The 122,232-nt window shown below is 40.4% G+C and overlaps 2 protein-coding genes across 2 annotated transcripts; both read left to right on the forward strand.

The window, feature by feature from the left end:
* The first annotated feature begins 6,966 nt into the window (after window positions 1-6,966).
* On the forward strand, window positions 6,967-120,962 carry LOC118356651 (probable ubiquitin carboxyl-terminal hydrolase FAF-X). The gene is given in 31 exon segments (XM_035725944.1): window positions 6,967-7,062; window positions 15,149-15,301; window positions 15,414-15,440; window positions 16,490-16,530; window positions 19,183-19,297; window positions 20,340-20,558; window positions 27,134-27,249; window positions 32,924-33,121; window positions 33,123-33,158; window positions 33,233-33,374; window positions 36,159-36,311; window positions 37,252-37,356; window positions 75,388-75,594; window positions 84,841-84,977; window positions 86,773-86,906; window positions 92,696-92,783; window positions 95,227-95,569; window positions 96,558-96,653; window positions 97,130-97,341; window positions 98,988-99,228; window positions 99,551-99,700; window positions 100,514-100,634; window positions 113,501-113,631; window positions 113,811-114,089; window positions 116,665-116,790; window positions 117,781-117,906; window positions 118,358-118,433; window positions 118,436-118,480; window positions 118,483-118,525; window positions 120,445-120,556; window positions 120,753-120,962. Coding segments are annotated over 31 exon segments (4,278 nt in total).
* On the forward strand, window positions 101,671-102,365 carry LOC118356618 (60S ribosomal protein L9-like). The gene has a single exon (XM_035725893.1). It carries the CDS (start codon window positions 101,691-101,693, stop codon window positions 102,267-102,269), a length of 579 nt encoding a protein of 192 aa, XP_035581786.1. The 5' UTR covers window positions 101,671-101,690; the 3' UTR covers window positions 102,270-102,365.
* Window positions 120,963-122,232: the final 1,270 nt, after the last annotated feature.

Genomic DNA, 122,232 nt, shown 5'->3' on the forward strand with positions numbered 1-122,232 from the left:
CTTCTTTATCCTCTCGTCTGTCCATGGACATCTTGGCTCTTTCCTCAGTTTGGCTGTTGTGGACATTGCTGCTATAAACATCGGGATGCACGTACCCCTTCGGATCCCTACATTTCTATCTTTGGGGTAAATACCCAGTGGTGCAATTGCTGGATCGTATGGTAGCTCTATTTTCAACTGTTTGAGGAACCTCCATACTGTTTTCCAGAGGAGGGTTGCACCAGCTTGCATTCCCACCAACAGTGTAGGAGGGTTCCCCTTTCTCCACATCCCCGCCAACATCTGTCGTTTCCTGACTTGTTAATTATAGCCATTCTGACGGGTGTGAGGTGGTATCTCATTGAGGTTTTGACTTGGATTTCCCTGATGCCGAGAGATGTTGAGCACTTTTTCATGTGTCTGCTGGTCCTTTGGATGTCTTCTTTGGAAAAATGTCTGTTCATGTCTTCTGCCCATTTCTTGATTGGATTATTTGTTCTTCGGGTGTTGAGTTTGATAAGTTCTTTATAGATTTTGGATAGTAGCCCTTTATTTGATATGTCATTTGCAAATATTTTCTCCCATTCTGTCGGTTGTCTTTTGGTTTTGTGGACTGTTTCTTTTGCTATGCAAAAGCTTTTTATCTTGATGAAATCCAAATAGTTCATTTTTGCCCTGGCTTCCCGTGCCTTTGGCGATGTTTCTAGGAAGAAGTTGCTGCGGCTGAGGTCGAAGAGGTTGCTACCTGTGTCCTCCTTTAGGATTTTGATGGACTCCTGTCTCACGTTTAGGTCTTTCAACCATTTGGAGTCTATTTTTGTGTGTGGTGTAAGGAAATGGTCCAGTTTCATTCTTCTGCATGTGGCTGTCCAATTTTCCTAACACCATTTGTTGAAGAGACTGTCTTTTTTCCATTGGACATTCTTTCTTGCTTTGTCGAAGATAAGTTGACCATAGAGATGAGGGTCCATTTCTGGGCTCTCGATTCTGTTCCATTGATCTATGCGTCTTTTTTGTGCCAGTACCATACTGTCTTGATGATGACAGCTTTGTAATAGAGCTGGAAGTCCGGAATTGTGATGCCGCCAGCTTTGCCTTTCTTTTTCATTATTTCTCTGGCTATTCGGGGTCTCTTCTGGTTCCATACAAATTTTAGGATTATTTGTTCCATTTCTTTGAAAAAAGTGGATGGTATTTTGATGGGGATTGCATTGAATGTGCAGATTGCTCTACGTAGAATTGACATCTTCACAATGTTTGTTCTCCCAATCCATGAGCATGGATCGTTTTTCCATTTCTTTGTGTCTTCTTCAATTTCTTTCCTGAGTATTTTATAGTTTTCTGAGTACAGATCCTTTGCCTCTTTGGTTAAATTGATTCCTAGGTATCTTATGGTTTTGGGTGCAATTGTAAATGGGATCGACTCCTTCATTTGTCTCTCTTCTGTCTTGTTGTTGGTGTATAGGAATGCCACTGATTTCTGTGCATTGATTTTATATCCTGCTACTTGACCGAATTCCTGTATGAGTTCTAGCAGTTTTGGGGTGGAGTCTTTTGGGTTTTCCACATACAGTATCATATCATCTGCAAAGGGTGAGAGTTTGACTTCCTCTTTGCTGATTTGGATGCCTTTGATTTCTTTTTGTTGTCTGATTGCTGTGGCTAGGACTTCTAATACTATGTTGAATAGCAGTGGTGAGAGTGGACATCCCTGCCGCATTCCTGACCTTAGGGGAAAAGTTCTCAGCTTTTCCCCATTGAGAATGATATTCGCTGTAGGTTTTTCATAGATGGCTTTTATGATATTGAGGTATGTACCCTCTATCCCTATACTCTGAAGAGTTTTGATCAAGAAAGGATGCTGTACTTTGTCAAATGCTTTTTCTGCATCTATTGAGAGGATCATATGATTCTTGTTCTTTCTTTTGTTAGTGTATTGTATCACGTTGATTGATTTGCGGATGTTGAACCAGCCTTGCAGCCCAGGGATAAACCCACTTGGTCGTGGTGAACAATCCTTTTAATGTACTGTTGGATCCTATTGGCTAGTATTTTGGTGAGAATTTTTGCATCCATGTTCATCAAGGATATTGGTCTGTCATTCTCCTTTTTGATGGGGTCTTTGTCTGGTTTTGGGATCAATGTAATGCTGGCCTCATAAAATGAGTTTGGAAGTTTTCCTTCCATTTCTATTTTTTGGAAGAGTTTCAGGAGAATAGGTATTAATTCTTCTTTAAATGTCTGATAGAATTCCCCTGGGAAACCATCTGGCCCTGGGCTTTTGTTTCTTGGGAGATTTTTGATGAATGTTTCAATTTCCTTAGTGGTTATAGGTCTGTTCAGGTTTTCTATTTCTTCCCGGTTCAATTTTGGTAGTTGATACATCTCTAGGGATGCACCCATTTCTTCCAGGTTATCTAATTTGCTGGCATAGAGTTGCTCATAATATGTCTTATAATTGTTTGTATTTCTTTGGTGTTGGTTGGGATCTCTCCTCTTTCATTCATGATTTTGTTGATTTGGGTTATTTCTCTTTTCTTTTTGATAAGTCGGGCCAGGGGTTTATCAATCTTGTTAATTCTTTCAAAGAACCAGCTCCTAGTTTCGTTGATCTGTTCTACTGTAATTTTGGTTTCGAGTTCATTGATTTCTGCTCTGATCTTTATTATTTCTCTTCTCCTGCTGGGTTTAGGCTTTATTTGCTGTTCTTTCTCCAGCTCCTTTAGGTGTAGGGTTAGGTCGTGTATTTGAGACCTTTCTTGTTTCTTGAGAAAGGCTTGTATTGCTATATACTTTCCTCTCAGGACTGCCTTTGCTGTATCCCAAAGATTTTGAACAGTCGTGTTTTCATTTTCATTGGTTTCCATGATTTTTTTAAATTCTTCTTTAATTTCCTGGTTGACCCATTCATTCTTTATTAGGATGCTCTTTAGCCTCCATATATTTGAGTTCTTTCCGACATTCCTCTTGTGATTGAGTTCTAGTTTCAAAGCATTGTGGTCTGAAAATATGCAGGGAATGATCCCAGTCTTTTGGTACCGGTTGAGGCCTGATTTGTGACCTAGGATGTGATCAATTCTGGAGAATGTTCCATGGGCACTAGAGAAGAATGTGTATTCCGTTGCTTTGGGATGGAATGTTCTGAATATGTCTGTGAAGTCCATTTGGTCCAGTGTGTCATTTAAAGTCTTTATTTCCTTGTTGATCTTTTGCTGAGATGATCTGTCCATTTCAGTCAGGGGGTGTTAAAGTCCCCTACTATTATTGTATTGTTGTGAAAATGTTTCTTCGCTTTTGTTATTAATTGCCTTATATAATTGGCTGCTCCCATGTTAGGGGCATAGATATTTACAATCGTTAGATCTTCTTGTTGGATGGACCCTTTAAGTAGGATATAGTGTCCTTCCTCATCTCTTATTACAGTCTTTGTTTTAAAATCTAGTTTGTCTGATATAAGGATTGCCACCCCAGCTTTCTTTTGGTGTCCATTAGCATGGTAAATGGTTTTCCACCCCCTCACTTTCAATGTGGGGGTGTCTTTGAGTCTAAAATGAGTCTCTTGCAGACAGCATATTGATGGGTCTTGTTTTTTAATCCAATCTGATAGCCTGTGTTTTGATTGGGGCATTTAGCCCATTTACATTCAGGGTAACTATTGAAAGGTATGGATTTAGTGCCATTGTATTGCCTGTAAGGTGACAGTTACTGTATATTTTCTGTGTTCCTTTCTGTTCCTTAGGCTCTCTCTTTGCTTAGAGGACCCCTTCCAATATTTCTTGGAGGGCTGGTTTCGTGTTTGCAAATTCCTTTAGTTTTTGTCCTGGAAGCTTTTTATCTCTCCTTCAATTTTCAATGATAGCCTAACTGGAGATAGTATTCTTGGCTGCATATTTTTCTCGTTTAGTGCTCTGAAGATACCTTGCCAGTCCTTTCTGGCCTGCCAGGTCTCTGTGGATAGGTCTGTTGCCAATCTAATATTTCTACCATTGTAGGTTACATATCTCTTCTCCCGAGCTGCTTTCAGGATTTTCTGTCTCTGAGACTCGTAAGTTTTACTATTAGATGTCGGGTGTTGACTTATTTTTATTCATTTTGAGAGGGGTTCTCTGTGCCTCCTGGATTTTGATGCCTGTTTCCTTCCTCACATTAGGGAAGTTCTCTGCTATTATTTGCTCCAATATACCTTCTGCCCCCCTCTCTCTTTCTTCTTCTTCTGGGATCCCAATTATTCTAATGTTGTTTCGTCTTATCATATCGCTTATCTCTCCAATTCTGCCCTCATGTTCCTGTAGTTGTTTCTCCCTCTTTTTCTCAGCCTCTTTATTTTCCATCATTTGGTCTTCTATATAGCTGATTCTCTCTTCTGCCTCATTTATCCTAGCAGTTAGTGCCCCCATTTTTTATTGCACCTCATTAATAGCCTTTTTGATTTCGACTTGGTTAGATTTTAGTTCTTTTATATCTCCAGAAAGGGTTTCTCTAATAACTTCCACACTTTTTTCAAGCCCAGCGGTATCTTTAAAGTCATGATTCTGAACTCTAGGTCCGACATCGTACTAATGTCCGTATTGAGTAGGTCCCTGGCTGAGGGTACTACCTCTTGTTCTTTTTGCTGAGGTGATTTTTTCATCTTGTCATTTTGTCCAGGGGAGAATAGGTGAATGAGAGAACAAAATGCCAACAGGTTAAAAACGTCCCCAGCAAGTATACTCTATAGAAATCAGAAAAGACCTGAAACCAGGGGAAAAGAAAGGGAAGAAAGAAAAAAGATAGAGGAAAAAAACAAAAAGATAAAAACAAAAACAGAACAAAACAAAAAAAACCAGAATATGATCAAATATGATCAGGCTAGTGCATAGATCAGTGCCACACACAAGATTTTGGGCATATTTTGGTCTGTCAGAAAAAAGTACCTCCTAAAATTTTAAAGGGAGAGAGACTTATATATGTACAAAATAAGGGTTGATACAATGAAGGGATGGAAGAAGAATGTAAAGATGAAAATTATAAAAGATTTTATAAAAGGAATTGATAAGATAAGAAGTTGTTTGAAAAAAGAAAGAATAATATTTAAAAAAAGAAGAAAAAAAGGGAGAGAATGTGATCAGGCAGGAGACTAGAACAAAGCCATACACTAGTGATTTAGGGTATATTTTGATCTGTTAGAAGAAACTGTATCTCAAAATTTTAAACAGAGAACAACTTACATATATATGCCAAAAATAAGGGTAACTACTATGAAGGGATAAAATATGACTCTAAAAATGAAAAATAAAAAATGTTTTTTTTTAAAAGGGATTGATAAAATGTTGGTTGAAAAAGGGAAAAAATTAAAAAAAGCGTTAAAAAAATTAACTTTGAAAAACTAATGAATCATGGTAAAAAAAAAAGCCATGAATTCTATGTGCAGTATTCCCCTAGCGCTGGAGTTCTCCCGTTCTCCTTGATCGGTAAACGTGGTCTTGGCTTGCTGGCTGTTCATGCTGATCTTCTGGGGGAGGGGCCTGTTGCCGTGGTCCCCAGATGTCTTTGCCGGAGGCAGAATTGCCCCAACCTTGTTGGTCGGGGCTAAGCAAGCTGGTCCCGTTTGCTCTCAGGAGCTTTTGTTCCCTGCAAGCTCTGGTACAGGTTTGGAGGACCAGGGTGAAAATAGTGGCCTCCCAATCTCCACTTGGAGGAGCTGAGGACTCGGGGCCCCACTGCTCAGTGCCCCCCCCCCCCGAGAAAAGCAGTCACTCCTGTGTACCCGGTCTCTGGCTGCACTCCGTGCTCACCCGGCCTGTGACCGAGCGTTTCTATCTCTGGCACCCGACCGCCTGTGGAGTCTCCAAACCCAGCAGATCCCTGCATTGCGCTCCCGCGCCGCTCCTCCCGGGGGAGGGAGGGGAGTCTCCCCGAATCTGCCGCTTGTTGGGTCCCTGCTGGAGGAGCAGTAGCTGGACTGGGCCGCGGATCACAGTTTATGGCAACCCCGTGCTAAGGGCCGGTGCCTCCACCGTCTCTGCAGCCAGCTTCCCTACTCCAATACCTGGGAGCTCTGCTGCACTCAGGCACCGCTGGTCTTTCTGTGACCCCGAGGGTTCTGAGATCACACTGTCCCGCGAGGATTCCACCCCCCTCTTAGCCACTGGAGCGACGTCCCTCCGCAGAGCCGGCTTCTAAAAGTTCCGATTTTGTGCTCCGCGGCTCTATCACTTGCCAGAAGTGACCAACGGAGGCCCCCTCCCCCGCCGTCTATCCTCCCGAATATCACCTCGGATTCACTTCTCTCCGCATCCTATCTTCCAGGAAGTGGTCGCTTCTCTGTTCAGAGAGTTGTTGCTACTCTCTTCTTCGGTCTTTTGTTGAGTTCATAGGTGTTACAGAGTGGTTTGATCCCTATTCAGCTGAATTCCTGAGAGCAGACAAAATCCAGGTCTCCTACTCCTCCGCCATCTTGCTCCGCCCTTCCTGAATATTTATATTCTAACAGCATTTTTAAGGCAGCAATTGACAGGCATTTTTAGATTCTTCGGTAAGATAAGAATGACAACTAAGAAACTTGCATTTTTTCCGGGGTCCTACGTATAATGTTAAGACTGTACTTTTTATGTTTTCTTGTTATAATTACTTAACTACTGCTACAAAAATAGGAATTGAGTAGTTTGAGTAGCAATATTAATAAGAATTTACCTTTTCACTTGTTTCTGTTAAAACCAACTGTTAATGAGGAAAGCCATTAGTTAATGGCTATAGAGAGCGGTGATGTTACCACGATACACATTAAAATTGGAATGATTGTCTTTTTAATATTTAAAACAAATCTGCCTTTTTTCCCTTCTACTTTTAGGTTATGAGATGGTCTCTGCAAGACGGTCTGTCCTTGAATTGGAAATTTTTAAGGTTGACATATGCTGGTACTTTATCTCCTTTATGTGTACTATGATTTCTTCTGTTACAACCACTACATAAGCAGACAAAATAGCAAAGGTCCATTCTGTGTCAAGTATGACAGCCACAACGCATGGCTCTCCAATAGGAGGGAATGACATCCAAGGCCAGGCTCCTGATGGACAGTCTCAGCCCTCCTTCCAATAGAGTCAGGTAGGACATGTTAAGGCTGTGTTTTGGGTGCCATGAATTACTAAACAATGATATAGATGTCTTGAATAATTTATAATCATGGAAGCTTATTGTCATTTTAAATTACTTTTTTAAAAATATTTTATTTATTTGACAGAGACACAACGAGAGAGGGAACACAAGCTCGGAGAGTGAGAGAGGGAGAAGCAGACTTCCTGTTGAGCAAGGAGCCCGATATGGAGCTCGAACCCAGGACCCTGGGATCATGACTTGAGCCGAAGGCAGACGCTTAACGACTGAGCCACCCAGGTGCTTTTAAGAAGAGTCACACAGACTTGTAGGAAACCTACTGTACTTGGTTAAGAATGTTCCTTTTTTTTTTTTTTAATATGACTGAGGACAAAAGAATTTAGTTATTTTGTAACAATTTGTTATAAGCATAGATTTAGCTCTTTATTTTTGAATCCCATCTTTGTACCATACCAATAACCTCAGAGCTATGGCTAAATAAAATATCTATGCCTTAGTAGTCTGTACATTTATTTCATTAAGTTTGTAGGTAGTTTTTTTTTAATGTTGTAAGCTGCATTTATTATAGCATGTATAAGCCACCCACAGGCTGGGGCTCTCAGAGAAATGAGGACACTGTCCTGCCTGCGTTTGGGAGCCATGATGCTGGACGCATGCCCCACACTCTGCCCACTTCCAGCATTCGTGAATGGCAGACCAGCCAGGGCCTCCATTATGTAACAATCCCAGAGGGATGTATGGTGGCACAAGGGCCAAAGCTGGCCCCCAGGCCTGTTTGGTTGACAGGGTTTAAAATGTTTTTTCATTAGTTGCCAACTTAAAAATTAGAATATTTCACATAAAAATCTGTCTTTTTGGCTTCTCCAGATTTTTCATATTAGACTTGCATTCCCACTTTATAGCAGTTAATTACAACTAAATGACACCCACCAATTTCAGATGGGAAATCACACCCCCACCACACCATCTTGTCACTCAAGGTCAATAGCCACTAGCAATTCAATCGTGCAAATAGTTCTCATCACAGCAATGTCTCTGTTTCCTATCTCCAGTAATAGCAGGAAAAGTCAAAGTTTCACTGCAAAGGCCTCACAATTCAAAGGCCTACCTCATTTATTTTTATAACTTTTCAGGGCATCTGAGTTAGAGATCTGTGAATTAGAAGATTCTGTATCTTTAGGTTGATAGTAAGTAAAACAAAGTAAAGGGCTAAATCCAGATTTTAGTATCAAAGCTTAGTGCTGGCCTACATGGAAATAATTAATTTTTCTTTTTCTGAAAGAATTTGTATACGATTAATGGAAAATATTTGTAAAAGGCTTAATGTAACATCAATCCTTCTTTATTTCTGAAAGTGGTAATTTACATTTACTTTTTGTTGCTCAGTTTTTCTAGGGGGTTTAGTCTCTTTAAACTTTCGCACAGTAACTTTTGGAAAATTATTAGCTTTGGGTTTTTTTGTTTACACTTTTGTGAACAAATCCTCATTTAATCTTCCTTAGTTCTTTCTTTTTGCTTTCTTTGTGTTCCATAGATGTTCATTCTCTAGTTTCATGATACAGAAATTTAGATATGTTTAGCTTTTCTTTATTTTTATATTTTCCAAAACATGCATTTTAACATATTTTAAAATTTGTGTGGTGATATTTAATGTAAGAATATTTTAAGAAATGTAGTGCTTCCCTTTCAAGCATTTGGAGGTTTTCTGGCTAATCTTTTTGTCATTGACTTAGAGCTTAATTCCTTTGTGGATAGAGAATATATTCTGTGATACCACTGTTTGGGAATTTATTGAGGTCTGATGTGTTGCTCAGCATATAGTAATTTTGAACATATGAGAATTTGAAAAAGTATATTTTACTGTAGCATGTAATATCAGTTATTTCCAGTTTGCTTATTATGCTTTTCATATGTTCTCTACAGCCTTGTTTCATTTTGTTTTGTTTTAAAATTGCTTGTTTTATTAGTTGAGAGGTATGTTAAACTGCCTGGGATTGTGGACCTGCCCATTTCATTTTTTGTTCTATCAATTTAATTTAATTCAATTTTAAAGATGATTTGAGAAATAGAGCCCGTGCCCATGTGCACATGCACTAGCAGGGATAGGGGCATCTTCAAGCAGACTCCTGGCCCAGTGCAAAGCCCAACACAGGGCTTGATCCTAGGACCCTGAGCTGAAACCAGGAGTTGGATGCCCAACCAGCTGTGCCACCCAAGCGCCCTTGTTCTATCAATTTTAATGAGATATATTTCGAACCTATAAGATGCATGCAAACTGAAAATGTGACTTGGGGTTGGATGATTGGCCCATTAATCTTTATGTAGAGATCTCTTTAATCTCCACTAATAATTCTTGTGTTAAAGTCTACCTTACCTGTCACATACTTGTATAAATGCAGCATTATTTGGGGGAAGGAGGTTTATTGTTATGTGGAATGTCTTTTCTCATTCTTTTTTTAAAGCACTCATTATTTTTATCGCTCATTTTATTTTTATTGTGTTAATTCCCTGAACCCTGCCATTTAAAGTTGTCTACTTATACTTTTTTCTTTAAAGAGGCTTTTTAGGTTCACAACAGAATTGAGCAGAAAGTACAGGGTTCCTATATCTCTCTTTCACCACCATCCTACTACCACCCCATACACATTTAAATTGACAAAACTACAATGACATGTCGTTATCACTCAAACTTCATAGTTTACTTTATGGTTCACGTCTTCCTTTATTCATTCTTTGGGGTTTGACAAGTGTTTAATGACATAGATATACCATTATAGTATCATATAAGAGTTTCCCTCCTATAAAATTTGCTCTTCCTTTTCTTTCTTCCCTCCCCTGAACCCTTGGCAGCTAAAGACCTGCCTGTCCAGTTTTGCCTTTTCCAAAATGTCAAATAGTTGAAATCATATGGTGTATAAACTTTTCAAACTGGCTTATTTCACTTAATAATATGCACTTAAAGTTCTTTTGTCTTTTAAAGGCTTTGGTTGCTTTTATTTGTGTCTTTTTTCTTTGTTGTTTGTTTTTAATCACTGAATAACATTCCATTGTCTGGGTGTATAACACTTCATCTGTTCACTTTCTGAAGGACATCTCAATTGCTTCCAAGTTTTGGCAATTATGAATAAAGTAAATATTCATCCATAGGGAGGTTTTTATGTGGAAATGTTTTCAACTCATTTGAATGAATACCAAGGGATACAACCGCTGGATTGTATGATTAGTGTATATTTAGTTTTGTAAGACATTACCAAACTGTCTTCCAAAGCAGGGGGAGTGGCAGACTGAGGGAAAAGAAGGCTCCCTGCTGAGCAGAGAACCAGTGTTGGGACTTAGTCACAGGACCCTGGGATGGTGACCTGAGCCAAAGGCAGATGCTTAACTGACTGAGACACCCAGGCATCCCATGATCCATTCGATTTGTGTGTGTGTGTGTGTTTGTGTTTTATGAGTGTTATTTTTTTATTTTTTATTTAGTTTTGTTTGCTTTTAAGTTTTCAGTTTTTATTTAAATTCTAGTTAACAGTATAATCCTGGTTTCAGAGTAGAATTTAGTCATTCCACAGTTTCATATGACACAGGTGCTTATCACAGGTACCCATCACCCATTTAGCCCATCCCCCATGCACCTGCCCTCCATTGACCCTGTTTGTTCTCTGTAGTTAAGAATCTCTTATGGTGGGTGCCTGGGTGGCTCAGCTGGTTAGGCAACTGCCTTCAGCTCAGGTCATTGTCCTGAGGTCCCAGGATAGAGTCCCACATCAGGCTCGCTGCTCAGCAGGGAGTCTGCTTCTCCCTCTGACCCCCTTCCCTCTCGTGCTCTCTATCTCTCATTCTCTCTCTCTGTCTCAAATAAATAAATAAAATCTTTAAAAAATAAAAAAATAATAAAAAAAGACTCTCTTATGGTTTAAGGGTCTGTTTTTTGTTTTGTGTCTTTTTTTCCTTTGTTCATCTATTTTGTTTCTTAAATTCTGCATATGAGTGAAAATATATGGTATTTGTCTTTGACTGACTTATTTCACTTAGCATTGTACTTTCTAGCTCCATCCATGCAAATGGCAGTTTTCATTCTTTTTGATGGCTTAGTAATATTCCATTATATATATATATATTTATATACATACATATATATATATATATATATATATATGGAAATCACATCTTCTTATCCTTTCATCAGTTAGTGGACTCTGGGGCTCTTTGCATAATTTGGCTGTTATTGGTAATGCTGCTATAAACGTTGGGTTGTGTATGTCTTTTTGAATCAGTATTTTTGGGGGGTCCCCTTACTACTCATCATCTTAACTTCTCAAGTAACTACTTAGTAGTGTAATTGCTGATTCAAAGGGTAATTCTGTTTTTAACTTGTGGAGGAACCTCCATACTGTTTTCCAGAGTGCCTGCACCAATTTGCATTCCCACCAACAGTGTAAGAGGGTCTCCTTTCTCCACATCCTCACCAACACCTGTTGTTTCATGTGTTGTTGATTTTAGCCATTCTGACGTGTGAAGTGGTATCTCACTGTGGTTTTGATTTGTATTTCCCTGATGATGAATGATGTTGAACATCTTTTCATGTGTCTGTTAGCCATCTTGGATGTCTTCTTTGGAAAATGTCCATTAATGTCTTCTGCCCACTGTTTAATTGGATTATTTGTTTTTTGGGTGTTGAGTTTTAGAAGATGTTTATGTATTTCAGGTACTAACCATTTATCAGATATGTCATTTGCAAATATCTTCTCCCTTTCTGTAGGCTGCCTTTTAGGTTTGTTGATTGTTTCCTTTGCTGTGCAAAAGCTTTTTATCCTGAAATCCCAATAGTTCATGTTTGCTTTTGTTTTCCTTGCCTCCAGAGACGTGTCTAGTGAGAGTCAATGTCAAAGTGTTTCTGCCTGTGCTCTTTCAGATTTTAATGGTTTCCTGTTTCACATTTAGGTCTTTCATCTATTTTGAAATTTAATTTTGTGTATGGTATAAGAAAGTAGTCCAGATTTACTCTTCTGCACATTGCTATCTGGTTTTCCCAACACCGTTTGTTGAAGAGACTTTTTTTTCCATTGGGTATTCTTTCCTGCTTTATTAAAGACGAGTGGCCATATCATTGTGGGTTCATTTCTAGGTTCTCTATTCTGTTCCTTTGATCTATGTGTCCGTTTTTGTGCCAGTACCATATTGTCTTGATGACTGCTGCTTTGTCATATAGCTTGAAACCCAGAATTATGATGCATCCAGATTTGCTTCTCTTTTTCAAGATTGCTTTGGCTATTCAGAGTATTTTGTGGTTCCATTACAAATTTTACGATTATTTGTTCTAGCTCTGTGAAAAATGCTGTTGGTATTTTGATAGGGATTACATTTAATATGTAGCTTGCTTTGGGTAGTATAGACATTTTAATATTATTTGTTCATCCATTCCTAGAGCATACATTGCACTCTTTTTTTTCTTTTTTACTTTGTTTCTGAGGAAATGTCCAATTTTGCTCTTATCCTTGGTCCTTTGTTAGGTGTACATAAGGAGTCCCACCCCACACACACATGGTTTCTTCCAGGATTTTTCCTTAGCACTTTTTTCTGCAGTTTGAATACCATATGCTTAGGTGTCATTTTTTAATATATATATTTATTTATTCTGCTTGGAATTTTCGGAGTTTCCTTGTCCATTCTTTGGTGTCTGACATTAATGTAAGGGAAATTCTCAGTTTCAAATATTATATTCCTTCCTCTCTTTCTTGGCATCTGGTATTCCCACTATGTATATGCTACATGTGTCTAGTTGTCCTACAATTCTTGAGTACTTTTTCTTTTTAACTTTTTGCTTTCCAGTGTTGGGTGTTTCTCTTGACATATGTTTAATCTTAGGGATTCTTTCCTCATCTGTGTCTTATCTACCAACGAGCCCAGCAAAGCCTCCCATAAAACAGCTTTGTTGTTAGTATAGTGTTTTTATCCCTAGCATTTTTTTTCATTCTTCCTTAGAATTCCATCTCTCTGCTTACATGACTCATTTGAAATTCTTTTCATGTCCACTTCTTCTGTTAGAGTCCTTAGCATTATCAGCTGTAGTTATTTTAAATGTTTGTTTGAATAATTTCAATATCCTTGTCGTATCAGAGTTTCATGTTTGCTCTGTCTCTTCAAACTCTGTTGATTATTGTTTACTCTACATTGGATTTTCTGTTAAAACTTAGACATAATATACTGAATAAAGGGAACTACTGTGAATAAACCTTTCATATTGTGTAGGTATGGAGGGACAGGTTGGCTAGAGAGAACTGGAATCGAGTACTTCACTTTCCCCCACACGGAAGTCTGTACCAGGCTAGGGTTTCATATTTCCCTTCTTCTAATTTGGTTCTTATAAAAACCTATATTAGGACCTGGGAAAGTAGCTTCTCTTGAGGGTAGGCTTTATTAAGAGCAGAATGCTGTATCATATTTCAGAATGACTACTTTGCATCTCTTCTCCTGGAAATGAGGGGCTTTTTCTGTGATCCTGTCTGTGATGACTTGATGGGATTTCTGGAGGTAAAGTCACAAAAATATGAGTGTTCCCTTCAGTCTAGACCTTCTGCAGTTTTTAACTCTCAGACATTCCACATCCGCTTCCAAGCAATTCATCAAGTACAGTTTAGGGTTTTCTATCCCTCTTCTTATTTGCACGGAGGTTTTTGCCCATGGTTTTCTGCTGGTAATTTTTGATTCTCTCTGTCCCTCTGATCTCCCATCTGATTTTATGGGCAGCAGTTTGCCACATGACTTTAATTTCCATCAGATCTGTGAAGAGTTAGTTGTTGATTCAGTTTACTACTGGTTAGGGAGTGACAACTCCCCAGCTTCTTATATGCTGAACTAGAAATCAGAAGTCTCCTATCCCTTTACTTCTCTCTCTCTTTTTTAAAAGATTTTATTTATTTATTTATTTATTTATTTATTTATTTATTTATTTATTTATTTATTATTTATAGTTGGGAAGGGCAGGCAGTGGGAGAGAGAGATCTTGGGATCATGACCTGAGCGGAAGCCAGATGCTTAACTGACTGAGCCACCCAAGCGCCCCTGCTTTCTTCTCTTTTTTGTCCTTATATTTAAGCATCTATATCTAGCTTATGGCTATGTTCTGTGTTTCTGTCTTGGTCTTTCAGCTGTATTTTCAGTCCTTTTAATATAAATGCTGATATATTTGGGATGTGTCTCTTATGGTTTATGAACATTAAGAATTTGGGAATGGCTTACCTGAGTGATTTCTGACTTTTTTTTTTCTTTGTGGTCAGCTTCTCAGCTAGGGTTGCAGATATCTGAAGACTTGACTAGGGTTGGGGTATCCATTTTCACAGGGGTTCACTCCACATGGCTTTTGATGAGAACCCTCAGTTTTTCAGCACGTAGATCTCTGCAAAGGGCTCCTTAATTGTCTTCAGGTCATGGCACTTAACTTTTCCTAGAAGGCTTGTTCTAACAGAGAGGAAGAAAAAAGTCTTGATAACGTTTGTGGCTTGACCTCAGAAGTTACACTGACAATTCCGAAAAGATAAGTGATTAAGAAAGTTCATTACAGGATGCCTGAGTGGCTCAGACGTTAAGTGTCTGCCTTCAGCTCAGCTCATGATCCCAGAATCCTGGGGTCGAGCCCTCCATCTGGCTCCCTGTTCAGTGGGAAGCCTGCTTCTCCCTCTCCCACTCCCCCTTCTTGTGTTCCCTCTCTCACTGTCTCTCTGTCAAATAAATTAAAAAATCCTAAAGAAAGAGTTCATTACAACTGTGTTTTATTAGAGGTAAACATTGTAAAAACTAATGTTCTTTACTTATAACCTATTCAGTCCACACAGTTCTATGTACTTTAATTAATTTATCAAATATTCTTAATCTTTAAGTCTTAAATTTTTAAAATACAGTAAATGTAAATCCTTTACAAAAAGGATGAGGAGAGAATGAAACCCAGTTTCATTAAATATTTATAGATGTATATGGAACATTTTAAAGTATAATTTTTCACTAAACATATGTTGATACTAAATTGCTGAATGTTATACATATATGTCATTGAAATTTAAGTCTGGAGTATTTAATTTTTAAGACCTCATCAGCTGACTCATCCAATGAGAATTCCCCAGCAACGCCCCCGGATGAACAAGGTCAAGGTGATGCTTCACCACAGCACGAAGACGAAGAACCTGCATTTCCACATACTGACTTGGCAAAGTAGAATGACATGATCAATAGGAGAGTTGTTTTGACTTTTCTTTAATGGAGCTAATAAGCTAGAAAAGCAGATTTTCTTTTTTATCAGCATTGCCACTGCTAAAGAATGAGGAAAAGAGAAGGGTGCCTGGGTGGCTCAGATGGTTAAGCGTCTGCCTTCGGCTCAGGTCATGATCCCAGGGTCCTGGGATCGAGTCCCGCATTGGGCTCCCTGCTCCTTGGGAGCCTGCTTCTCCCTCTGCCTCTCTTTCTCTCTCTCTCTCCCCCTCTCTCTGTCTCTCATGAATAAATAAATAAAATTAAAAAAAAAGAATGAGAAAAAGAGTGGATTGCAGTGTCAGTTAGTAATTTTACTGTTTTCTTTATTGCTGTAATACTTAAGTCATTGTCAGCTACTTTGTAACTCATTCTTAATGCAGGCACTGGTATGAATTTTTAAAAATTGAAAGATGATATGAATAAAGATTTTAAATTAATGATGCTTTGTGATTCTAATGGGTGTGTTTCATTCCTAGAACTATAGGTAGAGAGTTCCTTTTGTGCGTCTATAAAGATCATTTCTCCTTGGTACACTGACTACTAGACTTGCTGGGTGACCTTTCTTATTTATAGGACATCCATTTTCTATAACAGATATTATTGTAAAAGATTGTAGTTTGGTAGTTTTTGATTTTTATTTAAGTGTACTTATAATTAGGACTGGAGGACTGAGTTATATTAAATTTTTAGTGACAGGGAAATAAAAAAAGACAGCTTTGCATAATCTATAACTAAAACAACAAAAAGTACCAATTTACATCTAACAGATTTTTTTGTAAAAGGTATCTTTTGTTGTCTTTCTGTAATGGATTTAGGGACAGCTGGAATAGAGTTCTTTCTGGGAAATAGTGGATTAGTCAGTGGAATTTATTCTTAAGTACTAAGCTTTTCATTATGCCAGGGAAAATCCTAGCCTGGGTATGGTGGCATCTGCATTGGTTTTGATGTAGGGTATGCTCAGGATGATACACGGGCTTAGAGGTTCTTCAAGTCATGTAATTTTCAGAAAATTTGGTATATGTCGTGTAGAGTTGAATGAAGGAGAAATGAGCCATTTGTCTCTGTGAAGAAGATTCAAAGAAATATTACTGATATCTGAAGCTCAAAAGAGTACTTTTTTACTACTGACATTAACCGTGGGTATATTTAATTGATAATTGATTATTTTTAGTTTTAGGGGCCTGTGATTTTAGAAGCTGCTATTGATCTCAGTAAAAAAAGGTGAGTGATGTTACTATGTTTTCCATAATACATGCTATTATGGATATTTATATATTATTCTTGAAGGCTTTTGTTTTTTTCTTTTATAAAGTTACAGTATATTCTTAGACTACAGTATCTCTCTAAACTTTGTTAGGCCTTTTATATCTATATCTAGAGCAAAGGTTCATAAAAACCTTTGGGTAAACTTTAAGTACCTCTGAATTTAACATTAAAATTTCATGCAGATTTTATATGTATGTTAGTGTATGTAAGAGCAGGATCTTTTGGTTTGTATATTTTTGAAGGGGCTATTAAAAGTTAAAAATATTTTCTAAAGGGTAATAATTTTTTAAAAATTCTGTAGTATACATTAAAACATATTTAACAATTTAAAAATGCTAGATTGCCATATGAATCCAAATTTACCAATTGACCTTTTTTTGCATGTAAGCATATGTTAATTTGCAAGTAATTTCAATAAAAATTATTTAAACTTGCCACCTGAATGACTTACTGAACAGCCAGTAAACCAAAAGATACACCCATCTTATTTTTATGAAAATTGCTATTACATTAATATTTTTGTAACAAAATGTGAAGATTGCATTTTGACTTTTTAAAAACTTACCAAAAATATATATTTTTAAAGATTTTATTTATTTATTTGACAGAGAGAGACATGGTGAGAGAGGGAACACAAGCAGGGGGAGTGGGAGAGGGAGAAGCAGGCTTCCCGCCGAGCAGGGAGCCTGATGCAGGGCTTGATGGGATCATGACCTGAGCCGAAGGCAGACGCTTAATGACTGAGTTACCCAGGCGCCCCACAAAAAAAATTTTTTGGAGGAAAAATGTCTTGATAATTAAGATCTTTTTTTTTTTTTTTTAAGGCAACTGTTAAATAATCTGGTATTTTTCAGTATTGCCCAACCAAACTTTTTGTGTTAGAGTCAGTCACTTTTTGATGACTTTGTTCTACCCAATATTAGATGCCCCTGAATTCTTATAGGAAATGGCTAATTTTTGTAATATGCTCTAATTGCTCAAGGCCCTGAAGGCTAAAAGAAAAGGGCAATTCCATTTTATTTTCCGGATTATTCAGTAGGCAGATTTTTAACATCTATGGTTGATGTAATGTCTATTACACAGTCTGTGCTGTATTTTTCTTGGCAATGTTAATAATTTAACAATTGTCCTACAGTCATTTAAAGAATTTTTTGTTTTTAATCTTACAAATTATAAAAATTTTATCAGGTAACAAATGTTTCTCAACTCTCAAATTTCTTTTTTAGTTTGCACGTTTGTAAGTTAATTGAAGGACTTATTAACTAGGTGTGTTTTAAATCCTAAAGGTACAAAATGAACAAAAATTGAAATGCTACTTTGTTTAATAGCACTGCCATTCAGTAGCTGTGTGTGGTTTGCTGAGGCTATTTCCCATTCATTCTTTTTTTTTAAATATTTTATTTATTTATTCATGAGAGACGAAAGAGAGAGAGGGGGAGAGAAGCAGAGAGAGAAGCAGGCTCCCAAGGAGCAGGGAGCCCGATGCGGGACTCGATCCCAGGACCCTGGGATCATGACCTGAGCCGAAGGCAGACGCTTAACCATCTGAGCCACCCGGGCGCCCTATTTCCCATTCATTCTTTCTGGGATTCTGATTACTGTGAGGCAAAGTTTAAGTTATTTTAAGGGCAGCCTTGGGGTTTTGTTTGTTTTTGTTCTTGTGGGTTTTTTTTTTTTTTAAGATTTTATTTATTTGACAGAGAGACAGACCGCGAGACAGGGAACACAAGCAGGGGGAGTGGGGGCGGGAGAAGCAGGCTTCCCGCCAAGCAGGGAGCCCAATATGGGGCTCTATCCCAGGACCCTGGGATCATGACCTGAGCCCAAGGCAGACGCTTAACTAACTGAGCCACCCAGGTGCCCCTGGTGTTTTTTTTTTTATTACCTTATTGTTACAGTTATTGTTACAGTTACTATAACGTTATTACGTTACAGTACATCATTCGTTTTTGATGTGGTGACCCACAATCCATTGTTTTCGTAAAACACCTAATGCTCCATGCAATACGTGCCGTCCTTAATCCCCATCACCAGGTTAACCCACCCCACCATCCCCTCCCCTCTAAAACCCTCATTTTGTTTCTTGGAGTCCATAGTCTCTCTCATGGTTTGTCTCCCCCAGTCTTGGGTTTAAATAATCTATCGACACGTATATGATCTAAACCAAACTACACTGTGCAAATTTAGTATTTCCGAGTTCTTATGAAGTATTAGAAGTTTCCTTTTTGGCACTGAGTGTACTGTTTTTCTTTAGCCATAGGAAATTAAAAAGAATTAAGCATGTACAGATAATGAAAAATGATGAATGGACTAATTAATTACAAAATCAAGACAGAGTTCATGTTTTAAGTTTGTAGTTAAACAGAATTTGCAGCCAAATGAAATTTTAAAAAGGTTACTATTTTTAATGTTTGTCCACTGTATTTTCAGTGAGTTTAAGGCTGTGAAATGATTTCATTCCCCTTTTACCCAGTGATTTTTTTGTTTTAAAGTTTAGTAACCTATCTGGGGGCACTTCCAGTTTTATTATCTTAAATGATATAATTGGTCAGGGAAATGTTTCCTTTATGCTAAATTTATTGTATTTTTTTTTCATCTATTCTTAGGTCTTGATGTTAAAAGTGAAGCATGTCAGCATTTTTTTTCGAGATAGGTAACAGTACCTTTCACTAAAATTCTTATGGATGAGGCAGTGAGTAGCTGGATATTTGAAATTCATGTGAGTCTTCTAATTTATTTGAGAGACTCATACTTACTTGGTGATTGCATATGGATTTATCTTTGGAAAATATTATTGTGAATAACATTAAACCTGATGATATGTTTGACAGAATTGAAGGTTTTTAAGAACAGTCTTGTCTTTTAGAATGAATTTGAGATTTTGATTCCTGAAACTTGGTTTAATCTGTGTGCTGGAATCCCAAGTGCCTGTCACCATATGCACATCCCACATTTCATCAAATGTATCCTGTTATTGATTGTAAGAGTCCACTATTTTTCATAACTTTAAGAAAGAAAAATACCCAGATGGCAAATAGAAGACTCCCAATATAATTAGGACACCAAAGGGTATAATTTTAGCATAGGTGTACCTGATAAATAAATTCATAATGTGGAAATGACAAGGAAAATTTAAATCTTACAGGCTTAGAATTTAAACCACAAACCAGTAATCCCACAAGTTTTTGGTATGACTTCAAACTACAGGTTTTAGTAATTACAAAAGCCAAAATCTGAACTGTTATCAAATTGGTAATATCTTCATGTAAATGGCTGCAGGAAATGTACTGTGAGAAAATACTTTAACTCTAGGACAGTACAAACAAAGGCAGAATAATGCAAGCTGCCATTGATTCTTAGATACCTTTGTAAACAGATTTTGAAAGTGAAAAAAAAATACATCTTACTTGAATCATTGAACTCTAAAACCTGGTTCTTATGTATAACATAGAATTAATCAAGAGTTCTAAAGCAAACAGTATTGTTCTGTGGACTTCAACCTAGAAAATATAACTTGAACATTCCCCACAAATGAATATGGCGTATAAATCCTAACATTTTCTGATTTGACATACTTTTTAGTGTTAGAGGTAGACATTTGGGGAATTATTTACTTGTGAAGTTAAGCAGAATTCAGATGACCAGTATAGAAAAATGGAAAGAGAGCATTATTAACAAGATTAGAGTGTTTCTGTGCTTGAAATTACAATGTTACCTTTTTTAAATGAACTTTTTTGTTCTTGTCCCCTTTCATATAACAGAGGTGTATTATTAACAATACTCATCGTCTAATGGAGCTTTGTGTGGCCAAGTTGTCCCAAGACTGGTTTCCACTTCTAGATCTTCTTGCTGTGGCCTTAAATCCACATTGCAAATTCCATATCTACAATGGTACATGTCCATGTGAATCAGTTTCGACAAATGCTCAATTGCCTGAAGATGAACTATTTGCTCATTCTTCAGATCCTCGATCACCAAAAGTGTGTTGGTTTTCAAAATTAAATACTGTTTTGTGTTTTTACAAAACTTCAGTGACATGAAACTTTCTTTAACCTAATGATCAGTATATAACTTTGTTTTATGTGGGTTTGTTTAAAAAACACATTATTTAATATATACAGTGATTCATTAATATTGTACAGTAGGTCAACAGCATAAAACTCATGCCTGACCAAAGCTTATTATGTATTGATCAGTTTATGAATATGGTTATATTGGAACTTTATGCTATATTTCCCCAAGTGGCAAGATATTATATTTGCTCCTTCAGTGTTCAAATTGACTTTAGAGAATATAACAATTTTAAGTGAAAAGCGTGAGTTGTACTTTACACTTATATGTATATTTAATTGCAAAAACATAGGTTTATGAGAGGCCATTTTTTTAAGATTTTATTTACTTGGGAGAGAGAGCATGAGCAGGGGGAGAGGGAGAGGGAGAAGCAGACTCCCCGCTGAGCAGGGAGCCCCACTTGGGGCTCCATCCCAGGACTCTGAGATCATGACCTGAGCTAAAGGCAGACACTTAACTGACTGAGCTACCCAGGCGTCCTGTAAACAAATTTTTAAATTTTTACTATTTTGTGACACATCCTAAGGCTTTTTAAAATAAATTTTATTTATTCATTAGAAAGCAAAGGCGTAGAGGGAGAAGCAGACTCCCCGCTGAGCAAGGAGCCCCAGTGGAACTTGATCTCAGGACCTGGAGATCATGATCTGAGCCTAAGGCAGATGCCTAACTGACTAAGTCATATAGGTGCCCCCAGTTAGGCATTTCTTAAAATGCTTTGATTTCCTTTTTCTTTTTCTTTTTCTTTTTAAAGATTTACTTGTCAGAGACAGAGAGTGGACCCAAGTGTGAGGACAAGCAGGGGGAGCACAGGTAGAGAGAGAAGCAGGCTCCCCGCTGAGCAAGGAGCCCAAGATGGGACTTGATCCCAGGACCTTGGGGTCATGACCTGAGCCGAAGGCAGACCTTAACTGACTGAGCCACCTAAGCACCCTGAAATGCCTTGATTCCTTACAAAGAACTCATAATGTTGATTAGCATCTGAGTTTTGGGTCAAGTAAATAATCTTTCAGTCTATATTCATTTTGCAGAGAAGATATGGTCTGCTCAAATTGTAACTAATTTCAAGGAAGCACAGCAGAAAATAAACAAAACTAATGCTGTATCAGTAAAACTAAGAAATTAGCCAAAAGCACTCAAATCAGCTGACCAGACTATATAAGAAGGCTCCCTGTTTTGTATGTGTTCATTCTAATGTCTCATGTCATTTTAATGAGTTTCTTATGTCTGAAAGACTGTTTGATTATATTTATTTTGATTAATTTTTCGAACACACTGAAAAAGTTATCAGCAGTAGAAACAGAAAGCAGAACATAGCTTTGTTATCAGTGCACACATACATAAGTAGAACCCAAAAAAATCACAAAAACACAAAATCCTTGTAAACTAATGTGAGATATGTGCATACAGAGATAATTGGAATTTTATTTCTAATTTGGATCCCTCTCATTTCTGTTTCATGCCTAAGTTCCATGGCTAGGACTTTAGTACCTTTAGTAACTTTAGCTGAATAGGTTTTGTCAAGTCAGGCTTCCTTATTTTGTTCCTAATCTTGGAGGGGAAGATTTCAGTGTTTCATCATTGAGTTTGATACCGGTTTTTCATATGTGGCCTTTGTTATTTTGAGGCAATTTTCTTTTATTTTTTTTAAGATTTTATTTATGTCTTTGAGAGAGAGAGAGAGAGTGAATTAGCATGAGCCAGGAGGAGGAGCAGAGGGAGAGGGAGAAGCAGGCTTCCCATGGAGCAGGGAGCCGGATGTAGGGCTCTATCCCAGGACCCTGGGATCATGACCTGAGTGAAGGCAGATGCTTAAGGACTGAGCCCCCAGGTGTCCCGAGGCAATTTTCCTTTGTTTGTAGTTTGTTCAGTGTTTTTATTGTTTCTGGTAATTGAATTTTGCCTAACCCTTTTTTGGCATGAATTGAGATGATGTGTTTTTTTTTTTTTTTCTTTGATTCTAGTAATGTGGTGTGTGTTACATTGATTGATTTTGTATATTAAGACATCTTTGCATCCCAGGGAGAAACATGCCATTTGTTCATGTTGCTAGTATATTGTTGAGGGTTTTTATATCAGTGTTCATTAGGATTAGTCTGTAAAGTCTTTGTCTGCCTTTGATATCAGAGTAAACCTGGTCTCTTAAAAATGAGTTTGGATATGTTCCTTCTTCTTCATGTTTTTGGAAAAATGTGAGATTGGTGTTAACCTTGCTGGAATTTTCCAGCGAAGCCATTTGGTCCCTCATTTTTCTTTGTTGGAAAGTTTTGGATTGGTGATTCAATCTCTTTACTTATTTTAAGCCTGTTCAGAATCTTTCTTCCTGACCAGTTGTAGTATAAGTTGTTGTGTTCTAGAAATTTGTCCATTTTATCTAGGCTATCCAGTTTGTTTACACTAATTCATAGTCCTTTCAATATAATTATTCACAGTGCTTTCTACTCTTTTATTTCTGTGAACTCTATAGTAAAGTCCTCTCATTTCTGATTTTGGGTTTTTTTCTTACTTACTTAAACTTGTTGATTTTTTCAGGAAAGGACTCTTGGTTTTATTTTTTTTTTTGTTTTTCCTCTTTATTTTCTATTCTCTATTTTGTTTATCTCAGGTCTAATGTTTCATTGTGCTAGTTGTGGATTTAGTTTGCTACTCTTTTTCTAGTTCCTTTCAAAGTGAAAAGTTACATTGTTGAATTGAAACCTGTTTTTTTTTCAAACATTTGAAACTAAATTTTCCTTGTGACACAGATTGCTTCTTTGATCAATTGGTTAAGAATATGTTTTTTTATTTCTGAATATTTGTGGATTTTCAGGATTTTCTTCTATTTCTGATTTCTAATTCCATTTCATTAAAATATGAAAAGATGCTTTCTGTGATTTTACTTTTTTAAATTTTATTTACTTGAGAGAGAAAGAGAGGTCACACGCATGAGTAAGGGAGGGGCGAAGAGGCAAAGGGAGAGGGACAAGCAGACTCTCTGCTAAGCAGGGAGGTAGATATGGGGCCGAATCCCAGGACCCCAAGATCATGACCTGAGCTGAAAGCAGCCACTTAACCAATTTAGCCACCCAGGCACCCCTGATTTTATTCTTTTTAAGACTTTTTCTGCAGAATATTTCATGTGCACTTACAAAGAATATGTATTCTGCCCTTGTTGGGTATAGTGTTCTGTATGTCTGAAAAGTTCAATTGTTCTGTTTTTTGCTTATTTTCTCCTGTTTACTTGTTCTATTATTGGAAACGCAATGTTGAAGTCGCCAAGTAGTAGTCTAGAACTGTTTCTCCCATTTGTCAATAGTGGCTTCATATATTTTAAAAACTCTGAAGTTGAGTGCATCAATACTTGTTATATTCTTCTTGGTAAATTGACCTTCAGTCATCACATAATGTCTTGTCTCTTATCATAGTTTCTGACTTAACAGTCCATTTTTTTTTGATAGCCATTCCTTTTCTGTTTTGGCTACTATCTGCATGAAATATATTTTTCCATCTTTTTACTTCTAAGCAATACATATCCTTAGAACTAAAGTGACTCTTTTAGGGATGGCTGCGTGGCTCAGTCACTTAAGCAGCTGCCTTTGGCTCAGGTCATGATCCCAGAGCCCAGCGAGAGTTGGGCTCCCTGCCCCGTGGGGAATGTGCTTTTCCATCTCCCTATGCCACTCCCCCTGTTTATGTTCTCTTGCGTGCTGTCTCCGTCTCAAAGCTTTTTTTAAGATTTTATTTATTTGCGGGAGAGAGAGCTCCAGAGAGCATGAGTGGACAGAGTGGCAGGCAGAGGGAAAGGAAACAGGCAGACTCCCCGCTGAGCAGGGAGCCTGATGCTGGGCTTGATCCTGGCGACCTGATACCATGACTTGAGGTGAAGTCAGTGATTTAACCAACTCAGCCACCCGGGTACTCCAATAAATACAATCTTTAAAAATAAAGTGTCTCTTTTAGACATTATGCATTGGATCCTGGTTTCTTTTTCTTTCTTTTTTTTTAAGATTTTATTTTCAAAGAGAGTATGCAAGTGGAGGGAGGGGCAGAGGGACATAGAGAATCTGAGGCAGACTCCCCACTGAGCAGGGAGCCCAATGCGGGGCTCCACCCTGGGATGCTGAAATCATGACCTGAGACAAAATCAAGAGTCAGTCGCTTAACTGACTTGAGTCACCCAGGTGCCTCTGGATCCTGGTTTCTTCTCCATTCTGCTGAACCGGGTTTTTTTTGTTGTTGTTGTTGTGTTGTTTTAAGATTTTTTAGTTATTGACAGAGAGAGACACAGCGAGAGAGGGAACACAAGCAGGGGGAGTGGGAGAGGGAGAAGCAGGCTTCCCGCGGAGCAGGGAGCCCGATGCGGGGCTCGATCCCAGGACTCTGGGATCATGACCTGAGCCAAAGGCAGATGCTTAATGGCTGAGCCACCCAGGCACCCCTGATCTATATAAGTTTGATTGCAAAGTTTAATCTGTTTATATTCAGTGTTGTTGTACTGCTAAGGAAGGAAGTACTTTTGTACAATTTTGTTCTTTGATTTCCATATACCTTACAGTTCTTTTGTATGTTATTTCCTTCCTTACTGACTTTCATTTATTCAGTTGATTTTTTCGTACTGACATGTTTTCATTCCCTTTGGGGTATATGTGTTCACTCTGTGTTTTAGGTGTTTGGAGCACAAGTAGGGGGAGAAGCAGACTCTCCACTGAGCAGGGAGCCCAACATGAGGCTCGAACCTGGGGCTGTGGGATCATGACCTGAGCCGAAAGCAAATGCTCAATGACTAAGCCACCCAGGTGCCCCTAGGAGTTCTTTTGTATTTCTCAAATCAGTAATTTGCCTTAGGAGGGTTGTAACCTGTAAACCCTTTAGCCATTTTCATGAACTGTGTCTGTTCCTTCTCATGGAATTCCCCTAGTCTGAGTTCCAAACAACTTTTGTTTTTCTGACTTCCAAAATAGTGACACAGACCATTCTATCAAGGAGCTCAGAATAATGTTGCAGATTTAGTCCTCTTTGCTCTTACATGAATTGAGGACCCTAAAATGTGCCTCTCTTGGGGGAGTAGGAATGGGTGAGTAAAAACACAATGAAATTGCCTAACTCTTTTGAATGCGATTGTTTTTGATTCAGTATTTGCTTGGTTGCTATAAACTGTGGGCTGATTTCCAGAAATCCTGGAAATAAAGTTATTTCATAACAATAGGACTTTGGAGCTATCTAATCTTACAACTCCTCAATTTAAACTTTTAAACCAAATGTAAAGGTAAGAATATAGTATAGTGAATTTATTTTTATTTTCTTTAAAGATTTTATTTATTTGAGAGAGAGCACAAGCAAGGGAAGCGGCAGAGGGAGAGGGAGAAGCAGATTCCCCGCTGAGCAGGGAGTCCGATGCGGGACTCTATCCCAGGATCCCAGTGGGGGACTCAGTCCCAGGACCCTGGGATTATGACCTGAGTCGAAGGCAGCTGCTTAACTGACTGAGCCAGCCAGGCACCCTATTATGCTGAATTTATTCAGAAATTAAATAATTGATTTACTGGAGGTTTTAAAATTTATTTTAGATTCCCATATCAAATTTAGCATTAGCATACACAGCTGGATTCTTGTAACAGTTTTCTATTATTCAGCATTTCCCATGTGTCTTGAATTTCTTTGTTTGTTTTCTTGTTCTGTTTTAAGTAGGCTCTACTCCCATCATGGAGCCCAACACGGGGCTTGAAATCACAACCCCAAGATCAAGACCTGAGCTGAGATCAAGAGTCAGGTACTGAACTACCCTGAATAACTATTTTTGTCTATTTTTAAATGTAGAACTCTGCCTCTGATTGGGAGTAGAAATGCCTCTTTCCTGTTTTGGGTTTGTTTTCTGCTAACACTCGGCTTTTTAGAAGATTTAATGAGCTTGTTTTTTAAGATTTTGTATCTTTGAGAGAGAGAGCATGAGCAGGAGGGAGGGGTAGAGGGAGAAGCAGACTCCCCGCTGAGCAGGTAGACTGGTATGGGACTCCATCCCAGGCCCCTGGGATCATGACCCGATCCGAAGGCAGCTGCTTAACCGACTGAGCCACCCAGGCGCCCCTTTATGATCTTTCTTGTGCATTTGTATTATTACAATTGATTTTTATATGTACATAACTTTTATGTTTATTTTACCTTTTTACATATAAAAATGTTTTTAGCTGGCTATACAACCTTTGCTTAATTCCTGTTCAGATATATAGGACATGAATAAATAACAGCTGTGCCCCTAGGCACTACTCTGTAATTGCAGACTGTGCTGCTTCTGACTGAAGGGATACAGAGAACAAAATATGACAGGAAAATTTTAAGTTTCCATAAATATATGAATGACTAAATAATACAAATACTATTTATTCTTTTTAAAGATAATGTAATTATTTTATTGAACCCCTTATTTCTGACTCATTCAAACATATATTCCAGATATAACTTAAAAATTATTATAGGAAAGAATTAACTCTTGGCCTTGACTGTGTTGCAGGGTTGGCTAGTGGATCTCATCAAAAAATTTGGCACATTGAATGGGTTCCAGATTTTGCATGATCGTTTTATTAGTGGCTCACCTTTGAGTGTTCAAGTAATTGCAGCCCTTATTAAGTCACATTTTTAAAGTTTAATATTTATTGTCCTTATTGTATTGCCTTGAAAATCATTAAAAGTTAGTTTTCTAGTCTACTTTCTTTTTTTTTTAATTTTTTATTGTTATGTTAATCACCATATATTACATCATTTGTTTTGGTGTAGTGTTCCATGATTCATTGTTTGTTCATAACACCCAGTGCTCCATGCAGAATGTGCCCTCTTTAATACCCATCACCAGACTAAACCATCCCCCTACCCTCCTCCTCTAGAACCCTCAGTTTGTTTTTCAGAGTCCATCATCTCTCCGATGGGGATTGCATTGAATGTGTAGATTGCTCTAGGGAGCATTGACATCTTCACAATGTTGGTTCTCCCAATCCATGAGCATGGAACGTTTTTCCATTTCTTTGTGTCTTCTTCAATTTCTTTCCTGAGTATTTTATAGTTTTCTGAGTACAGATCCTTTGCCTCTTTGGTTAAATTGATTCCTAGGTATCTTATGGTTTTGGGTGCAATTGTGAATGGGATCGACTCCTTGATTTGTCTCCTTCTGTCTTGTTGTTGGTGTTTAGGAATGCCACTGATTTCTGTGCATTGATTTTATAGCCTGCTACATGACTGATTTCCTGTATGAGTTCTAGCAGTTTTGGGGTGGAGTCTTTTGGGTTTTCCACATACAGTGTCATATCATCTGCAAAGAGTGAGAGTTTGACTTCCTCTTTGCCGATTTGGATGCCTTTGATTTATTTTTGTTGTCTGATTGCTGTGGCTAGGACTTCCAATACTATGTTGAATAGCAGTGGTGAGACTGGACATCCCTGCCGCGTTCCTGACCTTAGGGGAAAAGTTCTCAGCTTTTCCCCATTGAGAATGATATTCGCTGTAGGTTTTTCTTAGATGGCTTTTATGATATTGAGGTATGTACCCTCTATCCCTATACTCTGAAGAGTTTTGATCAAGAAAGAATGCTGTACTTTGTCAAATGCTTTTTCTGCATCTATTGAGAGGATCATATGATTCTTGTTCTTTCTTTTGTTAATGTATTGTATCACGTTGATTGATTTGCGGATGTTGAACCAGCCTTGCAGCCCAGGGATAAATCCCACTTGGTCGTGGTGAATAATTCTTTTAATGTACTGTTAGATCCTATTGGCTAGTATTTTGGTGAGAATTTTTGCATCCATGTTCATCAAGGATATTGGTCTAAAATTCTCCTTTTTGATGAGGTCTTTTCTGGTTTTAGGATCAAGGTAATGGTGCCCTCATAAAATGAATTTGGAAGTTTTCCTTCCATTTCTATTTTTTGGAAGAGTTTCAGGAGAATAGGTATTAATTTTTCTTTAAATCTCTGATAGAATTCCGCTGGGAAGCCATCTGGCCCTGGACTTTTGTTTCTTGGGAGATTTTTGATGACTGCTTCAATTTCCTTAGTGGTTATAGGTCTGTTCAGGTTTTCTATTTCTTCCTGGTTCAGTTTTGGTAGTTGATACATCTCTAGGAATGCACCCATTTCTTCCAGGTTATCTAATTTGCTGGCATAGAGTTGCTCATATTATGTTCTTATAATTGTTTGTATTTCTTTGGTGTTGGTTGGGATCTCTCCTCTTTCATTCATGATTTTGTTGATTTGGGTCATTTCTCTTTTCTTTTTGATCCGTCTGGCCAGGGGTTTATCAATCTTGTTAATTTTTTCAAAGAACCAGCTCCTAGTTTCGTTGATCTGTTCTACTGTTCTTTTGGTTTCTAGTTCATTGATTTCTGCTCTGATCTTTATTATTTCTCCTCTCCTTCTGGGTTTAGGCTTTATTTGCTGTTCTTTTTCCAGCTCCTTTAGGTGTAGGTTTAGGTTGTGTATTTGAGACCTTTCTTGTTTCTTGAGAAAGGCTTGTATTGCTATATACTTTCCTCTCATGACTGCCTTTGCTGTATCTCAAAGATTTTGGACAGTTGTGTTTTCATTTTCATTGGTTTCCATGATTTTTTTAAATTCTTCTTTAATTTCCTGGTTGACCCATTCATTCTTTAGTAAGATGTTCTTTAGCCTCCATGTATTTAAGTTCTTTCCGACTTTCCTCTTGTGATTGAGTTCTAGTTTCAAAGCACTGTGGTCTGAAAATATGCAGGGAATGATCCCAAAATTTTGGTACCGGTTGAGGCCTGATTTGTGACCTAGGATGTGATCAATTCTGGAGAATGTTCCATGGGCACTAGAGAAGAATGTGTATTCCGTTGCTTTGGGATGGAATGTTCTGAATATGTCTGTGAAGTCCATTTGGTCCAGTGTGTCATTTAAAGTCTTTATTTCCTTGTTGATCTTTTGCTGAGATGATCTGTCCATTTCAGTCAAGGGGGTGTTAAAGTCCCCCACTATTATTGTATCATTGTCAATGTGTTTCTTTGCTTTTGTTATTAATTGCCTTATATAATTGGCTGCTCCCATGTTCGGGGCAGAGATATTTACAATTGTTAGATCTTCTTGTTGGGTAGACCCTTTAAGTAGGATATAGTGTCCTTCCTCATCTCTTATTACAGTCTTTGTTTTAAAATCTTGTTTTTCTGATATAAGGATTGCCACCCCAGCTTTCTTTTGGTGTCCATTCGCATGATAAATGGTTTTCCACCCCCTAACTTTCAATGTGGGGGTGTCTTTGGGTCTAAAATGAGTCTCTTGCAGACAGCATATTGATGGGTCTTGTTTTTTAATCCAATCTGATAGCCTGTGTTTTGATTGGGGCATTTAGCCCATTTACGTTCAGGGTAACTATTGAAAGGTATGAATTTAGTGCCATTGTATTGCCTGTAATGTGACTGTTACTGTATGTGGTCTGTGTTCCTTTCTGATCTTTGCTGCTTTTAGGCTCTCTCCTTGCTTAGAGGACCCCTTTCAATATTTCTTGGAGGGCTGGTTTCGTGTTTGCAAATTCCTTTCGTTTTTGTTTGTTCTGGAAGCTTTTTATCTCTCCTTCAATTTTCAATAATAGCCTAGTTGGATATAGTATTCTTGGCTGCATATTTTTCTCGTTTAGTGCTCTGAAGATATCTTACCAGTCCTTTCTGGCCTGCCAGGTCTCTGTGGATAGGTCTGTTGCCAATCTAATATTTTTACCATTGTAGGTTACATATCTCTTCTCCCGAGCTGCTTTCAGGATTTTCTCTTTGTCTCTGAGACTCGTAAGTTTTACTATTAGATGTCGGGTGTTGACCTATTATTACTGATTTTGAGAGGGGTTCTCTGTGCCTCCTGGATTTTGATGCCTGTTTCCTTCCCCACATTAGGGAAGTTCTCTGCTATTATTTGCTCCAATATACCTTCTGCCCCTCTCTCTCTTTCTTCTTCTTCTGGGATCCCAATTATTCTAATGTTGTTTCGTCTTATCGTATCACTTATCTCTCGAATTCTGCCCTCGTGATCCTGTAGTTGTTTCTCCCTCTTTTTCTCAGCCTCTTTATTTTCCATCATTTGGTATTCTATATCACTGATTCTCTCTTCTGCCTCATTTATCCTAGCAGTCAGTGCCCCCATTTTTGATTGCACCTCATCAATAGCCTTTTTGATTTCAACTTGGTTAGATTTTACTTCTTTTATTTCTCCAGAAAGGGTTTCTCTAATAACTTCCACACTTTTTTCAAGCTCAGCTAGTATCTTTAAAGTCATGATTCTGAACTTTAGGTCCGACATCGTACTAATGTCTGTATTGAGTAGGTCCATGGCTGACGGTACTACCTCTTGTTCTTTTTGCTGAGGTGATTTTTTTCGTCTTGTCATTTTGTCCAGAGGAGAATAGATGAATGAAAGAACAAAATGCTAACAGGTTTACAACATCCCCAGCAAATATACTGTATACAAATCAGAAAAGACCTGAAACCAGGGGAAAAGAAAGGGAAAGAAAGAAAAAAGAAAGAGAAAAAAAAAAAAGAAAAGAAAAGGATAAAAACAAAAACAGAACAATACAAAAAAAGCAGAATGTGATCAAATATGATCAGGCTAGTGCATAGATCAGTGCCACACACTAGATTTTGGGCGTATTTTGGTCTGTTAGAAAAAAGTGCCTCCTAAAATTTTAAAGGAAGAAAGACATATATGTACAAAATAAGGCTTGATACAATGAAGGGATAGAAGATGACTGTAAAGATGAAAATTATAAAAGATTTTATAAAAGGATTTGATAAGATAAGAAGTTGTTTGAATAAAGAAAGAAGATTTTAAAAAAAAGAAAAAAGGGAGAGAATATGATCAGGCAGGAGACTAGAACAGAGCCATACACTAGTGATTTAGGGTATATTTTGATCTGTTAGAAGAAACTGTATCTCAAAATTTTAAAGAGAGTACAACTTATATATATATGCCAAAAATAAGGGTAACTACTATGAAGGGATAAAATATGACTCTAAGAATGAAAAATAAAAAATGTTTTTTTTTAAGAGATTGATAAGATGTTGGTTGAAAAAGGGAAAAAGAAAAAAAAAACAGTTAACAAAAATTAACTTTGATGAACTAATAAATCATGGTAAAAAAAAGCCATGAATTCTATGTGCAGTATTCCTAGCGCTGGAGTTCTCCTGTTGTCCTTGATCGGTAAACTTGGTCTTGGCTTGCTGGCTGTTCAGGCTGATCTTCTGGGGGAGGGGCCTGTTGCTGTGGTTTCCAAATGTCTTTGCCGGAGGCTGAATTGCCCCGCCCTTGTCGGTCAGGGCTAAGCAAGCTGCTCGGGTTTGATCTCAGGAGATTTTGTTCCCTGCAAGCTCTGGGTACAGCCTTGGAGGACCAGGGCAAAAATGGTGGCCTCCCAATCTCCACCCGGAGGAGCTGAGAACTCGGGGCCCCGCTCCTCAGTGCGCCCACAGAGAAAAGCAGTCACTCCCTTGTCCCCGGTCCCCGGCCGCTCTCCGTGTTCACCCGGCCTGTGACCGAGCGTTGCTATCTCTGGCACCCGACCCCGTGTGGAGTCTCCAGACCCAACAGATTCCTGCAGTGCGTTCCCGCGCCGCTCCTCCCCAGGAAGGAAGGGGAGTCTCCCCAGATCTGCCGCTTGTTGGGTCCCTGCTGGAGGAGCAGTGGCCTGACTGGGCCGCGGATTACAGTTTATGGCAACCCCAAGCTGAGAGCCCGCACCTCAGCTCCGTCTCTGCAGCCGGCTTCCCCGCTCCGATACCTGGGAGCTCTGGCGCACTCAGGCTCCCCCAGTCTTTCTGTGACCCCAAGGTTCCTGAGACCACACTGTCCCGGGAGGATTCCACCCCCTGCTTAGCCACTGCAGCGACGTCCCTCAGTGGAGCTGACTTCTAACAGTTCCGATTTTGTGCTCCGCGGCTCTATCACTTGCCAGAAGCGGCCAACAGAGGCCCCTCCCCCGCCGTCTATCCTCCCGAATATCGCCTCGGATTCACTTCTCCACACGTCCTACCATCCAGAAAATGGTTGCTTCTCTGTTCAGATGGTTGTTGCTACTCTCCTCTTTGATCTCCTGTTGAGTTCGTAGGTGTTCAGAATGGTTTGATCCCTATTCAGCTGAATTCCTGAGACCAGACAAAATCTAGGTCTCCTACTCCTCCGCCATCTTGCTCCGCCCCCCTAGTCTACTTTCTAATTTTAAATTGGAAATATGACATTTTTCTAAGTATTAAAACTAAAAGTACGTGTTAGGAGAATACAGATATTTGCAGAAATTCTGTGTTTTCCTTATTTCAGACCATTTGGACGATGCTATGAGTTTCTCAGTCAACATACATTGAGAAAATACTTTCTTCCAGTTAGAGAAATAGTTCCTCAGTTTTTAGAAAATTTAACTGATGAAGAAGCAAAGAATGAAACAAAAAATGATGCCTTTTCAATGATTATTAAATCTCTGCAGAATTTGGCTTCCAGGATTCCAGGACAAGAAGAAACTAAAAAATTTAGAAAATTTTAGGTTGAAAATGATACTCAGTAAGATACTTCCCCCTCTAAATAATTATTTGCTTGACTGTTTAAAATGATACTTAATCAAAATTTCTCTTGTAGATTGTTGCAGATTTCTTCTTTTAACGGAAAGATGAATGCACAGAATGAAATTAACAAAGTGATATCTAGTGTATCATGTTATACTCATCGGCATGGTAATCCTGAGGAGGAAGAGTGGCTGACAGCGGATCGAATGGCAGTAAGTCCCTTTGATTTTTCTTTGGTGAATAAAATTCTGTACCAGTTATGAATAAGATTAGCACCAATTAGTGCTAATGTGTAAATGTAAACAGTGACGGAAAGTAACTCTGAAATTGAGACATTGATTCATGATTAAATCCTAAAACTTTTTTATAATGGGTAATAAGAAATGATTTGTTAATAAGTAAACTATCGCTTTCTATTAACCTTAAACCTATTGTGTCTTTGGTAAGCTTACCATTGGTGAATACCGGTATTAATGATGCAATTATAGTTTGGTGGGTTGGCTGAAATGCAGTAGGTAGATGGGTAGATCTGGTATCTAGTGAATGAACTGGCATTATGCAAACTCAATTCGGTTTCGAGTTCTAAAAGTGAGGCTTATAATGAAAGGAATAAAATCTCTGATTTAATGTTCTGTCGTGATTTTTAAAACTTAATTGTTTTAAGATTTTATTTACTTTGCAGAGAGAGAGCACAAGCAGGGGGAGTGCCAGGCAGAGGGAGAAGCAGTTTCCCTGCTGAGCAAGGAACCTGATGCAGGACTTGATACCAGGACTATGGGATCACGACCTGAGCTGAAGGCAGATGCTTAACTCAAGGAGCCACCCAGGCATCCCTGAAACTTAATTTTTAAATCACTTATATCTATCATTTTGGCATCGAAAGGGAACAGTTTAAATAGATATTTATATGTTTAAGTGTTGAAATGAATACTGTCCAGTAGCCTTGTAAGGTATTTGCTTGGTAATATATTTTGTGTGTATATCGTATGCTAGTAGTGGGTATATATGTGTGAAGAATGATCTCTACCTTAAATGAGTTCTTAGTTTAATAGTGAAAATGATTGGGGCACCTAGCTGGCTCAGTCAGTAGAGTGTGTGACTCTCAATCTCAGGGTTGCGAGTTCAAGCCTCACAATGGGCATGGAGCCTGGTTTAAAATAATACGTTTTTTTAAAATAGTGAAAATGATCAAAATGTAAAAGGTATTTGAGGACTCTTGATTATTGAGAAATGGTATGTAACCTAGACCCTAGGTTCTGACTCTGTGTTAGGTGTCAGGTTTCAAGTATGCAGTTTACCTACTTTGTGAAACATCAAGCATTTAACTACTTAAAATGTCCACCTGTCTGTGAATTATTACCAGTCCTTGAAAGGTACAGAAAATGAATGTTGAGAAACTTTTGGAAGCAATGTCATTGCTGTGGCATTTCTCTTGATTTTTCCCCCCAAAGAATGAAGACAGATGGGGAAATATAACACTGATTATTCTCACAGATAGTATGAGGAATGTGCTGAGGTACATTTTTATGGGACCATTTCTGTTTGTGAAAAATTAAATTCGGTACAACTTTTTATTTTAATATTTTTTATTAAAATCATAATAAGCACATTATATGGGATATAATTTTTCAGTTTAGTAACCTCTGGGAGCATTTTGTGTGCAAAATTAGATTTTGTGAAATACTGAATATTTTGCACTAAAACAATATGTAAACATATTACAATAGTGTGTTATAATTTGTAAATGTAAACATGATTGAATCCAATGTTATTCCAAAATCTGAACTATATTTTAATTTTTTACTTTTATTTCTTTTCAGTTTTTGAGATGTAATTGATATATGTAACTATATAAATTTAAGCGCACAGTGTAATGACTTAATTAACATGTATAGTTGACCTTTTTTTTTAACATTTATTTGAGACAGAGAGAGAGCATGAGCAGGGGCGAAGAGGCAAAGGCAGAGGGAGAGAGAGAAGCAGAGTCCCTGCTGAGCCAGGAGTGTGAGTCAAGCTCCATCCCAGGACCTGGAGACCATGACCTGAGCCGAAGGCAGACACTTAACTGACTGAGCCACCCTGAGCACCGCTACAGTTGATCTTTAAACAGTGCAAGGATTATGGGCATTGACACCCTGCATAACTGAAAATCCTCATACAACTTGAGACACCAAAACTTTAACTACTAAAACCCTTATTTATGACAAAAGTCAATTAGCACATATTTTATATGTGTATTATGTAATATATATTGTTACAATAAAGTAATCAAGAAAAATGTTATTAAGTAAATCATGAGGAAGGGGAAATAACTGTGCATACATGGACTCAACACAGTTTGAACCTGTGTTGTCAAATAATTACCACAGTAAATTTAGTTAGCATCTATCATCTTCTATAGATTTTTTTAAAAAGAAAAAGTATTTTTATCCTGTTTTTGTGAACTCTTAGAATATAATGTCTGGGGGTGCCTGGGTGGCTCATTCAATGAAGCCCCTGCCTTCAGCTCAGGTTCTGATCCCAGATTCCTAGAATTGGGATCAGGCTCCCTGCTGGGCAAGGAGTCTCCTTCTTCCTCTACCTCTGCCCCTCCCTCGCACTCATGCTCTCTCCTTCTCGCTCTCAATAAATAAAATCTTAAAAAAAAAAAAAAAGAGGGATGCCTGGGTGGCTCAGTAGGTTAAGCGTTTGCCTTTGGCTCAGGTTCTGATCCCAGGGTCCTGGAATTAAGCCCTGCGTCAGGCTCCCTGCTCAGCGGGGAGCCTGCCTCTCCCTCTCACTCTGCCTGCTGCTCTGCCTACTTGTGCTCTCTATCTTTATCAAATAAATAAATAAAATCCTAAAAATATAGATGTTCTCTTTATGTCATAGAGCAGTGTTGAATATTGCTACCATGTTGTGCATTTACATTCCCAGTACTTAATTATCTTGTAATTGTAGTTTTTCCCACCCTGATTGTAGCTTCTGCTTGAAAGAAATTTTTGTATTACATTTAGGAATGGATACAACAGAACAATATCTTATCCATAGTGCTGTGAGGTAGTTTTCATCAACCTCAGTATGTGGAAAAGCTAGAGAAGATTCTTCGTTTTGTGATTAAAGAAAAACCTCTTACCTTACAGGATCTTGATAACATCTGGGCAGCACAGGTAAGGAATTTAAGATGACAGCTACTTTATAAGAAAGATACCAAAAATTATTATTTTGCTGTAGTTATTAGGTGTTGGCATATGAATCTGTATTACTTGATTTTAAGTTTAACTCTTTGATATACACAGAATTCTGTTAAGAATATTTTTAAACGAGGGGCGCCTGGGTGGCTCAGTCGTTAAGCGTCTGCCTTTGGCTCAGGTCATGATCCCAGGGTCCTGGCATCGAGCCCCACATCGGGCTCCCTGCTCCGCGGGAAGCCTGCTTCTCCCTCTCCCACTCCCCCCTGCTTCTTTCTCTCTCTTGCTGTGTCTCTCTCTCTGTCAAACAAATAAAATCTTTAAAAAAAAAAAAGGATATTTTTAAGTGAAAAAACAAGTTACCCTGATCTTGACGTCCTTTGCAGGTATAAATCACAATTTGTACAACAGTTGTATGTATTACATATAGACTTACAACAATAATAAATTTGGGTTTTTTTCTTGCAAACTGTATGAAGGAAAAAATGTTAGAAGAATAATACTAGTTTTTTCATGAATAAGTTGGAGGGATTACAGAGTCCTGCCCAGCCCACCCTTTTTAAGGAAAAACTAACAAAATATTCAGTCTTCCCATCATTGAGTACTTAAGGATTCGGTTTTGAGATGATCCACTATTTTGCCTTATTTTCTCTTCATTTTATTTAGAAATATCTGTAATAAATTTTCATTTGAATCCTGAAAGTATATTACCATTTATACCAAGAAATTGAGTATAAAATGGTATACGTGGCAGCTCTAAAGCATTTAAAACATTAACCGCAGATGAGGCAAGTGGAAATATTTTATTTATTAAGAAGTGGACACAGTAGTCTACTTACTTAGTTCATTTTTTATTTAAACTTAAGTACACGGTGATTCTTTTGTTTACTTTGATATATTTCATATTATTTTTCAACAGGCAGGGAAACATGAAGCCATTGTGAAGAATGTACACGATCTGCCAGCAAAGTTGGCTTGGGATTTTTCTCCTGAACAACTTGATCATCTTTTTGATTGCTTTAAGGTAGTAATTCAAATAGTAAAGTAGTACTATCTCATCTTAAGTAGAATTAATTAGATATATTTGTGTTTTGTCAATATATACTTACTAACAAATTTCACAAAGAATCTTTCATGAAGAATTGGTTGTTGCTTTTTTATTCTAGCCAGAATTTAACATTAGTTTTTATTATAGTTATAATTTCCATCACAGAATAATCGTATTTTTCACTCAGGTTATTTCAGTTTGTTTGACTTCCTGTGGCAAATTTTATTTTTGCATACTTCTGCATTTGGAAATGGAGGAGAATGTTATTTGCTATAATAAATAGACATTTATAATTATAGAGATATAATAATACACTCAACTGCAGTGGTTCTCTGAGATAACGTATATGAAAAATAGAAGTAAGATTCAGAAAGAACTCTTAAGAGTCTCTGGCAACTTATCTGCATTAATCTAATTGGGCACTTTTTTATATTCAGTCTCTTCAGTTGGCAATGTTGGCTGGAGAATTTATAGATTAGGAAGATAAAATCATATGCCATCGTTCATAAACGATTATTCTGGTAACCATAGGCATTAGAATCACAGTATTTCTTGTTGAAAGTAATTTGCATAGCTCTTGGTAACTTTATTTGGTACAAGAAATGAGAAACTGTTTGGCATCTGTCAAAATACATGTTTTGTGTTCTGTGATACACCTGTTGTATTTCTGAATACGTGTACCCTAAAAAAATTCATCATTGTGTATCAGGATGCGTGTTCAAAAGATCTGTAGCAGGGTGCCTAGCTAGATCAGTTGGAAAGAGCAGGCAACTGTTGATCTCAGTAAATTTGAGCCCCATGTTGGATATAGAGATTACTTAAAAATATCTTTATCAAGAAACACAATGGAGCAACTTATTTGTATTAAACTCGAACTGGAAAGAACCAAGTGTCTATAAGTAGTAACAGGAAAAATACATACAACAGTGAAAATTAATATATTAGAGGAATTTAACAAATGGGTGAATCTTAGTAATGTGATGAAATTTTTTGTATATTTTTTAATCCATTGAATATATCAAAGCAGGGAAGGAAATCAATATTGGGAAGATATTGTGGATACTGTAAAAGTTAGTTTAAGAGGTAACTTCTGAATTGGTGATGTATCTATAATAGCCACAGTGACAGAAAGATGGAGTGGTATCAATTTTTCCTTTTTTATTTCTAATATTGGCAAGATTCTTTAACTATAATCATAGTGAAAATCCCATCACCGATGCATAGCCCTTTTGAGTTATCAAGTGTTTACTGAATGTCTATTATTATTATGTCTAGTTAGAAGCATTATATTTTGAGATGTTGTATGGTATAATTTATTGTGATTTGAAAGGCCTTACCGAAAAGTCTCACTAAAAACACTTTAAAGCCTAAAGTGTAGGTCACTTAACAGGTCTTTGTAGGTTGTAACTAAGTGATCCTGACTTTGTCTAAATATTTGTCCTTAGTTATATTTGCTTATGGTATTGCTCAAATGGTGGTCTATAAATATTTGAGTCCTTTGTAAGTCTTTGTCTACCAGGCTACTAATTTCCAGTCCTTGACAACAATTTTTGTCAGAGTTGTTAATTATCACTGTCCTCATGGTTTGAAACTCTGTCTTACTGTGTTACTGTTTTTCATATTCTTAGTGATTAATGAAATTGAACTTTTTTTTAACCTGTTTTTGAACTATTTGTGTCATTTCCAGTGAGAGGTAATTCATATCTTTTACCTGTTTATTTTTCCTATTTGATTGTTGTTCCTCTTTTTTTTTCCTTTATTTTTTGAGAGAGAATGTGAGGGGGGCAGATATAGGAGGAAGGAGAGGGAATCTTAAGCAAGTTCCACACTCAGCATGGGGTTCAGTCCCACAGCCCTGGATCATGACCTAAGGTGATATGAAGGGTCAGATGCTAAACCAATTGAGCCACCCAGGTGCCCTGTGTTCCTTTTTTTATGCATTCCTAAGTATTTTGTATATCTGATTTTTCAGTCCTTGCACATTTGGCTAAAAAATAATTTCTCATGGTTTTATTAGGACTTTGAATGAGGAATGAAATATCCTAACTGTATGACTGGTTGGTGGGTTTTAATCCTCTTTGATTCTGTGGTGGTTGCCATTATCTGTTTTGTTCTTGCAATATACATGATTATAATCACATACATGATTATAAACACAGTTTTTGTGTTCCTTTCATCATTTCAGAGGGAATTTTGTAGGAGCTAGAACACTTTAGAAGCAAGCACTCAAGTTGTCTTCCTAGAAGTCCCATTTTTATCATTTCATTTTTCCATATTTATCATTTTAAATTGTATAATATTTCCAATAAGAGCTATTTATTCTTTTCTCCAATTTTTGGATATTTAGGCAACTAGCAGTTCCTTATGTTCTGGCAACCATTGAATGCAAGCAGAAAGAATACATAAAACTTCCCCTATGTTGTATTAACTGGCCTTAAAGAACACTATTTTATTTTTATTTTATAAATTTTTTATTTTGAGAAATTGAAGGTTCACGTGAACTTTAATAAATAATACAGAGAATTTCATACGTTCTTTAGAGTTTTCTTCTGTGAAAACATCTTGCAGAAAGTAGTACAGTATTAATTAAGATATTGACACTCGTACTTTAAGTTTTATTTCCATCACCACATGGACTCTTCATTAGTCCTTTTATGGCCACAGCAGTTCTGTCTTGCCCCTCCTCATAACTCTTGGCAACTGCAGGCCTGGTGTCTGTTTCTACCATTTGTCATTTTGAGATTGTTAAAGAAATGGAATCATATAATATATAGCCATTGGGGATTTTTTCACTCAGCATAATTCTCTGCAGGCTCATACAGTTTGTTTATGTATCTGTAGATTGTTTCTTTTGTTCCTGAGTGGTACTCATGATGCAACTTTTAACTGGTTATGGCTTATTTCACTACTCACCCATAAATGGATGTATGAAGATTTTCTCATGTAGAGCTTTTACAAATAAAGCTGCTATGAACATTGGTGTGCAGACATTTTACTGTGTGTGAACATAGTCCGTATCTCTGTGATTGCAGTTGCTGTGTTGCATAGTAGTTGCATATTTAGTTTAGTCTGTTTTAGTTTACTTCTTGACAAAGCCATTTTATAAAGATATTCACAGACTGAGAGGTACACACTAAAGAGTATGAGGCAGTGTGTTTCCGTATATTTACAAAATTACGGTATCACTACCACTGCCTAATTTCAGGATGTTGTCAGTATCCTGAAATTAAACATCAGTCCTTATTCTGTCCTCCGTCCAGCTTCTGCCCCTACTGCTCTGTTTTCTGGATTTTCTGCTCAGGACATTTATCTGTATACATGGCCTGTTTTGACTTCCTTCTTTCACTAAGCAAAATGGTATCAGGGTTCATTTATGCTATATCATGTATTAGATTTTTTTGTTGGCAAGTTAGATTCAGTAGTGTGGATATACCAGTTTTGTTCATTGATCAATTAGTTAATGAACTTTGGGTTGTTTCCACTTTTGGTTTAGTATGAATACTGCTGTTCTGAAAGTTCATGTGTAAGTTTGTTTGGACATGTATTCATTTATATTACCAAATGATGTTTTGTTGTATAGATACAACACATTTATTCATCATTTGGGTATTTCCCACTTCTGGCTATTATGAATAATAGCTGAGAACACTAGTGTACAGGTTCTTCTTTGGACATATATCATCAGTTCTCTTGGGTATATACTCATGGAATATGGAGAGGAATTGCTAGGTCACATGGTAATTTAAAGTATAACATTTTGAGGAACTGCCAAGCTGTTTTCCAAAGTACCTGTACCTTTTTATATTTCCATCAATGTATGAGAGTTGCAGTTTCTTCTCATCCTTGTCAACTGTTGTCTTTCTGATTTTAGCCATCTTAGTGGAGTTGAAGTAAAATTTTGTTGTGGTTTTGATTTGCATTTTCTTAATAGCTAATGATGATGAACATATTTGTGTTTAATGACCATTTATATATCATCTTTGAAGAAACTCCTGTTCAGATTCTTTATGTCTTAATTTTTTATTTATAGAAATTATACATTCTATATATAAGTCCCTTATCAAATTATGTTTTGCAAATATTTTCTCCTTGATAGGTTGTGTTTTCTCTTTCTTGATGGTGTTCCTTCTGTAACAGAGTTTAAAAAGTTTTTTGGTTAGGTGACTTTGACATCACATAAAATTAAACATTTAAAAATATATAGTGGATTGGAATTCAGTACATCCAGTGTTATACAGCTGCTGCTTCTATCACATTGCAGAACATCTTTGTCATTGCAGTCATTTCTCTGTCTACCCTTTGCTTCCTGCATCCTGGAAACCAGAAATCGATCTTTCTGTCTGTAAAGACTTACCTGTTCTGGGGCGCCTGGGTGGCTCAGTTGGTTAAGAGACTGCCTTCGGCTCAGGTCATGATTCTGGAGTCCTGGGATCGAGTCCCACATCGGGCTCCCTGCTCGGCAGGGAGTCTGCTTCTCCCTCTGACCCTCTTCCCTCTTGTGCTCTCTATCTCTCATTCTCTCTCTCTCAAATAAATAAATAAAATCTTTAAAAAAAAAAAAGACTTACCTGTTCTGGGTAAAGTTTTTAATTTTGTGAAGTCCAATTATGTATTCATTTTATTGATAACTTGGGCTTTGGTTTCATATTTTAGACATTACTGCCTCTAGTGTACAGTCTCAAAAGATTTTTTTAAAATGTTTTCTTCCAAGTATAAGGGTATACCTAAAGTGGAGTTTAGGTGTAAGTATATACACTCATATTTAGAGCTGCGTTCCATTTTCAAGTAAATTTTGCAGTGGTGTGAGGTGAAGTTCCAGTTCATTCTTTGCATGATACTATATTCACTTGTCCCAGAAACATTTGTTTAGAAGACTATTCTTTTTATTCAGCTGTCCTGGCTTTTTTTTTTGTCTAAAATCAGTTCTTTAATAATTGTCAGAATCACATAAGGGTTTTATTTCCCTTCACTGTGTTCTATTCTGTTAATCTGTATGTCATTATGCCAGTATTAACAAGTGTGCATGCCAGTATTAACATTGTCTAAATTTTTCTAGTTAGGAAGTGTGAGTCCTTCACTTTTGCCTCTTTAAGAAAAGGACGTTGGCTGCTGGAAGTCACTTGACTTCCCTTATGAATTTTAGAGTATGGTTGTCAATATCTGCAAAGAAGGTAGGTGAAATTTTGATAGACATTGTAGGGCATTGTATCATTTGTATAGTATTGCTGTCCTATCAATATTAGTCTTCCAGTCCATGAATCTGGAATATTTTTCAGTTTTTTGGAGCTGTCTTTCCATTTATTTAGATCCCCTTTAATTTCAGCAGTATTACCTCCCCCCCATATTCATTTCATTTTTGCTAAACTTATACTAAAGCAGTGTGCTGTTTTTGATGTTACTTTGAGTGAAAGTGTTTGCTTTGTTTTTGTTTTGGGATTGTTCTTATCTAACATATAGAAAAACATACCTAATAAATGAAAATACAGTTAAGCTTTTAAAATTTATTTATGTCCTAAAACCCTATAGTACCTGTTACTTGTTGTGTGTATATATATACATATATATATTTTTTTTTCTTAAGGAGTTCCTAGATTTTGTATGTACAAGATCATATGATTTGCAACTAGAGATAGTTTTACTTCTTCCCAATCTCGTTGTCACTTTTTCTTGACACCTTTGTTTATTAATAGCCCTAACTAAAACATAAAGCATAATGTTGAAGGATATGGTGAAAGTGGGTGTTCTCAATGTTGAGTGGAAAATTTAAAGTGTTCCGTCATTAAGTATGATATAAGTTGACAGGTTTTGTTATTGCACTTTATTGGATTTAAGAAATTCCTTCTGTTCCTCGTTTTTTGAGTATTTTAGTTATGAAAGGCTGTTGGATTTTGTCATTTGCCTTCTCTACATCTAGTGAGATTATGGGTTTTTTGTCCTATGTTACATTGACTGATATTTGTATGTTCAAATAGTCTTCCACTTCTGTAATAAACATGTGTGTGCAGGCAAAGAGAAATCTGCCTGGCTGTGTGAGCTAGTCCATGGGTGTATGGCGTGTGTGTGTGTTTTAAGGCACACCTGGGTGTGTGAATTAATGCAGAGCTACGTATGTATGGACGTGTGCCAGAGAACTTTCGTGTGAGTGTTGAGTGTATGTGTGCTTGCATGTGCAAGGGTGTCTGTTGTGTGTCTGTGTGTTTGCATGTGCAAGGGTGTCGGTGGTGTGTCTGTGTGTTTGCAGGCCATTCGGTTTTTGCATGTGGGGGGGTGTGGGTGTGCGCACATCTGTAGCCACAATTCTATGCCTCTGTCTTGGAGACTGTGCGTGCCTGGTGTGTGTGTGTTGCATTATCACGTGTGTGTGTATTTGGGTGGTCATGTGTGCACACCTGTGTGTCGAAAACAAGTGTGGTTCTGTGTGCATTGCATGTATGCTTATGGCATGAGCTCTTGTACGTGTGCATGTCTGTCGGTGCGGGACCAAGTGTGTATGCCTGTTTTGTGAGGATTGTGTGTGTTCCTTGAGGGTTTCCGTGCAGTATGTGTCGTGTGTGTGTGTGTGTGTGTGTGTGTGTGTTTGTGTATGTTTTCGGGGCGAATTTTGTATTCTACTTTCCCTCAGAATGATTGCGTATGTTGGGGGTGTGGGATTACATGTTTAAAAGTGTGTGTGTATGTTGGGAAGCTCACCGCACATGCCTTTGAGACAGAGAATATGTATGGGGTGGGTTTGTGCATGTTTGCGTGAGCACGTGTGTGTGCGTGTGTCATGGTGAGGCTCAGATTGCATTCCTGTGTGATGCAGACCGTGTGTTTCCGTTCCCTGTGGGTGTCCTGAGGGCAGGTGTCTGTGCCTGTGTCTGGGTGAGGGCCAGTTTTGTATGCATGTGTGTCTAAGAACATGTGTATTTGTTGCGCGTGTGTCTGCGTGTGTTCTGGGGTGGAGGGCCGTGTGTGTGTTAATGCCGGGGTAAGTGTGTGTGGCTCTGCCATAGAGCTTGTGTGAGTGTTGTGCGTGTGTTTGCAAGCGCAGCTGTGTGTGTTTGCACGGAAAGTGTGCATGCCTGTGTGCAGGACACGTGTGTTTGTGTGTTATGTGATCTGAGTGTGTGGGCATGCACAGGTGTGCGTGGGAGTGGACCTGTGCAGACACCATGCATGCCTGTGGCCCACAGATTGTGTGTGTGTGTGTTTGTGCGCAACACACCTGGGTGAGAGAGAGAGAGCAGTGCCGGTCTACATGGGTTTGTGTCTGTGTGCGTGCGTGCGGCCATCTTTCCCTTGTGTCGAGCCCGGCTGTGTGGGTGTGTGTCGTGTGTGTGTATGCATGAGCACGTGTGTGTGTTTCATGTCTCTGTGTGTTTCCAGTCACGTGTGTTTGTGAGAGTGTGTGGCCACTGGCGCATGCCTGTGTGTGGAGACCGTATGCGTGCGTGTGTTGTGTCCAAGCGTTTGCATGTGCACACGTGTGTAGGAGGGTGTGTGTAGGCCCCGGGCAGCAAAGGAGAGGGACTGCGGGATTTCCAGCTCTGCCGATGTTGGAGAAAGGGGCAAGAGGCTGAGTGCAGCCACGTCCCTCCAGACACACAGGTCTCGAGTGTATTACATGGTTCTTCAGAGGTCTGTCTCCCCTCTTGATGCACAGACGCACAGGTGCCAAGGCAAGGAGGGACGGGTGGCAGTTGGCAGGCGGGTGTGAGGCGCACGACCCTTCTGTGCTGCTTGCACAGATGGTCCCAGGTGTGGGAAATAACTAGGGTTTTCAGTCTCCTTCCCGGGCCTCACACCTCTTGTTGTGTGGACCCTCTCACCTTACTTACCCAGCAAGGACAATGCCAGAGGTCTGTCATTGCACGAATGTCACCCGGGAGTGGGAGTGGATGTGGACAGCATCCACATGAAGGGCGAACAAATGGAAACCACGGTCCAAGACTGTGGGGGCGCATATGAAATCCATTCTGGGGGAAACGCGTGGAAATCCGGTCGGGGACTATGCCTGCATATAGGTGCACGCTTCCCCTGACTGAGACGGAAACACTCAGTGACTGGAAACACACAGAGACACGCAACACACAAATGAGCTCATGCATACACACACACACGACACACACCCAGACCCCTGGGCTCCACACACATAAGGGAAGATGACCGCACGCACGCAGTCACAAACCCATGCAGACTTCACCTGCTTGTCGGTGATGCCTGGAGAGACTGGCTGGCATTGGCGCCAGACCAATGGCCCCAAGCCTACTTTGCTGACTTGAAAGCAACTTTGGCATTCTCTCACCACATATGTGGGCCAGCTCTGGGGATGTGATGGCCAGCTTGATGTTCCGCTCATGGTCTCACCCGGCTGGCCTGGAGCGAGGGAGTCGAGAGTGGATGCGTTCTCCTCTGCAGGTCAGACGAGCCGGGAACCCCTTTCCGGGGCTTTCGTGCCTTTAGCAGCATGCAACACAAGATGCTCCGTCTCTGCTGGTGCAGGCATTCGTGCTGCCTGTCGCCTGGGTGCCGTCCTCAGCTCCTTGCCGCCTGGTCTACCACGAGTGGGCACAGAGGTCACCTAGCCAGCGGACAGCCTCCACCTGCTGCCCTCTCCACAGGGTTCACCCAGAATTCCTCTTCAGGGAGGGGCATCTGGGTCCCCTTTGCTGTACGCTCTTGGCTCCGGGAAAGGCAGGCGTCTCTTTGTCCTCCATGCTGAACACACTGCGTGTCTGTGTGAGTGTGTGAGCATGGTTTTGTGTGGGCATCCAGTGTGGCACCGTTTCGAGGCTCACTGGCCTGGCTGCCGGTCACAAAGTGGGAGAAGCCTTTCACATCCTGGGAAAGGACCTGCTCAGAGACGCATCTGCTTCTTCCTTTCTGGAAGCCTTTAGGTTTCAGAGGCCGTGTGGCCAGAGGGGTTAGAAAAAGAGAGCGGGAGGAGAAATCAGAGAGGAGGACGGAGAGGAGAGTGTGAGGAAAGGACAGGCGGACCGATGGCCAGAACACTCTTCGTCGCTCTGCTCCTGACCAGCAAAGGGCATGCACTGGGACAAAGTGTAGCCGCACATTTCCCCACAGCAGGCAGACGGCTTCGTGGCCTCTGTCTCCTGGAATCACACTATTCTTCCTCCAGGGCCTGGGCTGACTATTTCCACGCACACTTGACCAGGGTTCCCGTTCCTACACACAGGTTCCTGAGTCTTACAGGAATCTATTCGGGAAGGGCAAGGGACAGCTTCCCATTGGCAGTACAAATACCAGGCAGACGGCGCTCCTGACAGGGCTGCGGGAATGGAACACACCGGGCTGTTGGCGGGGGTGGAGTTGCGGCGTGGGAGTTGGTGTGCGGGGGCGTTCGGTGCAGCTGGGAGGCTGAGGCCATCCCGGAGGGGCCACACTGTCAGGCTCCCTGGATGGCTGTCTGGCTCTCGCTGGGGCAACGGGTGGTGCTGGCTATGGCCACGACCACCGCCTTGCCACTGGGTGGTCCCGGGGTCCGGTCACATCCTGGGCTTGGCCATAGGGTTCCATCCAGCCAAGGCCACGTCCAGGGAGCTCACGCCCCCGCGACCCAGAAGCCACCTGGCACCAAACTAGTGTTTGCAAGCATCCCGCAGGTGTGCAGCCTCTGATAGGTACCTGTCTCTAGGCCTGAGCACCAAATCTCCACAGGCCGGCTGCTTGCGGACGACGCACGCTCACACCTGCAGCTCATTCCCTCTGCTGATGCCGCAGCTTGGGGCCGAGGCTCGGCTCTATGTCCAAATGGAGAGCGAGGCATTGTCCAGGGCAACCCAGGCTGTCCCGGAATCCTGGACCACCTTGGTACGCGGAGGGGGAAGTGAGGATGCCGGGACCTACGGGGAGGCAGGTGACTGAGGCGAGGCGGGGGTGTCGAAGGCCCTACGTTAGGGGGAATGGTGGCACAGGCTGTGCAGGTCAGGCCTGGGTGCGCAGAGGCGATTGCGGCCTTTGTGAGGAATTGGTCGTCGTGGTGGAGAATATCATGGCAGTGGTGGAGTTGTGGCGGGGGAACAGCAGTAGGGGGCATGAGCCAAGCAGGACGAGAAGCAGCAGGAGCTGCCACCGGAAGAGCCAGTGCTGGTTCCCTAGACAGCCGGGCTCCCTTGACCCATCCCAATCCTGTGCCAAGAATCTCCCACTTCCCTCGGTGTTCCCGACCAACGCGTGGCCTCCCACAGCCACATGGCCATACTTGGGAATGGCACTGGGCCAGGGGCTGGAGGCTCCTGAGTCTCTAGGTGAGGAGGAACAGTATCCCACGAGGACAGGGGATGCCCTTAACCCACCTTGACGATCCTTGGCATTATGTAATTTCACGAATCCCTAACGTGTTTGTGGGGTGTGTGTGTGTGTGTGTGTGTGTGTGTGTGTGTGTGTGTGTGTGTTCACGGGGCACAGCAGTTGTGTGGATGTGGACCACGCAGAGCATCAGAGTCTGACCAAGCACAAGAATTCGAGGAGGCGTTCACCGCTGTGAGAGATTTGTGGGCGAGTCTACGTGGTGCTTTCCCTACACAGGACAGAAATGGGGGAAAGCATCACCAGTGGAAGCTCTGGAGTGTATTCAGCAAGTATCTGAAGGGACGGGAAAGGAGACATAAACAATTGAAGAAGGGCTTTGCGTCTGTGTGTAGGTTTGACTTCGGAGCCAGGACATGGCGAGGAAGCAGACTATCTGGTGGGCCCCTCCAACCCCCGACGTGTGGGATTGCCTGTGTAGTGGTGATATTCAGCATGGGGACAGCGCAGTGCAGGGCATGGCATGAGGACACTCGTGGCAGGCTCTAGGAGGCGGGTGGAAAACGCAGACTTCTGTTCATGGGTGCCTTATTCTTCAGGGCAGGGCACACAGGTGGGGAAGTGTTCTGGCGAGCGGGGCCCTCGTGGCCTTGTGGCTCCCGATGTCGGTGCAGTGACACCGCTTAGGAAGCTTGGCCCAGTACTCTTTATCCTGGAAGCGGGCCCCGCACTACTGTGATGTGCTCACATGCATGCCTCCTGTTGCAGCACCGCAAACCCCCCGAGTCCCGGTAGTACGAAAGAGGAGGCCATCCCTCATGGACCCTGTGGACCTTCGCCGTCCCGCGCTGCCACACCCGCCCACAGGGCACAGTTTCAAAGACATGTGAGGGAATGCAGGTGTGAGTGTTGGAAGGCACTGTGGCTTTGTGAGTGGGCTGTGTGTGAGGGAGTTCTGCGTTCAGCTGTGTGTGTGCTTGTGCGGAAGGCCACCTGAGCATGCCTCTGTGCCAGGGATCATGTTTGTGCGGTGTGGGTGAGTTTGCTTGTGCACGTGTGGGTGTGGTAAGAGTGCATGCCTGTGGACCGGAGACCATGTGTCTTGGTGTGTATATCGGGAGGGTGTGTTTGCAGGTGCACGGGTATGTGTGTTTACAAGGCCACGTGTGTGTGCCACTGTGTCGCGACCCTAGGTGTATAAATGTTGTGTGTTTGCATGCCCACGTTGGTGTTGGTGTGTGTAGCCAACTGTGCATGCTAGTGTGCCACAGTGCTGGTGAGTTGGCGGTTGTTCCCTGAGTGTGTGTTTGCACACGGATGGGCGTGTGTGCGTGTGCGCGCGTTTGTGGCCAAGTGCACATAACTGTGTCCAGACACTGTGTGTGTTTCTATTTCATGTATGTGCGTGTTTGCCTGCATCTGTATGTGTGTATGTGTGTGGCCATGTGTGTGTGCCTGTGAACCGGTGACAGTGTGTGCTTCCCAGTGTGGTGTGAGTGTGTGTTTGTGTGTGTTTCTTGTGCATGTCAGTGTGTGTTCCTGTCAAGTGTGCATGCCTATGCACTGGAGATCATATGTGTTGTGTGTGTGTTTCTTGAGTGTGTCTTTGCCTGCACACAGTGGTCTGTGCTTGTTTAGACAAGTGTGCATGCCTGTGTGTGGGGACCGTGTGTGTGTTACATGGTGTGTGTGTTTCCCAGTGCACGTGAACCTATGTGTGCAGGCGAATAGAAATCTGCCTGACTGTGTGCGCTAGTCCATGGGTGTATGGTGTGTGTGTGTGTTTCCAGACGCACCTTGGTGTGTGACTTTCTGCGGGCCTACGTGTGTATGTTGAGTGTATGTGTGTTTGCATGCACAATGTGTCTGTTGTGTGTCTGTGTGTTTGCAGGCCTTTCTGTGATTGTGTGTGGGTGTGTGTGTGCACATCTGTAGCCACCTTTATATGCCTCTGTGTTGGAGACTGCGTGCTTGGTGTGTGTGTATTGCATTATCACGTGTGTGTGTATTTGGGTGGTCATGTGTGCACACCGGTGTGTCGAAAACATGTATGGCTCTGTGTGCATTGCATGTATGTGTGTTGGCATGAGCTCGTGTGCGTATGCGTGTCTGTCGGTGTGGGACCAGTGGTGTATGCCTGTGTAGTGAGGACTGTGTTCGTTGAGTGTTTCTGTGCAGTTTGTGCCGTGTGTGTATGTGTGTGTGTTTTGTGTGTGTGTGTGTGTGTATGTTTTCATGGCCAATTTTGTATTCTTCTGTATTGGAGAAGGGTTGTGTATGTTGTGGGTGTGGGATTACCCATGCAAAAGTGTGTGTGTGTGTTGGGAAGCTCACCTCACATGCCTGTGAGCCAGAGAGTTTTTGTGGGGCGCGTGTGTCCGTGTTTGCATGACACGTGCGTGTGTGGTTTGGTGTGGCTCAGTTTGCATTACTGTGTGATGCAGATCGTCTGTTTCTGTTCCCTCTGTATATCCTGAGGGTAGGTGTGTGTGTGTGTGTGCCTGGTGAGGGCCAGTTGTGTATGCATATGTGCCTAAGACCGTGTGTATTTCTTGCGCGTGTGTCTGCATGTGTTCTTGGGTGGAGGGGGGTGTGTGTGTTAGTGCCAGGGCAGGCGTGTGTGGCTGTGCCGTAGAACTTGTGTGAGCGTTGTGCCCGTGTTTGCGAGCGCAGGTGTATGTGTTTGCACGAGCAAGTGCGCATGCCTATGTGCAGGACATATGTGTTATGTGATCTGAGTGTGTGTGCATACACAGGTGTGTGTGGGAGTGGAAGTGTACAGCCAAGATGCATGCCTGTGATCCGCAGATTGTGTGTTTGTGTATGTGTGTGTGCGCGTGCACAGTTGGGTGAGAGAGAGAGAGAGTGGTGCCTGTCTGCATGGGTTTGTGTATGTGTGCATGTGTGCGGCCATCCTTCCCATGTGTCGAACCCAGGTGTGTGGGTGTGTATCATGTGTGTTATATACATGAGCCCATGTGTGTGTTTCATGTCTCTCTGGGTTTCAAGTCACATGTGATTTTGAGAGTGTGTGGTATACACCGCTTGTGGGAGCCGCATCCTCACACCTCCAGCTCATTTCCTCTGCGGCTTTGCGGCTCAGTGTGAAAATTGGCTCCACGTCCAAATGGAGAGCGAGGCGTCATCCGGGACCCCAGGGTTGCCCCAGAATCCTGGACGACCCCAATGCACAGAGGGGGCCACGAAGATGGGGTGCCCACGGGGTGTCAGGCACCTGGGGCGAGGTGGGGGTGCCGCAGGCGCTAAGTGAGGGGGTTGGCGGCAGAGGCTGTGCAGGAGGCTGAGGCCCGGCAGCGCAGAGGCGAAGCTGGCCTGTGGGAGGATTTGGTCGTCATGGTGGAGGATATCATGGCGGTGGTGGAGGTCGTGGCGGTAGAAGAAGGGGAGGGGGCACGAGCCAAGCAGGAAGAGAAGCTGCAGGAGCTGCCTCAGGAAACGTCAATGCCGGGTGCCGAGAGAGCCAGGGCCCCTCTTGCCGCACTGATTACTGTTCAGTTAGCACTCAGCTCTGTGGATGCCCAAGCTACCAGGGCGTACTTGCGGCTCACGCGCAGGATGAATCAGAAGCGGAGTTTTCACGTGGCTCGTCGGAGGGCCATCATCCAGTGCAACCCTGGCTTCTGGGCCCAGGCCATATCCTTCCTCCGGCTGGTGGGGCTTGGCTGCTGTGGAAGAGCACCGGGAGGAGGGCAGCAGCAGAGCCACAGCCACGGCCATGAGCGCTGGGGGGAAGGGCTCTTCACCCCCTTCGCTGGTGGGAGTGGGCCCACGAACCCTTAAATACACAGCAGAGGAAGGCGGGGAATGGCTTGGGTAAGAAAGCAGGGGCTGAGACCTATCGAGACCGTGTGTGAGCAGAAGTTGCAGGCGGAAGCTTTGGGGCTGCAGCACACTCCCAACAGGATTGCGGGGTTCAGGGAACACGGGTCAATACACTTTGACAAGTAGTGTAGCCCTAATCCCACTTGGCTCAGAGCAGATATTGGAAGGAAACGATTGCTGGGTACATGGGGAAGATGGGGAGGCTGCCCGCCCCCCTTCCCTGTCCTTCAGAGCCTGTGTGGTTTTCCAAATTTCCAAAGTTCAGGGCAGACCCACAATGTCGTCTGCTCTCGGGTTGCCAAGCCAGTCAGCGGGCCGCCTCACTTCGACAGACTGCGGGAACCCAGACACGGCGCTGCCGGGGTGCTGCACACTCTGTCTCCACAGGCCCCACACAGCCAGGCCGGGGCCCCAGGCCCAGGTGCCTACCCGCACCTTTCCTCCCTGCCTGTCTCTCCCCCTCTGTGTCCTCGCCCGCCCTCTCCCCCTGTCCTCTCTGCCCTCCCTCTGTGTCCCTTCCTCCCGGTGTGGGGTCTCTCTGTCCCTCTCTCTCTTTTGCTTTCCCTCCCGCCCCCACCTACCCCTTTCCCTCCCTCTCTCGCTGACTCTGCCAGGACCACCCTTTGCACCGTGGCTGCGCAGCCGTGCTCCAGGTGAGCCAAGCGGCCCCCTTCTGGGCACAGGAGGCCTCTCAAAGTCATGGGGCTTCAGGCAAACACAGAAGCAAACACAGCTGTCAGCATGGGACTGACCACATCCAGCCATACAAAGGTGTGACTTCCCTGCCGGCCACACACACGGGCCAGGGAAATGTGGGAAGGGAGAGCAATCAGACCCTCGGCCTTGCCCTGTCGGGGGCAGGCAGGCTCAGCGGTGTTGGAAGCCAAGGGACTCCCCAGGGTGGAGCAGGTGGGAAGAAAGTTCAGGAGCTGACGAGGTTGGGAGGGTTGCAGTGCCTGGTGTTTCTGCACTTTTGAAACTTCGGCTCACTTGCTCTCACCTGGGAAGTTCTGGGTGGTTCCTGGCTCTCCTTCCGTAGCACGTGCCGGCGAGGCTCCTTGACCCAAGTCAGATCCTGAAACACCCCAAGATATCAGCCGTGACGGGTGACCAGGACAGAGACGTGCTCAGCTACATGACCAATTTGGAGGTCAGTCCTGGGAGACGGAGGCTTCGGGAGGCCCGGTGGGCGTGGGGTTTGAGCAGGAGGGGGCATCGCAATGTGGTTCAGTGCCACAGCCAGGCAAGCAGAGCTGGGACACCTAGAAGACAGGTTCCCCCTCCCCCTCCTCTTTCTTCGGAGGGGCAGGTGGAGGAACTGGGCTGTCCCAAGTACCGCTGCAGGTTGATGTTTTCCTTTAGGAATAACCCCTACTTCAAGAACAAAGTGATCCTTAAGGTGTATTGGTTTAGCATTGCCAGTAGGAGTGGGCTTGAGCTTCGAGGATGATGGGGGCGGGCATGGGGGCAATTTGGAGCAGGAGGGGAAGTGCACAGGGTCCCCAGCGTGGGGGCGAGACCGGGCCCAGGAGCGAGAAAGGCTGGGACATTAAAAGGGAGGGAAGGTGAGAGGGCGTGGGTCCTAGGCCGTGGAGAGCCTCTCCTAAATTTTCCCGGCCCTGCAGGATAGAGGACGTCTCGTTCCACTCTGGTGCAGTGGTTCTGGGACTATGAAGGTGGAGCTGCCAGCTGCAGGCATGACACCACCAGCCGTAACTTCTTCAACTACTTGTGTGACCCAAGCTGCCCAGGGTCTAACAGGATCACCGAGGTGGGGTCCCTGCAGCCTTTGTCGGCCGGGGTGATGCCCGAGCCCCATCTGCTTGGGAACGGGACCCAGGCCCCGTGCTCAGCTGGCCTGTTTCTCCAGGTCGTCATCAAGGACCTGTGGCCCAATCCCCTCAGTACTACCCGAGGCTGGAAGGCAGCTGTAGGGAATGACCTGAGAGGAGGGCCTGTCGGGAAGGAGCCAGGGGTCTGGGTCCTGATGTGTGAGTGGTGGAAGGCACTGTGTCTTTGTGAGTGGGCTCTGTGCGGGAGGTCTGCATTCAGCTGTGTGTGTGTGTGTGTGTGTGCATGAGTGCGTGTGTGTGTGCTTGCGTGTGCGGCCACCTGAGCATCCCTCTGTGCCAGGGATCGTGTGTGTTTGTGCAGTGTGTGTGAGTTTGCATGTGACGTGTGTTTGTGGCAAGTGTTCATGCCTGTGTACCGAAGACCATGTGTCCTGGTGTGTGTATCCGGAAGGTGTGTTTGCAGGTGCACGGGTGTTCTGTTTGCAAGGCCAAGTGTGTGTGCCACTGTGTAGGGACCCTGGGTTTTTATGTGTTGCGTCTTCAGATGCCCACGTATGTGTTGGTGTGTGGGGGCAAGTGTGCATTCTTGTGTGCCACAGACCTTGTGAGTTGGTGGGTGTTGCCTGGCTATGGGTTTGCAATCTGATGGGCGTTTGTGTGTGTGTGTGTGCGTGCACGACCAAGTGCACATAGTTGTGTGCGGGCACCATGTGTGTTTTTATTCCATGTGTGTGCATCTTTATATGCGGGCATATGTGTGTGGCCATGTGTGCATGCCTGTGTGCCGGTGACAGTGTGTGCTTCCCAGTGTTGTGTGAGTGTGTTTGTGTGTGTTTCTTGTGCACATCAGTGTGTGTTTTTGTCAAGTGTGCATGCCTGTGCACTGGAGATCATATGTGTGTATTTCCTGAGTATGTCTTTGCCCGTGCACGGTGTCTCTCTGTGTGTGGCCAAGTGTGCATGCCCATGTGCGGGGACCGTGTGTGTGTTGCGTGGTGTGGGTGTTTCCCAGTTCATGTAAATGTGTGTGTGCATGTGAGCAGAAATCTGCATGGCTGTGTGTGCTAGTCCATGGATGTATGGCGTGTGTGTGTTTCGAGGTGCACCTGGGTGTGTGATGTTCTGTGGGGCTACATATGTATGGACGTGTTCCAGAGACCTTGTGTGTGATTGTTGAGTGTTTGTGGGCTCGCATGCGTAAGGGTGTCTGTTGTGTGTCTGTGTTTACAGGCCTTTGGGTGTTTGTGTGTGTGAGTAGCAGGGGGGATGTGTGTGGACATCTGTAGCCACCTTCTCATGCCTCAGTTTTGGAGACTGTGTGCATGGGTTTGATGGGCGTGTGTTTTCTTAGCAACTGCGTGTGTATTTGAGTGGTCATGTGTGCAACCTTGTGTGCCAAAAACACGTGTGGCTGTGTGTGCATTGCATGTATGTGTGTTGGCGTGAGCTCATGTGTGTGTGAATTTCTGTGGGTGCGGGACCTGTGGTGTATGCCTGTGTACTGATGACCGTGTGTGTTCCTTGAGTGTCTATGTGCGGTAGGGGCCGTGTGTTTGTGTGTGTTTGTGTGTGTGTGTGTGTGTGTGTGTGTGTGTGTGTGTGTGTTTCCAGGGCCAATTGTGTATTCTTCTGTACTGGAGAAGGTTTGTGTATGTTGTGGGTGTGGGACTATATGTGCAAAAGTGTGTGAGTGTGTGTGTTGGGAAGGTCGGCACATATGCCAGTGAGCCAGTGACATTGTGTGGAGTGCGTGAGTGCATGTATCCGTGAGCACGTGCATGTGTGTGTGTTGGTGCAGATCAATGTGCATTCTTGTGTGACGCAGACGGTGTGTTTCTGTTCCCTGTGGTTATCCTGAGGGCAGGAGTGTGGGCGTGTGTCTCGGTGAGAATCAGATGTGTATGCATATGTCCCTAAACCCGTGTGTATTTGATGAACTTGTGTGTTCATGAGTTCTAGGGCGGAGGGGGCGTGTGTAATAGTGCCGGGTCACGCGTGTCTCTGTTCCAGACACCTTCTATGAGTGTTGTGCGTGTGTGCGCAAGCGCAGCTGTGTGTGTTTGCACGGGCAAGTGCGCATGCCTGTGTGCAGGATGCGTGTGTTTTTTGAGTTATGTGATCTGAGTGTGTGCATGCACACGTGTGCATGTAAGTGGGTGTGTGCAGCCACACGCATGCCTGTGGGCCGCACATTTTGTGCGTGTGTGTGTGCGTGAGTACGTCTGTGGGAGAGAGAGAGGGCAGAGCCTATCTGAATGAGTTTGTGTTTGCATGTGTGCGTGCGGCCATCTTCTTTCCCATCTGTTGAGCCCAAGGCTGCGAGTGTGTGTTGTGTGCGTGTGTATGCATGAGCTCATGTGTGTGTTGCATGTCTCTGTGTGTTTCCAGTCACGTGTGATTGTGAGAGAGTGTGGTCAATGGCACATGCCTGTGTGTGTGGAGACCGTATGCGTATGTGTCATGTGTCCACACGTTTGCATGTGCACACGTGTGTATATGTGCGTGTGTAGGCCCTGGGCAGCGAAGGAGAGGGACTGTGGGATTTCCAGCTCTGTGGAGGATGGAGAAAGAGGCAAGAGGGCGAGTGCAGCTACGTCCCTCTGGACACAGAAGTCTCGTGTGCATTCCATGGTTCTTCAGAGTTCTGTCTCCCCTGTCGATGCACAGAGGCACAAGGGCCAAGGCAAGGAGGGAGGGGTTGGAGTTGTCAGGCGGGTGTGAGGCGCACCACCCATCTGTGCTGATTGCACGGATGGTCCCCGGTGTGGGAAATAGCTAGGGAATTCAATCTTCATCCTGGGCCGCACACCTCTTGTCATGTGGCCACTCTCATCTTCCCTCCCTGGCAAGGACAATGCCAGATGTCTGTCATTGCACGAATGTCACCCGGGAGTGGGAGTGGACGTGGCCAGCATCCATATGAAGGCCAAACAGATGGAAACCGAGGTCCAAGACCGTGGGGGCGCATATGAAATCCACACTGGGGGAAATGCATGGAGATCCAGTCGGGGACTATACCTGTATATATGTGCATGCTTCACCCGACTGAGACGGGGGGTAGGGGCCAAGCAAGAAGACCCTGCTTGTCGAAGATGCCTGGAGAGACTGGCTTGCATTGGTGCCAGTAAAATAGCCTCAAGCCTACTTTGCTGGCTCAAAACCACACTTGGGCATTCTATCACCACATTTGTGGGCCAGCTCTGAGGACCTGATGGCCCGGCTTGATGTGCCACTCACGGTCTCAACCGGCTGGCCTGAGCGGGGAAGTTGAAAGTGGATGCATTCTCCTCTGCAGGCCAGCCAAGCCAGGAACCCTTTCCTGGGGCATTCATGCTGTTGGCAGAATGCAACACGAGACGCTCCGTCTCTGGTGGTGAAGGCGTATGTGCTGCCTGTCCCCTGGTGCCGTCCTCAGTTCCTTGCCACCTGGCCTTCCAAAGAGTGGGCACTGAGGTCACCGAGTCGGCGATCAGCATCCTCCTGCCGCCCTCTCCAAGGGTTCACCCAGGCTTCCTCTTCAGTCAGGGCATCAGGATCCACTTGCGTGTATTCTCTTGGCTCTGGGAAAAGCATGCGTCCCCCCTTCCTCCATGCCAAACACACTGTGTGTCTGTGTGAGCGTGTGAATGTGGGTTTGTATGGGCACCCAGCTTGGCAACTTTTCAAGGCTCACCAGCCTGGCTGCTGGTCCCAAAGGGGGAGAGGGCTTTGATTTCCCGGGAGAGGAGCTGCTCAGAGACGCATTTGCATCTTCCTTCCAGAAGCCTTTATGTTCCAGAGGCCGTGTGGCCAGAGGGCTCAGAGAAAGAGTGCCGGAATAGAAAGTCAGAGAGGAGGACGGAGAGGAGAGCATGAGGAAAGGCCAGGCGGACCGGTGGACAGAGCACGCTTCATCGCTCGTATCCTGACCAGCAAAGGGCATGTACCGGGACAACCTGTAGCCGCACATTTCCCCAGAGCAGGCACATGGCTTCAGGGCCTCTGTCTCCTGGTATCACACGATGAATACTCCAGGGCCTGGGCTGACCTTTTCCACGCACACTGAACCAGGCTTCCTCGTGGTGCACACAGTGTCCTGAGTCTCGGTGACCTCAGTGCCCACTCTTTGGAATGCCAGCTTGCATGGAGCTGAGGATGGCAGCCAGGGTACAGGCAGCACGAACACCTTCACCAACAGAGACGGAGCGTCTTGTGTTGCAAGCTGCCACGGGCAGGCTCGTTGGCTGGTCGGCTGGCTTGCTCCTGCTGGGGTGCGGGGCAGGGCCGGCTAAGGCCCCAACCACCACCTTGCCACTGGGTGTTTCCGGGGTCCAGTCAGCATCCTAGGCTTGGCATGGGGTTCCATCCAGCCAAGGCCGCGTGCCAGGAGTGTACGCCCCCACGACCCAGAAGCCACCGGGCCCCAAACCATTCTGTGCATGCATTCTGTGGGGCGCGCAGCCTCTGATAGGTCCCCAACCTAGGCCTTGGTGCCAGAACTATAATTGCCACCTGCTTGCGGGAGTCGCGTGCTCACACCTCCAGACCATTCCATCTGCCCCGGAATCCTGGAACACCTTAGTACGTGGAGGGGGCTGTGAGGAGGCAGGGGCCCCCAGGGAGGCTGGAGCCTTGGGCATGGCAGGGGTGCGGCAGGCCCTACATGAGGGGGGATGGCAGCACAGCCTGTGCAGGAGGCTGAGGCCCAGCAGCGCACAAGTAAGGCCGGCCTGGGGAGGAGTTGGTCGTCGTGGTGGAGGATATCATGGCGGTGGTGGAGGTCGTGGCAGCGGAAATCAAGGTGTTGGCGTGACCCGAGCAGGAGAGAAGCTGCAGGAGCTGCTGAGGGAAGAGCCAGTGCCGGGTCCCAGGACAGCCGGGGCCCCTCTTGCAGCAAGGGATGTTGTTCATTTAGCGCTCACATCTGTCAATGCCCAAGCTACCAGGGCCTACTTGGGGCGTAATTGCAGGATGAATCAGAAGCGGAGTTCTCACTTGGTTTGTTGGAGGGCCATCATCCAGTGCATCTCTGGCTTCTGTGCCCAGGCCGTATCCTTCCTCTGACTGGTGGGGATTGGCTGCTGTGGAGGAGCACCGGGAGGAGGGCAGCAGCAGAGCCACGGCCACGGCCATGAGCACTGGTGGGAAGGGCTCTTTGCCCCCTTCCGGTGTGGGAGTGGGCCCACGATCCCTAAAATGACCTCAGAGGAAGATGGAGCATGGCGGGGGTGAGAACACAGGGGCTGAGACCTGTCCAGACTGTGTCTGTGCAGAAAATGTGGGCCGAAACTTTGGGGATGCAGCATCACAACAGCCTTGCGGGGTTCAGGGAACACGGGTCAACTCGCTTCAACAAGTAGTGTAGCACAAAGCCCGCTTGGCTCAGAGCAGATATTGGAAGGAAACGTTTGCTGGGTACATGGGGCAGACGGAGAGGCTGCCCGCCCCCCTTCCCTGTCCTTCAGAGCCTGCGTGGTTTTCCAAAGAGTTCAGGGCAGACCCACAATGTCATCTGCACGCGGGTTGCCAAGCCAGGCAGTGGGCCGCCTCGCTTCGGCAGACCGCGGGAACCCAGACAAGGTGCTGCCGGGGTGCTACAAACTCTGTCTCCACAGGCCCCACACAGCCAGGCCGGGGCCCCAGGCCCAGGTGCCTACCCGCACCTTTCCTCCCTGCCTGTCTCTCCCCCTCTGTGTCCTCGCCCACCCTCTCCCCCTGTCGTCTCTGCCCTCCCTCTGTGTCCCTTCCTCCCGTTGTGGGGTCTCTCTGTCCCTCTCTCTCTTTTGCTTTCCCCCTGCCCCCACCTACCGCTTTCCCTCCCTCACTCGCTGACTCTGCCAGCACCACCCTTTGGGCCGTGGGTGCGCAGCCGTGCTCCAGGTGACCCGAGCGGCCCCCTCCTGGGCACAGGAGGCCCCTCAAAGTCACGGGGCTTCAGGCACACACACAAGCAAACACAGCCTTCAGCGTGGGACAGAGCACATTCAGCCATCCAAAGCAGTGACTGCCTGCAGGCCACATGCACAGGACAGGGGGACGTGGGAACAGCGAGCCGCCAGGCCCTCGGCCTTGCCCTGTCGGGGGCAGGCAGCCTCAGAGGTGCTGGAAACCAAGGGACTCCCCAGGGTGGAGCAGGTGGGAACAAAGGGCAGGAGCTGACGAGGTTGGGAGGGCGGCAGTGCTTGGCATTTCTGCACTTTTGCAACTTCGGTAGCTTGCTCTCAGCCGGGAAGGACCGGGTGGCTCCTGGCTCTCTTTCCGTAGCATGTGCCGGTGAGGCTCCTTGACCCAAGTCAGATCCTGAAACACCCCAAGATATCAGCCGTGATGGGTGACCAGGACAGAGACATGCTCAGCTACATGACCAATTTGGAGGTCAGTCCTGGGAGACGGAGGCTGGGGGAGGCCCGGTGGGCGTGGGGTTTGAGCAGGAGGGGGCCCGGCAGAGTGGTTCAGTGCCGCAGCCAGGCAAACACCTTGGGGCACCTAGAAGACACGTTCCCCCTTCCCCTCCTCTTTCTTCGGTGGGGCAGGTGGAGGTACTGGGCCATCCCAAATACCACTTCAGGTTGATGTTTTCCTTTGGGAGCAACCCCTAGTTCCAGAACAAAGTGATCGTTAAGGTGTATCGGCTTAGCATTGCCGGTGGGAGTGGGCTTGAGCTTCGAGGATGCTGGGGGCGGGTGGGGGGGGGCACTTGGTAGCAGGAGGGGAAGTGCGCAGGGTCCCCAGCGTGGGGCGGACCAGGCCCAGGAGGGAGACGGGCTGGGAGGTTGAGAGGGAGAGAAGGCGAGAGGGCGTGAGTCCTAGGCCGTGGAGAGCCTCTCCTAAATTTTCCCTTCCTGAAGGATCAAGGGCAACTCGTTCTACTCCAGGCCAGTGTTTCTGGGTCTGTGAAGTTGGAACTGTCAGGTGCAGGCACGACACCAACAGCCATAAATTTTTCATCTACTTGTGTTACCCCAGCTGCCCAGGCTCTAACAGGATCGTTGAGGTTGCGCCCCTGAGGCCTTCGTCAGCCAGGGTGATGCCCGAGCCCCAGCTGCTTGGGAAAGGGCCCCGGGCCCCATTCTCTGCAGGCCAGTTTCTCCTACCAGGTCATCATGGAGGACCTGTGGCCCAATCCCCTGCAGTACTACTAGAGCCAGGAAGGCAGCTGATGGGAATGAACTGAGAGGAGGGCCTGTTGGTGAGGAGCCAGGGACGCTGGGTCCTGACGTGTGTGTGTGTGTGTGTGGAAGGTACCAGGGGACAGGCAGATTAGTGGTGGGTAACCTGAGGCCCAGAGGAGCCTGGGCCCCAGTTGGCCCATGGAGCAGGTGGCAGGGTGAGAAGTGAACCTGGGGGAACTCAGGCACACATCAAGTGGGGTGCGTCCACGTGCGCGAGTTCAGGCCCACCAGGCTGGCAGCTGGAACATCCCAAGTCAGGCGGGGGAGGCGAAGCTTCTCCACCCTGTTTCTCGGAAATGTCACCCGTGCACTTTGGCCCCTCTGTCAGGACTCCGGCCGCTTGTTCAGTTGGGTATGGCCTGCCAGTCTTTGGGAGTGGGGCTCCCTTGTCCCATCCTGCTGCTGTGCCAAGTATCCCCCACTTCCCTCCATGTTCCCGACCACCGCCTGGCCTCCCACAGCCACATGGCCATACTTGGGAATGGCACTGGGCCATGGGCTGGAGGCTCCTGAGTCTCTAGTTGAGGAGACACAGTATCCCATGAGGACAGGGGATACCCTTAACCCACCTTGGCTATCCTTGGCATTATGCAATTTCACGAATCCCTAACGTGTTTGGGTCTGTGTGTGTGTTTGTGTGTGTGTGTGTGTGTGTGTGTGTGTGTGTGTCTGTGCGCGCCCGGGGCACAGCAGCTGTAGGATGTAGACCCTGCAGAGCTTCAGAGTGTGACCAACCACAAGAAGTCAAGGAGGCGTGCACCGCTGTGAGAGATTTGTGGGCGAGTCTACGGGTCCTTTGCCTGCACTGGACAGAAATGGGGGAAAGGATCACCAGCGGCAGCTCTACAGAGTATCCTGCAGGTATCTGTAGGGACAGGAAAGAGGACAAAAACAAGTTGAGAAGGGCTTTGCATCTGTGTGTGGGTTTGTCCTTGGATCCAGGACATGGCAAGGAGGCAGTCTGCCTGGTGGGGCCCCCAAAACCCAGACGTGTGGGATTGCCTGTGTGGCAGTGATGTTCAGCATGGGGACAGGGCAGGGCAGGGCATGGTATGAGGACAGCTGAGGCAGGCACAAGAAGAGGGCGGAAAAGTCAGACCACTGTCCATGGGTGCCTTATTCTTCAGGGCAGGGCACACAGGTGGGGAAGGGTCCAGGCGAGCGGGACCCTTGTGGCTTCTGGCTCCAGGTCCCAGCGCGTTGACACTGCTTAGGGAGCTTGGCCCAGTACCCTTGCTCCCGGATGCGGGCTCCGCACTGCTGTGATGCGCTCCCATGCATGCGTCCAGTCAGGAGCACCACAAAACCCACGAGTCCCCAGAGGAAGAAGGAGGAGGCCATCCCTCACGGTCCCTGAGGACCCTCGTCATCATGCGTCAGAACACTCACCCACAGGGGACAGTTCCAAGAACGTGTGAGGGAAGGCAGTTGTGAGTGGTGGAAGGCACTGCGGCTTTGTAAGTGGGCTGTTTGTGAGGGACTTCTGCGTGTGTGTGAGTCGGCTCTCACATGCAGGCACCTGAGCATGCCTCTGTGCCAGGATTCATGTTGTTTGTGCAGTGTGTGTGAGTTTGCATGTGCACGTGTAGTGTGGGAAGAGTGCATGCCTGTGGACCGGAGAACATGAGTCTTGGTGTGTGTATTGGGAGGGTGTGTTTGCAGGTGCACGGGTGTGTGTGTTTGCGAGGCCACGTGTGTGTGCCACTGTGTCGGAATCCTGGGTGTTTATGTGTTCCGTGGTTGCATGCCCACGTATGTGTTGGTGAGTGTGGCCAAGTGTGCATGTTTGTGTGCCACAGACCTTGAGAGTTGGCGGGTGTTCCCTGAGTGTCTGCACACGGATGGGCATGTGTTTGTGTGTGCGTGTGCGGCCAAGTGCATATACCTGTGTGCGGGCACCATGTGTGTTTCTATTTCATGTGTGTGCGTGTTTGCCTGAGTGCATATGTGTGTATGTGTGTGGCCATGTGTGCATGCCTATGTGCTGGCGGTAGTGTGTACTTCCCAGTCTTGTGTGAGTGTGTGTGAGTGTGTGTTTCTTGTGTACGTCAGTGTGTGTTCCTGTCAAGTGTGCATTCCTGTGCACTGGAGATCCTATGTGTGGGGTGTGTGTTTCCTGAGTGTGTCTTTGTCCGCGCATGGTGGTCTGTGCTTGGGTGGAGAAGTGTGAGTGCCTGTGTGCGGGGACCGTGTGTGTGTTGCATAGTGTGTGTGTTTCCCAGTGCACCTGAACGTGTGTGTGCATGCGAAGAGAAATCTGCATGGCTGTGTGTGCTAGTCCATGGATGTATGGCGTTTATGTGTGTTTTCAGGCGCCTCAGGATGTGTGACTTTCTGCAGGGCCATGTATGTATGGACGTGTGTCAGAGAACTTCCATGTGAGTGTTGAGTTTATGTGTGCTTGTGTGCGCAAGGGGGTTGTTGTGTGTCTGCGGGTTTGTAGGCCTTTCGGTTTTTGTATGTGTGGGGGGGTGGGTATGCGCACGTCTGTAGCCACCTTTTTATGCCTCTGTGTTGGAGACTGTGTGTGCTTTGTGTGTGTGTGTTGCTTTATCACGTGTGTGTGTATTTGGGTGGTCATGTGTGCACACCTGTGTGTCGAAAACAAGTGTGGCTCTGTGTGCATTGCATGTATATGTGTTGGCATGGGCTCGTGTGTGTGTGCGTGTCTGTCGGTGCAGGAAGAGTGGTGTATGCCTGTGTAGTGAGGACTGTGTGTTCCTTGAGTTTTTCTCAGCACTATGCATCGTGTGTGTGTGTGTGTGCGTGTTTGTGTATGTTTTGGGGGCCAATTTTGTATTCTTCTGTACTGGAGAAGGGTTGTGTATGATGTGGGTGTGGGATTACATGTACAAAATTGTGTGTGTGTGTGTGTGTTGGGAAGTTCACAGCACATGCCTGTGAGACACAGAGAAGCTAAATCAAATGAAATCAAGGGAGGGAACTATGCAGTTCTCACTCTTTGCAGATGATATATTTCTTTATGTTGAAAACCCAAAAGATTCCACCCTAAAACTGCTACAACTCATATAGGAATTCAGTAAAGTGGCAGGATATATAATCAATGCACAGAAATCAGTGGCATTTCTATACACCAACAAGACAGAAGAGAGAGAAATTAAGGAGTCCATCCCATTTACAAGATACAAACCATAAGATACCTAGGAATAAATCTAACCCAAGAGGCAAAGGATCTGTGCTCAGAAAACTATAAAATACTCATGAAAGATATTGAGGAGGACACAAAGAAATGGAAAAACGTTCCATGATCATGGATGGGAAGAACAAACTTTGTGAAGATGTCAATGCTCCCTCGAGCAATCTACACATTTAATGCAATCCCCATCATCCACTTTTTTCACAGAAATGGAACAAATAATCCTAAAATTTGTATGGAACCAGAAAAGACTCCAAATAGCCAGAGGAATGCTGAAAAAGAAGAGCGAAGCTGGCGGCTTCACAATTCCAGACTTCCAGCTCTATTACAAAGCTGTCATCATCAAGAAAATATGGTACTAGCACAAAAACAGACGCATAGATCAATGGAACAGAATAGGGAGCCCAAAAATGGACCCTCAACTCTGTGATCAACTCATCTTTGACAAAGCAGGAGAGACTGTCCAATGGAAAAAAGACAGTCTCTTCAAAAAATGGTGTTCGGAAAATCGGACAGCCACATGCAGAAGAATGATACTGGATCATTTCCTTACACAACACACAAAACAGACTCAAAATTTTTGAAAGACCTAAATGTGATACAGGAGTCGATCAAAATCCTAAAGGAGAACACAGGCAGCAACCTCTTCGACCTCAGCCTCAGCAATTTCTTCCTAGAAACATCGCCAAGGGAAGCAAGGGCAAAAATGAACTATTGGGACTTCATCAAGATAAAAAGCTTTTGCACAGCAAAAGAAACAGTCCACAAAACCAAAAGACAACTGACAGACTTTGAGAAGATATTTGCAAATGACATATCAGATAAAGGGCTAGCATCCAAAATCTATAAAGAACTTATCAAACTCAACACCCAAAGAACAAATGATCCAATCAAGAAACAGGCAGAAGACATGAGCAGACATTTTTCCAAAGAAGACATCCAAATGGCCAACGGACACATGAAAAAGTGCTCAACATTGCTTGGCATCAGGGAAATCCAAATCAAAACCTCAATGAGATACCACCTCACACCAGTCAGAATGGCTAAAATTAACAAGTCAGGAAACGACAGATGTCGGCAGGGATGCGGAGAAAGGGGAAACCTCCTACACTGTTGGTGGGAATGCAAGCTGGTGCGACCAATCTGGAAAACAGTATGGAGCTTCCTCAAAAAGTTGAAAATAGAGCTACCATACGATCCAGCAATTGCACTACTGGGTATGTATCCCAAAGATACAAATGTAGTGATCCAAAGGGGTATGTGCACCCCGATGTTTATAGCAGCAATGTCCACAATAGCCAAACTGTGGAAAGAGTCAAGTCATGTCCATCGACAGATGAATGGATCAAGAAATGTGGTGTATATATATACAATGGAATATTATGCAGCCATCAAAAGCAATGAGATCTTGCCATTTGCAATGACGTGGATGGAAGTGGAGGGTGTTATGCTGCGGGAAATAAGTCAGTCAGAGAAAGACATGTATCATATGACCTCACCGATATGAGGAATTCTTAATCTCAAGAAACAAACTGAGGGTTGCTGGTGTGGTGGGGGGTGGGAGGAATGGGTTGGCTGGGTGGTAGACATTGGGGAGGGTATGTGCTATGGTGAGCCCTGTGAATTGTTCAACACTGTTCAATCACAGATCTGTACCTCTGAAACAAATAATGCAATATATGTTAAGAAAAAAAAAGAAGGGGATAGCAGGAGGGGAAGAATGAAGGGGGGGAAATTGGAGGGGGAGATGAACCATGAGAGTCGATGGACGCTAAAAAACAAACTGAGGGTTCTAGAGGGGAGGGGGGTGGGGGATGGGTTAGCCTGGTGATGGGTATTAAAGAGGGCACGTTCTGCGTGGAGCACTGGGTGTTATACACAAACAATGAATCATGGAATACTATATCAAAAAATAATGATGTAATGTATGGTGATTAACATAACAATAAAAAATTTTGAAGGAAATTTTACTGGTGTTATATATAACATTGTAAAAATATTTGACTATTTAGATGCATATTGTACCAAATATTTATAGAAAACCAAGAGCTTACAAGAATATTTTAAATTTTAACAGGAGTCTATAGTTCAATATTATAGTTTTATCCATCATTTTTGTCACATCAGGTCATGAGAAGTCTCTATACTCATCTAATAAAAATATACAGACATTGATGTAGCTTCTGCTCTCCTATTTTCGTTATTATTACAGTGTTTCTCCACTAACGTCTGTGCTTTGTCATACATAGGCATGAAGGATACTAGAGGAAAACATCAAGACTTTAAAATGATGCTGAATTCTCTAATGAACTATCTCTAAGGGATTTAGTTGACAGTCAACCCCTTCAGGGCTATGAGTCCCTCAAACTGATGCTTGAAAATGCTTTGTGGAAATTTTTATGAATAATTGAAATAAAAGCAGGGCATAAGAGGCTGAGTATGTTTGTGGAAGTACACATGTGTGAATAATTTTTGAAAATACTGGCCTGCCTTTCCATTAAAATATATAGGTTCTTGGGGAAAACACAAAAATGGAACTAGTGAATAAATTCCCCTCAAAAGCTTAAAAGTCCATATTTAATTTCTAGTACTGAAACACACCAATCAATGAATCAAAAAAATTAAAATAAAAAATTAAAAAGCTAGTCATACAGAATTGAGCACATTATTTGATCTGGAAAAAAACTGTCATCTTATTAAAACCTGAAGTTTACTCATGAATTACTTGATTTATCTCTGGGCTGGAAATACATACAATGGAGAGGAGACATTAGAATATTGCACCCAGGGGGTTGGAGGATCTTAAAATCAAAGTGCAAGAGATGGTTTTTGTTTTTGTTTTTGTTTTGTTTTTGGTGTTTGGCATAGGTTGAGTTCATTTAAATGATCATTGGAGATTTGGGGACCACTTGATACATTCAAATACCTTCCTTGGAATGTAAAGCTTCATTTATCACGTGCCAAAAAAGCAAGCAGGATATACAGTGGAATGGCATGGCAGTCATTATCCTTTGACTCTAGCACTTTCCAATGAGCTACTATATGTTTTATAACATTTAAGAAAGAGGTTGCTTAACCAAAGCCAACATGGCTGTCTTGAAATACAAGTAGCAGGGTACCACCTATGAGTCAAGCAGTTCAAGTCCAAATTTTCTAAACTTCTTGGAACATTTGCAAGATATGCAAGAATGACTTTTATACTTCTTCTCTCAAGCAGTTCTTGACTGGCTTTACAGAAATAGTTTTTAAATATGTTTTACAACTATACTTAAAAGTGACTGGATGGGTGTGTGTTCCAAATCTTGACCAAAAATAAATACATTTTTTACAATTTTGTTTCCGATTCCTTAATTGCCTCATTTTATCAGTAAGGAAAATTTTATGTATCCAAGGGAGTATGCATTGAGAACTTTATTTATGTTTTCAAAGTACATGATTATATAATCCAAAGGTAGAAAGGGGAATGAAAGGCGTCTGTACTTGCAGGTTGTCAGATATGTAAACTTGCCTCAAATTACATTTTCACCTCTATTTTTTCCTTTTTTTATTCAAAATTCACATAACAATAATTAACATTTTAAAGCATACAACTCAGAGGGATTTAATACATTCATAGTGTTGTACCATATACCACCAGTATCTAGTTCCAAAACATTTTCATCACCACAAACGTAAACTCTCTGCCCATAAGCCAGTCACTCCCTATTTCATCTCCTCACAGCCCCTGGCAAAAACCAATTTGCCCCTGGCAAACACCAATATACCCATGGATGTATCCATTCTTGGTATTTGTGTTTTAAAACATAGGTTTTAGGGGCACCTGGGTGGCTCAGTTGGTTAAGCGACTGCCTTCGGCTTAGGTCATGATCCCAGGGTCCTGGGATGTAGCCCCACATCGGGCTCGCTGCTCAGCGGGGAGCCTGCTTCTCCCTCTCCCGCTCCCTCTGCTGCTCCCTCTGCCTGTGCACTCCTGCTTTCTCTCTCTGTCAAATAAATAAATAAATATCTTTTAAAAAATAAAAAATAAAACAGGTTTTATTATTATCTAATTTATTTATTTATTGGTACGGTGAGGCCAACAGATTACGAAATAATTGACAATGAAACAGATTTCTTATACTTGCCTATTCCAAAGAAGGGGCCACACCATAGTGCAGGGGGATGGGAAGAAGACCATTGCTCTCCCAGGGAAGCGTCAGGGTCAAGAGGAGGGGAGAGGAGAAAATGTGGGCAGGAGTCTTTACAGTGTTTCTGTGTAAAAGCTCCTGTGAAACTGTAAGCAGGTTTACTTTGCCTGATTTGAGTAAGTTAAATAAACTCTGGGGCATGGAGGTTTCTCCAATTGGAGAAAGGCCAATGCCACCTGGCCTTGGCATATTTAGGGCAGGGGGAAGTGAGTAAGAGTGCAAGAAACACTTGGGAAAGTGGGCTCTGGATTTAGTTGGTTTGCATTTGAAAGATGTGCTCAAGCCTAAATTGTTTCACTGTCTCTCAAGAATTAACTAGCCCTTTGGAAAAATGTTTATTCATAATTCTGCCCCGTTTTAAATTGCATAACTCAGTTTTGGAGTGTTGAATTCCTTGTGCATTTTTCCCCCTTTTCTTCTTTTTTTAAAATTTAAATCTTAGTTGGTGAACATACACTGCAGTAATCGTTTCTGGAGTACAACTCAGTGATTCATTACTTACATACAACACCCAGTGCTCATCACAAGTGCCGTAACTTCGTCCCCATCACCCATCTAGCCCATCCCCCCACCACCTCCCTCCATCAACCTTCAGTTTGTTCTCCATCATTAAGAGTCTCTTGTGATTTGCTTTCCTCTCTCCTTCTTTCCTTTCCCCCTTCCCATGTGTTCATTTTTTCTGTTTCTTAAATTCCACAAATGAGGGAGACCATAGGGTACTTGTCTTTCTCTGACAGACTTCGTTCGCTCAGCATAATACATTCCAGCTCCACCCACGTCATTGCAAATGACAAGGCTTCATAAGTTTTTTTTTTAAAGATTTTATTTATTTGAGAGAGAGAGAATGAGAGATAGAGAGCACGAGAGGGAAGAGGGTCAGAGGGAGAAGCAGACTCCCTGCTGAGCAGGGAGCCCAATGCGGGGCTCGATCGCGGGACTCCAGGATCATGACCAGAGCTGAACGCAGTCGCTTAACCAACTGAGCCACCCAGGTGCCCAAGGCTTTATACTTTTTGATGGCTGAGTAATATTCCACTGTGTGTGTCCATTCATCAGTCGATGGGTATTTGACCTCTTTCCATAGTTTGGCTATCATTGATAATGCCGCCATAAACTATAGGGTGAATATTCCCCTTCAAATCTGAATTTTGTATCCTTTGAATAAATACCTAGTAGTTCAGTTGCTGGGTCGTAGGGTAATTCTATTTTTAACACTCGGAGGAACCTCCATGCTGTTCTCCAGAATGGATGCACCAATTTGCATTCCCACCAACATTGCAAGAGGGTTCCCCTTTGTCTACATCCTCGCCAACAGCTGCTGTTTCCTGTGTTGTTGATTTGAGCCATTCTGGCAGGTGTGAGGTGGTATCTAATTGTAGTTTTCATTTGTATTTCCCTGATGGTGAGTGCTGGTGAGCATGTTTTCAAGTGTCTATTAGCCATCTGGATGTCTTCTTTGAAAAAGTGTCTATTCATGTCTTTCGCCCATTTCTTAACTGGATTGTTTGTTTTGGGGGCATTGAGTTTGATAACTTCTTTATAGATTTTGGACACTAACCCTGTATCAGATATGTTTGCAAATATCTTCTCCCATTCTGTAGGCTACCTTTTAGTTTTGTTGACTGTTTCCGTTGCTATGCAGAAGTTTTTAGCTTGTTGAAGTCCCAGTAGCTCATTTTTGTTTTTGTTTCCCTTGCCTCCGGTGGTGTGTCTAGTAAGAACTTGCTACAGCCAAGGTCAAAGCAGTTGCTGCCTCGAGGATTTTGACAGTTTCCTGTCTCACATTCAGGTCTTTTGAACCCATTTTGAACATTTTTTTTTCATTATTGTGTTACGTTAATCACCATACATGACACCATTAGTTTTGATATAGTGTTCCACGATTCATTGTTTGCGTATAACACCCAGGGCTCCGTGCAGTACGTGCCCTCTTTAATACCCATCCCCCCACCCCCGCCCCTCTAGAACCCTGAGTTTGTTTCTCAGAGTCCATCATCTCTCATGGTTTGTCTCCCCCACTGCATTCTTCCCCTCCTGCTATCTTCTTCTTCTTTTTATTTTTTATAGCATATAATGTATTATTTGTTTCAGAGGTACAGATCTGTGATTCAACAGTCTTACACAATTCACAGCACTCACCATGGCACATACCCTCCCCAATGTCTATCATCCAGCCACCCCATCCCTCCCCCACCACCACTCCAGCAACCCTCAGTTTGTTTCCTGAGATTAAGAATTCCAAATAGTCTTCCTCTTCTGTAATAAATCCAACTTATTGTGATGGATAATTCTTTTATACATAATTCTTTAATTTGTATAAATCCTTTACATGTTGCTGGATTTCTTTGTATTTTGTTGAGGATATTTTTAGGCTTTTCAGAAGCTGCCAAACTGTTTTACAGGGTGACTGTAATATTTTATATTCCCATCCACAGTTACTATTAATCTATTTTTTTGACATCCTTCTCAGAGTTTAGTGTATTTATTATATTTTTATTCTGATAGGTGTACGTTAAAGTTTCTTTATGGTTTCCGTTTATATTTATTTGGTTAATGGCGGTTATGTTGAACATCTTTCATGTGCTCATTTTCCATGAAATGGTGAAATACCTGTTCATGCGTTTTGCTTATTTTCTAAGTGGGTTGTTTGCTTTTTAATTATTGAATTTACAGAGTTCTTTTTTTTTTTTTAATTTGTCAGAGTGAGAGAGCACAAGCAGAGGAGAGGTAGAGGGATAAGCAGGCTTCTGAGCCACCCAGGCGTCCCTACAGAGTTCTTTATGTATTCCACATGCCAGTTGTTTGTTAGATATGTGGTATGCATATGTTTTCTCCCAGTCTTTAGATTGTCTTTTCATCCTCTTTAATAGGATCTTTGACCAGCAAAGTTCTTAATTTTAATGAAGTCCAGTTTATTTCCTATACGTGTCACACTTCCGGTGTCAAGACTGGGAACTTGTCTATCTGTAAATCCCAAAGAATTTCTCCTGTGTTCTTTTTTTTGAGAAAGTTTTACAATTTTGCTGTTACATGAGATCCATATCGAGCTTCCTTTGTTTAAAGATTTTTTTTTCTAATTTATTTGACAGAGAGAGAGCAAGCACACAAGCAGGGGGAGCAGCAGAGGGAAAGAGAGAAGCAGCCTCTCCACTGATCAGGAAGCCTGACGCTGGGCCCAATCCTGACCTGAGCCAAAGGCAGATGCTCAACAGACTGAGCCACCCAGGCTCCCCAAGCTTCCTTTGTTTAGATGTAGGACTTAGATTGCAGAGTACGTTCTTAGTTTTTGTTTATTGTTGCTGTGTATGTCCAACATTCTAGTACCATTTAGTGAAAGGTGGTCTTCTATATTGCTTACATTAGTTCACTTTTCCGTCTTTGTCAAATATTGGACATACTTATTTTTTTAATTGCACCCAACAGGGGCTTGAACACACTACCTTGAGATCAAGAGTCTCACATGCTGTAGTAACTGAGCCAGTCAGGGACCCCAGTTAGACATTTATATGACAAACTCCATTTGACCAATACCACACAGTTCTACACAGTATTGAATAGCAGTAGTTAGAGCAGGGGCGCCTGGGTGTCTCAGTCGTTAAGTGTCTGCCTTCAGCTCAGGTCGTGATCCCAGGGTCCTGGGATCGAACCCCACATCGGGCTCCCTGCTCCTTGGAGGCCTGCTTCTCCTCCCCCACTCCCCCTGCTTGTGTTCCCTCTCTCACTGTGTCTCTCTATGTCAAACAAATAAATAAAATCTTAAAAAAAATAGCTAGAGCAGACATCATTGTGTTAGGGTTTCACTATTAAGTATTAATAGTATTTTTTTATAACTTCCTTTTATCAGGTTATGAAAGTTCCCCTCCATTCCTATTTTCTGATTTTTTTTAAATGAATGGAGTTGAATTTTTTGAGATGTTTTATTTGACACTGATGTGAGTATACAATTTTTATTCTTTACTTGTTAATGGTGATAGGTTACATTACTTATTTTCAACTGTTGCATCCTTGGATAAACTGCACTTGATCATGTATTTTTTTTTATGTTGCTGAATTTCATTTACTAATACTGTGTTCAAGAATTTTACATTGTATTCATGAGGGATATATGGTTTATAGTTTTCTTTCTTTTATATTTATCAGGGTATATTTTCCTTCATAAAATAAATTTTGTGTATTTTTCTCAGTTTTCTGGAAGAAATTAATTGTTACTTTAAGTGTTAGATATAATTTTTTAGTGAAACCACCTGGATCTGGTGATTTTTGTTTTGGGGGGTTTTTGAATCATGAATTTAACTTCCTAGTCATTATCTTCTATTCAGATTGTCTATGCTGGCTGAATTGTAGTAATTTGTGTTTTTTAGTGATGGGTGATCATTTCATACAATTTTTCAGTTATGTATGTAAAGTTGTTTTTCGTATTCTCTATTATCCTCCATAATGTCTATAGTGAGATCTCTTTATTTTTAATGTTGGTAATTTGTGCATTCTGGTTTTTCCCTTGTGTACTCTGCTAGAAATTTGTTGGGTTACTGGTCTTTCAAAAGAACCAGTTCTTTGATTAATTTTTTCTATTGTGTTTCTGTTTTCAATTCTGTTAGGTTTTATTGTTTGCTGTTGTTGTTTGTATTTCCTTCCTACTTTTTGCCTCACTCTTTCTTTGCTCTTTTTCTAGAGCAAAGAAAAGTACTCTTTTTAACTTTTTAAAATAATTTGAATTACTCATTTAAGCTTTCCCTGTTTTCGGTCTGTGCATTTAGTGCTATATATTTCCCTCTTACCAATGCATTCATTATTCCATATATTTTATGTAAACTTCAGAATATGTGATTTTATTTGCATTTAGTTGATTATCTTTTTAATCTCTTAAATATCTTTTCAACAACATAAAAGTATGTTTTTTAGTTTCCAAGTAATAGGAAATTTTTCTGTCATCTTTTTGTTACTGAGTTATAGTTAGGTCTGATTCCACTGTGGCTAGAAACATACTTAGTCTGATTTCCACCAACAGATTTGTTGATGTTTTATGGGCCAGAAAATGGCCTCTCCTGTTGTATATATATCTTTTATTAAGTTTTTATTTTAATTACAATATAGTTTACATTCGGTGTTACTATTAGTTTCCATTGTATAATATGGTGATTCAACACTTCCATATCACACCTGGTGCTCATCATAACAAGTATCCTCCTTATTACCCATCATCTGTTTAACACCTTCACCCAGCTCCCCTCTGATAACCATCATTGTGTTCTCTAGAGTTAAGAATCTATTTCTTGGTTTGCCTCTCTTTTTTTCTCCTACGATCATTCATTGTATTTCTTAACCTCAACATATGAGTGAAATCATATAATACTTATCTGAGAAAGACTTATTTTGCTTAGCATATATACTCTAGCTCCATCCATGTTGTTACAAATGGCACAATTTCACTCTTTTATGGCTGAATAATAGTCCATTGTGTATATGTTGTTTTGTGGTTATTTTGAAAAGAAGGTGTATTCTGATGCAAATAGGTAGAGTGGTTCTATAATTGTCAATTAAATTCTGTTCTTTAATGTTTTCTGTTAAGTTCAGTATTTTGCTGATTTTCTGTCTAGTACTGTCAGTTGTTTATTTTTTTATTTTTTAAAAGATTTTATTTATTCATTTGACAGAGAGAGAGTGTGCACAAGCAGGGGGAACTGCAGGCAGAAGGAGAAGAAGAAGCAGACTCCCTGCTGAGCAGGGAGGCCAATGCGGGACTCGATCCCAGGACCCTGAGATCATGACCTGAAATACCCAGGCGCCCCTGTCTGTTGTTTAAAGATGGGTGTTGATGTCTCTGCTTATAATTATGGATTTCCCTATTCCACCTTTGAATTCTGTCAGGTTTTGTTTAACATATTTTGTAGCATACACATTATTTGATGCGTATGCATTTGGGATTGCTGTGTTTTGTTGGTAGACTGACTCAATATATAATGTTACATATTCTCTCTGAAATCTGTTCTACATGGTATTACTCTGGCCACTTGTGCTTTCCTTTAATGTTTGTATATCTTTTTGCATTTCTTTACTTCCACCCTACCTACTTTATATCTTATAATATTAGTAGTTTCTCTTAAGCTCAGCCTTATAACTGGGATGTCCAAACCATTTATATTTAATGTGATTTTTGATACTTTAGGGTTTAAGCTTGTTATTTTATTCATTATATTGTTTGTTCTCTTCCATTTTTCATTTCTTTCTTAATTTTCCTGCTGCCCTGAAGAATGTTCTATATTTTTTAGGTTTCTATTTTTCTGTAGTGTATAGAAATACCTCTTTGTATGGCTGTTTGAATATCTTTTGTTATTCTAACATCTGTCATCTCATCATTAACACTCACAAAATCGTTTAAAAAATAAAAACAAAATTTTTCCCTTTCTTTATTGTGCTAAAATGCACAACATAAACTTTACCATCTTAACTATTTTTAGGTGTATGGTTCATTGGTATTAAATACAGCAGTAATGTTGTGCAACTATAACCAGGATTCAGTATGTCTCTGGAGCTCTTTTTTTCTTAGAAACGTCTACTCTATACCCATTAGACAGTAACAACTCATTCCTAGTCTCTGAAGGCCCTGGCATCCATCATTCTACTTTCTGTCTATATGATTTTGACTGCTGTGATACTTCATACGAGTAAAATCATACAGTATTTGTTGTCTTTTAGTGACTGACATATTTCACTAACCATACTGTACTCGAGTTTCATTCATATTGTAACATGTTTCAGAATTTTCTTTCTTTTTAATAAAGTAAATAAATACTCCATTGTATAGATATGCCACATTTTGTTTATCCATTTCTTCATTGATCGACAATTTGGACTGCTTCCACATTTTAGCTGTTGTGAATAAAAATGCTGCTATGAATACAAGTGTACAGATATCTTTTTGAGACTGCTTTCAGTTCTTTTGGGTATGTATATACCTACCCCTGGAATTGCTGGGTGATGTGGTAATTCCATTTTTAATTTTTTGAGGAATTGCTGTACTGTTTTCCATAGTGACTATACCATTTTACTTTTCTACCAACAATGCACAACATTTGTAATTTCTCCACATCTTCACCAACACTTGATATTTTTTTTTGTCTTTGATAGCCATGCTGATGGGTGTGAGGTGCTGTTTCATTGTAATTTACATTTCCCTAGTAATCCGTGATGTTGAGCATCTTTTCATGTGCTAATGGACAAATGTATCTTCTTTAGAAAAATGTCTATTTAAGTCCTTTGCCCACTTTGTAATTGAGTTGTGGGTTGTTTTTTTTTTAATTTTAGGACTTAAATGTTTTGTATTTGGTGTTTTTATTTCTAATATGGAATTTTAAAGTCATTAGTGATAGAGTTATTTGTAAATAGAGGGTTTTTTCTTGAATTTAGATTATTCTGTCCCAAGAATACTGTTAGTTTTCTCAAATGAGACATGGTTAATTAAGTGCTCAGTTAAGCTAAGCTGTTGGTTTGTGCGTATGGCTGTGTTGAATTCAGTGTAGTTTATTGAAAGACTTGTAAAACAGTAATGACTTAATATAAGTGGTTATATAAAATGTGATGTTTGTGATGTTTGTGATGTTTACATAACTTATACTTTTTTTTAGGCAAGTTGGACAAATGCAAGTAAAAAGCAACGTGAAAAGCTACTGGAGCTGATTCGTCGTCTTGCAGAAGATGATAAAGATGGTGTGATGGCACACAAAGTTTTGAACCTGCTTTGGAATCTGGCCCATAGTGATGATGTGCCTGTAGACATCATGGACTTAGCTCTCAGTGCCCACATAAAAATACTAGATTACAGTTGTTCCCAGGTATGGGAGTGCTTCTTTACTCATTTTTTCCCTTTGCCATTAGGATGAGTTAGTTATAGGATAATTCCCTTATTTTTTGTGTTTAAAGTAATCTTGAAAGATTGACTTACCTTTGGCTTTTCAGCTTTTTTTTAATATTATTTACTAAGCACTTTTACCTCTTTACCAAAAAAAAGATTTGTGTAGGTAAAACAAGTTTTTATAGTAAGTATAGTTCAGTATATGAAGGTAAAGTAGAATCATAAAGTATTAAAGCTGATAATGACTTTGGATGGAAGGGTACTTAGACTCCTTTGCTCAGGAGAGGTTAATGAAGCTAATAGAATTTCCTGAATAAGCTTTCTTTACAAGTAAATCACTGTATTTTCCCTGTATTTAACTGCTGTTTATCTTTACTGCTTTCAAGGATGTATTTTTATACAGTTACTTATATTCTCAATATTCTTATATTCTCTGGATTGTTCTAAGTGCTTTGCCATATTTCTAATAGGTTGGTTAAAGAATTAAAAAAAAGGGCGCCTGCGTGGCTCAGTCTGTTAAGTGTCTGCTTTCGGCTCAGGTCATGATCCCAGAGTCCTGGGATCAAGCCCCGCATTAGGCTCCCTGCTCAGTGGGGAGGCTGCTTCTCCCTCTCCCACTCCCCCTGCTTGTGTTCCCTCTCTCGCTGTGTCTCTCTCTGTCAAATAAATAAATAAAATCTTAAAAGAAAAAAAGAAAAGACTGGGCAGGGTTGTTCTTTGTTATCTCAGGGCTTCACTTTTCGTTGGACTTGAATTTAATCAGGTCTAGCAAGGTCAGGATGATATTATCACGTATTTGAAGCCAAGTGTTTGCAAAGTCTCAAGTATTTACTGCACTGATTGCCTTAATCAAAAAAAGTACTGTCAGGGATGCCTGGGTGGCTCAGTCAGTTAAGCGTCTGCCTTCGGCTCAGGTCAGGATCCTAGGGTCCTGGGATCAAGCCCCATGGCGGGCTCCCTGTGCAGCAGGGATCCTGCTTCTCCCTCAGTCTCTGCCTCTGCTCCTCCCTCCACTTATGCACTCTCTCTCTCAAATAAATAAAATCTTTTTTTTTTAAGATTTTATTTATTTATTTGACAGAGATACACAGCGAGAGAGGGAACACAAGCAGGGGGAGTGGAGAGGGAGAAGCAGGCTTCCCACAGAGCAGGGAGCCCGATGTGGGGCTCGATCCCAGGACCCTGGGATCATGACCTGAGCCAAAGGCAGACGCTTAACGACTGAGCCACCCAGGTGCCCAATACCTAAAATCTTAAAAAAAAAAAAAAAGAAAGAAAGAAAGTACTGTCATATATATACATACAGAGAGCTGGATGAATAAATGCAGAGAACATTCTTTACCTGGGATATATAAGAATGAAGATGTCATTCTAGTTTCTGGAATAGTTAATTGCATCTGTCCATATAAAACTGATTTCTTTTTCTGAAGAAGAGATAAATTAAAATTTATCCTAATTACTTTCTTTTACAAGTAGATTACAAACATGGAAATTTTGAAAATCATAGTGCCAGGGGTGCCTGGGTGGCTCAGTCAGTTCAGTGTCCAACTCTTGGTTTCAGCTAAGGTCATGATCTCAGGGTCTTGAGATGAAGGACTGTGTCAGGCTCTGTGTTCAGCCGCAGTCGGCTTCAGATTCTCTCTCTGTCTCTCCTTTTGCCCCTCCCCCACTCACCCTCTCCCGAAATAAATGAATAAAATCTTAAAAATTATAGTGCAACAATACGTTAGATTTGTAGTGATGCTTTAGAAGTTTCAGATTTATCAAAGGAAAAAAAAGACAGTCCAGTCATTTGATTGGATGACAGTATTTGATTTTTCATTGATTGATTCATTGTAGTTGACTTTCCATTAAAGCTTCTCAAATGGTTATGAAGACCTTGAGTTTAAACTGTATTTTATTAAGGGTGCCTGGGTGGCTCAGTTGGTTAAGCGACTGCCTTCGGCTCAGGTCATGATCCTGGGGTCCCGGGATCGAGTCCCGCATCAGGCTCCCTGCTCAGCAGGGAGTCTGCTTCTCCCTCTGACCTTCCTCCATCTCATGCTCTCTCTCTACCATTCTCTCTCTCTCTCAATAAATAAATAAAAATCTTTAAAAAAAAGATGTTTAAACTGTATTTTATTAAATAGAGAAGTGTTATAGAAGCTCAAAGTCGCACACTTATTATAAAAGCTCAAGTGTTACTTCCTCCTTTATTTAGTTGTTCACATCATTGCTTGGCACAATGTCTTATCACATTAATAGAAAACTGGATTTCATGGGATTTAGTAAAAAGAGTTTTCCCTTTTTCAACTTCAGCCTTCATTTGGTGTAGTTATTTAAAACAAATGAATATCTTATTCTCTTGCCCTGTCAACCCAAAGCACTTTTTTAACAAGTCATGACATGCTTAATATTCATGGATAAATATTTTTAAATCCTTAAAAATGTTCATAGAGTTCAGCCCTGTAATTGCACATCTAGAAATTTTTTCCTAGGGAATGATATGAAAAAGCATGATATTTACAGGCTAGACTTTCTTTTTTTTTTAGGATTTTATTTATTTTAGGGGCACGTGGGTGGCTCAGTCATTAAGCATCTGCCTTCAGCTCAGATCATGATCCCAGCGTCCTGGGATCAAGCCCTGCATCAGGCTCCCTGCTCAGCAGGAAGCCTGCTTCTCCTCCCACTCCCCCTGCTTGTGTTCCCTCTTTTGCTGTCTCTCTCTCTGTGTCAAATAAATAAATAAAAATCTTTTAAAATATATATATATATACATATATATACATACATTATTTATTTATTTATTTATTATTTTTATTTATTTATTTATTTATTTATTTTTTATTTATTTATTTATTTATTTATTTATTTATTTTAGAGGGAGAGCGAGCACAGGTGTGTGCACAAGCTGGGAGGGGGAAGAGGGAGAGAGTCCTAAGCCGACTCAGCACTGAGTACTGAACTTAAATGCGGCTCAGTTTCTTCACCCTGAGATCATGACCTGAGCCAAAAGCAAGCATTGGATGCTTAACCCCCAGCTAAGTAACCCAGGGGCCCCCTGTACTAGACCATTCTTCTTAGCTTACAGAATGAAAAGTGAAAATCACTTAACTTCGTGAATACACTCTGCAGCATATTTTGTAGTCTTTAAACTGTTGTTGGATGCATGTCCATGGTATTTAATGGAAATACTTAAAATAAGAACTGTGTTTTATTTCTCTTTTTAAATTTTTTATTGTTATGTTAATCACCATATATTACATCATTAGTTTTTTGGTGCAGTGTTCCATGATTCATTGTTTGTGCATAACACCCAGTGCTCCATGCAGAACGTGCCCTCCTCAATACCCATCACCAGGCTAACCCATCCCCTACCCCCTCCCCTCTAGAACCCTCAGTTTGTTTTTCAGAGTCCATCATCTCTCATGGTTCGTCTCCCCCTCTGACATACTCCCCTTTTCTTCCTCTCCTGTTATCTTCTTCTTTTTTTTTTCTTAAAATATGTTGCATTATTTGTTTCAGAAGTACAGATCTGTGATTCAACAGTCTTGCACAATTCACAGCGCTCACCGTAGCACATACCCTCCCCAATGTCTATCACCCAGCCACCCCCTCCCTCCCACCCCCAACCACTCCAGTAACACTCAGTTTGTTTCCTGAGATTAAGAATTCCTCATATCAGTGAGGTCATGTGATACATGTCTTTCTCTGATTGACTTATTTCACTCAGCATAACACCCTCCAGTTCCATCCACGTCGTTGCAAATGGCAAGATCTCATTCCTTTTGATGGCTGCATAATATTCCATTGTGTATATATACCACTTCTTCTTTATCCATTCATCTGTCGATGGGCATCTTGGCTCTTTCCACAGTTTGGCTATGGTGGACATTGCTGCTATAAACATTGGGGTACACGTACCCCTTCGGGTCCCTACATTTGTATCTTTGTGGTAAATACCCAGTAGTGCAATTGCTGGATCGAACGGTAGCTCTAATTTCAACTGTTTGAGGAACCTCCATACTGTTTTCCAGAGGGGTTGCACCAGCTTGCATTCCCACCAACAGTGTAGGAGGGTTCCCCTTTCTCCACATCCCCGCCAACATCTGTCGTTCCCTGACTTGTTAATTTTAGCCATTCTGACGGGTGTGAGGTGGTATCTCATTGAGGTTTTGATTTGGATTTCCCTGATGCCGAGCGATGTTGAGCACTTTTTCATGTGCCTGTTGGCCATTTGGATGTCTTCTTTGGAGAAATGTCTGTTCATGTCTTCTGCCCATTTCTTGATTGGATTATTTGTTCTTTGGGTGTTGAGTTTGATAAGTTCTTTATAGATTTTGGATACTAGCCCTTTATCTGATATGTCATTTGCAAATATTTTCTCCCATTCTGTCGGTTGTCTATTGGTTTTGTGGACTGTTTCTTTTGCTGTGCAAAAGCTTTTTATCTTGATGAAATCCCAATAGTTCATTTTTGCCCTGGCTTCCCGTGCCTTTGGCGATGTTTCTAGGAAGAAGTTGCTGCGGCTGAGGTAGAAAAGGTTGCTACCTGTGTTCTCCTTTAGGATTTGGATGGACTCCTGTCTCACGTTTAGGTCTTTCAACCATTTGGAGTCTATTTTTGTGTGTGGTGTAAGGAAATGGTCCAGTTTCATTCTTCTGCATGTGGCTGTCCAATTTTCCCAACACCATTTGTTGAAGAGACTGTCTTTTTTCCATTGGACATTCTTTCCTGCTTTGTCAAAAATAAGTTGACCATAGAGTTGAGGGTCCATTTCTGGGCTCTCAATTCTGTTCCATTGATCTATGTGTCTGTTTTTGTGCCAGTACCATACTGTCTTTATGATGACAGATTTGTAATAGAGCTGGAAGTCCGGAATTGTGATGCCGCCAGCTTTGCTTTTCTTTTTCAGTATTCCTCTGGCTATTCTGGGTCTCTTCTGGTTCCATACAAATTTTAGGATTATTTGTTCCATTTCTTTGGAAAAAGTGGATGGTATTTTGATGGGGATTGCATTGAATGTGTAGATTGCTCTAGGTAGCATTGACATCTTCACAATGTTTATTCTCCCAATCCATGAGCATGGAACGTTTTTCCATTTCTTTGTGTCTTCCTCAGTTTCTTTCATGAGTATTTTATAGTTTTCTGAGTACAGATCCTTTGCCTCTTTGGTTAGATTTATTCCTAGGTATCTAATGGTTTCAGTGCAATTGTAAATGGGATCGACTCCTTGATTTGTCTCTCTTCTGTCTTGTTGTTGGTGTATAGGAATGCCACTGATTTCTGTGCATTGATTTTATATCCTGCTACTTTACTGAATTCCTGTATGAGTTCTAGCAGTTTTGGGGTGGAGTCTTTTGGGTTTTCCACATACAGTATCATATCATCTGCAAAGAGTGAGAGTTTGACTTCCTCTTTGCCGATTTGGATGCCTTTGATTTCTTTTTGTTGTCTGATTGCTGTGGCTAGGACTTCTAATACTATGTTGAAGAGCAGTGGTGAGAGTGGACATCCCTGCCGCGTTCCTGACCTTAGGGGAAAAGCTCTCAGCCTTTCCCCATTGAGAATGATATTCGCTGTAGGTTTTTCATAGATGGCTTTTATGATATTGAGGTATGTACCCTCTATCCCTATACTCTGAAGAGTTTTGATCAAGAAAGGATGCTTTACTTTGTCAAATGCTTTTTCTGCATCTATTGAGAGGATCATATGATTCTTGCTCTTTCTTTTGTTAATGTATTGTATCACGTTGATTGATTTGCGGATGTTGAAGCAGCCTTGCAGCCCAGGAATAAATCCCACTTGGTCATGGTGAATAATCCTTTTAATGTACTGTTGGATCCTATTGGCTAGTATTTTGGTGAGAATTTTTGCATCCATGTTCATCAGGGATATTGGTCTGTAATTCTCCTTTTGATGGGGTCTTTGTCTGGTTTTGGGATCGAGGTAATGGTGGCCTCATAAAATGAGTTTGGAAGTTTCCCTTCCATTTCTATTTTTTGGAACAGTTTCAGGAGAATAGGTATTAATTCTGCTTGAAATGTCTGATAGAATTCCCCTGGGAAGCCATCTGGCCCTGGGCTTTTGTTTCTTGGGAGATTTTTGATGACTGTTTCAATTTCCTTAGTGGTTATAGGTCTGTTCAGGTTTTCTATTTCTTCCTGGTTCAATTTTGGTAGTTGATACATCTCTAGGAATGCACCCATTTCTTCCAGGTTATCTAATTTGCTGGCATAGAGTTGCTCATAATATGTTCTTATAATTGTTTGGATTTCTTTGGTGTTGGTTGTGATCTCTCCTCTTTCATTCATGATTTTGTTGATTTGGGTCATTTCTCTTTTCTTTTTGATCAGTCTGGCCAGGGGTTTATCAATCTTGTTAATTCTTTCAAAGAACCAGCTCCTAGTTTCGTTGATCTGTTCTACTGTTCTTTTGGTTTCTAGTTCATTGATTTCTGCTCTGATCTTAATGATTTCTCTTCTCCTGCTAGGTTTAGGCTTTATTTGCTGTTCTTTCTCCAGCTCCTTTAGGTGTAGGGTTAGGTTGTGTATTTGAGACCTTTCTTGTTTCTTGAGAAAGGCTTGTATTGCTATATACTTTCCTCTCAGGACTGCCTTTGCTGTATCCCAAAGATTTGGAACAGTTGTGTTTTCATTTTCATTGGTTTCCATGAATTTTTTTAATTCTTCTTTAATTTCTTGGTTGACCCATTCATTCTTTAGTAGGATGCTCTTTAGCCTCCATGGATTTTAGTTCTTTCCGACTTTCCTCTTGTGGTTGAGTTTTAGTTTCAAAGCATTGTGGTCTGAAAATATGCAGGGAATGATCCCAATCTTTTGGTACCGATTGAGACCTGATTTGTGACCTAGGATGTGATCAATTCTGGAGAATGTTCCATGGGCACTAGAGAAGAATGTGTATTCCGTTGCTTTGGGATGGAATGTTCTGAATATGTCTGTGAAGTCCATTTGGTCCAGTGTGTCATTTAAAGTCTTTATTTCCTTGTTGATCTTTTGCTTAGATGATCTGTCCATTTCAGTCAGGGGGTGTTAAAGTCCCCCACTATTATTGTATTGTTGTCAATGTGTTTCTTTGCTTTTGTTATTAATTGCCTTATATAATTGGCTGCTCCCATGTTCGGGGCATAGATATTTACAATTGTTAGATCTTCTTGTTGGATAGACCCTTTAAGTAGGATATAGTGTCCTTCCTCATCTCTTATTACAGTCTTTGTTTTAAAATCTGGTTTGTCTGATATAAGGATTGCCACCCCAGCTTTCTTTTGGTGTCCATTAGCATGGTAAATGGTTTTCCACCCCCTCACTTTCAATCTGGGGGTGTCTTTGGGTCTAAAATGAGTCTCTTGCAGACAGCATATGGATGGGTCTTGTTTTTTAATCCAATCTGATAGCCCGTGTCTTTTGATTGGGGCATTGAGCCCATTTACATTCAGGGTAACTATTGAAAGGTATGAATTTAGTGCCATTGTATTTCCTGTAAGGTGACTGTTAACTGTCTGTTGTCTGTGTTCGTTTCTGCTCTTTGCTGCTTTTAGGTTCTCTCTTTGCTTAGAGGACCCCTCTCAATATTTCTTGGAGGGCTGGTTTCGTGTTTGCAAATTCCTTTAGTTTTTGTTTGTTCTGGAAGCTTTTTATCTCTCCTTCTATTTTCAGTGATAGCCTAACTGGATATAGTATTCTTGGCTGCATATTTTTCTCGTTTAGTGCTCTGAAGATATCTTGCCAGTCCTTTCTGGCCTGCCAGGTCTCTGTGGATAGGTCTGTTGCCAATCTAATGTTTCTACCATTGTAGGTTACATATCTCTTCTCCCGAGCTGCTTTCAGGATTTTCTCTTTGTCTCTGAGACTCGTAAGTTTTACTATTAGATGTCGGGGTGTTGACCTATTATTATTGATTTTGAGAGGGGTTCTCTGTGCCTCCTGGATTTTGATGCCTGTTTCCTTCCTCACATTAGGGAAGAAGAACTGTGTTTTATTTCTAAAAGAGATGTGCATGTGCTTGCCAAAATGTACTTTAAGTGAAACAATAAAGAGATAAAAAGAGAAAAATAGACCAAAAAAGACAGTAAAGAGATAGAACACAGAATTGATTTTTCTTCCATAGAATCATTCCAATTGAAAATTTGTTAGTACTCATGTGAATTTCTGATTCCTAGTGATCCTAGAAAAAAAGAAAAGCAAAGGGGCACTTGAGTGGCTCAGTCGTTAAGCATCCGCCTTCTTTCGGCTCAGGTCATGTTCCTGAGGTGCTGGGATCAAGCCCTGCATCAGGCTCCCTGCTCTGCGGGAAGCCTGCTTCTCCCTCTCCCACTCCCCCTGCCTGTGTTCCTTCTCTCACTGTGTCTCCCTCTGTCAAATAAATAAAATCTTTAAAAAGAAAGAAAAGCAAATACACATTTCCGAATATTAGAAAGAAATATATTCCTACAACATTCTTGAACATTCTTAGTTTGCCTTTAGGGTGAGTACTTACATCTGTTTTGTATAACATTTCTGTAGGGTTTTTTAAAGTCTTATTATAATAAAAGATGTATATATTTTTAAATATCTAATATAAAATTTATATAAGTATAATTGATGTATAATTTTTCACATATAGTGTTCTCATACTGTTGTTTTCTGGATGAAATAAAAATTTTTAGGTTCCCTGCTCCTATTAGAAAAATATGCTAACATCATTCTCATATGGTAACAGTTTGGATTGTATGTTTTTGCTAAATTTTATAATATGGAAACCTTATAAAACACTGAATAAAAATGAAGTCTGCATATATGAGCATATATTTTAAAATCAGATTTCCTGGGCGCCTGGGTGGCTCAGTTGGTTAAGCGACTGCCTTCGGCTCAGGTCATGATCCTGGAGTCCTGGGATCAAGTCCCGCATCGGGCTCCCTGCTCAGCGGGGAGTCTGCTTCTCCCTCTGACCCTTTCCCCTCTCATGCTCTCTCTCTCTCTCTCTCTCAAATAAATAAATAAAATCTTAAAAAAAATCAGATTTCTTGTTAATATGCCTAACTTGGGATTTATATCTTGGTGCATATATATCTAAATCTGGAATACTGAACTTTTATAGTAGTACTTTACATTTTGGAGCTTTGGTGATCATTTCAAAATAAGAAGATACTTATTCCTAATTTTTGTGATCCTTATCATAAAAGCTTTGAAGATAGAAGTATGTTGAATACTGGTCCGTATGACATTAACTTTTTGTGTGTGTATTTAAGGATCGAGACACACAGAAGATCCAGTGGATAGATCGCTTTATAGAAGAACTTCGTACAAATGACAAGTGGGTGATTCCTGCACTGAAACAAATAAGAGAAATTTGTAGTTCGTTTGGTGAAGCACCTCAAAATTTGAGGTAAGGCTTTTAATATAGAAAGTTTTCTAATTTTTATGTATATATTATGTTGAAAACAGCATACCAATAAAATCAAATGTTAAAATAGCAATTTAATATCAAATTCAAGATACTGCCTTGAGTTCTTTGTTCAGAATTGTCTTGGACTTCTAGCAGATACACCAAACATGGCATGGGTTGTTTTACCCATATGGGTTTCAAGATGATAATAAGTGATTTAATTTATGAAAATAAGATTTTATTTAAAGATAATTTTTACTATATTATTTTATTTAGATTTTTTAAAAGATTTTATTTATTCATAGCATGAGCAAGGGGAGAGGCATAGGGAGAGGGAGAAGCAGGCTCCCCACTGAGCCAGGAGCCAGATGTGGGGCTCGATCCCAGGACCCTGGGATCATGACCACAGCCTAAGGCAGATGCTTAACAATCCTCTGAGCCACCCAGGCACCCCTATTTAGATTTTTCTTAAAGATCTAATTTTGTATTTGGTCTTGATGCTAGATTGTGGTTATGGTTATGGGAATAATTTACCTTTTACTTTCTTGTAATCAGTCTGGAACTAATGACACGTAAAGAAAAAATAACATGGAAAAATCTTAGGAATAGTGCAACAGGGTTTAAGTGCAGTTAGGCTTCCTGATAGTGAACCCTAGTTTCTCTAACGAGCAGTAATTGTAGAAAGAGTCTCTAACCATTTAGAATCTGTTTTCTTTAAGACAATTATGTGATTGCCAAGATTTTTTTTTTTACAGCTCTGGGTGGATATAATTGTGTCAACAGGATTCCTGTTCAAACTGAATTGCCTAATGCCTTTTTTTTTTCTTTTTTTTTGAGAGAGTGAACGAGCAGGCAGGATGGGGGATGGGTCTAGTGTGGGTAGAGGGAGAGAGACAATCTTGAGCAGGCTCCCCACCCCAAGCAGAGCTTGACACAGGACTCAGTCTCACGACCCTGAGATCATGACCTGAGCTGAAATCAGGAATTAGATGCTTAACCACCTGAGCTGCCCAGAAGCCCCTACAGAATCTCACTTTTATGCTTTAGTTTTTCAGGTTGGATTTTGATTATTTTCCAATGCTGGAAAAATTACGTGAAATTAGGAAACTTCGTGGACATAAATACTGGAGGAAATCATGAAATAATCTATGATAATATTTTTTTAAAAGGACATATTTTGATTGTGGTTGATTAACCATACATGTCTTTTATCAAACATACAAAATATCAAACATACAAAATATCAAACATTTTTTTGTTTGCTCATTTATTCATGAGGTATTACATAGTCTTCAGAGGCAGGCAATTTAATCACCAGTGGATTAATAATGAAGTGAGCATTGATTGGTTTCATTGAAAATGGCAAAATAGAAAGGGAACTGGGTCTCTTTCTGGTTATATTCAGGGCAAAATTGGTTGCACATTCAGTGTTAACAGAATGAACTTTTAAGGGCTAATAAGCTTGCTCATGCAAATTTGTGCCTGTACTTTGTTACTTACATAAGATTAATGTCATATCTGAATCAGGTGTAATGATGAATGAATATGAATCAGGAGCATACTGATTGGTGATTTCATATAAGATGAGAATGTTAGAATAAATATTTATGTTTTGAGACCTTGATTATTCTCTTTAAACTGCTTGATATTTTGCTATTAAAAGGAGGATATTGACCCAATTTTTATTATGAATGTAAAACATTTTAAACATCTGAATTAGCAGTTGGGATAGTCTTTGTAAATTCTTAGTTACAACAGTGTTCATTGCCTAATTGTTAAGTTCTTCTTGTTTTAGTCAAACTCAGCAAAGTCCCCATGTATTTTATCGTCATGATTTAATCAACCAACTTCAGCACAATCATGCCTTAGTTACTTTGGTAGCAGAAAACCTTGCAACTTACATGAATATTGTTCAACTGTATGCTAGAGGTATGTATAATAACTAAAATTAACTATTGGGGATCAAGCATAGGCTTCCCTTCCCTGGTTTTTGTTTGTCCTCGGTGTTAATTACCTCAGAAATGAAAATACATACATTTTTCCTAGATCAGAAAATCAAGTCCAATACTCCTATACATCTACTCGGTCTTTCAAAACTTATACCAGTTAAACTTTAGGTCAGCTTTTCAAGGCCTGTTACTCAGTGCTTATCTTTGCACATCTGGGAGCTCTGTCTGCTCTTACCACATTCGTTGATACTCTCTTGGGTATTTACCTAACTTACTTTAAATTTTTGCATTCTTCTTGCCACGCTGCTTTTCAAGAAAACTTGATTAACAATTCCTTTGTTAATTTTGACCAACTTTCTTTTGGAATAATACATTACAGTTCTTAATAACCCCGAATTAACATTTTCCATTGTTCAAAAAAATTACTAGAAATTTACAGGATGAATGACATGTTCTTATTGGTTCTCAGAATGTGAAACTGTTTAAATATGTTAAGATAAACTTTCCTCTGGTTTACAACAGAAACCTTTTTAATATTTGCCATATGAGGACTCTCGATGCTTTAAAGATCATTTCCAATATTATTTGTCCTTATCAAAAGTTTTATTAGAATCTGTGTGTGCTTGAACACACAAAGTATTCTTCATACATCTATACCTCCTCCGTATTACACCAGATTCATAGACAAACAGACAAAAACCCCGCTGACTTATAGGCCCAATTTTGTGTATTTGAGTACAGAGAAGAAAATTTTTCCATTTTCCAATCGAAAACCAGATTGAGCATAATGTGGAACTGAAAGTACTACTCTGTGGACATGCTTATGTCAGGATGTGTAGAATTGAGTTATATATTTAAAATGGGGATATTTTTAATACTCATTGTTTGACTAGAATAATAGGCTCTGTACTTGTGCTTGTGCCTTAGATGGTTGAGGTGTGTGTGGTTTGATGGTTTGATCCCCACATTGTTACTGATTTATACTTAGCTTTATAAAAGTTATAGAAACAAAATGGAAAACTTAAGCAACTTTTTAGATACACCTAATGATTGCATTGGCTTCCTGTTCCTTTTATATTTTACCCAGTGTATCCATTCTGGTCCTGGGGCTAGAAAAGCAGTCTAAGCATCAGATGTTATAATTGGCCTCATTTTATGTTCTAGTGTTCCTTCTTAGCAAAATGATAGGATAGGGAAGGTACTATAGGCATGAAACTTTGTGATTTTTCTCTAGCAAGAGCAGCCAAAATCAGTGAGAATAAGCTAGAATTTTAAATGTAGTTCTCGTGAGATTTTCAGGATGTTAAATTTTATTCCTGGTAGAGAGCCCTCCTAATGCCAATTAAGACTTTTCCTAAAAGGAATCACCTACATAGTAAGCTTCAGTGATAAGTTTAATTTACTTACATCTTTATGTGATTTTATGTTATTTTAATGTCATTATCAGTAAAAACCAAATTGCCAAGGCTATCAGTCAGATGGGGCACATGTGGATTTCTCCCTCACTAGGATCCTATTCCATTTAGTCAAATTGTATCTATGTTCTTGGCATCTCTCACTTTCATGACCTCAAGAATGTCAGCATTTTTTTTTAAGATTGTATTTATTTGAGAGAGAGGAAGAGAGCATGAGAGGGGGAAGGGGCAAAGGGAGAAGGAGAAACAGATACCCCTCTAAGCCCAACTCGGGGCTTGATCCCAGGATCCTGGGATCATGACCTGAGCCTAAGGCAGATGCTTAACTGACTGAGTGACCCAGGCTCCCCAAGAATGTCAGCATTCTTCATAGTCTTCTCTATATTGCTTTTTTGGAAGGTTAGAAATAAGAGTGCAGGCTTTAAATTTAGACAGTTTAAACTTAATCTGTATAAATTCTAAGTTAATTAAGCCTCTGTAGTTAAAATTTACCAAATTGGTAAAATGAAGATAACAAGACTATGTATTTCCTAAAGGAGTCAATATTTGCTAAAATGTAGTTTAGATTATTTTTTTCTTAGAGACAGAGAGAGCATGTGCAGAGGGAAGGGGCAGAGGGGGAGACATAAGCGGACTCCCTGATGAGCAAGGAGCCCAGTGTAGGGCTCCATCCCAGGATCAGGAGATCATGACCTGAGCCAAAGGCAGACGCTTAACTGACTGAGCCACCCAGGTGCCCTAAAATGGGGTTTGCTCCTAAAACTTTTAACATTAAATTACTTCTGACCTAGAGCTAAAAAACAACACAAACTGTGGTGATTACATTTATATAAGAAGCATGTTTCTTGTTCTCCTGAAATGACAACATACACTATCAGATAATACAAGATTCCCACAGTTCACTGATACTTGTTCAGTGTCATTTCATTGGTGTTATACATTTGCCCACACTGCATTGTGTTTCTAGAATGCATCTTTGGTTTTGGAAGAGGTTAGTGCCCCAGTGGTATGGCCAGCTAATTGCACTTCTACTTTTAGTAACTTACGAAAATCCTTTCCAACTTTTATACATGGAAATAAAAATGAGCTCTGATGACCCCTTCTTAGTGAGCTACATATACCTCAGTATTTCCTCAGTCACATTTTTTTAAATGCACCAACAAAGTATGATACAATTCAATTTAGTTCATTAGAATGGATCCTTTGCACTGATTTGCACTTAGAGTTTTAGGTGTCATTTTCTTTCTGGATAAGGATTATGAGGACTTACACTAATTATAGAACACATTGAAATTCATTTAGACCTTTTCTAAGGACTGACACTGCAGTACCCCGTTCCCATTCTCTGATTTCATTTTCAGGACTATTTTCAGGACTACTTGCCAACTTAAAGTTCTCTTTGCAAGGGTCATTCAACAAGAGTGCTTTGGTAGAATGACATGTTCTGACTCGGTTCACTTAGTAGTTCTACCTCATTTCTATTTGTGAGCCATGAAGAACTTTTAGATATTTGTGGGTTATTGTAATTTACAAAGTACTTTTACCTAGTATTTTGATTTTATTGAGCTAGTAACTCTCTGGAGGCCTACAGTAGGAAAGTACAGGATGAGACTTGAACATTTTAATGCCATAAGTTGTATATAAAGAACTATATTGGCATGTCAAAAAGATAAAGAAGTTATTGCTCACTAGGTCAATCTGTAATACTTGGAGCATCATAATAATGATACTATGGATCATAGCCTTTTCAGTATATAAGTGCTTGAGTCCATAGTGATATAAATGAATAAATGAAGGAGAATGTCAACTAAAAATATAGGAAAAAATAACAGATGAAAAAAAAACTAGTGAGTTAAATTTTGATGAGGACCAAAATAATGACATAGTATCAGAATATCATTCCACAAATTATTATATCTTTTGTGGTATTTCTTGTCAAAGTTACATAACCTGAATGAAACTAGAGGTAACATGAACCCAAATTAAGTGGCATTGGACAAGAGTTTGTTTGTTTTTAAGATTTTATGTGTCAGAGAGAGAGGGAGAGCATAAGCAGGGGGAGCACAGGCAGAGGGAGAAGCAGACTCCCCACTGAGCAGGGAGCCCGATGTGGGACTCAATCCCAGGACCCTGAGATCATGACCTGAGCTGAAGGCAGACGTTTAACCAACTGAGCCACCCAGGCACCCTAAGCAGTTTTTTATTCTTTAAAATGGTCTATCAAGATAAGAAACATGAAAAAGAACTAAGGAATCTCTAGGCTTAAGGAAATGACCTCATGCAACATAAGAGCCTAAATTTGATTCTGGACTGGGGAAAAAAGGAAAGCATAAAGTACATTATTGGGATTGGATGTTATTGGGATGAAATTTAAATATAGGCTGTGGATCAGATAATACTCTTATTAATCTTAAAATCAGATGAGTATACTGGGGTTTATGTCTTTTTTATTTGTAAATATAGTTTTAAGGGGTAAAGTAACTGGTATCCAGTTTACCTTCAAATGGTTAACAAAACTGATAAATATCTACATAAAATAGAAACCTTATAAAACAAATGGACAGAATGTAAATAATTATATGTATCTGGGTAAAGTATAGTTCCTTCTATTATTTTTATGCTTTGAAAACATTATATCAAAAAAGAAAGTTACACAAAGCTCTCCTCTCCTCCCACCAATTGATCTGCCAAGTAAACCCACACACATTTTTAGACAAAAGTATTTAAGGTATAAAAAGCAGCTAAAGTGGTAGTCCAGAGTTTAGTCTCATAGTATTTTAAGTTCAGTGCTCTGAAAAACCAGAAAACTTATATATAGTGGGAAAAATTTTCTCTAATTTTGGAAGCTTAAGGTTTGGTGCAATTGATGATTCTCAAGAAGTTGTAAAATTGCTGGCAGGTGCTTACTCATAAGGAAAATACAAAACAGTCATAATATGTGGGTCTGCTTTCTTTACTGAAATTGAAATAACATTTCTAAACATTCTGTATTATCCATCTTTATAGTAAGTCATGGTTTTACATCCAGTTGCTGTTTTTCTGATGTGGAAAAATTTGGAAAACCTGGGTTGCCTTTAACAATTTTAAAAGGATTAGAATTCTTTGGTATCATTACTGACACAATCAAGTTTTTTTGTTTTTAAGATTGTATTTATTTGACAGAGAGGCAGCGCGAGAGAGAACACAAGCAGGGGGAGTAGGAGAGGGAGAAGCAGGCTTCCTGCAGAGCAGGGAGCCCCATGTGGGCTCAATCCCAAGACCCTGGGATCACGACCTGAGCTGAAGGCAGACGCTTAACGACTGAGCCACCCAGGCGTCCCTGACACAATCAAGTTTTAAGAGATATTTAACACATGTATCAGTACTTATTACTAAAAAGGAATTGTATAATTTCCAAATCCTTTGTAACTTGCTTCAAAAGTTTGAAATAAATGTCTTTGATTCCTAAATTGTTGACCGTGCTTGCTGGAGGCATTTAATTGCCCCATCTTCTGTTCTGCATACAGACCAGCTTGGTTCCAGACAAAGGGCTTTATCCAAGCCTTCTAATTCTTTTGGGATGTTCTTTTGCCTGATACTGAATTGAATAAACAGACTTACGAGAATTTTTTTTTAAGAAAAGGTTTTTATAAGTCTGAATTGACTTATATATAAAACATCTCACATACACACAAAATAGTGTACATGATATTTTTAGGACAATATATACTTTTTAATTTTTTCCTTTTCTTTTTCACCGACTAAGGATTTTTCACCTACCAAGAATTTTTCACCTACCATATGTGATATTAATAAAGGAAGTCCAAAGTACTTACTAATTTTTTATTTTAAAAATTGGATTTCCCACTGAGTCTAGGCCCAGTTATATTGGTTTTTGTAATCATATTGGGAGGGTAGGGTTTTTTTAATATTTGAGGCAAATATTTAATATTTGAGACATTGGTACTCTGGTGCTGGGGTACTTTGATAACTATCAAATATATTAGCACCTTAGTCACCCTAATTTTTCTATGAGTGCCCTTAGTGGTATTTGTTACTCTAAAATTCTTTTCCTGTAAGAAAAGTTTTAGTATTAGTGAGGGAAAACATCATAAACTGTACTCACAGATTGCTTCAGTATATATGAAGAATGAAAGGGAGTTGTGCTGAAAAGTTTTTGATTGTACATCAGTGGATTTTATTTTCCTTTTGGCTATGTAAAATGTTAATTTTGTGGGGAAAATTGGATATGTCAATACCACTATTATAGGTTGCCTGATAATAAGTGATTATTGACCTTATAATTTCCTTAAGTAAAAGTTAGCATTGATGTGGATATACATGTGTATTATGCATAATTTTTGTTAATTTGCAGACCATGAAGACTATGACCCACAAACTGTGAGGCTTGGAAGTAGATACAGTCATGTTCAAGAAGTCCAAGAACGGCTTAACTTCCTTAGGTTGGTTTTAAGCAATTAGTGCTGTTCTCTTTAAGGCACAGATAACAAATGCAGTGTTAATATTCATTATAGCTGTACTTAATGTGGCCATTCCACCCTGCAGCTGCATATTTTCCCACATAAAAAGCATTGCCAAAAGTTTAATGTAACACTTCCTATGTGTTCATTTTTAAATACTTTAAAATTAGTTGCTAAGCTTTAACTTTAGTCTTTTTTTTTTGAGGACTGCATTTTATGTTTCATAATATAGTTTATGTTAGAAATAAAAGTTCATTCATTACACATTTTCATACTTCAAAGTATAAGACAAAAACAGTCAGCTCTAGAGAACTACATTTTAATTAAGGCTATCATGGCAGTAAGGAACAGGGTTTTGGTAGCTTTAACAAAAGTTAATCTAAAGCTGTATGTAATATTCAGATGTGGTTAAGGAAAAATTGCCTGACTTAAAAAAAAAACTAAATATTGTGTTAGGCTGAATTAGTATGTTTAGCATTTAATGACGTGTGTATGTGGATATGTAAAGATAGCTTAAATAATAGATTGCTTAGGAATGCAATAACCAGATCCTAGCAAAAAAGCATATTTGAATCATAAATATTGTTAAAAAAAATACTGAGGCTCTTTTTCATAAAATCTGTTGTGTTTATTATTTTCATTAATTTGGGGGGATTTTCTCCTTGGACTATGTTGTATAACTGGATTTCTGTTACTGAACCATGTAATAATTTGTGGAGAAATAGTTAGATTGACATAGTCTGTTCTCTAATTAATCTATGACTGCATTTAACAATTTTATAATATGTTGAATTGATCTCATCTTCTCCAGTACAAGTGTTTATATCATTTGAACTGGAGAAAAATTCTAGTTATCAAATTTTATGACATTTACTTAAAGTAAATGTTTTTTTAACCACCTGGATGAAAGGACATCCCTCCTATAGTGGGCTACTGTTGTTGATGGGTGTGTATTGTATCCTTTAGGTCTATTGGAAGAGAAAAATGGTTTGGAATTTATCTATTAATAAAGATTAGTATCTGAAGTCCTTTTATATGTCTTGCTCTGTAAATACTTAGTAGTGCAGTGCTTTAAAGGCAAAAGAACTGAGAGTTAATGCTAGCTGTATATTTGACTTTGCAGTATTCACTTTAATCTGTATAGAAACTGTGAGGCATTGTTATTCCTATTGAAATAAATCTGCGATTCAGGTGGGTGAGGTAACTTGTTTGAAATCACATAACTGCATGTGATAGAACTGGACTCCTCATCTAATGTGTCTCACTTTAAAATCTATGGTTCTGTGATACCAGTAATTTCCCAAACTTACCTAGGAGTCTTAAGTTTGAAAAGTTTTGAATTTTACTGCAAAGAATAATGCATTTTTTGCATTTTATTATTCTGGACCTTATGTTCCTCAATTATATATGAAGGTGCAAAGGATTAGATAGGATTAAAATCCTCTTCATACACAGACTTAAAAGTAAGGACATCTTGGAGAACGTATATAATTAATACCCAAAAGAAGAAAACCACAGATGTTAAATAAATACTTCATACTTTATTGGACATGAAGCCACTATGATATTGTTAATAAAGAATTAAATGCAGAATTATTACTGTTAAAATTGGCTTCTTTTTTTTTAACTGTCATTCATAGAAATAGTAAACAGTAGGTGGAGGCAACTTAAGCTAGAGGAAATTAGAATCTGAAAAAGAGATACTTAAAGCAGACCATCATAATTTTACTTTATAATAATTTAATGGCTTTTTTTTTTAGATTTTATTTATTTATTTGAGAGAGAAAGATACAGCAAGAGAGGGAACACAAGAAGGGGGAGTGGGAGAGGGAGAAGCAGGCTTCCCGCGGAGCAGGGAGCCTGATGCGGGGTTTGATCCCAGGACTCTGGGAGCATGACCTGAGCCGAAAGCAGACACTTAACGACTGAGCCACCCAGGTCCCCCGACTTAATGACTTTAGTAGTCACAGAATTAAAAAGCCCAGAAGAACGTCACTGAATATTATACTAATGATTACTGACATAGAAATGAGCTTAAATAACAATTCACTTACCTCTGAAAGTTATTTAGTGTAATAAGCCATTTTCTAGTCAAACCATATAAGTTTAGGAAACTAAACCGATATCTGGTTTCAAAAGCTGATCTTGTAGAGAACAAGGAAGAAATTTCTAGCTAGTATTTAGGTGAAGTCACATAGCTGAATTGTTGGCACTTTGCAGTTGCATCATAAATACATGCTTGTTAAGTAAATGAGGTTTTGGGTTTTTTTGCTGCTATATGTAAGAAATAAATTCTTTTGAAAGAATACCTCTTTAAGCTGTAATAAAAATTTATGTGTGATAAATTTAACTTTAAGCATATTGAAATAAATTGTGTTTCAGGATTATGTAGATCTTAATTACTGATTTTTTAAATTTTTCCAAGATTTTTATTGAAGGATGGCCAACTGTGGCTCTGTGCTCCTCAGGCAAAACAAATCTGGAAATGCTTAGCAGAGAATGCAGTTTACCTTTGTGATCGTGAAGCCTGTTTTAAGTGGTATTCCAAGTTAATGGGTGATGAACCAGACTTAGATCCTGATATTAATAAGGACTTCTTTGAAAGTAATGTGCTTCAGCTTGATCCCTCCCTGTTAACTGAAAATGGAATGAAATGTTTTGAACGATTCTTCAAAGCAGTTAATTGTCGTGAAGGGAAACTAGTAGCAAAAAGAAGAGCCTATATGATGGATGATTTGGAACTAATAGGATTAGACTACCTTTGGAGGGTAAGTGAGAAGTAGGAACTCTTGTTTGCAGACATTGTACCTGAGGTCGTTTTTTAAATATACTTAAACCATAATTTTGCCTATAAGTTACTTGTATTTATCCCCTGCTTTGATGTTTGTCATAGGAATCTGGGGGGAGAAATTGTTCATCTTTAGCTGCTGCTTATATCACATCTGTTTGCCAGTGGCTTGGGTTTTTTTCCCCCCTCAATTTTTTCTTTTACCATCTGCCACTGGTATTCTTGTTTGACTTCACCCAGAATCTTTTCAGATGTATATGAGTATACCATCCATTGTCTACCCACACGTTTTTCATCCACCCCTCAGGAAAGTTGTTGTCTCTTTTACTTAGGTTTTGGGAGTTAATTGTATGTTTAATGCCAAAATGAATAATGGACAGAAGAGAAGACTCTTACTTGGGAGGAACTTTGAGTTAATACCTTTATTGACACTTTAATTTTTTATTTGTTTAAGTATCAGAGAAAAGTTTAGCTGTATTCTATTTAAGGTTAACATTGCCATTTTGGTAGTGTAAATAAATCATGTTGCCATCTTAAATCTAACCTGTTATAAGTTACATATTTCAACTTTTACTTTATTTTTGTTGTATTGAGTTTTTCTTGTTCTTTGTATTTTTTTTTTTGCAAACTGTAGGTAGACTAAGATTTTCTGTCATTTTTCATTAAAGTTGGTGATTTTCAAATATTTTTAAAAAGCTGTAACCTCTATAATAAAAAAAATTATGTAATACCAGTTGAATTACTCCTTGAAAATCTCCCAGCTTGTCTACCAATTGCAGAGTTAAATAATATTGATTAAAATTTATTTTATCCTTTTCATTTTTAAGCAAATTTCTCTATTCAGAGCACCTACATTTTATATATATTAATCCTTTATTTTCAGGCTTATTTAATTTTATCTTGCCTCATTTAAGTGCCATGTTAAAATAGTTCTTGAATGTTACTAATACTCTAATTTTTGGATCTAGGTTGTGATTCAGAGTAATGACGACATTGCCAACAGAGCTATAGATCTCCTTAAAGAGATATATACAAACCTTGGCCCCAGGTTACAGGTCAATCAGGTGAGGTTTCAAGTGCATAAAAACTTCTGCTTCAGCTAGGTCAGAAGTACTCTTGTGTTTAGAGGAAGCTTTTTAAACTTACGACTAGAAATTAATTTTTTAACTCATCAAAATATTTAAGTATTTAATCCACATTTGTCCCTTATAAAATACTAACTGAAAGAATGTTGGCTTGGTAATTATCCTTAGGTGGTTAGTATTATGTCAAACAAAATTATTCATTATTTATGTTGAGATAGCCAAAAGTTTAACTGATTTGACCCTTGGTCCCAAACGTTTTTTTCTTGTTGTTTTTAATAATTGGTTTAATCACTTATTTTCTTGTTAGCAGCTTCCTTCTGTGTATTATATTACTGGATAAATATGTAATTGATAGTTACCTACAAGTTGAAATTCTATTTTATTTTTTAAATTACTGACTGCCATATTTGTTTTTGAAGCAACTAAACTATCTTGCTTTGGCCTATTACTTATAGGTGGTTATCCATGAAGACTTCATCCAATCTTGCTTTGATCGTTTGAAAGCCTCATATGATACATTATGTGTTTTGGATGGTGATGAAGACAGTATTAATTGTGCAAGACAGGAAGCCATTCGAATGGTTCGAGTATTAACTGTTTTAAGGGAATACATAAATGAATGTGACAGCGATTATCATGAGGAAAGAACAATTCTACCTATGTCAAGGTTTGTTAAGAAATTGATCCACTAGTTAATGTGGATCACTAGATCACTATCCACTAGATAATGTGATTTTTCCTAGCCAATTAATTAGGGAAGTAATGACTTTATAGGTTAAGGGGCAGTAAAGAAAATTTTCATTCTGGATTTCTGTGTCCTACATTTTAAAAACAGTATTCGCATTCTTGTAGATGTTATTTTGGTTTTTTTTGTTTGTTTGCTTTTTTAAGATTTTATTTATTTATTTAACAGAGACACAGTGAGAGAGGGAACACAAACAGGGGGATTGGGAGAGGGAGAAGCAGGCTTCCTGCGGAGCAGGGAGCCCGATGCAGGGCTTGATCCCAGCACCCTGGGATCATGACCTGAGCCGAAGGCAGACGCTTAACCACTAAGCCACCCAGGCATCCTGTAATTTTCGTTTAAGTAGCAAATTTTGATTTATATTGTCGTTAAATACAATTTTTCTTTTTTCTGTTTTCTTTGTTTTCTTTCTTTTCTTCCTGCCTCCCTTCCTGTCTTTTTGTTTGGTTTGGTTCCAAGTTATTATTACCTATTAAGTGGGAATGGTATTTTACAGCTGCTGTATATTTTTATTTTAATGATACTCATTCACACTAGTAAAAATAAAATTCTTTTTTTTTAAGATTTTATTTATTCATTTGAGACACAGAGATAGAGAGAGCGAAAGAGAGAGAGAGAGAGCATGAGCAGGGAGAGAGGCAGAGGGAGAGGGAGAAGCAGGCTCCCCGCTGAGCCAGGAGCCCGATGTGAGGCTCGATCCCAGGATCCTGGGATCATGACCTGAGCCGAAGGCAGACGCTTAACAGTCTGAGCCACCCAGGTGCCCCAAAAATAAAATTCTCAAAAGCTACTTATTTAACAGATACGAAGAAGAAAGTCTTAAAGTGATGTTTGCTAAATTTTCTTTAGATTTGGGAACTATAAAATAAATAATTTACTAAATTAAATGTTAGTATAATAAATTATAAATCAATTCAGTATTATACAATATAAATCATAATCGTAAATTAAGTAGACAGCAAGCTAACTTATTTAAAAAATAGTTCAAATGGCATTTCAGATTTGGGAGAAGTTTATAGAGTAAGTACTGTCAGATTTTTTTAAATAGTGATCACTTTTATAAATAAATGTAGAATGTTTCTTGAATATTTTTGTTTTGTATCTTATCTGTGAGAAGAGAGTATTGCAAGGTAAGTATTTTTGAGTGACTTTTGTTTTTAAGAATTTTTGTAAATGTTTAATGGAATGTTAATGCATTTTAATATTTCTGTTGATACTTTTCAAGTTGAAATGTATCTCTTCTACATTTGAAAATATTCTTAGGTATTGAACTTTTGTAGCTTAAAATTAACTGATATCTGTTACAACTTATCATAAAGTGGAAATCTTTGGTTCTGCAGCCATAGAAACAAAGATTAACCAGTGGAATATAATCATATTGTATTTCCAAAATTAACTATGATTTCATAATTTACAGAAACAAAGTTATTTTTAATATTCTAAAAAAAGTATATTTAACTATCTTCCTCATAATAATAAAATAGTTGTCCCAGCTTCATGTTTAATCTGCTGAATATGATTGTACATTTTTTTAATTTTTAATTCTTTTAATTTATATATTTTTTTAGAGCATTCCGTGGTAAACACCTCTCTCTTATAGTTCAATTTCCAAACCATGGCAGACAGGTTGAGGACTTGGACATATGGTCTCATACAAATGATACAGTTGGTTCAGTACGACGATGTATTCTCAACCGTATTAAAGCAAATGTAGCCCATACAAAAATTGAACTCTTCGTGGGTGGTGAGCTAATAGATTCTGAAGATGACAGAAAACTAATAGGACAATTAAACTTAAAAGATAAATCAGTAAGTACATACATAATTTTCAAATACTCCCAAAGAATTAAACATTGAAGCTGTTTTTCATTCATTCAGTAAATGTTTAATGAGACTTATACACAGTTTTCTCCATTAAGTTTTTGGGTTATAACCCTGAAAAAGATAGGTATCATCACACTAGTATAGTGGAGAAAGTAAGACTACTAAATGTTTTTTTTTAATAGAACTTTTTAAATATTTCTAAAATTAAAGCATGAAATATTTTTTAGTCTTTTGATATAACAAATTTCTGTATTTTGTGGAAGTATTTTTTCCTGTCTTTGCTACTAATATATTCTGTCATTTTTAGGTGATTACAGCTAAACTTACCCAAGTAAGTTCCAATATGCTGTCAAGCCCCGACAGTTCTTCTGATTCTTCAACTGGATCACCTGGCAACCATTGTAATCACTACAGTGATGGTCCCAATCCAGAAGTGGAAAGTTGTTTGCCTGGAGTGGTAAGTTAACACTATATGAGAAGCATTATACTTTCCTCTGCAAATATAAAGAAATGTGTGGAATGGGTTTTTTGGTAAGCATTTTACAAGTTCATAGATGTGGCAAATGTCAAATAAATATATACAGTTAAGTAGTAACTTCTGGATGGATTTTTTAAATGTTGGAGTTTAAAATAAAATTTCTCCATAGATACAGTACAATATTTGGGTAGAATCTGTTACAGTTGAACTATAACATACTATTAAATATATACTTGTAGGAAATTCTGCTATATTATAAGTCTTTGGAACTGTTTTTAAAGAAATATACAGTCTGCTGTCTTTCTCTAATTCTTAGTAATATTTTTCATACGTAAAGAATCAATAACTGCTTAATTTCTTCACATTTTCTCATCCCTCGACCTCTTAAGAATTGTCACAGCTGAAGTAACACCAGCTGCTTCCATGTTAGAGGGTTGTGAGTCCCTTTAGCAATGAGATTAGAGATTTATCAGCAGTCTTTACCCCTCAAGGGGTGAAATCGCTCTGTGAGATTTATAGTTTACAAAACAGTAGAACAACTGGTGCAAAGAAATTACTCAAAGTAGCTTGAATAATTGGAAAACGTAATAAATTATTAAGTTTGCATCATAAGGGATCAGTGGATTTGGGAAAGTGAAAAGATGGGGAAGGCAGATAATTTCAGGTAGTAAGAATGCAAAAGATGTGATAGGTGGAAAGCTTATGTGGGGTTAGTGAATAGATTAATTTTAAATAACAAAAACCATTTAAACTTAAGTTATAGGTAAATCTTTTTTGTTTTCTGTATTCCAGATAATGTCACTGCATCCCAGATACATAGCTTTCCTTTGGCAAATTGCAGACTTAGGTAGCAATCTGAATATGCCACCTCCTAGGGATGGAGCAAGAATACTTATGAAACTTATGCCCCCAGGTAAGAAAATTGTCTGACTTTCTCCCATCCGCCCCCATCTTCTTCCACTCAATGTTGACAAGTACATGAGATAGAATATTTAGCATAAAACTGGCTGGCTCAGTTAGTGAGAGTATGTGACTCTTGATCTCAGGATTGTGAGTTCACACCCCACTTTGGATGCAGAGATTCCTTTAAAAAAATTTTTTTTAAGTATTTAGCATTTAATTTTTAAATTAGGTTTAGTAGACTAATGCACAATTCAGAAAGTCAAGATTCTTGGTAGGCTACACTGAAGAACAGTGAACTGCTACCTCACCCTCCCTGTGCTCCATTTCCCTATCAAAGAAACAACCTTTTTCAGCATTTAGCTTTTATTATTGCATATGCCTAGTTATTGGTAAATAATATGTTCAGATCATTTTTATGTCATTTGGGTATTGCATACTTTAGGCAAAAATATATTTCTTATTCCACATCCTTTTTTGGTCATCTCATTTTTTGCTTAAATCTTTATAAATGATTTACATTTTTAAAACTGTAAATATACATATATCAGGCTTAATAAAATATGTTACTGACATTTTTAAAAGGCTGCTAAAATATTTTCTTCTTTATTTTATTAATTTTTTTAAGTTTCTATTTCAATTCCAATATAATTAAATATGTTATTTTAGTTTCAGGTATACAACACGGTGACTCAAGAGTTACGTGAAAATATTTTCATTTCCTAGGTTGTTTACACTTGTTTATTCTAGATTTTAAAATTCTGCCCTTATATTCACTTAGTTTTCTATGGCATTTATTACTAAATTTCTCACATTCCCTCTGGTAATTTCATAAAACAGTTTTCCACATGGTCCCATGTATCCTATTTTCTTGTTTTGTACAGATACCATTCTGCAACTTCTTTGTAATAGACCTTCTTTTGGTGAATCTTACTGTGTTTCTTTGTGATGTTTCTTTCTTGGGTCAGTCCTCACTTTACTAAAGTACATCCTCCTAATAAAGGATACATAAAGGGAAGCACATTTTTAAAAATATTTTTCACCTCTCTCTGCCGCATCTCCTGCGAGAATGAAGATCATTCTCAGCAATCAGACTGTCGACATTCCAGAAAATGTCGGCATCACTCTGAAGGGACGCACAGTTATTGTGAAGGGACCCAGAGGAACCCTGCGAAGGGACTTCAATCATATCAATGTAGAACTCAGTCTTCTTGGAAAGAAAAAGAAGAGGCTCCGAGTTGACAAATGGTGGGGAAATAGAAAAGAGCTGGCTACTGTTCGCACTATCTGTAGTCATGTACAGAACATGATCAAGGGTGTTACACTGGGCTTCCGTTACAAGATGAGGTCTGTGTATGCTCACTTCCCCATCAACGTTGTTATTCAGGAGAATGGTTCTCTTGTTGAAATCCGAAATTTCTTGGGTGAGAAATACATCCGCAGGGTTCGGATGAGGCCAGGTGTTGCTTGTTCTGTATCTCAAGCCCAAAAAGATGAGTTAATTCTTGAAGGAAATGACATTGAACTTGTATCGAACTCAGCTGCTTTGATTCAGCAAGCCACAACCGTTAAAAACAAGGATATCAGAAAATTTTTGGATGGTATCTATGTTTCTGAAAAAGGAACAGTTCAGCAGGCTGATGAATAAGATCTGAGTTGTCATCTACAGAAACAGCAAAAGATGCCGGATGATTTTTCAGACTTGTGATATTTTAAATATGCAATAAAAGCTATACCGATTTGGGCCTTAAAAAAAAATATTTTTCACTTGAATACAACTAAAATCTCACTCAGAGGAATGTATATATTTTTTGTTTCATTCTTTTTTTTACATGCAGTAGTTTCAGCACAGAGTTGAAGGTTGAATATTTGTTCCATTATAGTTCAGTAGCATTGTTGGCTGTTGGAAGAATGAGCTGTTTATATGTTAACTTTCTGTTTGGAAAGATTGGGATTGTTTTGTTTTGTTTGTTTTGTTTCCCTGTGAGTTCTGAAATCTTATGATGAAGTCCCTTGGCGGGGGGATATGGGTGTGTGTCTTTTGTTGATGAGGGTTCAGTGGACCTCACTGGTGAAAACATTTATTTTTCCCTTTTTTCTTTCTTCATGGCCTTATTTGTGCTTTGGAAGGTTTTTGGTTTTTTGTGTTTTTTTGTTTTAGAATGTGCTGTTGTTTGTGTAGAATGTTGGTAAGTCTAATGTAAAATTTTGCCTTTCACACTATTATCGTTTTCCTTTTAAAAATTATTTTTGGGGGCTCCTGGGTGACTCAGCCCAATTAAACACCTTCCTTCAGCTCAGGTCATGATCCTGGGGTCCTAGGATCAAGCCCTGTATTGGTCTTCCTGGGGGCAGGGAGTTTGCTTCTCCCTCTCCAGCTCTCCTTGCTGTGTTCTCTATATAAAATAAATAAAATATTAAAAAAAAAAAGATGAGAGGAAAATCCTTTTAAAGATTTTATTTATTTATTCATAAGAGAGAAAGAGGCAGAGGGAGAAGCAGGCTCCCCACTGAGCAGGGAGCCTGATGAGGGATTCAATCCCAGGACCCTGGGATCATGACCTGAGCCAAAGGCAGACGCTTAACCATCTGAGCCACGCAGGCACCCAAGCAGAAAATCCTTTTAAAAAAAATATTTGTGAATAACTCTTCAGTTGACTTTTAGTTTGTAACATTTTCATGATCTCTTTTTTCTGTTACTTCTTCATAGAGTTGTGTTTTTATTTTTATGAACATTTTACAGTGTTTCTGCTATATGTTCTGCAAAACCTCATGTCCTGCAAAACCCTGTATTTGTTATTACTACTGAGATAATTACAAAATTCAGAAAAGTGGGTAGTACAAAACAAACTGTATGCAGTATATATGATATACATCTTCTTTTTCCATTCATCTGTCCATGGACATCCTGGGCTCTTTCCATAATTTGGCTATTGTGGATATTGTTGCCATAAACATTGGGGTGCACGTGCCCCTCAGGATCACTACATTTGTATCTTTGGGGTAAATCCCTAGCAGTGCAATTGCTAGGTCATAGGGTAGCTCTATTTTCAACATTTTGAGGAACCTCCATATTATTTTCCGGAGTGGCTGCACCAACATACATTCCCACCAGCACTGTAGGAGGTTTCCCCTTTCTCTACATCCTTGCCAACATCTGTTGTTTCCTGACTTGGTAATTTTAGCCATTCTGACTGGTGTGAGTAGGTATCTCATTGTGGTTTTGATTTGTATTTCCCTGATGCCAAGTGATGTTGAGCACTTTTTCATGTATCTTCTTCTTTGGATGTCTTCTTTGCAGAAATGTCATCTTTGTAGAAATGTCTGTTTGTGTCTACTGCCAATTTCTTGGTTTGATTATTTATTTTTTCAGTGTGTTGAGTTTGGTAAGTTCTTTATAGATTTTGGATATTAGCCCTTTATCTGATACGTCATTTGCAAATATCTTCTCCCATTCTGTCGGTTGTCTTTTGGTTTTGTGGACTGTTTCCTTTGCTGTACAAAAGCTTTTTATCTTGATGAAGTCCCAGTAGTTCATTTTTGCCCTTGCTTCCCTTGCCTTCAGCAATGTTTCTAGGAAGAAGTTGCTGCGGCTGAGGTCGAAGAGGTTGCTGCCTGTGTTCTCCTCTAGGATTTTGATGGCTTCCTGATTCACATTTCAACCATTTTGAGTCTGTTTTTATGTGTGGTGTAAGGATAAGGTCCAGTTTCATTCTTCTGCATGTGCCTTCAATATTCCCAGCACCATCTGTTGAAGAGACTCTTTTTTCCATTGGATATTCTTTCCTGCTTTGATATTCAACTCCCAGCCCCGGGAGGTTCCCCACAGCATCCCATGAAGATTAGTTGATCATAGAGTTGAGGGTCCATTTCTGTGCTCTCTATTCTGTTCCATTGGTTTATGTGTCTGTTTTTGTGCCAGTGCCATACTGTCTTGATGATGACAGCTTTGTAATAGAGCTGGAAGTCCGGAATTGTGATGCCGCCAGCTTTGCTTTTCTTTTTCAACATTCTTCTGGCTATTCGGGGTCTTTTCTGGTTCCATACAAATTTTAGGATTATTTGTTCCATTTCTTTGAAAAAAGTGGATGGTATTTTAATGGGGATTGCATTCAGTGTGTAGATTGCTCTAGGTAGCATTGACATCTTCACAATATTTGTTCTTCCAGTCCATGAGCATGGAACGTTTTTTCATTTCTTTGTGTCTTCCTCAATTTCTTTCATGAGTATTCTATAGTTTTCTGAGTACAGATTCTTTGCCTCTTTGGTTAGATTTATTCCTAGGTATCTCATGGTTTTGGGTGCAATTGTAAATTGGATCAACTCCTTAATTTCTTCTTTCTTGTTGGTGTATAGAAATGCAACTGATTTCTGTGCATTGATTTTATAACCTGCCACTTTTACTGAATTCCTTTATGAGTTCTAGCAGTTTTGGGGTAGAGTCTTTTGGGTTTTCCACATAGAGTATCATATCATCTGCAAAAGGTGAAAGTTTGATTTCTTCATTGCCAATTCAGATGTCTTTGATTTTGCTTTGTTGTCTGATTGCTGAGGCTAGAACTTCTAGTACTGTGTTGAAGAGCAGTGGTGATAGTGGACATCCCTGCCAAGTTCCTTACCTTTGGGAAAAAGTTCTGTTTTTCCCCATTGACCTATGGGTTTTTCAAAGATGGCTTTTAATGATATTGAGGTGTGTACCCTCTATCCCTACACTGTGAAGAGTTTTAATCAAGAAACTTTGCTGTACTTTGTCAAATGCTTTTTCTGCATCTCTTGAGAGGATCATATGATTCTTGTTCTTTCTTTTGTTAATGTATTGTATCACATTGATTGATTTGCGGGTATTGAACCAACGTTGCAGCCTAGGAATAAATCCCACTTGGTGGGTGGCGAATAATCCTTTTAATGTACTGTTGGGTCCTATTGGCTAGTATTTTGGTGAGAATTTTTGTATCCATGTTCATCAGAGATACTGGTTTATAATTCTCCTGTTGGTGTGGTCTTTGGTTTTGGCATCAAGGTAATGCTGGCCTCATAAAATTGAGTTTGGAAGTTTTCCTTCCATTTCTATCTTTTGAAACAGCTTCAGAAGAAAAGATATTAATTCTTCTTTAAATGTTTGGCAGAAGCCATCCAGCCCTGGGCTCTTGTTTGTTGGGAGATTTTTGATTACGGCTTCAATTTCCTTGCTGTTAGGGTCTGTTCAGAACAGTTTTCCGTTTCTTCCTGTTTCAGTTTTGGTAGTTCATACGTCTCTAGGAATGCATCCATTTCTTCCAGATTGCCTAATTTGTTGGCATATAGTTGCTCATAATATGTTCTTATAATTGTATTTCTTTCTTGTTGGTTATGATCTCTCCTCTTTCATTCATGATTTTATTTACTTGGGTCCTTTCTCTTTTCTTTTGGATTAAGTCTGGCCAGGGGTTCATCAGTCTTACGAATTCTTTCAAAGAACCAGCTCCTAGTTTTGTTGACCTGTTCTGCTGTTCTTTTGGTTTCTATTTCATTGATTTCTGCTCTGATCTTTATTATTTCTCTTCTGCTGAGGTTAGGCTTTATTTGCTGTCCTTTCTCCACCTCCTAGTTTTAGGATTAGGTTGTGTATTTGAGACCTTTCTTGTTTCTTGAGAAAGGCTTATAGTGCTATATACTTTCCTCTTAGGACCTCCTTTGCTACATCCCAAATATTTTGAACAGTTGTGTTTTTTTCATTTGTTTCCATGAATTTTTTTAATTCTTCTTTAATTTCCTGGTTGACTCAGGAAATTCATTCAAAATTCATTCTTTAGTAGGATGCTCTTTAGCCTCCATATATTTGAGTTCTTTCCAACTTTCCTCTTGTGATTGAGTTCTAGTTTCAAAGCATTGTGGTCTGAAAATATGCAGAGAATGCATCTTTTGGTGCCAGTTGAGACCTGATTTGTGACCCAGATGTGATCTGATCTGGATAATGTTCCATCGGCACTAGAGAAGAATGTGTATTCTGTTGCTTTGGGGTGGAATATTCTGAATATATCTATGAAGTCCATCTGGTGCAGCGTGTCATTTAAAGCCCTTCTTTCCTTGTTGATCTTTTGCTTAGATGATCTGTCCATTTCAGTGAGGGGGGTGTTAAAGTCCCCTTCTATTACTATATTATTGTTGATGTTTCTTTTTGTTATTAATCGGCTTATATAATTGGCTCCTCCCATGTTAGAGGTATAGATATTTACAATTGTTAGATCTTCTTGTTGGACAGACTCTTTTAAGTATGATACAGTGTCCTTCCTCATCTCTTACTATAGTCTTTTGTTTAAAATCTAATTTGTCTGATGCAAGGATTGCCTACCCCAGCTTTCTTTTAGTGTGCATTAGCATGGTAAATGGCTTTCCACCCCCTCACTTTCAAATCTGGAGGTGTCTTTCAGTCTAAAATGTCTGCAAGAGAGAGCATATCAATGGGTCTTGTTTTTTTATCCCAATCTGATACACTGTGTCTTTTGATTGGGGCATTTAGCACATTTACATTCAGAGTAACTATTGAAAGATATGAATTTATTGCCATTGTATCACCTGTAAGGTGACTGTTACTGTATATTGTCTCTGATCCTTTCTGGTCTGTTACTTTTAGGCTCTCTCTTTGCTTAGAGGGCCCCTTTCAGTATTTCTTGTAGGGCTGGTTGAGGTTCGCAAATTGTTTTAGTTTTTATGTGCTGGAAGCTTTTTATCTCTCCTGTTTTCAGTGTAATGCCTAGCTGGATATAGTATTCTTGGCTGTATATTTTTCTCATTTAGTGCTCTGAATATATCATGCCAGTCCTTTCTGGCTTGCCAAGTCTCTGTGGATAGGTCTGTTGCCAATTTAATGTTTCTACCCTTATAGGTTACAGAACCCTTGTGGTAAGCTGCTTTCAGGATTTTCTCTTTGTCTCTGAGATTTGTAAGTTTTACTATTGGATGTCTAGGTGTTGACCCTATTTTTATTGATTTTGAGAGGGGTTCCCTCTGCCTCCTGGATTTTGATGCCTGTTTCCTTCCCCAAGTTAGGAAAGTTCTCCACTGTCATTTGCTCCAATATACCTCTGCCTCTCTCTTCTTCTGGGATCCCAATTATTCTAATATTGTTTTATCTATGGTATTTATCTCTTTAATTCTCCCCTTGTGATCCAGTAGTTATCTTTTTCTCAGCTTCTCTATTCTCCATCATATGGTCTCCTCTATCACTAATTCTCTCTTCTACCTCATTTATCCTAGCAATTAGAGCCTCCATTTTTTATGGCACCTCATTAATAGCCTTTTTGATTTTGACTTGGTCAGATTGCTCTAGAAAGGGATTCTCTGGTATCTTCTATGCTTTTTTCAAGCCCAGATAGTATCTTTATAATCATCATGCTGAACTCTAGTCCCAACATCTTACTAATGTGCATGTTGATGAGGTCCCTGGCAGTGAGTACTGCCTCTTGTTCTTTTTTTTGAGGTGAGTTTTTCCGTTTTGTCATTTTGTCCAAAGAAGAATAGGTGAAGGAGAGAACAAAATGCTAAAAAGGTAACAGTGACCCCAAAGAAGTATACACTGAACAAATCAGATGAGACCTGAAATGGGGTGGGGGTGATGATCAGGCTGGTGAATAGAACAGAGCGACACACTAGATTTTGGGTGTATTTTGGTCTGTTAGAAGAAACTGCTTCCCAAAATTTTAAGAAAGAAAAACATATATGTATATATACACACAAAAATAACATTAAATACAGTGAAGCGTTGGAATATGACTGTAAAATGAAAATTTAAAAATTTCAGAAAAGGAATTGATAAGTTGGTTGAAAAAGGAAAAAAGTATTCAAAAAAAGAAAAAAGGAAAAAATAAAAATTAAGAAAATTAAAGTTGAAAGACTAAAGAATTATGGTCAAAAAGGCTTGAATTCTATGTGCTGTATTTCCCTAGTACTGCAGTTTTGCAGTTCTTGGTCTTGGCTGGATATTCTTACTGATCTTCTGGGGGAGGGGCCTGTTGCAGTGATTCTCAAATGTTCTTGCCCGAGGCGGAATTGCACCACGCTTGCCAGGGGCCAGCCTCAGTAATCTTCTCAGGTTTGCTGTGGTAGCTTTTGTTCTCCGAAGGCTTTCCGTTCAGCGTTAAGAGGAGAATGAAAATGGAGGCCTCTCAGTCTCTGGCCCCTGAGAAGCCTAGGGCTCGGGCCCCACTCCTCAGTGAGCCCTCAGAGAAAAACAGTCACTCCTGTCTCCCTGGTCTCCAGCCACACTCTGTGCTCACCTGGCCTGTGACCGAGCATTTCTGTCTCTGGCACATGACCCTGTTTGGCATCTCCAAACCCAGCATATTCCTGCGGTGCGGTCCCACACCGCTCCTCCCAGGGGAGGACAGGGAGTCTACCCATATCTGCTGCTTGTTGGGTCCCAGCTGGAAGAGCAGTGGCCTGAATGTGCCGCGGATCATGGTTTATGGCAACCGTGAGCTGAGAGCTAGCTCCTCAACTCCGTCTCTGCAGCTGGCTTCCCTACTCTGATCCTTGGGAGCTCTGCCGCCCTCAGGCATCCCCAGTCTTTCTGTGACCCCGAGGGTCCTGAGACCACACTGTCACAGTGAGGGTTCCACCCTCCTGCTTAGCCACTGGAGTGACGTCACTCAGTGGAGCCGACTTCTAAAAGTTCGATTTTGTGCTCCACGGCTCTACCACTTGCCAGTAGCCGGCTGGTGGAGGCCCCCTACCCACCGTGGTCTGTCTTCCCAAATACCACCTCGGATTTGCTTCTCTGCACATCCTACCTTCCAGAAAGTGGTCGCTTTTATGTTCAGAGAGTTGCTGCTATTCTTTTCTTCCATCTTGTGTTGAGTTCGTAGGTATTCAGAATGGTTTGATCCCTATCTAGCTGAATTTCTGGAACCAGACGAAATTTAGGTCTCCTGCTCCTTCACCATCTTGTTTAGCTCAGGTGTTTAGAAAAAATTTTTTAAATGGCCAGATAAAATTTTTGGCATTCTGCCAAGAGGCATAATGAAGAATATTACATTGGAGCTTATGTAAGGAGAGAGAACAAATTTCTACAAACTTTTTTTTTTTCAAGATTTTTATTTATTTGACAGAAAGCAGAACTGGGAAGTGTCAGGCAGAGGGAGAAAACAAGCTCCCCGGGCACCTGGGTGGCTCAGATGGTTAAGCGTCTGCCTTCGGCTCAGGTCATGATCCCAGGATCCTGGGATCGAGTCCCACATCGGGCTCCCAGCTCCCTGGGAGCCTGCTTCTCCCTCTGCTTCTCTCTCTCTCTCTCTTTTTCTGTCATGAATAAATAAATAAAATCTTAAAAAAAAAGAGTTTAAAAAAAAGAAAACAAGCTCCCCACTGAGCAGGGAGCCAGATGTGGGGCTCCATCCCAGGACCCTGAGTTCATAACCTGAGCTAAAAGCAGATGCTTAACCAACTGAGCCACCCAGGTGCCCCCCAACACAAAAGCTTTTTATTAGCAAAATTCTAACTTTAAAAATAATAGAGTGCAGTTTTTTAAAATACTGGTCTGAGTGTGAGAATAACGGAATTTTGGGGAGGGGTATGATTTTATCTAAGTGGGCTCAAAGTTTGTGTTTCCTATCAAAATGTTGCAAGTAATTATTTGTTATTGCTGATCAGTAAAGCCTAAATTTTATGTATTTTATCTCTGATGTGGTAGGTACTACTGGTTATCATTCCATGAATAGTGCATGAAAGGAATTTATAGAATTCTCTTCATCCTTTTGTTAGCATCCTTTAGTATTTGACTTTTAGTATGTCAGTACATTGGAGATTAATCACTTTGAAATTTAGGCTAAATGGAAGCTCCTCAGTTGCACAAATGTATTTTAAAATATTGAGATTTTCTTTACACTTATATCAACGTTTGAAAAATGCTACAAATTTGTAGCAGGTATATTTTCCAGCTCTGACTCTAAAATTTTTTATACAGTTTGTATAGAAATGCATATCTCACCCTTTGTTTTAACATGATAGCAACAGGAAATGTATAGTCCTTGACATTACTTGTGAATTAAACAATGTTGGCATCTAAATGACTTCACTGTTTTTCATTTAAAGCATTGTTTTTGCCTTATGATTTATCGGTTAAATTTATTAAGAAACGAGGGCAGAGACTGCGGATTAATTATATTTCCAATTTGGAGGGCAGAACTCATTTGGTCTTATAATGTCAGGCCAATTGGTGATTACAGCGGCTCTCAAAAAGAATCAGAATTGCGGTCCTGGGTGGGCTGGGTGGCTCAGTCATTAAACGTCTGCCTTCAGCTCAGGTCATGATCTCAGGGTCCTGGGATAAGCCCCACATCAGGCTTCCTGCTCAAGTGGAGAGCCTGCTTCTCCCTCTCTCTCTGCCACTCCCTCTGCTTGTGCTCTCTCACTCCCTCTCTGACAAATAAATAAAATCTTTAAAAAAACACACAACAGAATTTAGTACCCTTATTCTTTCTGGTCCTCTTAAGATGCTTTTGAACAGCAATATCTTTCTTAGTCAAAGTGTAGAGATCCTCAGGAAGATCAAGAGCAAGTCCTCTGGATTTAAGTTTTTATTATCTGTTTACAAAATGTGGTTGTGCAACACTATGGGAGTTTCTCAGGATCACACTGATTTGTGATGCCCTTCTGGGCCAGTTTATACACCTGCTCCTTCACATCATCAGACCTCAATTTCAACTTGAGCCACCAGGAGCGTGCATGCTACCCATGATCAAAGGAAAAAGCTATTGTCTTCTTTACCATTAAAAATAATCTTTTTTTTTTAATCTTTTTTGTCCTGTTATAAAACCTACTCTTTGTGTTGCAGTAATTTTAAAGCTACACAGAGTGATATAAAGAACTTGCAGGGGTGGGGCACATGGGTATCTCAGTCAGTTAAGCGTCTGCCTTCAGCTCAGGTCACAATCCCAGAGTCCTGGGATCAAGCCCCGCATCCGGCTCCCTGCTGGGCGGGGAGCCTGCCTCTTCCTCTCCTTCTGCTGCTCCCCCTGCTTGTGCTCTCTCACTCTCTCTGTCAAATAAATAAATAAAATCTTAAAAAAACAAAACAAAAAAAAAACTCTCAGGAGCACCTGGGTGGCTGAGTCAGTTAAGCATCTGGCTTTGGCTCAGGTCATGATCTCAGGGTCCTGGGATCCAGCCCACGTCAGGATCTCTGCTCCACAGAGAACCTGCTTCTCTTTTCCCACTGTTCTTGCTCACTGTCGTGCCATCTCTCTCAAAGAAATAAAATCTTTAAAAAAAATCAACTTCCAAATACTCTTCCATATTCAGTAATGGTTAACATTCTGGCACATTTGCTGTATCATTATGTAATTTTTCTAACTTCCTGTGAAAAAGTTACAGACACCTATACCTTTTTACCTAAACATCTCAGTGTGTATTTCCTAAGCACAAGAACATTGTCTTACATAACCTCCTCTTTCCAGACACTGGCAACCACATTCTACTTTGTTTCTTTTGAGTTTGACTTCTCTAGATAATCCCATATAAGTGGATTCATACAGTATTTGTCTTTATATGACTGGCTTATTTCACTTAGCATAAGGATAAGTTCCTCCATGTAGTATTGTCAGAATTGAATTTCTTTTTAAGGCTGAATGTGTATTTCACTGTATGTGTATTACAGTTTTGTTCCATTCATCTGCTAGTAGACACTTAGGTTGTGTCCACTGTTATGAATAATGCTGTTGTGAACATTTGTGTACTAGTTTTTTAGGGTTTTTTGGATATATACTGGGGAGAGAAATTGCTGGATGATTTAGTAACTCCATGTTTAACATATTGGGGAACTGCCAAACTGTTTTCCAAAGTGGTGGCACCATTCCTAGTCCACAAGTAAAGTATAAGGGACCCAGTTTTTCCACGTTTCACTGATAACTATTATTGTTTTTCAGTTTGTCATACTAGTTGTGGTAAAGGATCATCTTACTGAGGTTTTCATTTGCATTTCCTTGATGACTAATGGTGTTAAGTGTTTCTTCATGGGCTTACCAGCCATTGTGTATCTTTAGAGAAATGTCTGTTAATAGCATTTTGCTTACTTTTGAAGTGTTTTTTTAAAATTGAATTTTAAATGTTATAGTACATTCAGATAGAAGTCCTTTATCAGATACACAACTTACAAATATTCCTTCCCATTTTGTGCATTTTCTTTTTAGTTTATAAGTTTACTTTTATGCACACAAGATTAATTTTGATATAGTCCCGTTAATCGGTTTTTCTTCTTGTAACTTGTGCTTTTAGCATCATATGTAAGAAATTTTTGTGTAATCTGAAATCATGACGATTTACTGATGTATTTTCTTTTGAGAAGGGATTATCTTTTTAGTTTTATCTCTTCAATTTTTTGTAAATCTCACATATTTATACAAAAGGAAAATGCAAAGCTTTTTTACTGTTAGATATACATTAGGAAAGTTGTTTCTTTTAAGCGGTACCTCAGTTTTCTTTTAAAAACCAAAAACAAATGGTTCGTCTTATGGGGCAAGTAATTGAGAACTTGGTGGCAGGAGCTTGTGTTGTTTATGTTTCAGGAAGAACTTACTCCTCGGTGTTGTGCGGTTTTTTTGTTTGGGGGTGTGGGTTTTTTGTTTGTTTTTTGTAGGTTTTTTCCTGTCTCCAGTGGGTGAAGGAGGAATAGTTGATTTGAGATCTCTGGATAGGAAAACTTCCCTTCGTGTTTTGGGTTGACTGTTAAAGAACCCTGGTTGAACTAGTCCAGGTCTGGTTATATTTTAACAGTTAATCTTAGAACTCAGCTTAACTGATATTTATTGATGATGTTTTATAATGAAGATAATACTCTTTAGTATATTAAATGTGAAATATTAACATATGAATTACATTTTACTTTAATCTGTGTTTTCTTTGCAGATAGCACAACAGTAGAAAAATTAAGAGCCATTTGTTTGGATCATGCAAAACTTGGAGAAAATAACCTTGGACCATCTCTTGAATCACTTTTCTTTGGTCCTTCTGCCTCCCGAGTGCTATACCTAACAGGGGTTCATTTTAGTATTTTTCAAAGTTAATTTTTACATCATATGGTAATACAAAGAATATGCATAAGAATGTAATCTTGTGAAATATTTAAGAATTTTTTAGTACTGATGATAAGGAAAATAGAAGTTATAAATTGTTTTTTTAACATCTTTAATACAGCCCCCTTCTCTTTTTTTTCCAGGTCGTTTATGCCTTGTTAATGCCTGCTAGTGCACCTTTGGCAGATGATTCCTCTGACTTTCAACTTCACTTCTTGAAAAGTGGTGGCTTACCTCTTGTACTGAGTATGTTAACAAGAAATAACTTCCTGCCAAATACAGATACAGAAACTCGAAGGGGTGCTTACTTCAATGGTCTTAAGATAGCCAAACTGTTGTTAACTGCCATAGGCTATGGCCATGTTCGAGCTGTAGCAGAAGCTTGTCAGCTAGTTCTAGAAGGTGCAGATCCCATAACACTGGTAATAAAATTTTTTAGATTGTTAATAAGGTTTATGGTTAGAGAATATAAGATCAGTTCAATCTATTATTATACTTGTGTTGAAATATAAATACACTCTAGTGATTATGGTGATCTCATAGGACACCTTGTTACCCTTAAGTCTTTTGAGTTTCAGTTGTTTAAGTCTGAAAAACTCACCAGAATTTTTTATTAACTGATACCTGAAAGATATATAAAGACAGGTGGTTATAAAAGGAAAAGATTTAATTGGTATATTTCCCATCTCTTCTCCAACTATGAAAAACATAACCACCATGAGTGACAAAAACTCTTCTCTGCCATGCTATCATCCTGATGAACATTGCTGAATGTTCTCAGGATACACTGAGATTTGATGCAAGGGTTGAATGTGTCATTCACTTCACACTAAACTTTAGTTCATTTATTAGTTTTATTAAATTACTCACTGAAAATAAAATGCTTTAAGGATAGATTTTTTTAGAAATAGATTGGTTTTTCATCACAGAAATTTGGATAATAACTAGATATTTGATACTTAGAATTATCATTAATTTGGGTGGGACAATAGTATTGTGGGTTTTGTTTCAAAGAAGAGTCATATGCTGAGGTATTTTAAATAAAATATAATGTCTGAGACTTTTCTCTAACGTAATTCTGGGGAGGTATGGTCAGACTGAGTGAGTTGAAGATTCAGTGAAAAAATCTGACTTTTTGTTGATAATTATAGATGCTAGATAATGGGTGCTTTAGGGTAATTTATATTCTTCTATCTACTTCTTTTTCCTTCTTCCTCTTTTATATATGTTCTATTAATAAAAAGGTTAAAAGAATAATGTGGTTTTGTACAGCGAATTTTAATATTTTTTTTATTTGAGAGACAGCAAGAATTGAGAGAGAGAGAGCACAAGCTGGGGGAGCGGCAGAGGGAGAGGGAGAAGCAGACTCCTGCTGAGTGGGGAGCCCAATGCAGGGCTCAATCCCAGGACTCCAGGATCATGAACTGAGCTGAAGGCAGACGATTACCAACTGAGCCACCCAGGAATCCCTGCAAATTTTATTTTTTATTTTTTATTTTAAAGGTTTTACTTATTTATTCACAAGAGACAGAATGAGAGAGAGGCAGAGGGAGAAGCAGGCTCCCCATGGAGCAGGGAGCCCGATGTGGGACTCGATCCCAGGACTCTGGGATCAGGACATGAGCTGAAGGCAGACGCTTAACCAATGAGCCACCCAGGCACCCCCCGCAAATTTTAAAAAGAAAATTACAATACTCTATTTTCACTCCCAAGTTTAATGTTTTATATTGTGGGTATGCATATTTAATGGTCAAATATGCTATATCATTTAATCATCAATATTAGACATATTTGGTGGATTACTCTTACTACCTATTTTGTATGTGAAAATTAAGATCTAAAGAGATGAACTATTTTGGCCTCAGTAATAAAATGACCTGATAGATCAACTCTGTGAAGACGCAGGCTGACTCTAAAACTATACTTTCAACTACGTCTGTTTTTTTGTTTGAAATTTCATATTAATAGCACCAGGCAATTAGACCTCCAAGCGTTTATTGAAGAATTTAAGTAATTAATATTGTATATACGTATACAATAAATAATACATTAAGTAAAACTGTAAACTGATCTGATTGGAGGTTAGAGAAAAAACTAGAAGTATTTTATCTAGTTATTTGCTTTGGCCATCTTTGTGTCTATAGGAAGAACTTCACAAACCCTTGAATTTCTTAAAGTACCTCTTTTTAAAAATATATACTTAGAATTTTTTTGAGAGAGACAGAAAAAGAGCAAGCAGGGGTAGGGGAGAGGCAATGGGAGAGGGAGAGAGAATCTCTGGCAGACTCCATTCCTAGCACAGAACTCAGTGAGGGGCTTTACCTTAAAATCCTCAGATCATGAATTGAGCCAAAATCACTTAACCGACCAAGCCAACCAGGCGTCCCTAAAAATATTTCTCAATAAAACTTTACTGTGAAAGAAAAGTAGAATGGGGTGATGAAGGTATAGAAATTTTAGCATGCTGGGGCGAGAAACTAGAGCACACATAGCAAAAGTACCCTTGTGTAGGAACATCTTAAAGACTGAAAGGGAAAGAATTGAATTATAAATTTAAAGATTAGAGGAGGAGAAATTGAAGGTGTATTTATCTGGAACCCTCATTTTTCTCATGTGATATAATGACAGGTATAGCCAGGAGGGCTGGGGAAAGAATTTATCTGGAAATATGTAAAGCATTGCTCAAAGCTGTGTCATTTATCTTCTGCAATTGGAAGTGAACTAAGTTGTAGAAACAATATTAAATTTATCTAAAAGTGGAGTTTGCAGAGTATCATCACTCCAGAAAGTAACTAAGAGAAGTCTACAGTGTTAGCGATCTGAAATGCTTTTTCTGCAGCTCACCATAAATTGTAGAGTGGATACGTGGAAGGATTACATCCTAAGAGAGTGTTGATGGATGAGGAACAGAGGGTCAGGCTTTTATAGTGTACAAATACTTGAAAATGTGCTATGTATAAGATTTTTACTCCCAAGTAAAAATGTTAACTTTCACAGATTAATCAAGTTACACATGATCAAGCAGTGGTGCTACAAAATGCCCTTCAGATTATTCTTAATCCATCATCTGAGTGCATGCTTAGAAATGTATCCATATGTCTTGCCCAGCAAATATCTGATGAGGTTAGTATAAAACTGAAAGCTCAGAGTCTGGGATGGTTTGTTTTTTATTATTCTTGATACAGTTTCTGCTTACTCATAATTAAATGAAGATTATCACAATCTAGGGCTAAGTATTCTAGACCATAATTTTATTTTATTTCCGCTTAAGTTTCATAAAATTCTACTTATTAAAGTTATCTACTAATATTCATACTTTTGAAAGTACATTTTAAACAGGCTGTTTGAGGTATCATTTATATTGCATGAACTAGGTCAAAATAAAGCATGTGGTGAGTTTAAAGTAATGGTATAGTCAAGAAAACAACATTTTCATCAACCCCAGAAGTTTTCTGCTCCTGGCTCTTAGCAACCACTGCTCTGCTTTTTGTCATTATAGAGTAGTTCTCTGTTTCTTAATTTTTGCACAAATGTGATCATTTGTGTACTCTTTTATGTCTAAATTATTCCAGTCAGCATGATTTTAAAATTTCACAGTCATTTATGTGTGTGTGGTTTATTCCATTTTGAGTGGTACTACATTTTATGGTCATCCTACATATTCTGTTCATAGACATTAGGATTATTTCCAGTTTTTTACTATTGCGAATATAACTATTTATTTTGAAAATTCTCCAAATCACACGTGCTTTCGTTAGCTGATTTTTCTTACCTATTAAACACATAGGAATTGAATGACTGACTGGGTGACTTGGTTTTCCTCTGTTTCAAAAATTCTTAAGAAAAATATCTATAAAGCCAGAATAGATCTTAACCTGAAGCATACTTAGGCTGTAGCTGATAGATGTGTTTTATTTCATCTGCATAAATTTTATGACTTGAGGTGAAGATTTAAAAAAATGGGACAAAAGCTACTTTAGATATTAAAGACAGTGCAGATCATATTTGTGTTCTTAAAGCCATTAATACTGCTCTCAAAAGGAGAAGTGTTTTGTTGTCTGATAACTTTACTTGATATTTTGTCAGCATTTTTAAGTATTCATTTTCTTTCAGGCTTCAAGACACATGCCTGATACTTGTGTAATTAGAGCTATACAAAAAATCATCTGGGCATCAGGATGTGGGGCATTAGATTTGGTATTTAGCCCAAATGAAGAAATCACAAAAATTTATGAGATGGTAAGAATTATTACAAAACAATATTCCTTTTATATAAAAGTTAGTTGTGCACTAAATTTTCATCATCTCTGCCATCTTTTAAAGACCAGGTCATTTGTATCTATTAGTTTTGGGTGGGTTTTTGTGGTTTATTTTATTTTATTTTATTTATCTGACAAAGAGAAAGAGTGCACACACGCACACGCACACACAAGCTGGGGGAGGGGCAGACGGAAGAGGGAGAAGTAGGCTCCCTGCTGAGGAGGGAGCTCAATGCAGGACTTAATCCCAGGACCCTGGGATCATGACACAACCCGAAGGCAGACACCTAACCCACTGAGCCACCCAGGCGCCCCTATTAATTTAAAGTAAACTTAGTTATAATTAAGATGACAATATATAATTTTATTTTGAAAATAAAACACTAAAGTGTGTCTTAAAGAGTAATTTATTCTTGATTCTAACTTTACAGACCCCCAGTGCAAGCAGTGAGCCAGACATGGAGGATGAACAGGTTTGCTGTGAAGCATTGGAAGTGATGACATTATGTTTGCTCTGATTCCAACAGCCCTGGATGCACTTAGTAAAGAAAAGCCTTGCAGACATTTATCATTGACTTATTATTGCACTGTCCCAGCAAGTAAGTGATTTTTTTTTAATTAGGAAGAAGGCTGACCTTTTTCTTTTAAGCAGAAAGGAATTAGTTTTGATCATAATTTATCTCAGAAGTCAAATAAGGAAATATTTTGGTTGTCTACATAGTACTTTGATATTTAGGAAACTTGTATTTAACATGTTTCACTTAACCTAAGTGAACAGTTCAGTGGCCTTAAGAACTTTTATTAAAAGTGTCATGCAGTCATCACCACTATCTCCTAAATTTTTCATTATCCAGACAAATTTTTTTAAGTCATAATTCCCATTTTCCAAACCTTCCATCCCTTGGTTTACCTCTGATTTATATACTACCTCTGTGAACTTGCCTATTAGAAGTACCTCACGTAAGAGGAATCACACAGTGTTAGTCCTGTTGTACTTGGATTGTTTCATAGAGCATAATGTTCTCAAAGTTCATCCATGTTGTAGCAAATTGCAGAATTTCCTTCCTTTTTAAAGCTGAATGATCCATTGTCTGTATATACCATGTTTTTGCTTATAAAGTTCATCTGTTGTTGGATACTTGAGTTGTTTCCACTCTTGGGTATTGTAAATGCTGCTGCTATGATAATTGCTGTGAACCTAGGTATCTGTTTGAGTACCCATTCTCAGTTCTTTTGAGAATGTGCCTTGGAAATAGATATTACTTGGTAATTCTATGTTAAACTTTTTGAGGGTCCACAAAACTGAAGTGGCTCACTGTATTCTATTGCCACAAGCAATGTACAGAGATTCCTTTTTCTCCATATCCTCTCCCAGGCTTGTTATTTTTTAAATTTCTTTAAAATAGTAGCCCTCCCAGTGGGTATTACAAACATTTTAGGATGGTTTTGATTTTTATTTCCAAATATGGTGTTGAGCATTTTTTTCATGTGCTGTTATGTCTGGTGTGGAGAAATATCTTTTTAAATCCATTTTTAGGGGTGCCTGGATGGCTCGGTTGAGCATCTGCCTTCAGCTTAGGTCCCAGGGTCCTGGGATCAAGTCCAGCATCAGACTCCCTGCTCAGCTGGGAGTCTGCTTCTCTGTCCCCTCCCTCCATCCCCCTCTCTGTGCTCTCTCTCTCTCTCAAATGAATAAATAAGATCTTTTAAATAAATAAGTAAATCCATTCTGAAACTGGATTGTTTATATGAATCTTAGGATAGGTTTTCCCCATTTCAGCAGTAAACACCATTGGAAATTTGAAAGGCATTACATTAAATCTATTGATTCATTTGGTAGTATTGACACCTTAATATGAAGTCATTCAGTGCATCAATATATGTTGTCTTTTATTAGGTTTTCCATTTCTTTCAACACAGTTGCTCCTTTTTAGTTATGTTTATTTGTCGTTTTTGCTGCTATTGTAGGTAGCTATTTTTCCCTAATTTCTTCGATTTGAATTGTTCATTGATACTACATACAAATAAAATTAATTTTTGTGTATTGATTATATACTACAGTTTTCCCGAATTCAGTTTCTTTATGAATTTTTCAGGATTTTATTAGTATATGAAATCATGTCTTTTACAAATATAGTTTTATTTACGTCTCCCCAATTTTTCTGTTTCAATTGCCTTTGCTTTGCTTTAGGTTTTCTAAATTGAATAGAAGAGGTGATAACAGACAGGATTGTCTTGTTCCTGATATAGAAAGTTTTTAGTCTTTTATCATCGAATATGATATTAAGTCAAAGCTTTTCATATAGGATCTTTATCCTGATGAGATTTTCATTTTCTTTTTATTTTATTTCTTTTTATTCTTTCCTAATTAAATGTTTTTATTGTGAAAATGTTGGAATTTATTTACGTCTTTTTCCGAATCAATTGAGATGAACGCACAGTTTTTCCCTTCATCGTATTTATGTGATGTGTAAAAAGTTGTTTTTTTTTTTTAAGATTCTATGTATTTATTTATCAGAGAACATCAAGGATACATCCCTGGCCCAGAAGCCAGGGATGCCCCGGATAAGGGTGCTTCGGTGTTTCAGGTGACGCTGCCGCCTCTGACAAAAACAGAGCCTGAGCCGAGAGTAGGACCTGCTGGCTTGTTTATTCACGGGCTCCAGCTCTGAGGGCAGGGCCTCTAGAGCCTCGAGCGGGGACGGGATCGGACCCCGCCGCCCCTCTGGCTGTTCTTCCCCTTTCTGCTTCTCCTGAGCTCCTGCGCCCCATCTTCCTCCTTCTGACCCTCCTAACTCTTGTCCTCGTGCTCATTCTCCTCCTCAGCCTCTTCAACCTCCCCTCTGTCCTCAGGCTCCTCGCATTCCTCAGCCTCCTCTGGTCAGCCACCTCCTCTCCAACATGCTCCTCTTAGCCTTGCGGCCATGGCGGGATGAAACCGCCGGTGGGCCAGGCGGACAGCCAGCCAGGAAGCCCGCCGGTACGACTCCTCCGCAGTGGCCTCCGCGCCTGGACCCTGGCCATTTTCTAAGCTGACACATCCCAAGCCATTCCCGGGAGGTCCCTGCTATCACAAAACTCGTGTTCAACTTCTCCTCAGTTCCACTGGGAACATGATGTTGGCACCGGGGAATTCAACTCCAGTGGCTCAATCGTGGGACCGCCCACCGCCCAGAAGCCTCACCCGGCCCCTTCTTAGTCACCCCGGGGGGAAGCCCTGCCGTCATCAGCTCGTGCTCCAACCATGGCCCATGGCTGTCCGCATGGCATTCCCCCCTTTCCCCGCCCGGTGCGGGAGGGAGACGGGAGGCCGCCCAGCAGGATCCGGGATGCAGGTACCGCCCCCCTCCCCAAAGACACGCCTCTCCTAAAAAGAGAGGAACCGCACACCGGTAATTGGCCTGAAATTAGCGCGGAGCCAAAGGTCCGCGGGCACCGCCGAGCTTACAAAACCACTGGCACAGCCCCGGTGAGGTCCGGGACTGGGACTCGGGGGCGTGCTAACGGGCCGGGCATGGAGCCTAAAGAGTCACTCTGGGTGTGTTCTTTCCGTCAAAGCCACTCACTGGTAGAGGACTCGCTCCCAGCGTACTTGCCTCTCCCCGACCCTTCATCTTTGCTTTCTCGCTCCTTGTCTGACTTCCGCGCTCCGTTTCCCTGTGTCTTCCTTCCCGCCTCACCATAACTGCCAGGGATGGCCGAGCTCCAGCATAATGGTCCAGGGAGCCTGCTTTTCTCCACCTTCCTGAGGAGCTATGGCTGGTGGGCAGCCCTGCTGTCTTGGGTGCCCCAGCTCTGCTGCAAGTTCTTCCCTGGTCTCTCTGTCACGGAGTGGAGTACCAGCCAGGGAGGGAATGGCAAAGCGAGCATTGGCAGCACACCCTGCCCTTTCTCCGGGACTCACTAGGTCCTTCGGGACAGTCCCACACCTCATGCCGGTCCGCTGCAGGGAGGCATACGTGAATGTGTACGATGCACGCCGCCTGAGGTGCCAGGAAGGCCCAATGGGTGATGGCGAGGCCGAGGGCGTTGCTGTTGCATCGTGGGAGGGCCTCCCGGCCGAAAGAGGAATGGGTCGGGCCGCCCGTGGCAGGAGGGGGAGATTGTGACCAGAAAGAGACAAGAGGAAGCCCCTTGGGCTTGAGTGCAGGCTTTTGGGCGATAGCGCGAGTCACTGTTTCAAACTCTACTTGTCAACGCAAACGAGGGACCCTGCAGGGATAACAACGCACGGCCGTCTGGGGGTGGGCGGCGGGGGTGGAGCAGCGCAATTTTTTGACCCTCCTCCTGACACAGCCCAGCCTGT

This window comes from Zalophus californianus, chromosome Y (genome assembly GCF_009762305.2).
Source record: "Zalophus californianus isolate mZalCal1 chromosome Y, mZalCal1.pri.v2, whole genome shotgun sequence".
In the NCBI taxonomy this organism is placed as follows: domain Eukaryota; kingdom Metazoa; phylum Chordata; class Mammalia; order Carnivora; family Otariidae; genus Zalophus; species Zalophus californianus.

Bases quoted from the DNA above. Each gene is read 5' to 3' on its own strand.
- LOC118356618 (XM_035725893.1), top strand. From the start codon at position 101,691: ATGAAGATCATTCTCAGCAATCAGACTGTCGACATTCCAGAAAATGTC.